At 39.0% G+C, this 144,179-nt stretch overlaps 2 protein-coding genes and 1 long non-coding RNA gene across 13 annotated transcripts in view; 1 reads left to right on the top strand and 2 right to left on the bottom strand.

The window, feature by feature from the left end:
- LOC137281887 (histone deacetylase complex subunit SAP130-like) overlaps nucleotides 1–20,582 on the top strand; it is a 23,252-nt gene extending 2,670 nt beyond the window's left edge. Inside the window, exons 2-19 of the mRNA XM_067813577.1 lie at nucleotides 2,719–2,868; nucleotides 3,477–3,555; nucleotides 4,268–4,498; nucleotides 6,433–6,685; nucleotides 6,907–7,133; nucleotides 7,279–7,389; nucleotides 8,170–8,407; nucleotides 11,208–11,419; nucleotides 12,722–12,931; nucleotides 13,683–13,881; nucleotides 14,231–14,341; nucleotides 15,121–15,242; nucleotides 15,723–15,810; nucleotides 16,733–16,842; nucleotides 17,473–17,607; nucleotides 18,345–18,448; nucleotides 18,655–18,777; nucleotides 19,579–20,582. Coding sequence (XP_067669678.1) covers nucleotides 2,722–2,868; nucleotides 3,477–3,555; nucleotides 4,268–4,498; nucleotides 6,433–6,685; nucleotides 6,907–7,133; nucleotides 7,279–7,389; nucleotides 8,170–8,407; nucleotides 11,208–11,419; nucleotides 12,722–12,931; nucleotides 13,683–13,881; nucleotides 14,231–14,341; nucleotides 15,121–15,242; nucleotides 15,723–15,810; nucleotides 16,733–16,842; nucleotides 17,473–17,607; nucleotides 18,345–18,448; nucleotides 18,655–18,777; nucleotides 19,579–19,728 — 2,850 coding nt within the window. The 5' untranslated portion in view covers nucleotides 2,719–2,721 and the 3' untranslated portion in view covers nucleotides 19,729–20,582. The remainder of the gene's footprint in view (nucleotides 1–2,718; nucleotides 2,869–3,476; nucleotides 3,556–4,267; nucleotides 4,499–6,432; nucleotides 6,686–6,906; nucleotides 7,134–7,278; nucleotides 7,390–8,169; nucleotides 8,408–11,207; nucleotides 11,420–12,721; nucleotides 12,932–13,682; nucleotides 13,882–14,230; nucleotides 14,342–15,120; nucleotides 15,243–15,722; nucleotides 15,811–16,732; nucleotides 16,843–17,472; nucleotides 17,608–18,344; nucleotides 18,449–18,654; nucleotides 18,778–19,578) is intronic.
- A 6,763-nt stretch (nucleotides 20,583–27,345) lies between these two features.
- LOC137281882 (arrestin red cell-like) lies at nucleotides 27,346–113,007 on the bottom strand. Of its 11 annotated transcripts, none has more exons than XM_067813558.1 (14): nucleotides 112,361–112,991; nucleotides 72,529–72,559; nucleotides 65,092–65,152; nucleotides 62,774–63,015; nucleotides 56,154–56,213; nucleotides 54,946–54,981; nucleotides 51,670–51,737; nucleotides 48,352–48,487; nucleotides 47,635–47,719; nucleotides 38,707–38,779; nucleotides 36,562–36,717; nucleotides 31,721–31,807; nucleotides 30,779–30,919; nucleotides 27,346–30,286 (listed from the first exon to the last, which is right to left on the bottom strand). In XM_067813558.1, the coding sequence occupies exons 1-14, from the start codon at nucleotides 112,432–112,434 to the stop codon at nucleotides 30,187–30,189; spliced, it is 1,350 nt and encodes a 449-aa protein (XP_067669659.1). In that variant the 5' UTR covers nucleotides 112,435–112,991; the 3' UTR covers nucleotides 27,346–30,186. The 11 variants fall into 11 exon arrangements, with proteins under 11 accessions (XP_067669659.1, XP_067669661.1, XP_067669660.1 ...); XM_067813560.1 differs by having other exon boundaries at nucleotides 36,562–36,708; XM_067813559.1 differs by having other exon boundaries at nucleotides 54,946–54,978.
- A 19,776-nt stretch (nucleotides 113,008–132,783) lies between these two features.
- LOC137282727 (uncharacterized) lies at nucleotides 132,784–134,470 on the bottom strand. The gene is made up of 3 exons (XR_010956838.1): nucleotides 134,392–134,470; nucleotides 133,498–133,541; nucleotides 132,784–133,139 (listed from the first exon to the last, which is right to left on the bottom strand). It is a non-coding gene; the product is annotated as an uncharacterized lncRNA (long non-coding RNA).
- Nucleotides 134,471–144,179: the final 9,709 nt, after the last annotated feature.

The raw sequence follows: 144,179 nt of genomic DNA, 5'->3' as shown, positions 1-144,179 counted from the left end.
GATAAGTGGTGTGTAAACAGGTACTATGTGCAAGTACTGATTATGCACAATGATAAACATTGAAGCAAACATACATTATAGTATGCACAAACATAACTGCATGTTTCTGTGTTGCCCCAAAAGTGTCAAAAGATGAAGAACTGGAAACAGTGAGTCGTATTCTCACAATTGAGGATCTGACATTGGTCCTTGTTGTATTCTGTACTTTCAGTCATACATTTTATTATAGATATGTCCGCTAAAACGTACAAATTTTACAGACAGTCACTTTTTGTGCAGAACTTAATGAGTATTTTTCGTTTTTCTGCTACAGATTAAATGAAGAACGCAGTTGATGTGTAATCTGTAATGGTCAGATATGTTTACACAAACCCAGTCATCATTTAAGTTGTCATTGCATTACTTAGATCACATCCAATACATGTAACACTTTGAGATAATTGTGTTCCAGTGTTCATATTAAAACTAAAACCTGCATAAATATAAAACCAAGCAAAAACATATTTTGTGTGTATGATTTGAACACAGATTCTGATCTAATTGATTTTAAGAAGTATCTTAAAACAACAACTTATGGAAAAAACCCAATGAATTTGGAAATGATTTGAGATTGTAATGAACAGTTCATGTGCCAAAAAATTGGACTGCCTATTAATAATTTTAAATAAATCTTTATTTGAAATTGACCTTTTTTGCATTTAACCAGAGACTGAGAAGAACTTTGACAATGGACCATTTTCAGGATTATTATCCATTTTCTGAATTTAGAATGCCCTTGTATCAATAGTAAACTTCAAAATTTTAAGGGTTCTTTTGTTATTTCTAATGTGTGAAATGACCCATGGCCCCTGCCTTTCCCAACCCTCGTTTTACAATGAAGTAACATTATTTTAGGAAAGGTGGTTGTCGTTATTCCAGTAAGCTGCAAGAGTCATAGGAAAAGTTTGAGAGGAATATGTCTGCCACGAGTAAATGTGTGCATAAGTAGGACATGCACCAAAGCTGTTTCTTGGAATCAGGCAGAATTATCACTCAATATCAGAACTTGCTGTCAAAATTTACAAATTTGCCAACAGAATTTAGATGTTTTTGTTGCTCTTTCCTTGTCAGGCTCTAATGTCTTGCTGTCATCAGTTACCTAACTGCATGCATTGACTTTAAACCTACTGGGTTGTTGGCACATTGCATGGCTGCCCAGTGCTGGACTCCGATAAGTTCATACTCATAAAGCCCTAATTGTTCGAAGGATCCTGATAATTGCTTTGAACCATTGAATTATGAATATTGACTCTTAAGTTATTTTGTTATGGTAAAAATAATTGTGTTGGGTATTCAGTGTGTTTTTACTCCTGTGGATCCAATCTGTTGGTTATTTTTTAATCAATCTGTGTATTGCTAAATACTTCATAAGGTGATTTCAATATTGTATACATTTGTTCTGCCCCAAGTGTGTGGCCATGGTAACATATTGCATAAACTGAAATGTACAAAAGTGTAATTTATTAAATGCAGTACAGAGAGCCTGATCTTATTCATTGTCAGTGCAGTAGTTAGTGATACCTGCATTCTGAGGTACCAATGGAGAAATAAGTGTACACTTTAATTGTTTGAAAAAGATACATTTGAGAATTGAGTATTGTTTAACAATAGTATATTTGGGTGTAGGATATTTAAAGTTAATTAGCTAATGTTGATGTATTTTGATCATGTTTTGCAAATAGACAGTTTATCTGTTGTCTAACAGAGAACTGAAATAGTACCTGTAAAACCATTATGTCATTACTCTGGATCCACATTGTCTGAAAACCTTAACAGCTTAAGAATGTTGGTACTCTACCATGCTTATTATGTGCAGCAACACCATGGCACTGATACGCTGTCCAGCCAGCCAAAATACATTTTGTGACTAAAACATGTAATATGAGATCAACCTGATTTGAAAACATGTTTCTGCTAATTGAAATGTGCCGACACAATCACACGCTCATTATATACATTCAACATGTTCAGTATCTATGTATCAGTATAATATGTTGTATAAACTTGAAGTGTGCCCCCTTGTTTTTAGAATAAATAGCAATCATGATAATCATTCTGAATTTATCATTACCAGAAGAAATGAGCATTTACATATTATACCATCATTCAATTTGGAAAAAAAAGGTATATTTCCCAAACAATACACATGCCGTAAAGGTACTGAGAACATTTTTAACTGTGCAGCCACACTAATATATGGGGTATTTTGAACCCTGATATTCAATTTGTGACATTTCAAACCTCATGCTCATTATAGTGAAAATGTCCTACAAAATCACTGGTATGCAATAGTGGTGTTGTGAAGAATTGAAATAATTTAAGATTGGTTGCAGTGACCAAACAACAGTTTTAATGATGGAACAAGAAGTTGTTATGGTGTGTTTCATTCTCAGAAAACTCATTTAACTTACCGAAAAGTCATGATTATTTCTCAGAGACTCTTGGAAGTTTATGTTCATGATATGTGATACCATCACTTTGAAAGCAACAAATTACATCGTTTTATACAGAATGTGAAATTTGCCAGTGCAGTTTGTGTAGTTTCTAAACTAAGAAAACATCAGGGAGCCACATGTTTTTTCTTTAGGTAAAATCATCAATCATCAGTTGTGAAATTTCAACCAATTTCCAGCACTAGTATGCTCTATACATGAACTGTATGTGAACTTCCCATTGCAGGTGATGAGTAGTGCTAATTTTCCAGGCGGTGGGGGTGAAAGACGTGGGGAGGACAAACCCGAAACCCTCCCTACAGCAGCCACGCCCACTTTAAGTGGCACACCTGCCCACATTCATGCTCAGCCGCATCAAGTGGACATCAAGTTACAGGTAATATAAAACCATAATTTTTCGCTTGCCCTGACTCACAATAGTATTTGCTTCTTTCTTCATCAGCATTCTGCAAGAATAGTGAAAACATCTCACCTGAACACACTAAAAAATTACATTTTATGATCATTTGATAATTATTTCAAGATCTATTTAAACCAGTTACAGCAAATATCACAGCAAACTGCAGATGAATGTTGAATGAGCATTGTAAAGCTATAGAAGCATAATATTGTGAAATTAGAAGAAGGAAGTTCATGTGTTAAAGTTAGTGTTAAATGAATCATTGATTTGTTCTCTAGGAAGAATTATTTACTGCAATTGTCTATAATGTATGAACAATTTACTGCCCAATTTATAATATTTTGAACTTAATATTCAGTTGTTTGTATTTTAGAAAATATGATTATTTTTTCTCTTATTCTTGAAAAAATATGAGAGGCAGCTCTATAAAACGAGAAATGTGATTGGGCTGGCTTAATGCCATAATAATCATGGTAATAGTAGTCAGTCTAATTTACAAATGTGTTATTTATATTGATCTATTTTTATCATAACACATACCTTGACTGATCATTTTTAGATTGATTTTTTTTGTTTTTTTGCAGACAATTAGACCGAAGATAAACCAGTCTGGGAGTTTAAGTCATCCACACCCCCAGTCATTAACAGCAATGTTGCCAACAGGTAATACAACCCAGTTGTGTGTAAAGATCAGGGGACAGGGTGGAAATCAAGGTTAGATATGGACTACAGCAACCTGTTCTTGTCATGAGACAACTAACATTGCAGATTTTGGTATTGAACAATAAACAGACAAACAGACAGAAGATGGATGTCTTCATATCCCACATGTTTGGTTCAGATGACTTCATTGTTTTCAGATCATGGTCAATCACTTGTCTATCTGGTCCAGTTTTGTTAATGTACAGTCAGGCCATATCAATCTGGACACTTTTGTTTTTCATCAAAAACGCTCGGATAGTGAACGTCAAGACAGTAGAGTTACTTCCCTTTGACATACGGAGACAATAACATAAGAACATATGGATGTATCAAATGAATGTATTATCTATTAATTGATTAAAATCATAAACTGATGACATGTTCAGTTCAGAATTAACTAATTAAAGTCCAGTTCTGGAGAGTGAAAGAAACACCAGATTAATGAATCGACGGTTAATGAGTTCAAATAGTAAATAAGATCAGTTACAGCTAGCTACTGCTCTGATATCACAGGAATCAGTTTATGAGGGTCCAGACTAGTGCAGCGTGACCATATGTGACTTGAATGTTGATGATGATGAAATTTATGGAAAAGCAAACAAGCAAGACATTCTAGGAACTGTATCAACTTTAAATCTTGGGTTTATGAACCTGGAATTTGTATTTTTTTCAGGGTTAGTGAGCAATCCGAGTGACGGGGTGCATGGTCATATCGCCACCACCGCATCGACTGGACTGTCGGCAGCTCCTCATGGCCAGTTGTCTGCTGCTGTATCCAATCTCGTTCATCTCAGTGCTTCAGTAGCAGGTGGTGCTACTCAGTCGCTAGGCAACGCCCTCCCCTTGAATGTCATCACGAGAAATGTGACTCCACGACCACAGTTTGCTTCACACTTACCCAGAGGTAACTTTCTTTACTCTAACTGTGAGACTAAGTATGTAGGAGTTGTTTATGTGAACAACTGACACCTGTCCTGTAATCCTTCCTTTACTCTCCAGTAATTTTCTTGGGGTCAGTTGGACCCCTTCACTTAAAAAGTAGGGGTCCAAAAGCAAACTGGAAGGGTCCATGAATCAGCTAGGGCAACTTGCATGTCGTCAACTGCTCAGTGAGATGTGTATTTCATTGAGTCTGGATCACAACCTAATGTTTTTTGAAATGATCGTCCATGAAGCATGTATAATTCTGTCAATGCAGCACATTTTGATGAGGCAGTCTGCTCCTTTGCCAGCCAGTATATATTCAGCATTGCAGATTGAACTGCACATTCCTTGTCATTCAGCACTTCAGAGACAACTGTACACATGTTCTGTCTGAGAGATGTAACTTGATTAGCAGAATTGTGGTCATCAGCCATTATGTGCCTGACCAGAGTGGAATGCCTATAATTATGGCAGCCAACAGTAAATGCATTGGTCTTGCTTTCAGAAATACAGACATGACAAGTCATGCCAAGTGATCTCTCAAATCTTAACCAGTTGTACTTTGTAAGCCAGCCACTTTTAAATCCCTTTTCAACTTTTTGTTTCTTTTGCAAAGGTTCGTTTTCTGTGTCATTTTTTTCAACGGTTTTCTCAGCTGGTAATGATTTTGAGTGGTAGTATTGCCAAACCAACTGACAAGACTTGCCCAAATTTGATGGCTTGTCATCGCGGGACTTCCTTATAAGGATGTGCCGTATTTCATGGAACGATAATAATATATAATAAATATAATAATAATAAGTCGTCTTTTATAGTGATTGCTCACAGTGCTTTTGATAAGACAGCTAGTCTAGAAAACAGGGTAAACAACAAACTTTCGTGGATGGTTATATATTCACTCACTCTGATGAATTCTAAGAAAAAGAGACACAAGTCTGTTGTAGAATATCAAAATATTTAGAGTCCATAAAAGAAAAACAATGCCTATATTCAAGTTTTTGCATTGATTCTGCATTATATTTGTTCGCACCGTTACCCCGTTCTGACGAATACCCTTGGCTTGCCTGGCTGTTTGGACAAGTCAATTTTCATTTCTGGTAATCAAATAATAGTATCTTACTTGTCCATGGACTACTAGATAACTGCAAATAAACTTGGATTTCATTTCTTATCTGCTCATAATGTAGCTATTACATTTTACAATAATAATTATTTAGAGCTATCGTTCTTTGAAATTTATCACTCTTGGATATATAGTCCAGTAAACATTAATATCAAACACTGTGTCACAAAGTCAGGGCAAGTGGAAAATTACTCAGGACAAGTTACTTTCTTGAAGTCACTTGCCCTGTGGCAGGTGGCCTTTAAAAATGATTTTGAACCCCAGTTGTGTCATTAGCCTTAGCCTGTTTTGTGCAGTAATTAGAGTAATTAGTTAGCAATATATAGAAGCCCCATGATTGAACTCTGTACCTGAATTTGGTGACTACTGTTTCTTGATAGGACATTTAAGTAAATGATGTACTGCTTCAAAAATATAATTAGCATAAAGTGGATGTACATATTCCAAGGGTATGGACAGAGGTAGTGTATGTGAGAGTTCATCAGACACTGATATTTCTGAAATGTTGTTGCCATTGTCATAAGCAGCACTGGTTGCCTGCCTCATTCCATGGTTTAGTGGATAGTGCAGAGGCCAGGAGACAGGGAGGATTGTTCCACCCGTGGCTGCATTGTACCAAAAGGTGTTGATGGATGTTGTTCACTCTGGTGCTCGGTATTAAGGGGTGAAAGGACTTGTCATATATATATAATTGTGTGTGTCTGTGTGTTTGTTTGTTTGTTTTTTTATTCTTGAATGTGAATTTTAACCCCTTTTATTAAACCTAACCTCAGTCCCACTCTTCATTACAGGAGCAATTGCTGCAGCAGCATTGTCAAAGACATCTGGCAACATTGCTACCGCGGCCCCAGCGGTGGTACGACCCCCAGTACAGATTCCAGTGTCATCAAGTGCTATCCACGGTGCAGGTGTTATCCCCACCATACAGCCCTCCCTGGGGCGATCACCCATACTCTCAGCCATCAAGCAGGCCACGCCCCCTTCAACACGGTCCCCTTCACCTGCTGTCAGTATCACAACCTCGCAGCAACCTGAAACTCATAGGTGAGTGTAACCATAGAAACCAGTGCCTAGAGTTTTTTAAGGTCTCTCAGTGCTGAATTAGTTGTTAATGCATACATTAACATTAACTTGTGACAATCCCAGTGCTTAGAGAGGTTAAAAATTCTAGGCTCTTGGGACTTAGAAAGTGGATTTCATAGTAACATCCATCATGGCACTCAGTCCAAAATGCTGTCTACTCACAGACTCCTTTCCTTCTGTAGGTCAAGCTTTGCCATTCATGGCCAGCCGCCAGCCACAAACACGCAAAACATCCAGATCACCCTGACGACAACGAGGTCGACGACGGCCATTGAGATTCCGAAGCCTGTCAATACCCACAGTCAGCAGAAGCCTCTGAATGTCCCCAACCCGATGTCCATACAAGCTCCATCCAAAGTTATTGTCTCACAGACTGTGAATCCACTGCTGCCTCATCTCGCTAAACCAGGTACAAACTCATTTTCTCCTTGAGCATTGGATGTCATATTATCAATCTCAACTCCCTTGGGAGTTGCTCCCTCTGTTGCTACAGTTAAACGTATTGAGTTTATTGTGGCTTTCTCATCTCATTCTATGCTTTGCTGTTGTTTCAGTGAGTCTGTCAATGACAGGACACATATCGTCAGTCAGTGCCACACCCCTGACACCTGGCTCCATCACAACTACCACAACCGTAGCATCAACACCATCAACAATACCTATTGGTGGGTCAGCTTGACATCATGTTTTCTCATGTATACTATATTATTATAGATAAGCCAAACTTTGAGGACCAAAAGAAAGCAGTCTGTTAGAAGGGGTTTAGCTTACAGGTGACACTTTCTTCAAACGTTTTTTGACATTTTGAGTAAAATTGATAAACTAGATTGCAAACATCAGTCTATGTATGCAAAAAAAGCATGCTTTGTTATTAGATAATGCAACACCAGGATTAACTTTCCTAATTCAATATGGATTTCTTGATGCTGATGACAAATTCCAATGTGAAAATGAGCAAGACTTGTCTACAGAATGTCTACAGAATATACCATTTTGATACTAATTCTAATGGTCAAGTTAAGACCTAAGCTGTACTATGAGATTGGCTTATCTAAGGTAATATGGGGGACATTGTTCAGATTTATATTGAATTGGTTGATGTGTATGAAAATCCTTCTGTAAACCCATCTTATTCCCGTCATTGAAGAAATGAAGGGTGACATACAACTATGACCATTGTTGTTGTCACAATGTCCTTTATACTGTATAATATGATTGTCCATTGTCATCGGACAGTGCATTTGCTGGTATTTCTAAAACTGTGAGCAGACCATGGTTTGCTTTGTCAGTTAACAATGGAGACCTGATATAGCAGTAAGAAATGGTGTGTATGCAATTCAAGTGCATTGTTTTATTTGTTAACACAGGGACAATTTGTTGGTTTGTTCAGGTCAAAGTTGAAAAAATAAATTGTTTAAGAGCCTCCATACTTGTCCCATTTACAGCCAAAGTCACCCCCCAACGTCAGCAACAAACCATACCCCAGCCCAACAGTGTGTCCCAGGCAACACCAGCCCAGGACCTAAGTCGAACAGAGGCCCCAACATCATCAACCACACACCCCCATGGGCAACCAGCTGGGGGGCTCTTCATTCCACAGGCTCACCGCATCCCAGCAACCACTGCACCAATCACAACGGCAGTAGCAGCAGCACCTTCTTCAACACCGCAGCAACAGGAAAAGTAAGTCTCTTTTTAGACTTGGTAGGAGAATCTCTCTATACAGGACTGTTCAGACTTTTTCTTTGTTGGTTTACTCAGATATTATTACCCAATTGGTGAACATTGAAGATCCAGTTCTTCTGCATCCATTGCTTGTCATGAGATCTAGGTAATGAGATTTGGTCATGTTAGCTGACAAGGGTTGATGGATGTCATTTATAATGTTTTTGGATTTCATTCATTGGAATGTCAAGACTTAATTATTTTCTCAGACAGCAATCACATAACTGTAAGTCCTCCTTGGGGTTCATGTAAGCATTTTTATGTCCATTAGAAATTCCTGCGACAGTTGTTACAATTGTCTTGTGAGACCACCCTTACATGGCCACTCCCCCCACTCGCATCTGGTTCGAAGCATTGTTGCACAAGCCAGATGATGAGCGCAGCAATGGGCGTCTGTAGGGTATGGCTATCCATTCCCAGATACTCTTTGGCAGCTCAGCGGGCGTTGCTCTCTCTGCCTTACCGGTTAGGTTCTACCTTATTTCTGGGGGCCCTGACAGTAGTCACGGAGGAAGTGGATTGCTCCTCTTCAAGCACGTAAGAACAAGGGCAAGGGGAAAGGAAGGGCAAGGCTGCCCTTTTCCGAGGAAGGGGAAGTCGACCACGACTTCCAAGTAAGTCTTCTTGACGAGTACTTAGTGATCCTGGTGCAGGCAGTAGTTACGCTGTCGTCTGGGATTCATTGCCTTTTACCCTACTTACTTGTGGGCGTCAGTCTCCTGTTATTCTTTCGGGAATGTGAGAGAGTTACATCAAATCCTGGTGTCCTGTCCACTCTCAGGGATGGCCTCGTGCCACACTGGAAGCAAGAGCCTCCCCATATTTACTAGGATTTCTAGCACTCCAGTGCTGAAGTCTCCGGAAAAGGTTGAATTCCTCCGTGCCGCAATCCAGTCGATACTAAACAAGGCATCCCACAACCCGAGTCAGGGATCCATACAATCAGTGATGGATATCCTCACCAAGTTAGGTTGGATTATCAGCCAACGCAGGATCCTGTTTTCTTGAGGGATTTTGAGACACTTCTAGGATTAGTTTCTTTGTCTCAAGAATGCATTACCAAAGTCCAGTCCCCCACAGGCTCAGCTTGACTTCAGTTGCTAGGCAGCATGGTGGCAATGGGTGGACATGGTCTGGCATGCGTGTGCGTGGATGAGATCCATGCAGCAAGCATTAGGACAGTGGTCCAGTCTAAGTAAACTTAGACTCAGTGCTTTTTATTAATCTCCACTACAGAGTCTAACAAAATCTAGTAGGAGGTCGCATCAGGTTGCATCAAATACTGGCCAACTTGCCTTTTTGGTGGCGGTCACATCTGGCAGACGTGTCTGTGACTTGCACGCTATGTCATTGGACTCGGAAATTACTGCGTTCCATAAGGATCAGGTAAGGATATGTTTAACTGATTCTTACCGCCCTAAGATCAGTCTTGTGTTGCATATCACAGCACCTATCAGTCTGCCTGCTTTTAAGGATCAGGTAAGGATATGTTTAACTGATTCTTACCGCCCTAAGATCAGTCTTGTGTTGCATATCACAGCACCTATCAGTCTGCCTGCTTTTAAGCCTCCTGCATCATCTGGTAACACATGCCGTAAGGCTCATGTGTTAGACATTAGAAAAACTGTCAAAGCATATATTAAGAGCAAAGTGTCTTTCTGTAAGGAGAAACAGCTATTCTGTTGTTACGGCTCTTTGGGGCTAACCGAGCATCTTCATCCGTCATTACCAACTTGACAAACATTTACCTGAACATGCTTGTTTTGGTCAGTCAGTTTTCCACAGTGGACATAGTAGCTTTGCTCAAGTTGATTGAGCTTTCCAGATGACTACATCTGTTGGCTCTTGGTGTCGGGTATCTATCAATTGCCCCCTTTTATCAGTAATGGTATTTGGTGGTGGCTTTTACTAATGTGATATGGTTAGGCTTTGTTTTGGCGAGTTCCCTGTATTTCCACACCTCCAAACCTTGGGGTGGGTGGATAGTGCATATAAGCTATGACAGCTGGGTCCTCAACTTTGTCAAGGTCATGCCTTGATTGACATCAGTTGTCAGATGACAAGGTAGGTGTCTTTTTCTATTTCCATTTCGCACTTCAACTCGAGAGACTGTGTTGGGAGACTGAATGCCACTCCCTGATTATTTGTTTTAGGGAGTCTGTCTAATGCGTATGTACCCCAAGGAGGACTTCTGATGAAAAAGAATTTATACAGACCTGTAGAGGTTATGAATCCTTTGAAAAAAATCCCTATTGGTTCCCACCCTCCTCCCCTCATTCTGTCTGATACGTTCAGCAAGAAAAGTGAGGTGCGAGGTCGTCAGCCAGAGCTATCTGCTCTTGGCTGTAGGGGGCCCTGTGGGCCCTGTATGGGTGGTTGTAGCAATTTTACATGGATTACATGGATACCGAACTTTCTGCTCTAGTGCTGTAGAATAGAACAATCTTCCTGAGCATCTCCGCCTGTGTACTGGAGTTCAGGAGCCAACTCAAGACATACCTCTACAACTTAGCTTTTCATCAGTGACCCCCAATAATCTCTCTACTTCACTAGTATATAGTGACCCCGGAGTATATATAAATAGCCCATTATTTTTGTTATAATTTGTACCTCAAGGAGGACTTTCTTGAAAAAAATTCATAATCTCTGCAGGTTTGTATAAATACTGCCAAAGTGAATTAGCAAATAAACAAATCTATCAGAAAAGAATGAAGCTTTATCAAGTTCCATTCTCACCACTGACATTGATCTGTTTCAGTCGGACTGTTGGCAATATCCCCCAGCTGCCCCACCTGTTCTCCCAGACTGAGCTGTGGCAGAGTCTACAGTACCAGCAGCTAGTGTACCAGCAGGTGGCAGCACAGGCAGCACAGAACCCCCTCGCTACCCCTATTACCACTCCAGGCACAGCGCCAGTCAGACCCAGCCCTGGGACCCTCATCTTCCCCCGACCACAGGTGGAACAGTCAGGTAGATATCCTTATGTCATGCTTTTGGTTTTGAGACTTTTTGCTGTTTAACTTTAGAAGCTTTACTTGATTAGAATAGAGTGATAAATTTGTGTTGCTAAACATGTAGTAGGGGGGATATAGTTTTAGGCTCTGTCTTAATACCTTAAGGACTGTTGACTAGAGTCTTTTCATATCTTGTACCGAGGTTCTTCACAGTATAAGAAGTCCCAGTTTCTTGACCTTCACCCTCATTTCAAGGTCACTCGGGGACTCTAGCATTTTACCCTTGTCACTGCAATATCTCAAGAACCATTCACTGGATTTTCTACATATTTGACACCAAGCTTCATCTGGGGAAGGTACAGAGCCCAGTTGGTTTTGGTGATCTTCGCTTAATTTTCAAGATCACAGGGACACTTTGAATATTTCTGCATGTTACCCATCATGTTAAACAAGTCAGTGCAATATCTCAAGAACCATTCACTAGATCTTCTACATATCTGACACCAAGCTTCAGCTAGGGAAGGCCAGTTGTTTTTATTGACCTTCACTTAATTTTCAAGGTCGCAGGAACACTTAGACCATTTCAGCATCTTACTCTGCATGTTAAGCTTATCTCAAAAACAGTTCACTAGATTTTCTTCATAGACTTTCAAGACTTCTTTTTAATACTATTTTGTCATATTTCATGCAACATGAAATTCATGTCAATGTCAAAATGAAATTCTGCCATGACTTCAGTAAATACTGGATTGTGATTGGTTAATCAAATTCATTCAGAGGTATATAATCACGTTATATACCTCTGATTTTCCAACACTTGTGTTTGATTAAAATATGAATATCATGGTTATTAGAATGGAGATAAATGTAATGTGTTGGAAAATCAGAGGTATATAACAAAATTATAATTGCTCTAAATTTTGTATTTAAAACCTGATGCTACGCGTAAATGGTGACATTTAACTTCATCTTAAACTACAACCTTCACTTTCATTACTTTTTAAGTTTGATTTGATAGATTGCAGCAAGGGATCATGTCGCCATAGTGACAAGGCCTGTTTAATTTCCTTTTATGTGGATTTGATTGAGCTGTATCGTGGGGGTGAAATTATCTGAAGGCAGATATCTTGATAGACATCTGTCACAGTCAGTGTCATGTTTTGATGATGCTAGCATCATTATCACTCATCATTTGCACGATGTTAGCAAAAAAATGTTCTGCTGTTTTCTCCCAAAATGTAGGTATGGGAGATGGGAGGTCCTACACCAAGGTTTTGGTATTAGAACAGCCACATAAGACATAATATTTGTGTTTCAGTTCCGAGCCAAAACCCAAACCTGGCTGCAACACTGCAGGCTCATGGGATGACGATGGGTCAGACCCAGACACTGAGGTTCAACTCCATGATGGTGCAAGTGGACCCACGCCATCCCATGTCCACCATGCACCCCCAGTTTGCCACAACGGCTGCTGCTGCCGCCGCAATCACCAGTGGGACATCTCTACCTCAGCAGGACAGTAAACCAAGTAAGATATTTGCTCCTAGTGGCTTTAATGGTTATACTTGCCATATATCAATTGAAAACTATATTAATCCAAATATGTTTCTGTGCTTGAATGTACTGAACAACATGTTGAAGAGAGGTGTAGTGTAGCACATCATTTGATTAATAAAGTCCAAAACCTGTTCATGAATCCTATGCATTTTGTCCAGTGGAGTTACACTTAAAGATGTACAAACTGAAACAGTTAAGATAATTATGGCCGTTAACTAGGATGCCTTTCTGATATTGCTGGAAAATGGACTAGAAGTCCTGTTTGCAATGACCTTATGTTTTCTGAGTATTTCCCTGTCATTGATTTTAGGTGTCTCCACCTTGATATTGCTGGAATATTGATGAAAACATTCACTTTATTAATTAGAGCGTTGGGGTAGCCCAATTGTTTGAGTTCATCATGAGGACCAGGATTTCATTCCCAACTTGGTACAATATGTGAAGCCCATTTCTGTGTCCCTTACTATGATATTGCTGGAATATTGCTAACGGTGTAAATCCTTACCTGTGCTTTGTGTTTCACTTTTATTCGGAGAACTTTTTTGTGCTAAGCAAATGTGTTTATTTTGTTATGGAAATTATTTGGTATCTGTTTTGTCCTGATGTACATATTGTGACATAAACCATAAAATATGTGCTGCAGACATTCAGGCAATGACCACTTCTGTCTATCCCTGTCAAGCGTACATCCACTTTGTGTAGCCATCTGTTTGTGTGTGCAGCAATCTCGGCGACGCTGTGTCGGACCCCTCCCCCAGCCTCCTTGCACGATACCAGCCACAACATGAGTCTGTCTACTGCCGCCACGGTCGCAAGCAGCATCTACACCAGCTCTCCAAACATGCAGACACAGTCGTCCTCCATCAACAACCCCAGTGCCTCGCCGCGCCCTAGCATTCTCAGAAAACGAACCAGCGAGGGGTAAGGCATCTGATTCGTTTTGAGAAATTACTGTTTCTCAGGGACTGTGAAGGTCAGGTGTTCAGAATTTGTCTTCATCAAGACATTATTGTAAGAAATAATTTATGGAACTTTCTGACTGACAATGTACATAGTACAGTCATATTGCTGGAATATTGCTAAGTGCAACAACAAACAGAACCAGGCTCTTTCTTTTTTAGCAAACAGTTTCTTTTATTTTAGTAAGTAAAGGTAAAACCATATAAGTATTAATGTTCTCTTCCTAAGATTTTTTAGGTTAACTTAAACAAAAGCTTCAAAAATAAGAAAAACTGTTTCTATATTTGCCATTGGTTGGTCTGTACTCTAGTGCTGGTGTTGTTGTGAAGCGACCAATAGGCCTGATGCCTGACAATCACAGTCCTCGGCCAGAGCCCTCCCAGCCTCAGTCCAATACAAGCTCACCAAAAACTCCAGCGGGGTAAGTTCCATGTGCAATGAAACTTTGAAAGCAAATCTGACTGATTTTTACCTAACTATACTAAAAAGTGTTGCTACCTTATCTGGCACCTCAGCATTCGGGGGATAAAACTAAGTACTTATAAAAGAGCAAATCTGGTAAATGTGGCCAGACTTTGTCCACGTGCGAACCCCTTCTGCCTCTGTTACAGGTCATTGGCTCCCTACCTCTGCAAGCTGTCTGCGTTCTGTCGTTTATTTTGTTGACAGTTACATAGACAGGTTCTTTCGTACAAATGCATAAAATCTGGGATTTACAATGTGATTAGGTTATCTGACAAAACATCCACTTGGAAAGTTTGAGATTGATTGGATCAATGGACAAAGAGATATTTGCAAAAAAATGGGTCCACATGCATTTTATGCCAAACCATAGTTGTGGTGTCAGTGATGCACAGTGAACTTAGACAAAGTGCTGTGAATATGTGTCCCAGTCCATCCAACAGTGAATGGATACCTTGTAAGGATGAGACGGACACATGAACTCTGTGATGTCATACTGGGTTATTTCACTCCGTGATCTATAGCCCTTTGCGTTGTGTTTGGAATTACACTTTCTCACTGAAGCACGTATTCCATTATTTTTGTCAGATTGAGTCCCTCCAGAATTAGAACCCACTCAACAGCACAGAAAGTCAGCAATCTAACACTCTGAGTCACTGCAGCTTCTTGTTTTTGTATTTTCAGATCATTGGAGTATTTAGTTTTTTATTCTTGACAAAGTTCCATATTATTTTGTAGTGACAATAACAGTCAGTCCTCAACAGACACTGCCTTGTCATCCAACGACGCAACAACCCCCACACAAAACTCACATCTAGATGTCAAGATCAAACAGGAACCACCTGATACTATGGAGAATGGTAAATGTTTCACCTATTTACTGGGTTAATGTGTATGTTTGTTGAGACCATAGAGCTTGATCTGGTAGCTTAATTATCATTGCTGATCGTTTGGATGAACCAGAAAGCTGAAAAGAAGGTGAGCATCAGTGGGTTACCTCCCTTGATATGTTCATGTGCTCTAGGAAATGATTAGTAAGCTGAATGATTTGTAGTTTGATGTTCTTCATGAGATATTCAGTGTTTTATTTCTGGAAAAGAGCATTTTTTAAGTTAAAATACTGAATGAATAATTTCATTAATTAAAAATGAGCATTAATTGCTGAGCTATTGTTGGCTGTAGACAGAATTCATGCAAAGACTGACTGGCAGATCAAAGTTGATAAACATTATTTAATTACATGATCATATGTACTTAGTGCCAGCTATTGATATAAGTTTAATATTTCGAAGAGCTGCGTAAAACTATCCTGACTAGTTACCTCACTCTATGTTTCACAGGCCCATCATCACTGAACAGCTTAGCGTCCTCCCCAGTCAGCAACTCACTGGAGGCGTCGCCCAGGAAGAAACCAAGGAAGCAATTACTGTAAGCACAACAAGGCTTCCATGGTTCCTGTACCTGTCACTTGAAAATATATATTGTTCATGTTAGTTTGATGGTCATTCCTTTCAAGCATCTTGACTATAGTTTGTGCTTGTCTCTTGGTGGTGATAGATAGGCAGAACCTTATTCCTAGTAAACCTTATGCTATTGAGATTCTAGGGCCAAATAGATCCCAACACAATGTGTCACTGGTATGTTCTGTGTCTACTGGTTGAAGCGTTCGCTCATTATGCCAAAGACCCATTTTCAATTTCCCACATCAGTACAATGTGTGAAGCCCATTTCTATTTCCCTGCCATGATATTGCTGGAATATAGCTAAAAGCAGTGTAAAACGATACTCTCACTTTCTCACTCTTTCTGCTGGAAGAAAATTGGCATTGGTCTATTGTTAATGTCAAGTCTGTCAGATGGTAATCAGTTTTGTAGCAACCACTTCTTATTACGATACAGTGGGTTACCAAACTGTGCCCTCTTAGATCTTGGCTCATATCTTTGTCGTTAACAGATAAATATGAAACGCCATATATCTACATATAACAATTAATCTGTATATGGGGTCATCAGCGTTACTGGTGTCCAGTAACCCATGCTTGTCATATGAAGTGACTAATGGGATCAAATGTTCAGGTTTGCAGACTTGGTTGACACATTATCAGTTCCTAGTTGTAGAGATCAGTGCTGATTGTCTGTCTCTGGATTGTCTGTTTCTGACTCGATTATTTACAGATCGCTTGCATATAACTGGAATATTGGTGAGTGTGGCATAAAACTAAACTCACGGACTCATCAACTCCATCATACCTGAGTACTCTGTCCATAAACCAGCGTCCGAGTACTGAGGCTTTCCCTATATGCCCTCTGACTGGGCCAAGACAAAACTTGTTATTATGCTCTCTGTGCAGGAACGCAACAGAAGAGCTAAAGGACAACACATCAACGGACGAGGAAGTTGAGAAGGTCAGCAGCCATAAAGAGAACAAGCCTAAGGAAATCAAGAAAGAACAGAGAGATGGTAAGCTTTGTACAATTCTGATTAATCATCTGTAAACATGATTAATGAATCACAAGTTACTGTGTGAAATAATGTCCAGCTTCAAATACTCTGCTGTTTAATCAGTCATAATTGCTCTAGTACAAAACAGGGAGCCCAAAACAGCTTTAGCACTAAGACTACCTTCAGTCTGTGTTGAGGTAAGGGAATGATGGTCACCTTAGAGCTAAGATCACCTTGTACTACAACCAGGTACTTACAGATTCAGAGACCCATGAAGGTTCGGGGTAGAATAGTCCTTCATCAATCCATGCTTGCCATAAAAGATGCCTATGCTTGTCATAAGAGGCGACTAATGGGATTGGGAGGTCAGACTCGCTGACTTGGTTGACACATGTCATTGGTTCCCAGTTGCACAGATCGATGCTCATGCTGTTAATCACTGTATTGTCTGGTCCAGACTTGATTATTTATAAACTATATAGCTGGAATATTGCCGAGTGTGGCGTAAAACTAAACTCACTCACTCACATATTCAAAACAGAAGACTGTTGTTTCCAGTTTATATGCACTCTGCTGAGATTCAGACAGGATGTTCCAATGTGAACATATTGTGTTCACTCAGTATCAGCCATTCTTTTGACCTTACAGAATACATAGATGATGAAGGAGTACGGTGGACATCAGAGAAGAAAAGACCAAACATTAATCTTCTTAATTTCTACAATATAACATGGAAGCCGAAGAATAATCACTTTCAGAGGTTTACAGATGTCAAGCCTAAAGGTAAGAATACCTTTCACCCTCTGTCAAATTGTGTTCTTCATTGAAAACTAGAGGTCCACAAATTTTGTGCATAGTTGTGTCAGCAGTTCCACAGTGTGTTGTATACAACTCCAAAACTTTGCCCAGCTTAGATTAGCTTGGATTTGTTGATGCTCGTTTTAGATATAAAAGACAAAATGTTATGGATGTCAACTTCTTCTTTATTGTTTACACAACGTTTCTGGACTGTTCCTTGCCCCTTGTCATCTACCAGATGAAAGGGCAAGGAATAGCCCAGAAACATTGTGGAAACCATAAAGAAGAAGTTGACATCCATAACATTTTGTCTTATATTAGAATACCAACTTCGAAATGTCTCCCGAGAACCTTGTTTTAGCTGCCCATATTATGGACATCAGTTCATGTTATTGGTATGGTAACCCTGTGGTGAAAGCGTTCACTCATCACAGTGAAGACTCGGGTTCGAGTCCCAGCTTTGGGTACAATGTGTGAAACCCGTATCTAGTGTCACTCGACATGATGTTGCTGGAATATTGCTAAAAGCAGCCTGAAACTAGCCTCGCTCACTTATGTTCACAGTACCAGTTCTTTTTCACCATCACATCTTGTTATGTGACTCTCTACATACAACTTGACAGACAAGGAATTTACAATAAAAGATCTTTTCATCATGACTGATAACTGAGTATTACCTTTCATAATCCAGCATCATCCACAATCATACGTTTGTGTTTCAGAGGAAAGGCGGCCGACAGTAAATGAGCTGTCTAACCAGAGAGGCATTCACCAGAGATCAAGTGGCTGGAAACTGTATCACATGGCATCACAGCTTGAAAACTTGGTGAGTTCTTGTCTTTTGTACTTGGCATCACTGCCAGAAATCTTTGTGTAAACTTACAGCTTTCAAACTTTGCAGATTATCAAAAGTCATTGTTAAATGTACTAAAGTACTAGGATTTCCTAATCCTGCTATTTTTTGGTGGTGTTACAATTTATATTGACTCTATGATACAGCTGTTTAGTCCATGTGTTGTGGTGTTTGTGTAGAATGACCTTGAGAAGGATATGTGTGCCCGGATCAGCCAGCTCCAGGCAGCTCTGGCGCCACGGGCGCCAACCAAACAGGCAATGGTGGAGGACTATGATGGCATCATTCATGAACTCTCACAGGTAATGAATCCTATTCCTCTTTAAAAACTGACAGGGACCCTAAATCATCCAAGCTCCTTAAACTAAGCCTGTAATGCCCCTTAAGGGATTCTGTTTGGAATAGATACCCAGCATCCTGTACTTGTGATAGGAGTCAACTGTTTGGACTGGGTGGCCAGATTTGATTGATTGTGTGTCATTATACCCTGTCATCATGACTGCTCAATTCTTCAAAGTTGGCTGTGTGGGGCCAGACTTGGCTGTTCACTGTGATAACTTGCTTCCAAAATGCTATCATGAAGATTTGATGGACAATTACTCCTTATGTCCTTTAAGTTATTCACATTTTCTTTCTTTCCCCCCAAAAAAAACTGCCTGTGAAGGTCCGGGTTAGAATGTGTGTCAGTAACCCATGTTTGTCATAAGGGGCGACCGACAGAATTGGGTGGTCAGGCTCACTTACTTGGTTGACACATGTCAATGGTTTCCAAACACACAGATTGATACTCACAATGTTGATCCTTGGATTGACTGGTCCATACTCGATTATTTACAGACTGCCACCAGGTGGAATAACACTAAATTCACTCACTCACTCACTCAACCTAGAAAACCGTGTGGATTAATAGTGGGACAGTAGTTTAATGTTTTGTGCAGAATTATGTCACTTTGTCAAGGGGATTAACTTTACTATTTATTTGTGCTCGAGATTGAAAGTGATGAATGTCATGACACTCCTTTTATTATTGTTTGTTTTTTTAAATTTATTTTGTTCTAATATCCATTATGTCCTAACTGTGGAACATTTGTCTTGCTATTCAGGCCAACATTCAAAGATGTCAGTTGATTGGAGATCAGCTGGAAGAGGCAAGGTCGTCCATGCTGAAGATTCTCGAACACAAACCTCGCATACAAGAAATCATCAACAAGCACATGAGCAAACGACCAATCAAAAAGAAGGAGAGAACGTAACACACATGATACACACAATGAGTGTGATACGAGACAATACCCAGCGAGTATTAACCCTATGACCACATGACTATCATTGCAGGTCAAAGCTGTGAGGGTTAATTACATAAAGCAGCACAATGTGTGTGATACAAGACAGTGTGTTAACCCTTCAACTCTGGACTACAATACTGCAGGGCAAAGAATGAGAGAGGGTTAACCAACTGATGGCGAGTGGCAATATATCATTCATTATCATCTGTCAACAATTCTTCCATCACCCTGTGTAATGTCAAGTCAAAATGACTGTTACCAGTGCTTCTAAAGCCAAGGTGTGTTCGTCTCTTTTGTCCTGAAGAACAGGAATCATTCAGGATTATTTTAAGTCTGTTTTTCAGAGTAACTCCGAAATGTGTTTAGTGAAATCAGGACCAGCTCCTGTGATTGAAAGACAAGGTAACCAACGTAGTATTTGACTACTACTCATTTGAAATTCCCTGGACAATACTGCCTGGTCAGCTGTCATCCAGTTCCATGAGAGCTTCGTAACCAAGGGATACTAGTGCTATATTGTGGTTACATGTCTAAAACCATAAAGAACATTTGGTTCCTTGGAAGCCGAAACATATTTTTCCAAGCTTGGATCGTGGAATCGCCTACTCGGCATTTTAGTAGCGATTAAAATATAACTTTATTTTGTTTTTGCTGACCATTTAAGCTTTTTTAACTGATATTCATGTGTGGTTCTGTAAAGATACTTCACAGCTCTGGTAGGGAGTGTATAGGTTCTAAACGGACACAAGATGACTGACTGAAGAAATAGTTTGTATTTGGTTACAGTGTCTCCTTGTCCAGTAAATAAAACATAACAATTAGTTGTTATCTCCTGCTGCTTTGGTGTTAATTGTATTTTTATTTATGTGAGTATTTGGGTAAGTATGACAGGGTCCTGTCCTCATCTGTCATCCAAGTTGATAAAAGTGGCCTGTTAACGAACTCTCTTTATCATTGCACATGAAAGACTTCTGGTTAGTCATAAACGGAACACCATTTTTTAAATTTTTTTTAAACTTGTGTTTAATTAATACCAAGCGCTCAAAAGTTGCTAAGACACTGTCTGCTTCTCTCTCGCCCGCAAACGAAATCGCAGACAGGTTACATAACTGTGTCGCCAGAGCCCTACAGTGACGTCATAGTAGGAACGATTTTCAGTTAAATGTATAGAAAATGTGTTGGAAGCTCATCATTTTGCTGATTTCTCGACGTCACCAAAGACATGACGAATTGTTGTGTTACTGTCAATTGTTCTTTGGGGTCGGTATATGTTGTCACTATGCACAGACTTCCACCGGACCCCGTAGTTTGTGCTTAAATCGGTTGTTAGTGTGTGCGAAGTGAGCGCTGTGGAAGCCTGTGGCATATACTAAATCAGATAGTTCGCCCCCAACCACGCTTCTGAACAGGGACAGGACAGAAAATGGAGTTCAAGTTTCATCAAGTTTATAAAATCAAGACTCCTTACTACACATTAGTGACGAAAAGGATTTTGCATGGATATATTCTTTCTTCCTTGGAAATGAGGTTGTGGTCAAAGTGACGTTATTATCGTTAGTAATATCATATTGACCCCTTATATTGACTGCTACCAAGAGTGAAAATGTTTGTTATAAGCAATGTCATGTAAAATCCTAATGTCCATCAATAGAATACATATTTTATTACCAGTGAAATGTAATTTTGATTTTGTAAGTTGGTGAAAACAAACTTAAATAGCATTCATCCTCAGACAGGGTTCCGCCAGTTTTGAAAATCGTGAAGTCATGGGCTAAAGTCCGTTAGAATTATTGAGATTATGGTTTGTTCTCATCAAGTTAGAAAATCAAAACTACTTTTTACTGGCAGTTAAATATGCATTTGAATCATGGCCAAAAGAATTTTGCATGACACAACATTTAACATGTGAACTTCCTCCAAGGAAGCAAGGTGGGGGTCGAAGTGACATTTATTTGGCAAGCAATATTAATATTGACCACCACCTCACTTCCAAGAGTGAAATTGTTATGTTATAAGCAATGTCATGCAAAATCCTATTGTCCATCAATAAAATACATGTTTTACTACCAGTATAAAGTAATTTTGCTTTTGTAAGTCAGTGAAAACAAACTTAAATAGCATTCATCCTCAGACAGGGCGCCGCCAGCCATTTTTGAAAATCATGAAGTCAAATCCATTTGAATTAATGAGATTATGGTTTGTTCTCATCAAGTTAGAAAATCAAAACTACATAAATATGTATTTGTATCATTACCAAAAGGAGTTTGCATGACACAACCTGTAACATAACCTAAGCGAGTTTAGGGTCGAAGTGAAAATACTGCACAATAAATTTCTTCACTTGCTAAATTTACTTGGTTTGTAACGCTCACTCGCCAGTATGAAGACACTTGTCAATATACGTCTTTATACTTGGTCTCATAATCCTAATTACTTTACTTGCTTGTATGCATTTTGAAACTTAATAAAAAGAAGCAATCTGTGAATGTATAACAGGAATGTAATACATGTATGTAGACATTTCATAGTTTGCCTATATGAATCATAATTCACACGCACGCCCTAGTTTATGTCGTCTGCATTCATGACGAAAACAATGATTCTGTTGAAAGCTACAACAACTTAATAAAAACAAAATGCAAATATTAAAATTAAAGTTATAGGTGCAATGTCAGGCTATTACCTTGTTTGAGAGATGTATCTATCAGTGTCCACAAAAACAAGTGATATATAATTCATCTGCAGATTTCCCAAGTGATACGAAAACGTGATGTACCGTTTCAGGTTTTTTACATAGCTGTATAGTTTCATTGGTTACCCAAGATAGCACACCTGGCAACCATTTGCATAATGTGCGTCATTCACGACAGAGTGTCTATATTTAATATAGATTAGTAAATGTACATACATAAACACTACCTTTTGACAAGTCCCCCATTTATATCCCCATAAAAACTAATTAATCAATCAGCATGTTATCGGTTAATCCTTTGATCGATCCAGACACAAGAAATGCCAAATAGGGGCCTTATTCGGGTGATCTAATAGGCGTTACCACTACTTATACCTGTTATAAATTCATTAACTGAGCATCAAGTAAATGATGACAAATAATGTGTAGGTTTATACCACCTAACATGGATTACAACCTAGCGACACCAAGTGATAATGACAGAATCGTCTATGAAAACAAGGGTTATAGATCGAAAACTAAGCAAAGCAGGAGACAAAACTAAATGATAGTAGATTGTGAGAACATATAGCTTTCATTTTTCTCAACAGCTTTCGTGATGTCAGGTTTGTACAAACCTGTAAATGAAATTGTTTTAACCCCAGAAATGTAGATGAATACTGCACAGATCCTCATTTCTATACCTACAATTACGTCATGGAGATGCTCCGCTATGATTGTTTGAAGTTTCGTTTGTGGCTGAGAATTGTGCACTGTTGACAAAAAGGTCGGTTTAAGTTAATTGAGGGTCGAAATGAGTGGTTTTAATGGCGTGGTTTCATTTATAGTGACGCCAGCAAGTGATTTTGTATTTGTATCCTACTAGAGTATATGACTCCACGCCCTGCTACATACTCACCCATCAGCTGAAGGCCCATTACGGAACAAATAGTTGGGTGCTGAGGCTTATTTTGTTCAAATTTGATGTGAATGTGCTGAGCCCCACATTGGGCGCCAATGTAGTGACCACAAAATTTCCGAGTCCCTTGCTGACCCTCTGATCCAAAGTCGGAAGCCTTGTCCACATGACCAAAGAGGTTAACCCCGTCACCAAGCTGACAAGGTAAGGATGTCATCTGCGTTGGATTACTCCACGCCCTGCTACACAAACAGCCAATCGCTTGCAAGCGATGTACAGTGATTCACCTGACAAAGGAACGCTAACAAATATAATGGTTTGGTTGTATCTGGGCTGATGCTTGCGGATGTTGACAACAGTCTGTTCACATGTACAGTTATGACATTAGTCTTTGTCAAAGTTTTAATGTTGGCATTAGGATGGGTGTGGAGTTGTGTCCCTTCAGCGGGCCAGGATCTGCTCAATGAAAGTTTGAATCCTAGATTCACTCTGGTCATTCTGTCTGTATTTGGTAATTAGCAATTGCTAATAATCTTCCATGAAGTTACAGCTGGTACTACAGCTGACCTCTATGAGACATTGATCTCATTAATACAATAAGATAATGTCTATCACAATGAAGACAATGCTATGTTTCGTGTATTAACAGAATGATACATGCAATCATACAATTATAACAGGTTATTTGTTTTACCCTATAAAAGTAATAAATACAATTTATTTATTCTACAAGGATAACATACCATCCACTTGTCTTGAAAGGAGAACACATTGGTAACATCCCATAAAGATAACACATATCATTGGGTTAACCAACAAGGATGATGCATACAATTTTGTTTTATCCTAAAAGGACAGTGCATAAAATTTGTTATCTTCAAGGATAACACAGTTTGTTTTTATCCTACAAGGATATCATCTGTTTTGTCCTACAAATACATATTTTGGGTTATGTAATAAAGGTAGCAAGTACATTGTCCCATGCTGCATGGATATTGTTACATGAGGATAACACAGTGTGCAATACATGGTCCTGTAATATTACAGGGGTGGCGGGGTAGCCTAATGGTTCAAGTGTCTTCTCGTCACGCAGAAGATCTGGGTTCGATTCCCCACATGGGTACTATGTGTGAAGTCCATTTCTGGTGCCCCTTCTGTGACATTGCTTGAACATTTTGCTGAAAGTGGTGTATCATCATGCCCTCTGTAATATTAAGTTCAGAGATACAGGAAGTTGTTGTGTCTAGGGTAAAGCTGACTTTGCTGTATTCTGATCCTCAGGATGGCTACAAGTGATGCTACAGTGTCTTGATCAGACCAGCATAAACTCTTTTGATCAAACTGATGTAATGGCTTGTGCTGTGGTATGATTTTACCACATGGCTACATTTCAAGACCAGCACAAACTCTTGTGATCAAACTGTTGTAATGGCTTATGCTGTGGTATGATTTTGCCACATGGCAACATTTCATGAGTTCAAGTTATCATCTGACCTTCACCTTCATTTTCATTCAATTTCAAACAGATGGACAGTTTTCATTTTGTGTTTTGAAAAGATTGATGAAATGTTTGGTTGATAACGTGTACAGATAGAATTTTGATAAAATCTCAAGTTGTATTGAAAAAATATATTATTATTATTATTATTATTAACTGCAATTGTTTTTGCCTGTTTTTGTTCTTACAATCCCTCTGAATAAAGGCCCATTGTACATCTTCACATAAACACTGTCATTCATTTGACCTGTGAAGATGCGGGGTAGAATAGGTCTTCAGCAATCCACGCTTGCCACAGAGGGCGACTATGCTTGTTGTGCTAACGGGATCCCTATGCGACAAATGGGATCGGGTTTTCAGCCTTACTGACATAGTTGATATACATGGTAACCAAGTTCCCACTTGCACAGATCAGTGTTCAGTCTGTTGTTCACTGGGTTGTCTGGTACAGATCTGATTGTTTACAGGCCACCACCATATAGGTGGAATATTGCTGAGCGCTGTGTAAAACTAAACTCATTCATGAAATCTGTGACTATCATGCACTGTCCTGTTAAAGTGGAGAACATGTAGACAAGCTTGTTCATAATCATCTTGTAAATATGCCCAGTACATACTCCTTAGTATTGTCCGGTGTAGCCATGGTGAGTACTGTGTATATATAACCGTAGTGATGTGAATGTTCTCGTCTTGATATGAGTAGTCCGTTTCATGGTTTGACTGGACAAGGACTCTGTTGTCTCCATGTCATTTATTTCATGATTTTAGTTCTGAGAACAACTTGTTATTATCTTGTTTTCATAACACATCTTTTAGAAGTGATGTTTCTGTGAGACACATCACTCCACAGATCATTAAATTATTAGAATCTAGCCGCTATGATGCCAGTGTGTGCAATACACCCATTATATGATGCCAGTGTGTGCAATACACCCATTATATGATGCCAGTGTGTGCAATACACCCATTATATGATGGCTGTGTGTGCAACACACCCATTATATGATGCCAGTGTGTGCAATACACCCATTATATGCCAGTGTGTGCAATATACATATTATATGATGCCAGTGTGTGCAATATACCCATTATATGATGCCAGTGTGTGCAATATACCCATTATATGCCAGTGTGTGCAATATACATATTATATGATGCCAGTGTGTGCAATATACCCATTATGTGATGGCTGTGTGCAATATGCTTGCTTTATGATGCCTGTATGTACAGTATATTTCTGGTGTCTCCTGACATTGCTAAAAGGGGTGTAAAACTCAGCTGACGGACTCAGGCAGTGGCATGCAAAGCTCCATACCTTATAGCGAGTTTCCTTTGTTCTGTTGTTTGGTCGACATCAAGGAACTTAAACTTTTTCTGATATCTTGATCTGTTTAGTCCATCAGTAGCAGTACTCTTGTACTCATTTACATTAATGTCAACACTGCTACCAGGAACATCTGTTGTTTGCATCTACTGTGAATGGAATTATATGATGGCTGTGTGTGCAATACACCCATATGATGGCTGTGTGTGCAACACACCCATTATATGATGCCAGTATGTGCAATATACCCATTATGTGATGGCTGTGTGTGCAATACACCCATTATATGCCAGTGTGTGCAATATACCCATTATATGATGCCAGTGTGTGCAATATACCCATTATATGATGGCTGTGTGCAATATGCTTGCTTTATGATGCCTGTATGTACAGTATATTTCTGGTGTCTCCTGACATTGCTAAAAGGGGTGTAAAACTCAGCTGACGGACTCAGGCAGTGGTATGCAAAGCTCCATACCTTATAGGGAGTTTCCTTTGTTCTGTTGTTTGGTCGACATCAAGGAACTTAAACTTTTTCTGATATCTTGATCTCTTTAGTCCATCAGTAGCAGTACTCTTGTACTCGTTTACATAAACGTCAACACTGCTACCAGGAAAATCTGTTGTTTGCATCTACTGTGAATGGAACTGTATCCTTTCAGTTAATTCATTATTCAAAATCACTGGAGACAAACGTTTATTAATTTTCATAAGAGTATTTCTACATGAATTTCAGTGGTATTTATCAAAAGATCTGCTTAATATAATATATTTAATATAACCCTGTCAACATGTTAAAAAGATGTGAAATAAATGTATTTTGTTCTTATTAAACGGAATAATACATGAAATGCTGGCACTCAGAATTTTTTCATAAGTATCAGGTTCCCCTCATGGTAGATTCTTTGCAGCTGACCCATGAAGTTAGAATTGATCTTCAGTAATTTATGCTTGCCATAGTGGAAACTAACGGAATTGGGTGGTCAGGCTTGCTGATTTGGTTGACACATGTCCCAATTGCTCATGCTGATTGCTAGATTGTCTGGTCCAGCCTCAGTTATTTACAAACCATGGCCATATTGCAGAACATTGCAAAAAGCAGCACAAAACTGAACTCACACGCTCATACAGCCCTAATCGGTACCAACTTGATAAACAACAAAATATTCTTGTCACAAAGTCTAACAATATTTATTCAATAAAAGGTACCTTGATTGGAAACGTTGTCACAATTATGTGTAACAATGTTTCACATGTCATTGCACTTGTCTCCATATTTGAGAACCTGCGGTGATAAACAGAACACAAAAAAGCACATCGACAAATTGGGAGAGCTTTCAGATGTTTTTACAGAAGAATTCAGACAAGGTTTTTTTTTAATCAAGTCGAACCATTCAGAATGAAAACAACAGTACATTAAACTAGTCATTATATAGAAAGATTGTCCCTCAAAACATTTTCACCCTCAATCTGTGCAAAATCTCTCTTCAGTTTTATATTAATTGTTATGAGCTTCTTTATTAAACTAGAAATATTTTCACCTGAATAATACCGTTTTGACTGTTTCACTGGTCCTGATTCACTAGTCTACAACTACCATTGCTTTGTGAACATTATCATGAACAAGACATTGTCTTTTCATTCTATAACCATTCACGCCTCCAATGCCATTAAAAAATAGTTAATTATCCACACTTTAGGAAAAATAACTGTATGAAAAATCATTTCTTTGTTGTGGCCATACCTGGTATAAGTCCATATTTCACACTAGTCCAAAACAACTCATAACATATCAGCAGCCCATGTGACACTGACTCGCAGTCCATTAGGCTAGACTCATGAAGAATTTGGTTTTTTGGTTCATGAACCTCCAAAGTATAGCTGAACAGTAGAGACAATCAAACCTGATGACTGATTGATGATAATTCTGTTTTGTACAAGATATTAATTTTCAATCTGGCTTTATAAATACTGCACATAACCCACGCATTCTTCCATTTTATTTCTGTTTCCACTTGCTGACCTTGACCTTTCAAAAGAATATCTGTAAACCAACCAATAAAAAATTTGGTCCAGCAAGACCAATCCAGGCAAAGTAAGATCCATGACTTCTGAAAATCTTTACCTGTCTCTCGTGTACCTTTGTGCAAATTACAGTCACATTACCTGTAAGTTTTACAGTGTAGGCCAACAAAGACATACAAATGTTCTTTCAGTTGTTAAAAACATTCTAATTCATGTTGCAGATTCTTTCTCCGTACTGACAAAACAACCTTCAACAAGACATGAATAAAGTATAACAAATGCTCACACATGAATCCATTACAAACAATAAAACAAGTATAAAATAAATAAACTTGACAAATAACCAGATGACGTTTTGTACACACCAGACATTTCAAGGGAATCTCGCTAATTTTGTCAAGTAATCAAATTTTACCCTAAAATGACAAAGATTTGATAAAACTGTCACATGAACCAATTTAATATAACAGTCATCCAATGTAAGCTAATATCAATATTAATCAGTCTTTGAAGATGGATGGGTGTGGTGTAAACTTGTCACTTCATCAATACATATTCAATTACATCTGCAGCGTCCCATAACCATTTTGACAAAGGCCAAGGACATTTGCTGAAGAAAGGGACACAACTCAAGTGAGCCTGTTTCACTCACTAACCATTTGCAGACTTGACAGACATTATCAAACGTACAAATTTTGTTGACAATATTTAAGTGAGAGCTTTAACTGCCTCTTCCAGTAAGACGCAGTCGAGTTCCCTGTCACTGTTTCAACCAACATCGACAGCTGACGAATGAAAACATATCCATGCAGGTATGCCTTTTTCTTCGTAAAGAAATGAAGATACGTATTTGTGTGACATTTTAACAATAGCCATTACAAGCATGGGTTATACAAAAAGTCAACTCCCACTAACTTCATTTTAAGTGAGACATCCAGAGGTATTATTCTATTTGTCATAAACAAACAACATCAAAACATGGAACAGAAATTGTGAAAAATTAATACAAAAAGAAAAATTCAGAAAATATTTCCAGACAATTTAGTTTAAGTTGGACAAACATAACTTCAGTCATATAAAGATTGGTTTGGATATATTCTTACTAGGACAGTGCAAACATAGGAGGTCTGTATATACTTTGGTAGCGATTGATCATAGGGATTGTCTCCCTTGGATGGTTACATGAACATTTACCCGTTTTCAGATCTGTAGTTAAACATAAATATACACCTTACACTGTGGTCTCTTGTGAATGGGTGTTCAGAAATTCCATTCACATTAAAAGTTTAAGTGTGAATTATTGGATTTGAACACATTTCATAGCTGTTAATAACCGTCAAGGATATTTTTAGTCTGCATTAAACAATCAGTTCTCCTTATGAGACTGTCCTCATCACTGTCATCACTGTCCTCATGACGTAAAGGTTGTATCAATAGCTTGCAGTCATATATTTATTTTACAATTAACAGAAACCCAACACATTATTTGGATTTTGGTAGAGATGCTGTGTAAATTTTGGGTCCATGTCACCATTTGACAGAAAATATTTCTTTAAAATCAAAATCTATTACACAATTAGAACACATTGCTTATACTAAACTTAAAATTGTGTCTGTCTGAAAACAAGAACAAAAATCCTAGAAAAGCTTTTGCAATGTTCAATGCAATATATAATAAGTTGGGAGGGAAGTATCATATCACTCTGCCATTATAATAAATGCATTTCAACAAGCTTAGGGAACAGTTGTCGGCTACCAGCACAAGATGGCCACCGTGTGAGGCTAGTACAGCTAACATCCACAAACATCTTCTTGTACAGTTATTAGCATAAATAGGGTCTGTCTTCAATAAAAACACTATAGCTTTAGGAGCTGGAGGGAGATAACTCCAAAGGCCCACTCATTCACTTGTCGTGGGTTATCCCCCCTTGAGCTTGACATTCGGTGCTGTAATCACACAATCAGTAGATTTTTGGGTTTGGGGGTGGTTAGGCCTCTGTGTCATCTCCTTCATGGCCCTTGAGGCGAAGACGAGCGAAGTCCTCGAATATGAAGTCGTCATCCTTGTCGCCATAGAATGCCTCTCCACTGAAATCAAAATATACCAATAGTATAGCAATTGTTTCACTGGCAAAGTTTTAACAGAACTGCGATCCATTAATTTTCTACCATTTTCTAGATGATAAACTTTGAATGTTATTTATACATGTAATATACGTTTCTGCAACAGGCATGAAATAAATAAATAAAGCTTGGTTTATGTGTTTTGTATTCTACAATATTATGGTTGTAGTCACTCTGGTCACTCTGATCAATGCAACTGGGAAATGTTGACACATATCAACCAAGTCAGCAAGCCTTACCATCCGATTCCATTAGTCGCCTCTTACTGAATATCAGTTTTACCCTGGATCACAGTGAATATGGGATTCAGACCCACAGTGATTGAATCTAACAAGAGCCAAAACTCTGTCTGAACAACGGTTCAAAATGGGCATAGATTCATAACAGATATTACACAATGGGACGTAACTAGGTGAGCAGCTACTTCGTAACATTGAACAAAGGGAGGTAACTGACTTTGTATCGAGCTGTATGAGGTTGGTGTCGACCGGAGCGTCTCCCCCTTCTGCGGGCACCAGACTTGCGGGGCGTGATGGGGGTGGGGACTCTGGAGGTTTGGGGTGCGTCAATGTGAATGGCAACTCCACCGATAGGTCCCTGGAAACAGGATGTAACAGCACTGCTATACATCAAATATAACAAGTCTTCTCATAAACCCACCCAGTAGTGGGCAGGGCACAAGTCAATTTTAAAAAGTGCTTCAGTTAGATTTATTTGACGTGGAAGGGAAGTAACAAGTGTGTGGTGTCCCATGATGCTACATACCATAAAAAAAGTATTGGATATTCCACTTTGCGGCCAGTGAGAAAAGGCAATATATATATCCATATGGATGAAACATTTTCAATGGAATAGAATAAATTATCACATTTTCCCCAAATTTCTCTTCATCATCTTATTCCTCCTTGGCTTCATCATTTGTGTTTTATCAATCTTTTATATCCAATATTATCAATCTTTTATATCCAATATTATCAATCTTTTATATCCAATATTATCAATCTTTTATATCCAATATTATCAAGCTTTTATATCCAATATTCCCTACTTCTTCCACATGGTATATCTAGAGACCCACTGGGCAAAATTAAAGTATGTTAATAACCTTCACCTTCAAATTGATTTAAGTTTTTATGAGATTAAATACAATTAGCTCATTATCAACAGATAAAATGAAACAATTCTGAATTCAGTTTGGATTTCATTTTCCTCTAAAAGTTGACACCATTCACAATACTAGGTTTAAGATAGGAGCTTCAAAGCTGCATGAATTAAATCTGATGTAATTATTAAAAAGTCCCTTCAAAAAGACAATATACTACCTGTGCTATAAAACTAGTGATAAGATTAATGTTATTAAATCATTCAATAACAACTGCCACAGCAAGATCAGCTTACCCAGATCCAAATCCCAGAATGAGTTTGACCTTGACCCTGTAGGAGACCACGATGCCGAGACTTTCCTTCTGACTACTGTCAGTCATTCTGTTAAGCAAAGAAAACATTACTTAATACCCAATATCACAAAGTAATTCGATGCTATGTCATGGCAGTCTGTAACATGACTCCATTACAATGCTCACTGAGAAATAACTGGGTCCTGACACAGCAAACCAGTGGTCAGTGTGAGAGACATTTCAGTCTAGAAAATGTTTTATTCAGAACATTTCTTTTTGAAAGGGGGTTGGGGAGTTTGTCTGAGTTGTTTGTGTTTACACATATATGTTTATATTCATTGTTAAAATGTCAGACCTGCATTTCCCAAACCAGATTTTTTACAGGGCTGGATTCCAAGTTTTGGCAAAACAATTTTCTACACAATAAACTTGCTGCACAAACCAATATTTCAACAAATTCAGTATCCAAGAACAGGAGAAACCATATTTCAAAAAGTAACGGTAACATGAAATCCTTTTACAATATATTCAGTATATATATCAGAGGTAGTGCCGAAGGACATAGTCAATCAAACATAAACCTTTCAAAATATTCAACAGTCAAAAAAGAGTTGATAAACATTAAAAAGAAAGAAAATTAATCAATGATATAATTTGGTATTATTGGCATCATAAAAATCCATATATTTAATCACATAAAGATGTCAATTCCACCTGGGGCTACAGCTTGTAATTAGGACAAGCAGGAGGATGATGAGGGTGAGCATCTCTGGTCTCACGCCCTGGAGACAGGTCAGTGTCATGATCAGGTCAACATCATGATGCCCACTTTGAGATGTCAAAACTAGATTAATCTTTGTTCACTCGATCTCTATCAATTGAAAAATCCAACTGACAGTTGCTGTGGACATAATTAACTTCCAACCCTGCTGATGGTTGCTATGGGTGTAAGCAAACCCATCCAACTAATGGTTGCTATGGACATAATTAACTTCCAATCCAGCTGATGGTTGCTATGGACATAATTAACCTCCAATCCTGCTGATGGTTGCTATGGACATAATTAACCTCCAATCCTGCTGATGGTTGCTATGGGTGTAAGCAAACCCATCCAACTAATGGTTGCTATGGACATAATTAACTTCCAATCCAGCTGATGGTTGCTATGGACATAATTAACCTCCAATCCTGCTGATGGTTGCTATGGACATAATTAACCTCCAATCCTGCTGATGGTTGCTATGGACATAATTAACCTCCAATCCTGCTGATGGTTGCAACTAACACCATTCAAATGATGGTTGCTATGAATATAATTAACTTCTAAGCTAGCTGATGGTTGCTATGGGTGTAACTAACCCCATACAACCGATGGTTGCTATGGATATAATTAACCTCCAACCAAGCTGTTTCCTCTGGGTGGAACTAACCCCATGCAACTGATGGTTGCTATGGAAACAATTAACCTCCAACCCAGGTAATGGTTGCCAGGGTGTGACTGTCTTGATAAGAAATGCAAACACAGTCACATTCAGTTGGTGCCCTCCTCCCACGTAACACAGTAACACCTCGAGAGTTTCCTTCATATCTGTTTCCTCTGCCAAACACAGTCACATAAACAGATCTTGACATAAACGCTGGTGTGGTTTCAAATTGGGGAAAGACAATTCTCTGTAGCCACGGCAACAGATTAGCCTTGAGATAGCATGATGGATGATTGTTTGGTTACTTGTGTCATTCAAGCAGTACCATGAAGGCACACTCTGTCCCCAGAGTACAACTATCTTGCAACACTTTATCAAAAGTTTAATGTGACTCTTATTTACTTTCTTGATAAAGATTCTGTATTTTATACTCATGAGTGAGTGAGTGAGTTTAATTTTATGCTTTTTCTCGCAATATTCCAGCAAAACCAAGTGCACAACATAAGAAATGCGCTTCCCACATTGTGTCCATATATTCCTGAGTGAAAGGGTTTTTGTAAACAAGTTTTCTAAATATACAGTGAAGATTCTGCAGTGATTAGTTTGTTTCTGTAATGGTATTTCAGCTACACACTGAAAGGAAGGATAACAATATACTACTATCCTTCCTTCCAGCTCCAACTTGTTGTTAACTTTTAGTTACTGACTAAACCCTTAAGAGAAACCTCATTAAACTGATGATTGCAGCTGAGGTGATACTGCAGACAAATGCCTTTCTTCTACTTTCTTAAATTAATTAGAGAGAGGCATATTCAATGTTTTAACCTTAAAAATATAAAACACGAACAATACAAATACAGTTCACATCATTATGCCATGACCTTTGACCCAAACAAACCTGCACAAGACATCTCGTAGGCACACTATTGCATTCTGGGAAAGGCCTGACCCAGGTGAAAGTCATCAAAATCTGTGACTGACATTAATGTTTCTCTAAGCTCTGCTTCAGGACAAATCTTTGGCCAAATCAATGATGCCAAGCCCTTATAACTTTGATACGTCACTGTTACAACCAACCAATCGGCAGTTCGATCAAAAGTGATTTAACTGACAAGCCACTGATATATATGATCTTTTCATGACCAAACCCATAAGCTCCATCTCACAACATACGTGTTATACAGCATTTACCTCTATGAGAGACAATCTACTTCCATGAACTGGTCCATGTTTCCTTGCTAATGTTTTTTCTGGTGTAAAAATCAATCTTTCAAATTCAAGCAGATTAGATTTTGCAGGAATCAATACTAGTCTGATGAATCTGTTTGCAGCAAGTGAGTTGGTGTAACGTACGTCACAGCGTCTAGACACATATCAGTGTTAGATATTGCCTCTGATGGCTCAAAGCTGTTCATCCACCTTGTTCTCGTACCTGACCTGACTTGCGTAAAGGCCAAGTTTGGAGGTATCCCTTCATGTTTTCGTTCAATGGCACAGTGAACAAGATGAGTCTACTGTCTGCACACATTAGAGAATATGGGCTGTCTGAGTGCCTCTACAGACAGACACAGCAAGGAAGCTGACCCAGGACAGCTTGATCCAGTGGAGGAATTGACTGAGTGAGTTAAGTTTGATGCGACATTCAGCAATGTTCCAGGAATACCACAGTAAGAGTGGGAGGGGAGACACCAGAAATGGGCCTCACATATTGTAGCCATGTGGGGAATCGAACCCGTGTCTTTGGTGTGACAAGTGGATGCTTTAACCACTGGGCTATTCCAACTTCCCTGCAGTGGAGAAACAGTACTTACCAAAAAATGAAACATGGCATTGGTCAGCATATGCCCAAATACTAGGCTACCAATTATATGGCTTTTCTTGAGTATTTAAGACACAAACCCATCATTCCAACCCCTCCCAGATCCCAATGTAATAACCATCACCATATCTGAGATCTCCATGTAATAACTATCACCTCATCTCAGATCCCCATGTAATAACCATCACCTTATCTGTGATCTCCATGTAATAACCATCACTTCATCTCAGATCTGAATGTAATAACCATCACTTCATCTTAGATCTGAATGTAATAACCATCACTTCATCTCAGATCTGAATGTAATAACCATCACTTCATCTTAGATCTGAATGTAATAACCATCACTTCATCTCAGATCTGCATGTAATAACACCTCATCTCAGATTTCCATATAATAACCACCATCTTAGTCTTGATCCCCACGTAATAACCATCACCTCATCTGAGATCTCCATGTAACAACCATCCAGATCAATAACAGTCAATTAGCCGATAGAGTTTATCCTCCAAACATTCCCAAAGCTGAGATCCAGGGCGTAAATATGTTTGAAACATGGAACACGTCAAACTTTGGCATGTTATAAGCTAATTAATCATGTTCCAACTAATTTACCTGCAAATTCTGAAACCTGAGAATAGATGAAACAAAACTATGTCATGTAATCAGTCCAAACTCCCAAACAGGAAGTCTCTAAAGTACAAAATATTATTTACATGAGTTATTTCCTCTGGAACCCCCTAACAAATTTCACCAGATAATGAAAGGCACATGTTAGGTACTAACAAGACACTTCGAGACACAAGACACTTCAAACATGACTCAAGTTTTGAACAACTGGAGCAGCAACTCTGCAGCATCACCACACCTAATGGACCTGGAGGCAAGTCTGGCCCAAAAAACACAACCAAAAAACCAACAAAAAGCCAAACTTCAAAGGCTTCATATTTCTTTGAACGTTTTTTCAACAAAACAACACCATGATTTGGGGAGTAGTCAGCTTTCATTTAGGTTTGACTTTCATTCCTTCCTGTTGCGTTATACACCACTGAGAAAAATAACACTTTGTTCTGTTTACTATTGTAGATTATTTATCATGTTCTTGAACTTTTTTGAGTTGTGTAGTGTGTCTGTACAAACTTTCAAAGAATTTAAGAATTTTGAGAGCAATGATGTTTTTAGTGAGTAATGGCCATGGGTGCAGTATGTGATACCCACTGCTGGTGTTCCATGCTATGGTATTGCTGCAGTATTGCTAAAAGGGACATAAAACCAAACTCACTCGCTGTAAATATTTGAGTTTAGATTGGACAATTCTGTGATCAACACATACAGCATCAACGCAGTTAATATAAGATATGATGACTTATGTCGACTTACTGGTCGACAAGCATTGGTTGCTGAAGATCAGTTCTAAGCCGGACCTCCTTTCACCAAGCTCTACGGTGATCGTAAGTCACCATGGAACTTTTGTAACGTTAAAGAATGGGAATTAAGGTTAACCTTGGTAAAGATTGCTTTGTGAAAGGAGTCCTTGATCTTCTCAGGAGATTCATTCTATCAGCCTGTAAGCGAAGGGACTGACAAGGAATACTTACATTGTAGAAGAAGCCAGGTTGGTATCCTCATGCTTTAACTTGCCGTCCAAGGCCAGGCCGCGCTTGTCTCGGTTGTTTGATAGTAAAGGAGTTAAGTGATACACCTTGCAGAAGCCTGTTTGGCTAGGCTGAATGGGGAAACCCTCTCTGGAATTACAACACAGGGGAAAGTGCCTATTTATGATGATGTACAACACTAAGATGTAGGGAATCACATGATGAGTGCAAAGCAGGGAAACAACAAGTATCATGTTTTAATGAAGTGATGAGGATTCGAGGAACTGACTTTCTGTGCAATCAACAATAATGAATAAAAATATATATGGAAGGTCAAATGTACACCATAAAATTTACATGTTTTCTTAGTTTATCCCGAACTCTGCAATATTCCAGCTGTATGAAAGCAGGCTGTAGGTAGTCTAGCGATTGATACAGTGAGCAACGATCCATGCAGGGTACGATGACACACAATGCACCCATTCATTAGGTCGTCATTATAGCCAGCCAGTTCCTGGGCCTAGATGTACACAGCTCTCAAGCACTAAGATAGTTGTAAGTGCCATACATTAACATTAACTTGTGACTATCTTAGTGCTAAGGGAGTTTTCAAAATCTATGCCCAGAACCCAAAATGAAAAGAATCTACATGCAGTCAATTATTTTGAACAATTTAACACATAGTGTCTTTGTTCTAATATATTGTCAACTGAATGATTAAAAGACAAAAATAATAAGAAAAATATGTATGACATTTAGAAAAATATATATTACTTTGTATCAAATTTATATATAGTTTTAAATGAAAAATATCTTTAAGTAGAAACATTTACAAGTTCTCTTAGAATCATAGCTACTCATTACATATATCATATCATGTCCAAAAACATTAGATTAGATATTTTCCTTTACTCCTAAAGACAAGATTACAGATTGCCAACATTTGCATTTTCAAGAAATGAAGACTAGTTTTGCATGAAAGTAGTATGTACAAGGCATGTAACTGTATCTGTTTAACTGTATCTGTTACACTGTGGTAGAAAATGTTGGGAATAATTAATCAACACTGCGCATGACTAGTGTGACATATTCCTATCGCAGCATATCATATGTATTGCAATAATTGCCTTGATGGTGCAGTGTAAATTTTTTTTCCCTCACTAAAATGGCCTGAGAGAGAATACGAATTACTGGTTACATCATAACGAAAATTACTTGATGGTAAAACTGCACACAACTCAAACATCAAAGACACGCTTGTGATATATTCAAGATAATTCATCCCAGTGACTTCACAATGGCGTAATGATCTTAACTCTGTGTGTTGCTTACATCAAAGCCAGTGTCTTACAGAATTTACAATATTAAAATTCTATCTTTACAAGTTAATGATGAATGTCATAATTGATTTGTGCTGCTAGTGAGATCATGGAAGCATGCAATACAACATTTACTGCATCGTAGTGACGGATGAATGTAGCATCGGGTATGCCTTCTTTGATTGAGTAACATACAATTCTAGCAAGTGTAGTGTCTGCCATATTACTGCAGGAAGATGGGTATCATGCATTGTACCCATCTAGGTATCAGAGCAGCGTCATAGGTGGCTTCAGGATACCCCACTCACACACACTACTTTATCTCTGAGCTAACTAACTAGTCCTTGTTTTGTTCCCTTAGTGCTGAGCATCAGACAGGCAATGAGTACCTTCGGAAAATGTCTTGTCATACAGTACCTGTGTCTTGTTCGCACTGTCTACATATCTCACATCTGTACCATGTATCCCACACCTGTATAATATCCTCTATAATACACCCACATGCCACGTCTGTAGCCTTTATTCCACATTCATGTATCTTTATTACACATCTTAATAATATTCATTAACATTTCATATCAGTATCCCACACAGGTACCCTGAATTCCACACCAATATCCCACATCTGTATCCTGTATTCCACATCTGTACCTTGTACCCATATTGGTACTCTGTAACCCACACCCATCTGTACCTTTATCCCAAACCTATAACCCACATCTGTAGCCACTATATCACACCTATATCACACATCTGGACCATGTATACAACACCTGTACCCCTCAGCTGTATCCAACACAAACATCCCATAAACTAATAAGTTACTCACTCGCTCTCCAGCTCAGCAACGGTGCATTTGTACTGTGCAGTTGAGAAGAGACAGATATCTGCAAACTGCCGCACTGCATGTGCAAACAAAACATCAACAAATGAACATATAACACATAGATTTATATGAGACATGAGACAGGTGAAAAAAAACAAACACAGTGACAATGCATTGGATACACAGCAGCATCAAGGGTCCTTCTGAAATGCCACCTTCTGCAAAATGTGGAAGCTCCCAGCCAAATAATTAAAATGACTGACTACACCCAACATAGTACACATCCACGTTAAGTATTAGCCAAGAAAAAACAATGAGAAAAAGAAAAATTAGTACATGTTTTTACTACACACTGACTTATCATTTTGCATGCAAGCAAGTCTTGTTTGCAAACTAGTAATCAGGAAATCATTATTCATATTTTATGAGACAGTAACTCTTGCTGTTATGTCCTCATTAATTCAGCTAATGATGACAGAATCAGACACAATTGAGTCCAATGTTGGGAATCAAAACCTAGCCTCTGACACTAGAGGACAACCACTTCCCTTTAGTCATAAAGATTTAGTCTCTTACAGTTTGGAACTGTTGCACCAGGTGACAACCTTGTCCTCATGGCCAAGAATGCTTAGCCTCTTACAGTTTGGAACAGTTGCACCAGGTGACAACCTTGTCCTCATGGCCAAGAATGCTTAGCTTCTTCCAGTTAGGAACTGTTGCACCAGGTGACAACCTTGTCCTCATGGCCAAGAATGCTTAGCCTCTTCCAGTTAGGAACTGTTGCACCAGGTGACAACCTTGTCCTCATGGCCAAGAATGCTTAGCCTCTTACAGTTTGGAACTGTTGTACCAGGTGACAACCTTGTCCTCATGGCCAAGAATGCTTAGCTTCTTCCAGTTAGGAACTGTTGCACCAGGTGACAACCTTGTCCTCATGGCCAAGAATGCTTAGCCTCTTACAGTTTGGAACTGTTGTACCAGGTGACAACCTTGTCCTCATGGCCAAGAATGCTTAGCCTCTTACAGTTTGGAACTGTTGCACCAGGTGACAACCTTGTCCTCATGGCCAAGAATGCTTAGCCTCTTACAGTTTGGAACTGTTGTACCAGGTGACAACCTTGTCCTCATGGCCAAGAATGCTTAGCCTCTTACAGTTTGGAACTGTTGCACCAGGTGACAACCTTGTCCTCATGGCCAAGAATGCTTAGCCACTTACAGTTTGGAACTGTTGCACCAGGTGACAACCTTGTCCTTGGGATCAAGAAGATTTAGTCCATTACAGTTTGGACCTACTAATTCCATACTGGATGCATCTTAAAACGTGTAGGTTTGGATACAGATCAATTTAAACCTGGACCTTTAATGCTTAGTTTGCAAAAGTTTTGAGACTGTTGTCTTATTTTGAACTTGCAGTTCCCCACATGTCCACTGGAGAAAGAACAGTCTAATCAGATCCGAGTGACAAATTGCCTGCATTATCTGTGTCGAGCAGCAGAGAGTTTCGGAAAGCTCCAAGGACCGATTCATCATGTTTTCTTCCTATCTGATCATTGACCTTCTGACTTATGCTTGTCATTACGTGGACTCATCATCTCCTGTGATTGATAACACCTATCAAATGTCCATGTCAACGTAATTTGTGAAGAGAAAAAGGTTTTAGTCCGGACTCTTAAATAACATGACAATTCTCTGAAGCTATGGTTGTAGATGTGAACAGATTGTACACTGATGGTGGTGAAATGGACTTAAAATGTACATTGACTAAAACAAGCTCATTCCAGAAAACGTTTTCGTAGACTTTCAGAAGACTTCTCTAAAGATGACTCGTTCAGGGTTTGTACAGAATTTCAAGACCTAAATTAAGTCTTTTTCATAAAAAATTTTCAAGGCTTTTCTGGGCAAAATTAAGGTCAATAAGACAAGCAATTTTATAAGTAAACCTACTGAAAATAAGAACAAACACAATTTCTGAGCACTGATATAGTCTGTTTGATTAGAAAGTGTCCCTGTGAATTGCTAAATATATCACTTTAGAAAGGTGGTTAATAGATACTACGAAGCAAGATGCTCATGAATAACCTATACCCAAACACCCTGGCTCTCGGCTAACATTAGTTAGGTTCCTAAAATTGTATAGCATTTTGACTGACTTCTGCATGGCTGGTGTACCAGCCTATGGTGTCTTGGGACTAGTGACGTCTTGGTCAGAAAACCGACCTACAGTGTTGAATGGGTTAGCAGACAAAATCTTCACGTCAAGCCACAACTCAAAATTCAAGTCTTTTCCCAGGCTTTTTAAGGTAAAAATACATTTTGCAGGTTTTTTAACGCAAATTCCCAACTTTTTCATGATTGTACAAACTCACTGTTTGTCAACATTTATATGTGATGCCTTAGAATCTGAGTGAGGACCTCTAACCCTTCTTTTTGCTACTTTCTTAAACACAGGAAATGTGGGTGTCATTGATAGATCAAAATTTGGGAGCATTTGGTATTACCACGTATTTTATGATACAATCATATATTTCAACACAGTTTTGCCTTTCTCTGCCGTGGAATCCTTTATTGCAGATATTTGAGGTAAGTAAGTGAGCACGGTTTGACGCTGCTTTGAGCAACATTCCAGTAACATCAAGGTGGAGGACACTAGAAATAGGCTTTACACACTACCCATATGTGCAATCAAACGGAGCATTTGAGCTGAATTATTCCCTGGTGCCGATATACTGGGTTTCTGAAGGATATCGACAGTAAAATCAGTTTGTGCTTCAATGTCAGATGCTTGAGGCCAAGTCTGCTGAAGTGGCAGCGTAGGGCTGAAAGTTCACGCAGGTCCCATTGTCTTCCAGGGGGAAATGTTTCATTTGTAAGCCTGCAGGGTGCTATTTGACTTGCATGTCTGGAATTGACCATGCAGATCAACGTATTGATTTGTCCATGGCATATAAAAGGTCACAGACTTCATTCTTGTATACACAGGATTACTCCATAGGGAGAACCGCCGTAGTCTGACATGGATCAAATTCACACAAACAGTGCCTCACCAGACACCAAATGATAATAGTCGCTGTGTGTATTATCATACTGGCATGGATTGTAGTAGTACTGAAATAGCAATGATACTAAGATAGTACTGATACTGAGTTGATAGTGCTGACGCTAACATAGTACTGACTTTGAAATAGTACTAATACTAAGTTGTACTGATACTAAGATAGTACTGATATTGAAATAGTACTGAGTTGTATTGATGCTAACATAGTACTGACTTTGAAATAGTACTAATACTAAGTTGTACTGATACTAAGATAGTACTGATATTGAAATAGTACTGACTGAGTTGTACTGATACTGAGTTGATAGTGCTGATGCTAACATAGTACTGACTTTGAAATAGTACTAATACTAAGTTGTACTGATACTAAGATAGTACTGATATTGAAATAGTACTGACTGAGTTGTACTGATACTGAGTTGATAGTATACTAAGATAATATTGATATTGATATAGAACTGACACTCAAATAGTACTGATGCTGAATTTATAGTACTGACACAGAGATAGTACTGATACTCAGATGTATTGATACCAAGATAGTACTAATAGTGAGTTGCTAGTACTGATAATGAGATAATACTGATACTGAAATAGTACTGATGCAGAGATAGTACTAATATTGTTTTGATAGTACTTATACAGAGATTGTATTGATACTGAGATACACTGGCATTGATGGGCTGATAGTGAGTTGACAGTTCTGACACTGAGTTGATAGTGCTGATAATAAAATAATACTGATACTGGGATAGTACTGACACTGAGGTGATAGTACTGACACTGAGGTGATAGTACTGACACTGAGGTGATAGTACTGACACTGAGGTGATAGTACTGACACTGAGGTGATAGTACTGACACTGAGGTGATAGTACTGACACTGAGATACTACTGATAATGAGATAGTACTGACTGTGAGTTGATAGTACTGAAACCCACGAAATAGGCAAGATGTGGAACCAAACCCTGTATCCACTCAGGGGAGATAATCAATGAACCACCCTAGTTGTTCTATAAATATTCTAACATGGACATAAAGATTAAAGTTTGTCAGAGAAACTGATTGTGAAACAGTGAAACAGTGAAACACCATCTCGAAGCAACCTTGTAACTCCTTAATCAATGTGATCATATGACCAATGTGTGTGGTATGTCACATGCAGTGTTGTTTTACGCCAACTCCTAGTCTTATCTCGTTTCAGTCATCATAATCATTCCTCGTGTTACATCCTCTGTAACCAGAGTTAGTCAGACTCTGCGTCAGCATGGCCCACCACTAACCAGTATCAGTGAATGGCATCATGCTATTTTTGTACAGTGACTACGCTCATATTTCACACCTTGTTATGAGTTGGTACATAACCAACAGTCATAGCACTGGATAATCACATGAATAACAAATAATATTTGTTCTAATCCTACTGACACTACTATATCAGGCTATGTTACAGGTACTATTACTACTAGTACATGTGATTGATGCTAATGCTATTGATCACTGGATTGTCTGGACTGGATACCATTATTTACAAACTGCTGCCATATACCTGGCTTATTGCTGAATGTGCCTTAAACCTAAACTCACTCACTCACTACTGCACATATTACTAATGCTAGGCTACTGCTGCTGCTACTATTACTACAATTGTTTCTTCTACTGTAACTACAACTACTACCACTGCTGCCACTACTGTCACTGCTACTGTCTCTGCTGCAGCTACTACTTGCCACCTGCTGCTACTACTGTCACTGCTACTGCCTCTGCTGCAGCTACTACTTGCCATCTGCTGCTACTACTGTCACTGCTACTGCCTCTGCTGCAGCTACTACTTGCCATCTGCTGCTACTACTGTCACTGCTACTGCCTCTGCTGCAGCTACTACTTGCCACCTGCTGCTACTACTGTCACTGCTACTGTCTCTGCTGCAGCTACTACTTGCCACCTGCTGCTACTACTGTCACTGCTACTGTCTCTGCTGCAGCTACTACTTGCCACCTGCTGCTACTACTGTCACTGCTACTGCCTCTGCTGCAGTTACTACTTCCCATCTGCTGCTACTACTGTCACTGCTACTGTCTCTGCTGCAGCTACTACTTGCCACCTGCTGCTACTACTGTCACTGCTACTGTCTCTGCTGCAGCTACTACTTGCCATCTGCTGCTACTACTGTCACTGCTACTGCCTCTGCTGCAGCTACTACTTGCCATCTGCTGCTACTACTGTCACTGCTACTGCCTCTGCTGCAGTTACTACTTGCCATCTGCTGCTACTACTGTCACTGCTACTGCCTCTGCTGCAGCTACTACTTGCCATCTGCTGCCACTACTGTCACTGCTACTGTCTCTGCTGCAGCTACTACTTGCCACCTGCTGCTACTACTGTCACTGCTACTGTCTCTGCTGCAGCTACTACTTGCCACCTGCTGCTACTACTGTCACTGCTACTGCCTCTGCTGCAGCTACTACTTGCCACCTGCTGCTACTACTGTCACTGCTACTGTCTCTGCTGCAGCTACTACTTGCCACCTGCTGCTACTACTGTCACTGCTACTGTCTCTGCTGCAGCTACTACTTGCCATCTGCTGCTACTACTGTCACTGCTACTGCCTCTGCTGCAGCTACTACTTGCCATCTGCTGCTACTACTACTGCTGCTACTACTACTACTACTGCTGTTACTGCACCTACTATCAGCCACCTGCTGCTACTACTACTACTATGCATTTATATCTTGCAAATATCCAGTCTTAAGAAGATGCAGGTCAAGAAGAAATGAGATTTTAATCTGGATTTGAAAGTACTGAATCTCTACTGATAGAAGGGAGAAGGGTAATTTGTTCTATAAAGTTGAACCGACAAATAGAAAAGACTGCAGTCTGGTGTATATGTTGTTGTGATGTCCTCAGGTGATGTACTGGTTGATATTCTTGCAAAAGGTCTGAGAGGTAAACTACAGCTACTTTTACAACAGACTGTGACCCCTGGCCATGACATGGGATATTCCAAGTCTACAACTAATGTAAAGGGTTTTGTATCAGTGTGTCTATATTCTCATCTCCCTTGGGGGTTTACAATAAACAGTAAAAGCAACCATAACACTGACCTAAGTCACTACTGCCACATGAATCATTATCTAGCCGTACTCATATACTGAATGACATTAAAGCTGAAACATACAATGAGACATCATTTCTTAATTTGTACAGTTTGTTTTGATAGAGCGAACTGCAGTTTGATTAAACAACTCATTTGAGTCAAATCAAACATATTATTGTATCCTGAATGTAGTTGGGTTATTGATGCTTGACATCGTGCAGAACCACGGCATCTAGATTAGTCTTGCACACACCAACATCAGAACAACACACAAACTCTCCTGTTGCATCCATTATAAATATACTCAACCTCACAGAACACAGTCTTGTGGATGACCTCAGCAATATTTCATCTATGAGATGGCAGTCTGGTCTTGGCAATCCAATGACTGACATAATGAGCATTATTATGCTAAAGAAAACTAGGGGATACTCCATTTCGCAAGCATATCACCGACTAATGTCAATGCATAAGAGAAAAAGTAATAGATATCCACACAAATGAAACATTTCCAACACAAATGGAAGAAATTGTTGTATCTTCCCTTAATTTCTCTTCATCATCTGTTTCAACCTTGGCTTCATTGTTTGCATTTTATTAATCTTGTTAATCCATTAACCTCTACTTTATAAAAAATAGTATATTATTGACGAACCAACCCCACTGATCTTGTCACCTCATGCGACAAGCAAGGGTTTTACCTGGATCGCCCACAGGTGTTCTTTCTGATGAAATATACTGAGAGAAACACATAAGCAAATAACAAGTGTTCCTTTACTATTTTCCAGTTTTCATCACAGCACTATACAAAGCTGGTGATGAAAACTGGAAAATAATGAAGTAATGCTTGAATTTTCCAGTGATCCTTTATTTGTTTCACTCAGTATATCTTTAAATCGAGTTTCTGAAGCTGTAGCAACAGAGACAGTGGATTTGCATGTCTCATTCATATTAAAACAACTGAAATTCATCAACTCCGTCTCACGAAATATCAGAGGTTATACCAACAACAGTAACAATCAATTTAATTACATAATTTCAGCAGGTACTGTTGCCTGGCAACCTGTAGCACACAGCAGTGTGACATGCATGATACATATATTATACCACCTGTAGTGCTACAGCTGATATACAACAGTGAATATGGATATATGATAACAATGTTCCAACATGCATTAACTGCCATTTCCTATATGGCTTCAACAGTTGTTCGTCCAGATTGACCAGACTGTTGGACAGCAACACGAGATATAGACAGTTAACACACAGATCGCTGCTAGACACTGAATACCTCTGTGACATTCAAATATACTCGGTGATAGTCCCATGATGCAATTCTGTTTGACTTCAACAATTTTTGAAAACTGATGAAACAATTTAAATGTGAGTTTATAACTAAATATTGAATATTATATATATAAATGCATTGCATCAGGGTCTGAAGGTGTTTTAAAAGTTGAATTTTATGTATATACTGGACAAAATAAGTTAGTGATATTGTTATTTTTATGACTGATATCTTATCAGTGTGTCAATAAATACAGGTATCACTATTAATGATTTCAAAACTTACATATATCCCTAACTATTTTTGTCCAGTATATATATATTTAAGTTGGAAACAGAATTGCATTGTGAAGAGAATGTGTCATACATTGTGTTGTTTTGAGATGGACAACTTACAGCACGTCCTCATCTGCGATCACATGTGTCTGTTCATTGGTCTCATGGAGAACCAGGCTCATTAATTGAATCACTAACAGAAGAACCAATCAGATATCATGAACACTGTAAAGCACCAGTCATATTTCAGATACAGCGGGTAGGACTAATCGTGTTTATGTAAAGCTGGAAGGACCAATGATATTCAAGATACTGCAGGAAAGGACAAATCATATTTCAGACATGGATTGACGGACTAATCATTTATCAGATAATACACGGGGTGGGGGTGGGGGGCAATCTCATTTCAGATACTTTAGAAAGGAAACAATCATATTTCAGATACTGCGGGAAGAGCCAATCATATTTCAGGCACTGCTGCTAAGAACCAATCATATGTCAAGTACTGATGGAAGGGTCAAACAAATTCTGATACTTTGAAGTACCAGTAATTGTCTTAAATTGCCTGACACTGCCCATCAGCCAGTAGCATATAAGCAATGACTTATGGAAATGTGGCATCAACTTCAAAAGACAACATACTAACACATTCCTGGTCTTATCAAACAAAGTCACAAAATACACATGATCAACTTTCTCAGTTTTGCCACTAAGGTACATAAAAAATTACGTGAAATCTTTTTTAGCATTTAAATAAATTGTAATTGTAATTGTGAGATATTACAAGGTGGTATGAAATTAGCTACCAGGTTGATGCAGGTTTTACCATAATCAACATAACAAGCATATCATACTGATACATTACTTGGAACAACTAGTTAAAGTGCCCTGGTGTTTATGATAAAGATGGACAGGATAGATGTTTCTGATGCTTATGTAAAACAACCCAGAAACATAACCTACAGGGCTGAGATTTGAACCAGTAATCACAGACTCCAGAAACGATAAAGGGAAACAACTCTTCACAGTAAATGGAATACCACTGTCAACTTCTATTTCTATATCCCCAGGTGCTCATATTTCCTTTCCCCTAAGGAAGGGGCACTAATTATATTGATTATGGTATAGAGGCCTACATCACTGAGATTACCAAGTTTATTATCAAATATAGGATTAATTTTTAGTAATAATAAACTGCACTCAGAGTATCTTTACCTGAAATTTTGATTTTCTTGACAGTTTTACTTGTGTTATTGTCCACCAAAACATTGATCGCTAGTCCCTCTCCATGGTAATATTTCTGAAATAAAATATATAAACCATCAACAAATCAGCAAATAAGTAAGTGAGTGGGTGAGTGCATGCATTCAGCAATATTCCAGATATATGGCAGCAGTCTGTAAATAATGAAGATTGGACCAGATGATCCAGTGATCAAAAGCATGAGCATCAATCTGTGTAACTGGGAAGTGATGACATGAGTCCACCAAGTCAGCGAGCCTGACCACCCGATCCTGTCAGTTGCCTCTTATGACAAACATGGGTTACTGAAGGTCAATATTCTAACCTGGACCTTCATTTTTTGAATCATCCAATAACACACAGAATAGAGATATGGAAATACAATGAATCAGGTACAGGAAAAACACCTTGTGTGTGATATCAACATGGCCTCCACGTGTACTGCTTCACGACGTTTTTGTAATATCTTATATTTGGGATTACACTTTCTCAGTAAAGGACCAATTCTAGCGCTTTCACTATCTGGGATTTGAACAGCCACTTTCAGAGTGACGCTCAGTCGCGTAAACACCAGCACACAAAGTCAGCCATCTAACCCACACAGACACCACTGCTTTACCCAAAATGGAAGTCTGACAACTAGCAGTGTAGGTGATTATGTGTTATCCAGGGGACAACTGTTTCACCCACCTCTTTGTCCAGCGATGCTTCTAGTCTAATGTTCCCTGGACTCATCATGAAGTCTTTGACAGCCTCGGCATTTGGCTGCGGCGCTGGCTCCTCAGGAGCATACGTTAACTTGCGGATAGCTAAACGAACAGAGTTCCTGGAAACAAAAATGTCGCAGTCTTTATAATATTTTTATTAAATGAGAAAGGGAGTAAGTCCTTACAACTCTTTCAGAAATATTCAGACTTCATGGCAACGGGACCAAAATTAGGTTCTTCTCTGAGGAATCAAACCCAGAACTTTGGTGAGACGAACAAACACTGCAACCATTGTGCTAGCCAAACTTCTTTATTTTATGTTCTGGCTTAAAAAGATGTCTTGATTAGCTGATAAAGTTCTAAAATAACTTGTGACATTTATTAATGATAACATATCATATCAAATCCATAAGTTTGCTGCTATTTGCTTTCAGTCTGTTTTTAAACCCATTAATGACTCACAATAAGTTCCATGAAGTCTGGACTTGGAAACATGCCAACTGAAGTCATCACAAAATGCCATACAGACAATAATGTGAGCTGTGAAAATGGGTTAATCAAGACTTATAGCAAAGGGCCAATTGCATGTGTTGCATACAGACATCAACTAAGTACAGCGGAGTTCCAGGCCTGACATCAAATAAACATCACAGCTAATGTTTTTTCAACAGGTTGTTTGGTTTGTTGTTTAAGGACACAATCAGCAATATTCCAGCTGTTTCATGACGTTTTTTCCAACATATTTCAATAGCTGATCGTAGTATTTTTAAAATGTATAAATTGCAAACAAAAACATATATGTCTCAAAGACCATCAGCCAATTTTATTGCAATTTACGAGGCACTGAAGGTTTTTGCCAATTCCCCGATCTGACAGCAACCTAATTAGCATGAAGCTCTTTGAAATCAACCTTATAAACATGTCCTTCTGACTACCGAATAGGAATGATATACAGGTTTATATCTGCCTGACTGCGATCTTGGTGTCTGGATACAGAACAGGTGGTAACTCTGTATTATTTACCAATGACCCATACTGGTACGAGCCATACTGGTACGTCAACTTTACAATATGAAATATATGTCGTTTCCTAATACCTGCAATAAATCAAATTATGATCAGAAACTTATCACAGCTGTGATCACTGTTCTGGGGATTTTACTAGTCCTGAGGGGATCCAGGAATATCAATTTCACTTGGCAATGGAGGTTATGGGTCAGCATGGGCTTATCTCCCCATAGCATTTCTAGGTCAGATAAAAGCGAAGTGTCTCAAATGTATCTTTGCCTCATGTTCCAAGGTCAAGATAGGTCCCAGAACCAAATGCTTGTCCCCTCACAGCACTCTTTGGTCTTGGATAAGTCTTGGTATCTCATGCTTGTCCCCCAAATGAGTTTCTAGGTCAGAATACGTCCCCACACCCAAGGTTTGTCTCCCCACAGCTTCTCTAAGTCAGAGTAGGTCCCCATACCCAAGGTTTGTTTTCCAATAGCTCTTCTAGGGCAGAATAGGCCCCCACACCCAAGGTTTGTGTCCCCATAGATTCTCTAAGTCAGAACAGGCCCCCACACCCAAAGTTTGTCTCCCCACAGCTTCTCTAAGTCAGAGTAGGTCCCCATACCCAAGGTTTGTTTTCCAATAGCTCTTCTAGGGCAGAATAGGCCCCCACACCCAAGGTTTGTGTCCCCATAGATTCTCTAAGTCAGAACAGGCCCCAACACCCAAAGTTTGTCTCCCCACAGCTTCTCTAAGTCAGAGTAGGTCCCCATACCCAAGGTTTGTTTTCCAATAGCTCTTCTAGGGCAGAACAGGCCCCCACACCCAAAGTTTGTCTCCCCACAGCTTCTCTAAGTCAGAGTAGGTCCCCATACCCAAGGTTTGTTTTCCAATAGCTCTTCTAGGGCAGAATAGGCCCCCACACCCAAGGTTTGTCTCCCCACAGCTTCTCTAAGTCAGAATAGGCCCCCACACCCAAGGTTTGTGTCCCCACAGCTTCTCTAAGTCAGAATAGGCCCCCACACCCAAGGCACACCCAGACACAAATATGTTAAATTTTCCACACAAACACAGATCTCTAAACCACTAGCCATTTCTACACCCTCGGCCTGAACGTTTTTTCAAAATTTTCCATAAATGTTCTCTCAAAGCGTCTCTTTGCTTGCATTATATGCCTGTCCCTCAATGCCAGTGAACAGCACACAACAAGCCTAGAGGGTGCCGGTGGGAAACACGTAGGCCCCAGCCTAATCAATAACCTGAATAGACCAAACGGTCAGCCTGACCTTAGCCCTAATACCTCCCATGGCCCTAGATGACAACACAATCAAGAGTCAAATTTAGCACACCATAATTGCAGTTTGACAGGATATTCCTCGGTACTCTTTCCACGCTGACTCTTCTCTGTATGGTAATTATTGACTTTAGTCTGACATTACAGCTCTGAACCTGATATTTTAATCCCATTTTGGAGATGGAAAAAACATAATTTCGACATACAGATGAATATATTGCTTAGAAATCTCCACTGCAACAAGGAAGAAGATTGTTATCATGATCATCTTTTTGAAAATATGTGTAGGTGTATTATTTCAGGTAGAAGTGTCAAGCTCTTGCATGAAATTTTCAACTGAACTGAGGAACTTGGGGCTCGATTGGATGACATGTTTCTGTCTGTTGTTTAAAGCCACATTCAGCATTTTTCCAGCTGTATGTCAGCCATTTGTAAAATAATTGAGTCTGGACCAGAATATCCAGTGATGACATCATGAGTATTGATCTACAGAAATGTGATATCCTGTCATTGGTTGACATGTCATATGGATATCTGTAGAAGGATGATAATACTGTTTGGATTATTTAGTACTGACTTTACTTAATTTAGTCTTCTGCCTTAAAGCTGGAATACTGCCAAGACCAGCATAGAACTGATGAAACAGACCAAACAAAATACATACAAAATGTCCTGATGAAAAGGCTTTCTTCTTTCCAGGATATTCGTCTAATGTTGCTATTGTTTTATCAGAAATGCTGCCAGAAAATTCCACACAAACAAATAAATACTTTGTCTTGGGAATATTCAGTTCATATCACAGCAGCCTCTAAATAATCAAGTCAGTAGAGAGTGAAAATGGTGGTTGATGTAATGAGCATGATCTGACATTGCCCTCTGGGTAGTGTCTGACAATCACTTAAGATAACGGTTTGTGTGAATCTGGTGTGAGCTTTCATCATTGAGACCTCACCTTTGATCTTCTTGTGCTTCTACAGTCATGACTTTATCGTGTGCATAGTGTACACTCACCTCTTGTGAGGCTTCTCCTCGATTGAATCTGCTACAAATGTTTTCATCTCGTAGTCCACACCACATGGCTGAAACAGAGAAATACGAGTGATTTCATCTGAGTACCATGGTAATATGACACATCACTGGAATACCATGTAATATAAGGCATCATCTAAATACCATGGTACTATGACTGATATCACCTGAGTGCCATGGTAATATGACTGATATCACTTGAGGACCATGGTATTATGTCTGATATCACCTGAGGACCATGGAAATATGACTGATATCACCTAATACCACAATAATATGACTAATATCGTCTAAGTACCATCACTGGTCATACATCTGATATCCTTGTACCATCACTCATGACACATCTCATACATCTCTTACCAGTAATATGACTAATATCATATAAATTATACCTGGAGTCACCTGTATATCTCCCAACAACAATAAATAAGACTCGTATCATATAAACATTATTAGTGGACTCATCTGTTCAACTGACATCACCTGTGTATCTCATGCAAATGTATATTGGTAATACAACACGCATCACATCTACTTGTCTTATCAATATATGAAGTTATTTGGAAGAATCAGAACATTTCAGAGAACGGCTTTGGATGTTCCTAATGATACGCATCAATCAGATGACAAAATGTTCTTCTGAACTTACCACTTCAACAGAGAGATTATGTACATAAGATTCAGGCTTCTATTGGGGTGATGTTGTAACTAAGAGGTTAAAGTGTTTGCCCATCATGCCCAAGACCAAGGTTCAATTTCCGACATGGCTACAATGTATAAAGCCCATTTCCGGTCTAGTGTTTTGCTGCTATTAGCAATATTCCAGCAATATCACAATGGGGGACACTAGAAACGGGCTTCACACTTTTTACCCATGAGGGGAATTGAACCTGAGCCTTCCTGTGACAAGCAAACACTTTAACCACTAGGCTACCCCAGTACCCCGTGACATAATAAACCCCCATCGACTGGCTGCAGTCCCATCAACCAGCTGAACAATGTAGTTACTGTGGTTTACACACAGGCACAGCAATCTTTAACCATCACAGCTTCATCATTTTACTGTTATGTCCCAGAAACAAACTACCGTGGTCATGTGTCCCAGTCCACCTGCTGTCAATGGGTACCTTGTAAGGATGGGAAAGCCACATTAACTTGGTGAGCCTAGTAGGTTGCAAGAGTTGTATGCTCCCCAGGGAGATGAGATTGAAAATATGATGTGCTGTTGTAATGGACATCCAAAGACAGTGACCTTGAGCAGTTGAACTGGCGAATTGGACATCGGTGCTATACAAATGTCTAGTGTAACAACAATAATAATATAGTGACACTAGCAGAGCCAGGGCCTTATCACTTACTGATGCTCGCTCTCTCTCTGTGTCTCTCTCTCTGTGTGTGTGTGTGTATGTTCTGGAGTCTTTGATAAGCTATCATATATCACCGAGTTATCACATATAACCTGCCATCAGAAATGTCAATTATCTCATGGTTTCAACATGACTGTAAACAGTAAACAAGCTCACATACACTACCACACTTTGTGCACTACTTGACCCTCTGAAACACTCTTCTACACAGTTAAAACAAAGTACTGCCTCATGGTATATCATAACATCAATACATGTAGCCCAAAACAGGATCCTTATGGTGTGCGATATGAGATCAGTATCCAGTGAGTAATACATGACATATGACATATTGGTGTATGATCATGTGACAAGACAAACATCATTCAGCTTTCCATTTCCGTTTCTGACATATTACTGTGGAAATTTTCCATAGTTTTGTTCTCATGAAAATTCTAGCCATATAACAACCTGTTAATAAAGCTAGACCAGACAATCAAGTGACAAAACCACCTCTTAATATTATAACAAAAGCTCATATAAATTAAAAAAAAAATCCCTCCCCAGACTTTTCTTAATTGTGTGAACCAAGAGATAGCTAAATATACTGACCATAGACAACATGGAATTATGGTTAAAACAAACTAAAGCTAGTGGTCACTTTCAGTTTGATAGTACCATAGTTTAGTATACTTATGTTCCTCAAAAGAACCTTTGTTCCTCAGCTGAAAATGAAGTAAGTGAGTGAGTTTAGTTTTACGCAACACTCAGCACTATTCCAGCTATATGGCAGCGGTCTGTAAATATTCGAGTCTGGACAAGACAATGCAGTGATTAATAACATGAGCATCGATTTGCCTAATTGGGAAGCAATGACATTTGTCAGCTAAGCAAGCCTGAACATCTGATCCCGTTCGTCGCCCCTTACGACAAGCATGCATTACTTAAGATCAGTATTCTAACTCTGACCTTCACAGACAGTTGAAATCCAAAAGAGTGAGTGAGTTTAATTTTATGTCACTTTAAGAAATATTAAAGCAATATCATGGAAGGGGCACCAGAAATGATCTTCACACATTGTCCCCCAGTGGGAAATTGAAACTGGGTCTGGGGTTGTGAAAACAGTTATACACTTCTCAACTTTTGATAGGTATCTTTCTACATTTCCATTACACCCATACCCTTTAATGTATGTTTAAGCAGAATATCTGGTTATCCCTTTCAAAAGTTGAGCAGTATATGTTGACAAGTGCTGTTTAGGTGTAGGTTCATAAACAGTGACGTGGTGAGTGATGTTTAGCTTTACTTTTTCACAGTTTGGAGCAGACGTGAGTGATGGAGCACATCTTCAAGCAAGGGATCTGACTAAACCAGATCGCTGAACCGAATTGGAATCAAACCCAGTCACCTGATCCTGGCACAGCGGACATAAAGTACACAGATATGGACTACAGGTCAACTGATCCCAACAGGTCACAGAAACCTGGGGAGAGATTTGATCCCCAAAACCCCAGACTCTTATACCAGCAAAGGAACTGCTTGTAACAGCTGTGTAAGTAGTGTGCAGCACTGGCCAAGCTAAGTAAAAACATAATTGATAGCAAACATTAAACATGTACAAATACGGGCCTTTGGTGCATATTCATTTCTAGTAATACAATAACTCTATTACATGTTCAATATTCCTGAAACATAATTTGCATTTCAATAGCTAAGAATGCCAAATTCATATAAGCAATCATTTACTGGCAGCAGACTGTGAAGGGCGTATATAGTGTACAGCTGGGATAGGTTTGGATCTATACTTGATATCTGTTGGTCAAATGAAATATATCATGGCAGATAGGTCGCACAAGCAGTGATTATAAGGGGATATTTTAGATTACTTGGGGTCACTACATGTATATACCTCTGGTTTCTTAACACCTTTCTCTTCAGGCTCCTGCTGTGAGGGAGAAATCTGAGTGGTTAGTGAATAACTTGACTATTAGTTCTGCAGTCACTCTCTTGGTAAATTCTGATTGGTTAGTGACTGTTAATTCCGCAGTCATTATCTTGGAGAAATATAATTGGTTAGTGAATGACTTGACTGTTATTCTGCGTTCACTGCCCTAGAGAAATCTGATTGGTTAATGAATGATGTGACTGTTAATTCCGTCGTCAATGTCTTGCAGCAATCTGATTTGTTAACAAATGATCTGACTGTTAATTCTGCAGTCCGTGTCTAGGAGAAATCTGATTGGTTAGTAAATGACCTGTTTGTTCTTTCTGCAAATCACTGTCTTGGAGAAACATAATTGGTTAATGATTGTCGTGACTGTCATGAACAAACATTACTGGTTTGTAAATGACTTGAAAATTCACTAGCAAAACGCCTTGGGAACATCTGACTGTGACTGAAACACCAGCCAAACTGGTTGACATGAAAGAATGGTGGAGACACAAAGTCATAAACAGCAGAGACAAGTAATATAAACATGCCATCTGAAAAGATATCATCACTAAAAAATATGAAGAAAAAAATCATCACAAAGAATTATCAAATTTAAAGGCTTTGTTTTTACCTTCACCTGAGGTGACAGGAAAGTTTATGAAAACATGCTAAGACTACGAAACCATGGAGATAAAAATTGGTAACAACATTCATAGATGCAGTAACAAGGGTAATCTCGTCTTTTAATGTTATTCCTGAAAAATGTGCTAAAAGTCACTGTCTGCCAGACCCTCATTTTCAACTGAATACGATGAATAATGCAGTACATTCCAGGAAGTGAAATGTCACGAATGTTTCTTTAATATACAGATGTCTGTTTCTTTTACATTTTCTCTCACGGTTTGGAGTCAGAGGTCAGTAGTGTCAGCACATGCAGAATTCTGATACTGAAAACACAACCTGTCGAATAACCCTCCACAATTTCAGTGATTTTACAGATAAGGATGGACGATATGATCAATATGTTTGTTTCAGGAAATTACATCGCTTAAATTCTGAAAAAATGAGAAAAACAATTCCAATTTCCTCAGACTGATAACAAAATTGTGTTAAAACAAGAAACCAATCGTTTCTACTGCAATCTGGGATGTCTGAACGACAGGAAGCAAAAGTTGAGTACAAACCTTCCCAGTATCCCCTGGTGCGGGCTGAAGTGTGACGGAGGCTGGAGCATTTGGCGGCAGCTGGAACAGAAAGTTACGATTTGACAAAATAGACACTGAGTGAGTTAGGTTTTATGACATTATTAGCAACATGCCAGCAATATAAAAACATGGGGCACCAGGAAAGAAGTTTCACACACTGTACCCATTTTTCTTAAAGGTCACATGCAACCAAAAAATCAAACATAATTAAAACACAATTATCACTTATTCATGACATTTAATATACATTGCTGCTTGTTAAAAAACAAACAAACAAAATTATAAGCATACAATCGCGAATCAAAAGTGCAATATTTTGGACGAAGCCCTCGGGAGACCGAACCCAGTCACAGCGGGTGGCTGTATGAGTAGATTATTTACTTGTTTGTGTACACAACCAAGATAAGACTACTGCTCACAACCTCATACTCCAGGTGTGCATACTGTTTCAAGCTCCTCGAACCTATTCACTGCGCATGCGTTATGAGCACAGCGCAGCACAGCTGTTGAAACCACTTTTTCCCCCAGCGCAGGGGGAAATTAGTGAACTCCGATTTTGTGGGCTTTTTGCATTGCGTTTTTGTTCAACTTTATAGGTTAAATGGGCATTTTTGATGACTAGTTTTGGTAAGTGCATACCGAAAGGTATCAGAATCTGCAAAGTTGTGTATTACGTTGCATGTGACCTTTAATCAATCCCCTGCCTTCCATATGATAGGCGATCACTTTAACTATAAAACTACTGCCCCTACTAGACACCAAAGTAATCCCATGGCCCAGGGCCTAGATTTTCGAAGATATCTTAGCACTAAGACAGTCATAAGTGCACATTAACATTAACTTACAACTATCTTAGTGCTAAGACAGCATTCAAAATAATGGCCCTAGAGATCGCCTACTTAAGTAGTCACCAGTTAAAATGTATTTGACAAAGCCACTACAAGTTGATGCCACAATGGTTATCAAATCATTTCCTTTATGTATTGTGTAAACACTGTTAAAAACATGAATAAAACAGGGGTTAAAAAATTGGAGTGCCTGATGCCCTGGTCAAGTCGGTTTCATTTAGGGCAATAATGGTATCTTACTTTTCCCTGGGCTACTAGATAATTTTGGCTTACGGTATCAAACCGCAAATATACTTGGATTTCATTTCATATCTGCTCAAAATGTAGCTGTTAGATTTCACAATGATAATAAAGTTGAATTATCATTCTTTGCTATTTATCACTTCTCAATAAATAGTTTGTTAATCATTAACATCAAATACCTTGTTGATTTATTCTTTCATAATTACATCATCATGATTATGTCATAAAAATCAGGGCAAGTAGAAAATTAGTCAGGTCAAGTTACTTTTTAAAAGTCACTTGCCCTCTGGCAAGTAGGCTTTTTTTTCTAAAGAAAAAAAAACGGTTTGCAAACCTGTAAAAAGTAATGAATCTGTCATAAAAGGACAAAGGTGCTTCTAAAACCATACACAAGATGCTGGACTGCTGTCAAACACAGAGACGTAAGGAATAAACCTTTTTCAAGTGTTGATGAAACCAAAACATTTTCAGTAATTGTTATTTGACCTTGAAACAAATCTTTGATGCTGTAGTTTTCTGAAAACCAATCTGAATGTACACAATGAAATATGGATTGCCATGTACACATATTTGCTCATTGACAACAGTGATAAATAAAATTAAACATGATTCAGTGGGATTTAAACTGCTTATCCTCAAAGAAATCAATCCATGCTCCATTAGCCCAAAGCACTAACCTGAGTGAGTGAGTGAGTAGGTGAGTGAGTGAGTGAGTGAGGTTTTATGCTGCTTCTAGTAATATTCCAACCATATCCTGATGGGTACACCAGCAATGCGCTTCACACATTATACCCATGTGTAGGGATGAGAATGGGTATGAGTGAAAAAAGAGGAATGTGGGCTCGGCCTCTTTGGCGTCATGTTAATTGAAACAATATAACATATATATCATGAACGACACCAGTGCCATCAAATACACAGAATTCTGCAGATTCGCAGAAAATTCTCATCCCTGCATGTGAGGAACAGGAAAATGACGAGCATATGCTTTAACATCTGGGCTACCCCACCGCCCCTTAACTTTGTTGATTGTTGAAGAATACATAAACAGTCTGTGAAGTTGTTGTAGCTGATGTAATTATTTAAAAGATTTAACTCAAATACATCTTTTGTGCTCAAAGAGATATTATTGTGAAAATCAAAGTTATTTTTCCATGCATCTGGAACTTGTAATTCAAAGTATGCACAACCCTGATTCCTGATCTTGGAGGAAACTGATCTCCTGTATACAAACTGACTATAGATCATGACATATGTCTTACATAAAATCCCTTTCATACCTTATTCATGAAAAAAGTCATAAATATTCATAAATGTTCTTAAAGCAAAGACTTTGTGAACCATTTCAGAATCAACATATGGAATGATTTGAATTGTGTGCAGCAAGTTGAACAATATCTTTGTGGAATCCACCATAGATATATCATCAGTGTGCAAGATGAAAGACATATTATTTATCATGCACTGGAGAAGAGAATGAAGTATGTATTTTTCGTAAATAATATTGAATGAAACACTTCCTAAAAATGATGTTATTCAAAATATTTCTTACTCCTTTATTTATATTTCCATGTCCTTTCCGTTACTGATTTATGGCGAGGGGTTAAAGATGATGATTTTAATAGAGAAACAAGCACAATGTGAATGACTGCCTGGTTGTTATGTACGCCCTCTCCCATATCTGAGCATAATTTTTAAATACTTTCAAGCACAAAGATGCTGGCCCATCCCAGTATATGTGTACAAAACTGACGACCCTCTACCTCTCCAGAACAAAATGGGTGAGACAGGGAAAAGTGTTGCAATGTACCCTCTCTCCTCCATGTCTCTGTCAAGGACATAAGTATGAATGATTGTCCTTTAACTGAGATGAGAGTCCTTGCCACACTGTATCAGGCTGTGTGAAAAGTTGAAACTAGCAGCACCATGAATGTGATCTATTAGTGGAATAAAATATTCAGACGCTTCCAGACCTTGTCAGTACACCATTACCTCTGCAGTTGTTTTGATGGAAATGTCAGTTCTCCAAAAATAGATTCCTCACTACACATCAAGGATATTTGAAACATTTTACGGAATATTTGAAAGGAAGCAGACAAGAAACTTTCCTTCAAATTCATCCTTAAACTTAAAACTTTCAATTTCTGGAAGAAAGTACATCTGTATCACCACTGTGCCAGTGAAAACAGTTGTGCAGGAAGACCAACTCCCAACACAAAGACAGCTTGAACTCACACAATATTATTTCAGAATGTCATCTTTTTCAGCATGTCTACAGAAATGACATTAAATCTCAGAAGAAATTACGATGGTTCAGAGCTGTTACTTATTGACATTGTAAAGAGAGAGAGAGAGAGAGAGAGGGAGGAGAGAGACAGAAACAGAGAAGAGAAAAAGAGGAAAAGAGGAAATAGAGAGAAAGAAAGAAGAAAAAGGAGAAAGAAAGTGAGAAAAGAAAGAAAGAAGAGAGAGATTATAAGAGAGAAAGAGCAAAAGACAGAGAGGGAGAGAGAGAGAGAGAGAGAGCTACAGAGAATCAGTAACATGACTGCAGGACAACTACTTAAACAACAACCTCCAATGGTGATAACACTCCCATGCCATGGAATGGGTCCTTGGAGGGGGCCCATAAAACGATTCATCTAAATTCTACAACCGAGTACCTAATTGTATTCCTTCATCAACAATAGAGGCCATCATTTGTTGTGAAACATTCACACATAAAACCTGCATATTGGCAAGAATTAATTTACAGTATACCAGTGTGACGTGGCCACACCACACCAAGTCACACACGGTCAGGGACTAAATCATGATGTGCTGCACAAAAAATAAAAATTTGTGTCTAAAATAAAAAACTATTTCCACCATAAAAAATCAATGTACCGATATTACAAATTTCATTCCATTTCTCTTATTTCTGATCAGATTTCTGATCAAATTTCTTCTCCACAATGAAAACTGTAATGGAGGGAACAGAATAGTGTACTAAAGTGGCCGTTCTCAGGGTCAATACTCGCACAATCTGGTTGATCAATAAATGACATTAAAGAACAAGAGGAATTCCCTTCCTGCAGGTAATCTGATTAAGCAAGAAAGTTGGAGAAAGAATCAATTCTTGTGAAGTTAGAAGAATACAGAGGAACTCTGAAACCCGCTTGTTAAAATATCTGTTCCTTCTGTTAATGAGATAGCATAGGGAAGCATATCATTCACTTCTACACCCAAACCTCATTATCCTTGAGTCTAATCAAATAGGATAAGAATACAAAGACATATATGATGATATACACTGATGATATATCTCAGTTGTAATGCACTGCTGACACGTACGTTGACGTGCAACATATCTCAATGCATGTTGATATACACTGATGGCCATTATATCAACGTATGTTGATATACACAGGTGATATATCTCAGGTGTAATGCTGATGGCATGTATGTTGATATACACTAGCGATATATCTTAGGTATAACACTGCTGACATGTACACAATATACACTGATGATATAGAGAGAGTCTAACCAAGGAGTCTTCTGATTATCATGCAAGTCTCAGATATTTGTAACTTTATCAACTTGTGTTGATATAACTGATATAATCAGACACGATGGTGAGATTCTATTTATCATCAAAAATCATTCTTCATTAGTTTTCAATGAAAACTGTACATCTTTCAACACTGTACTACCATCAGACTTGCAGTACAGCGACATCATAGCATTGTGACATCATCAACTTCATAACATCTTAGCATTGTACAAAATCTGTGAAAAACAATATCTCTAACGAGATATCATATGATCTCACACAAGCAATATCTCCTGCAGAACACAGTTTTGGATGACATATCTCAATGTATGTTGATATACACTGGTGATACATATCAGGTATAAGTTATAACAGTCTTGATGTGTATGATGCCAAGTTAGTCCTTCGCTGGCGAAGATGACCAAGAGTCCACCGACTACATGTCAATGGTGGTGTGTGCGGAAGTGGTGGTGTGGTGAAGATGTTGCTATACACAGACGATATATCTGAGGTTCAGGAAGATAAGCAGAAGGTGTTTGGTATCTATTTTGTCCAAGAACCCTACAGGAAGATAAACAGAAGGCTCTCTGGATCTGTGTTGCCTCAGAATCCGTATAGTTCAAAGTGCTGTAGCAAAATACATTTTTGTGATTTTCACTGAAGAAAGCAGCTGCTGAACAACCTCAAATCATATTAGGGAATAAAACTTTAAAAATCCCCAAACCAAGCATGCTTTCACAGTCCCTAAAGGAATGTTCCTGAGATTACTGCTGCCGCAAACACAAGAAACTTTCACTGATTCAGTTTTTTAACATCTCTCGGGACAAAATGAACATGTGGTAACCAGAATTGCATTTCAGAGAGATCTAAAAGGATGCAATGGATGACAAAAGCGTGGGTGCTTATCTTGACAGGAAGTCGATAATGTCACTAGATTGTATGCAAAAAAATGGCCTTCTCTTCAGAATATTGGCTTAATCATGTCAATCTTGTCTACAGTAGAAACACAAGATGTAGGACACTGCAAATGTCAAGTCATCTGATGAAGAACTGAAGACTCTGGGTTGGGACTGTATATATGATAATAGTCCCATCTCTACCAGAGGTGTGATTAGACTGTTATCTTTACAATGATGTCGCCAGTCAAATCACCGATTTCCCTCAAGCTAAAGTATTTTATTGTAGAGATGCTATAAGAGATAATTATGACTCTGCTCCAGGCTAAAGTACATGAACGCTGAACACAAACTTAGTTAACTGAGCGATGCCAAATCAGAACTCTTTGAACAGGAAGCAGTATTTTACATTTTGACATGACAATATGCTTTTAGCAGGGTCCAAGCATTTAAAGATGCCTGATAAGAAAAACAAACACATTTTGAGCTTTGAGATGTCTTTGTTGTCTTGAGCTGCAACAATATTCAGGCATTTCTCCTGTTTTGTCTCTCTGTATGCTTCTAAAAGGCTCCCCCTGTGTAAATTTCATAAGTGCATGGTGTGCCCACTACAAAGACTGTTTAATAAGCAGACCGTTTGTAAGTTTTCTTATGAAATGGTTAGCTTTTAAGGGTGATTGCGGTAGTGTGTGCATGGCTACATACTTTATCTATACTACAGAGGTTGACTTCAGCTGTAATAAGCTAAATGGTATGCTGTTTAGAGTGATTATGGTAGTGCGTGTGGCTCATGCTATTTACAGTGGAAGCTGTCCAAACCCGCATCTCTCCATTTCGGTAAGCTCTCAACACTGGCATTAATCTCAGTCCCATTTGTGGCTTTTATATTTAACATCAGCTCTCCAATCTGCCACATTGTCTAAAATGCATTATTTCTTCAGTCCTGATGAGTGCTGGTTTAGACAGCTTCCACTGTATTACTTGTTCAATTCCCGTATGATTTTGATAAGCAGTTCCCTAGGGAATTTTTCAAGAGGATGGGGCATTCACTTCAGGGAATATGGCAGACGTACTCACCTCAAAGTAGAAGGGGTATGCATTGGGGCCAAGCTTCTTGATGAGTCTCTCCTGAAGGCGAGTCAGGGGCTTCTGGTGCTCCTTGAGGGGAGGATACACCTGTAGGGAGGACAGGTACAGGTCCTTCCGGAACGTGAGTCCCAGAACATCGAGGTCCTCTCGTCCATAGCGGAACGCTGCCAGAACATGCGCAAACACTTTCCTGTCCTTCAGGTACTCCGGATCGACAAGAACAACGCCATCTGGCGAGGACAAGGAGAAACAGTCTATCATTACACAGGAGTGAATCGTTTGCAAGTGAAGAAATACTGACACCTCTATCACTACATACCAATGTTCCCTCTGTCTCTGCTATTTGTCATCAGGTAACCCTGTCAGATATCCCTACCACCTGGAATACGCTGACATCAGAGGAACTAGACTGACGTTTAGTCCCAGAAAAAAGTTTACCTATTTAAAATACAAATCTAAAAAAAAATTACAAAAACAAATGGAGGTGAGAACAATCCTTAAACTTCAGCCAAGAGCTCACTCAATGTGGGATTTTCTGTGATGCCAGTGGCAGCAGATGACTGAAGAACACCTAAAATATCTTAAGCTTTTGGAGTGAGTGAGTGAGTGAGTGAGTGAGTGAGTGAGTGAGTGAGTGAGTGAGTGAGTGAGTGAGTGAGTGAGTGAGTGAGTGAGTGAGTTTAGCATTATGTGGCAATCAGCAAAATTCAAGGCATATGGCGGCGGTCAGTAAATAATAGAGTCTAAAGCTCAGTTACCTGTCTTGGTTTTGACACACAACAGCTAAATCTCACTTTTTCTTACTTTTAGGATTAGACAGTTGTTAAAAGGTACAACAACAACAGTTCAATTCAAGACTTCTACAAACTAATTTGCAGTTTATCTTCTTGATAAGTAAGAACTTTGTATCTGTCTGAAAACATCATATTAATGCAAGGTTCCATGACTAATTCAGAGTCAGCCTTCTTTCAAGACATTGACGACTTCTGGACATTCAGGCTGCACAGCATGTTGTAGAGCCTGGTGCTTATTGCACCTGTCATATATTTGATCAGTAGTGTTGGGAACTGGTTGAAATCTAACAACAGATGATTGCTTTATTTCCAACAACCAATCATAAAAAAAATTGGTCAGCGTAATGTTTCAAATCTTCCCATCCAGGTTGTTATTGCAAATATGTATAACATGATGCAAATTGCTACTTTAAAGTGATGATTACTATTTCATGAACATAAACTTCCTGGAGTCTTTAAGAAATATTCAGCCATGACTTTTCAGTTAGTGAAGGGAGTTTTTCAAGAACTAAACATGTTTTCAGGCCCTGACAACTTTGAAGAGATCTTCCATCGTCAAGTGTTTCAAAGAGTATAACAACAGTTCCAAAATTGTTTGTGTTCGATTATGAGAAAACGTGATCGATTGCTTGGTTGTATGGTCACTGTGACCAATCTTTAATTATTTTAATTAATCGGAACACCATTATTGATCAGTTGTATGACCTTGTAATATTATAGAAGCACAAGTGTATGTTCAACTATAATTTGTTAACTATTCATTCTGTGCAGACATTTACTGAGTTCTAAATTCAGTTTTGTAAGTAAACTGGTGTCTGGGTTAATCCTTTTGTTGCAATTTTGAAATCTCACTAGTCTAGTGTTCATCATGAAGTGTCCTAGCTGAGACATGTCAGATGAACAAAGCTGAGGACACCATCAGATCCTGACTTCGGAGAACAAGCTCTCAACAGCTAATGTGGTACACTAAATAATTAATATGATCCACGTCCACAACTTGTAATCACATGGAAAATAGTATCTATGGCCAAGGTTTGCTGATATAGTCCAGAATGTGTAAAGTTTAAACTGATAATCACTCTGACTGACGGACTGACTGACTGACTGAATTTAGTTTTATGTTGGCTTTAGCAATATTCCAGCAATGCCATTGTACTGGACACCAGAAACAGGCCTCACACATTGTACACATGTGGGAAATTGAACCCAGATCTACAGTGTGACAAGCAAACGCTTTAACCACGAGGCTTACCATGCTCCAACAATGAGATCTATGAAGTAAGATCACAACTAGGATCCTTGTCTAGAACTGACATGTTGACAAAGTAAACTTGTTAACAGGCTGAAGGTAGGACTGAAATATCAGACAGATAATTGTCTTGTATGGATAAATTAATCACCTGATATATGTCACAGTACGAATTACTTCACACTAGCAGTAGTAACTCAATAAATCCACATTTGCAAGTTCAAGTTGTTTCTAAGGGGAGAAATTCTGACATGCCAACTCACCTATTGGATCAATGTGTGTAAGATGGTCGATGAAGTCTCTCTTTCCCAAGTAGGTTGTTATCTGAAAGACAAACAAGCTAAATAGTAAAACATAACCAAGTCACTAATTGGGCAATTAGTCAAGAGATATACAGCCGAGGGATGCTGACAATCTGCATCTTGCAGTCCATGACCTTTTGTTTTCTGATTGTTGTACAACATTTGGGTTACAACTGGTCTTCAGTGGCCCATGCTTGTCATAAAGGATGACTAACGGAACCAGGTGGTCAGGCTCTCTGATTTGGTTAACACATGTCATCACATCCCTCCTGTGTAGATCAATGCCCATGCTGTTGATCACTGGATTGTCTGGTCTAGACTCAAATATTTACAGACCATCACCATATAGCTGGCATATCACTAAACAACAACCCAACTGAATCAAATGAACCCTGACTATTGTAAATACCTAATGTCTTTCTAAAAGTGGTCACACATACATGTCGTATTTGGGCTTTCATATAACAGAGAATGTACACAACAGGGACGGATACAGGTTTTTGAGAAAGACAGGATGCACAGTTCATTTTCACTCATTTCCATGAGAGTTTCAATAGTCATTTTAATAAACTTTCAGGATTTAATAAACTTTCAGGACAAAAGTGGGCGTGTGCACCCCTTGACCCCATCTCCGGATGAGCAGATTAATCTAGTTCCTTGTGTTGAGGGTTTCTGGTTTCAAACCAAATTGTTGTTTGTTGTTGTTTTTTTGTACAATCAGCAATATTCCAGCTGAATGATGACAGCCTGCATATTATCAAAACTGGTTCAGACAGTCCAGTGTCAATTGTTCTTCACTGCCATTTGAAATGACAGAATGACTGCGTTTTGCATAACTGTCCTCTGACCAGTACTCCAGTACACAGTATGTCAGTATGAAGTGAGAGGAAAGCCCATACTGAGTGAATGAGCAAGTGAGTTCAGTTTTATGCAGCTTATAGCAATATTCCAGCAATATTCCAGCAGGGGACACACATTGTACCCACATGGGGAATCAAACTCGGGTCTTCGGCGTGACAAGCTAACACTTCAGCTACTGGGCTACCCCACCGACCTACAAATCTTCCTTGTTTGTAACTCAAAGCCCATGGGAATTTGTATGCCATTTCGATAAGGATATTTCCTTGTTTTCAGCCTTTAGGAGATAAAGGTTTTTTATTCAATACAGCAGGAAACTGTATGCTTGTTTATTTCCTGCTTCTGTTGAAGTTACATTATTTTTCATCTGTAGGCACGAATACTGGTCAACCATGATGAAACATACCCAGTTTAATCTTGGTGACAGACGGGTAAAATAATAATTAATGTATTACTTAGGAACAAGGTAACACCATGAAGCCTTCATGTTTCATTGTCTTTAAGATATACCATGCCATTGTGGAAGTATAACATTACGCAGCTCTTACTGTGTAGGGAATAAATATTTATATACCATGTGAAAACAACACATTGTTCGTTTTTCCAATAACGCTGATGTTATCGATGCAATAACTGTCATGATATGTTCTTAAACTGATAAATAAAGGATGTTCCTGAACACATTTATCAAAGAGACGGGATCTAATATGTAAATGAAGTCACATGGAATAACATTCTGCTCCAATAAATATACACGCCTCCAAAGAGCTGTTTGATCTTTAATCATGAATTGCCACGGCAACATGGATTATATGACGCTTATACAAGAATCATGCATATTGCAGACTAGATGCTTTGGGTGCCAAAAATGTCTGTAGAATAACTAACAAGAATATGAAGAGAAACGAGATCATTTTCATGATCTGTGTTGCATTTTAAGAGCTGCTAGGATCGTTATCTCACGACCATATCAAAAATAACAAATTCATGACCAATTTCCACTGATAATAACTTATCACCTGGGATTCACTGAGTGATGCCTAATGACCTATTAATGGTCAAATGACTTCACACAAACTCATTAATGTGTATGGTCAATAATAACATACGTTGCCATAGTGACATGTCCTTGCTCACATACTAGGAAAGTGGAACAGATAAACATAATGGTGCAATGTTTCCTATTCCAAGTAACTTACATAATATACTTAAAAATGTAGGGATATTGGATTTACAAGACTGATAAAATGCAAACAAGAGTCATCAGAAGATGACATATCCCCCCTGTCCCCACATGTTTGAAAGGACAAATAATCTGAGAGTTACTCATTGTTTTTTTAGACTAGGTTTGAATTGTTTCCATGGAATTCGTGGAAATTATAAATGCCATATATCTGTAACCAGCAAAGTCACAGTTTCACTAAAAACCAAAAGGCACCACTTTGGGGTCTGCCACACATATCTAGAAAGTTTTATTAACAGATATTAAGAATTTTTTGAGTTCTGCTCTGGAAATGAAACACACCTCTCACTTTTCAGACTAGGTCCAAAATGTTTCCATGGACACAGAGATAATAATAAATCACAAGATCCTGTACATAGCAAAATCACCACTATAGGTTCAGATTGATATGTCTACCAAGTTTTGCAGAAAAACATTGAATGGTTTTTTAGTTCTGCTCCGGAAACGTAGCCCATCCCTCCATTTTGAGACATGGTTGAGCATGGGTTGATGAAGACCTATTCTACCCCAGGACCTTCATGGTTCAGTGAAGGCAAAGGATGAAGAGAAACTAACGGAACTGTGACATTTTATTCCATTCCTTTGGAAATGTTTCATCTGCGAGGATATATATCACTTTTCAATTAGGAATTGGTGCTGGTTAGTGGTATGTTTGCAAAATATATTCTCTTTACATATACTGGACAAAAATAGTTGGGGATATATAGAGAATCCAAGTGATGTGATTGGCAAGCCTTGGATATTTGTTACTTTATCAACGAGTGTTGATATAACTGATATCAGTAGACATGTGGGTGAGATTCTACTTATCGTCCAAAATCATTCTTCATTAGTTTTCAATGAAAAATGTACTCCTCTGAACACAGCACTGACATTAGATTTGCAGTGCAGTGATGTCATAGCATCAAGTTCATGATGTCATAGCATTGTCAGGACATTGTGCAAAATCTACTGTCCAAACGATATCACCTAGGTGATATTGTCTCATCTCCCATCAAACACGGTTTTGGATACTAAATGCAAAGTTTGAAATTTTGAATAATGATCTATTTATTCATTGACACACTGATGAAATATCAATCATAAAAATACCAATATCACTAACATATTTTGTCCAGTATACTGTTTTGGAATGGTATATAAAGACACTCCTGTATGTGAGTGTGTAACACTGTATTGATAAGATGAAACCATAAAAACAACTCCTGAAAGGTGAGTTGGTTTGGCTGAGTGGTAGAACATTCACTGGGTGTGCTGAAGACCCGAGTTCAATTCCCTACATTAGTTTAATGAATGACATCAGTTTCTGGTGACTCCTGTGTAATATTGCTAGAGTATTGCTAACAGCCATATAAATCAAAACTCACCCACTCACCCACCCTGAGAAGTGAGAGAGGAGTAATGGAGTTTAATGTTGTGTCAGGCCAACAGCACATGGATACTTGTGTAAGAGCAGGAATACTTCTTAGTTTTATGACATGCGCATGTGTCTGCATGTATAATTAAGAAAAGTCTAGCTGAGATGACTCAGTTGGTACCATTAAGCATCAGAATAACTGACAACTGGCTGCACTTGATGCCATCAGTGGACGTTACTGACAGACATTGTAATGTAATTTGATGATTAGAGACATTTATTGAAACATATATTGACATTTGAATATTTGCAGTATCTTCATGTCTGGATCTGTCTCGACTGCTGGAGGTGGCTGCACTGTTGGGTAAGTGGAAAAGGTGAATGGGTGTGTAAATGGGTGTGTGAATGAGTGAGTGATATCAAGGGTATGTGAGTGAGTGATATGGTTGAATGGGTGAACAGTTGGGTGAATGAATGAATGATATCATGGGTGTGTGAGTGAGTAATATCATGGGTGTGTGAGTGGAGTGAGTATTATCATGGGCGGCTGGGTGAGTTTCAACTGTTTGTAGTGGTTGTGGCCAATCTCACCAACAGCATTCAGTGGAGTGAATGAGTGAGTGGGTGAGTGAGTGAGTGGGTAACTGTATGAGTAGTTGGATAAGTACAGTGAGTTTTAGTTTTACAAATCTAGTTTTACACTGCTTTTAGCAATATTCCAACAATATCATGACAGGGGACACTAGAAATGGGATTCACACATAAGGGGAATCAAACCTGGCCTTTGGCATGGCAAGCAAACACTTTAACCACTAGTTTACCCCACCTCCTCTTAGACAAAGACTCACAACTGTCACAGCGCTAAGACTGATGTGTGGAACAACACCCTACTGACACTAATACACAATGTGATGATTCTACAAACATTGGGGGAAAACTACATCAGAATTCAATTTTACCACAATTTTCTAAAAGGTTTAATTTCATAGATATGTAACCTAACAAAGAAATTAAAGAAAAATTAAATCATCATACATATCATTAACCAGACCGGAATGGACAAGGTCTTAATGTCTTAGAGTCCTACCATCATCATCAGGCCTTCAAACCAGCCCTTACTGTAAACCTACAGCTCTATATTCATTCTCTTCCCACAGAGGTTTCTCCTGTCATATCTTCCCATGTAACCTCTGTTCTAATACGGCCATATTTCCCGATCATCAAGAAATCCTCTTACCGCAAAAAATCGCAACAGGAATTTTCTCTTCCTTGTTACTATCCAATCAGAACACGCGTTAAAAGACTTAGCTCCAATAAGGCGGCCCCCATGGTGTTGGTTCACCAACGTGCAAAGGAAAGATTCGGTAATTCATGTTTAACTGAAAATCAGAAACTGGCAATAGAGAGTGCAGGGATCAATCGCCATGATGTGTATGTAGAACCAAAACTGGTAGTGGCAAGTTTTCCCGATGCATTCGGAAATCATCGAGATCTTGCGAATGATCACTCTTGAAACAACGTCTCTGATTGCACAACTAAATCTGAACGCCTCCAATCTCGAGTCTTGAACACTCGCACCATGAAAGGGCCGTATTAGAACAGGTTACGTAGGAAGATATGACAGGAGTAACCTCTGTGGGAAGAGAACGCTCTATATTAAGCAAATCTAGATTCTTCAAATGTACAGTCTTCCATTACACTGGAAGTCCTTTCTAATCTATTTAAAATAAGTTTGTTAGTTTCAACCATATCATACTGTTTTGGTAGCTTATGCCATTCTACTGATGAAATGAGATACCAAAGGTTCCCTTCAGTTTGCCATTTGAAACTTTTACCGATTCAGAGTCTATTTGCATGTCGGCATGCAATGCTAACATTTCACATTCCCACAGCTGTCCCTGAGAAAGGATAATACCTCACCTCTAATGGAAATTGTCAACACAACAGTGAAATATTATTTTCCAAATGTAGCATGTGGTTATCCAATCTCCAGCGTGTAATCAACTCGAAGGCTGAACATTCTAAATCGGAATAAAAGAACACTTTGACACTGAGGCCTTATGAGTTGATTTGAAAATATAAATTAGCCATAAAAATGATACTATCTTTTGCAAATCCCTGTAGGTGAAGACATTTCATGATTAAACCTGATTAAATAAATGTCTTATTATCTATTCTTCATATTCTCGGTGGTAGTATTTAGGTGATAATTGACAAGCTGTGAGAAAATGCTGATGATCTGCTGGCACTGATTGGCTGTAGCAGCTCAGGAACAAGCGTGTCAGTGAGTTTCGTGGTACGCCACTTTTGGCATTATTCCAGCAGGTGACACCAGAAATGGGCTTCACACACCCTATCCATGTGGAGAATCAAACCTCGGTCTTCAGCGTGACATGCGAACACTTTAACCACCTACACCACTTAGCCCCGCAAGTTAGGAAAGAAAGGACAGATAACCTGTGATTGCAAGTTATGAGTAGGCCATCCTACATTTTAGTTGCGGACATTTCAAACGTTATAAGAAACAACAATAAAATTATTCATAAAATGTCAACCATACCGAGAATCAGTGATGGCAGCAGATTGTTTGATGGCGTAATGGCATCAGTTTGTCATGAACAATGGAAGAGTAGTTTTCTCAAGCATGAAACACTCAATGTAACATGGCTTTAGCTGAACGATCAGGATTGGAAATCACTCAAATGCACATATGCAAACATGAAGAATATTGTGTGCAGGACCATTTAAAGCTTATGAGTAATATTTGCACATTGTTATTAGGCATAATGAGCTCAGCTGCACCACACTTTGCAATTGATCAAGTTTTTTTTAAACAAGCTGACAATTTCAACTGTTTGATTGGAAGGCTAGAAGTTGGTGAGTAAATAACTCAATAAACACCATTACTGCAATAAACCAGAACAGGTTATGTTTTCTTTTGATGTTTCGTATGTTTTCCATTTTCCATTAGATTTTTATGGAAGAAATTTTATCTTTTCATTATTCTCAATCATCAGTAATGGAGCAGAAAAAATCATCTACACAACAACAATCTATGCCCAATAGCTCAATTCTTAATGTTAATCTGAACCAATAAAATGAAAAATAAAAACCTGTGCCAATTTCCAACAGCTGTATGTCATTGTTTATTACGAATGATTGACTCCAGCTGAATTAAGGCCATGCCTACAAAAATATGAACAGTTTAGCTCAGTAATGTACATTCAGTCGGCCATCATGGTTTTCCTTTACAGTATGTGATATTGGCTCATATTTCCATGCTGCACAATTGGAGGATTCACCTAACAATTAAATAGACGCTATTCCACCATGTTATGTTCCTAGTGGCTGTCACCTATTCAATATTGATGAAGCTGGTAACATGTGGCGTATGTTCCAAACAGTCTGACTGCTGGTGGTGGGAAGTACAGTGTTTTTCTCATGTTGTCCACATCATTAACGTCACATCCTCTATATCGACATCGGTTTATATACACGGTCACAACGCTGCGATATTCACAAGGGGTAAATAATGCAGTAACATACACAGTTTCTTTTATGTCTGATGCAAATATTAGTAGCTGAAAGAGGATTGTCGATGGTTGAGGGAAGTTTAATGCTGCTTTTGGCATTCCAGTAATATCAAGTTGTGTAAGTTTAATGAAGGAGGTCAGCCCAAACTCTAGCAAGCATCAGACATCTACTGCTTCAGTGATACCCATACATATAGTACTGTCAAACATATAACAAACTAGGATTCAAACCCTTGATTTGGCATGCTCAAGGGCAACAACTCTACACAATGTATCATATCACCAGAGATGACTATGACACCCAAGTGCATCAAAATATCATCAAATATCATAACATTAGCTCTGATGAAAATGGACGTTATTTTAGAGTAAAAATCATGAGGTAAGAAAATAGAAATTGTTCTTACCTTTCCATTGGGGCTGCTTTTCTTGAAAACTCTGCAACACAAACAGACAGTGTGAATCATATGACACAGAATATCATGATTCATAAAGCAGCTACAATATAACTTTGAACTACCCTTATGGCATTTTTCAACATGGGTACCAGGAGCATGTGTCTTCCACAGGAATAGTTGAGCGAGTGAGTGAGTGAGGTTTTATGCTGCTTTTGGTACTTCCATTTTCAATCTCATCAGAAGCTCCTTGAACTGAGCATCACATCAGTTTTTTCATGTTTTGTGCCTGCATTTGTACGGTCAGACCATGTTTGTACCGCACACACATCTGTGAATACGTGTTTACTAGAATGCTGTGGCTGTTTGTTGCCATTATATTGCAATAATACCCCAATTGCAAGGTTTGAGCAATATACTAACTTTTCGACTTGATAATCACCTAACTCAAGTAACAATATTGCATAAAGAGCCGTTGACAATGTTAAGATGAGCCATATTTCTTCCTGCTTCTCATCACATCAAAGGGAAGTAACTATAATCCCTGCTAAATAAGGTGAGAAAGGTTTGGAATTCAAACAAAAAGCCTGAGTTTTTTATGTCTAATTTCAACTAATGAAACCAGTGACTGTTATGCATACTATTGACAATACCATCATTAAATTCTCTTTCATACTGCATAATCAGGGCAATCAAGTGCAAAACATCAACACATCAAAATCTCATTACAATCAAGCGTACACAATAAACTTGGCCTTGGTTGTATTGGGCCATAGTGTAAAAATAATAACAGTGCCACAGTCATATTCAACAGTGTCATTATGACACTAACAGTGCCACAGTCATATTCAACAGTGTCATTATGACACTAACAGTGCCACAGTCATATTCAACAGTGTCATTATGACACTAACAGTGCCACAGTCATATTCAACAGTGTCATTATGACACTAACAGTGCCACAGTCATATTCAACAGTGTCATTATGACACTAACAGTGCCACAGTCATATTCAACAGTGTCATTATGACACTAACAGTGCCACAGTCATATTCAACAGTGTCATTATGACACTAACAGTGCCACAGTCATATTCAACAGTGTCATTATGACACTAACAGTGCCACAGTCATATTCAACAGTGTCATTATGACACTAACAGTGCCACAGTTATATTTAACAGTGTCGTTACGGCATTAACGGTGCCACTAGATATGGAATATATGCAGGAAGTTCAAACACCCATACCCACTCACAAATGCCAGAGAGTTACATACACATTAGCAGTAAAATTATCTGAAAACCATTTTCACATGTTCATGAAGCTATTTTCTTGAAAACTGACTCCAAACATAAGACTCTCTCTCAAACAACTCTTCAATATAACACGTGACCTTTGTTTCATGTTCAGTGGCAATCCCAGCGGCAGACATGAGAACATGTGGAACAATAATATCGTTTAGGACCTGGCAGCCTTGATGGAGACGATTTAGCATATTCTCAGATTGAAAACCTACTGAAGCTCTCTAATCTACAAGAACATGGCCGCCAGGTCTGATTATGATCCTGACTTGGCTGCTACCAGAAAAGACTTAGTGTCTACCTCGACATCATGAAAGGTGACATGAATATGGGGCTACAAACAGTCCTGAACAAATCCTTTTACAGGGATCAAAGCATCGGAAAAAGTAGCTTCAATCAGCAATAAGATCTGTCATTGATGGATGTCAGAGCTGTGAACGAGGATGTGAGTGGGTGAGTGAGTGGATGAGCGAGTGAGTGAGTGGGTGAGTGAGTGGGTGGGTGTTTAGGTGAGTGAGTGGGTGAGTGAGAAAGAAAAAGCTTGTAACAAAGTACGTCAACAGAGTGAATGAGTGAGCTATCATTTTAGCGGTAGTGAGCATGATGGTGGTTCAGGATTGGTGAGGGATGAGGAGGAGGAAGAGGAGGAGGAAGAAGAAAACGAGAAGAAGAGGAAGACAAGGAGAAGAAGAGGAAGAGGAGGAAGAAAAGGAGGAAGAAGATGATGAAGATGATGAAGAGGAGAAGAGGAGGAGCAGGATTTGAGTGAGTTTAGTTTTATGCTGTAAGCTGCAATATTCCAGGTATATGCCACCCTGTAAATAATGGTCTAATGGACTAGACAACGCAGTGATCAATAGCACAAGCATCGATCTGTGTAAACCAAGCCAGCGAGCCTGACCACCTCATCCCGTTAGTTGTCTCTTACGACAAGCATGGGTTGCTGAAGACCAGTTCTAACCCAAACGTTCACTAGTCGATGTTCATTTGAAGATTTAAAGTATATTTTCTGACATAATGCTTACTTTGCATGCAGTATGTGTGTATCATTGGACACAGAGTGTTTGAAAAGAATGGGTGAGCAAATGTAGGATGGAGCAGATTATTCTGCCTCTCGTGTGTCTACAGCCGACTGAGGAGTAGTTTACCCACTTCTATCAATATTCCTGCCCCATGATGACAGGAGGACAGCAATCAGATACATTATTGAAAACTAAGCAATATGTCTGACCATGTGCACTGAACACAACTGGTCAATATACTGGACACAGAATGGAACATTATCATATTTCATGCCAGTTTCTGTATTCAGAGTAATTAGAGTGGTCCATTTCCACCAGATGTCACCTTTGGGAAATCACAGGTTCGCAGGTTCATTAACCTCTGACAAACATTTGGCATTCGTAACAGTACTGCAGTAAATCACATAATAGTAACATACTTAAAAAAACAATGTTTATAACATAGGTATTAGTTTCTAAAATTGTCTGTTGACTGAGTATGTCTTTATGTCGCTTTTAGCAATATTCCAGCAATATCATAACAGGGGTTACCAGAAAGGGGATTCACATATTGTCTCCATATGTTGAATCGAACCTGGGGCTACCCCTAAGCCTTTGTGTTAATAACCCTGACCATTTTGCCATGCTACCCCATCTCAAAGAACTGTGATCACATGAGAAAAATATGTGCATCATCCTCCGTGGGAGAGCATTAGCAATTCAAGGATATTGTGCTCTGTGTGTAAACTTATGTTATTGTTGGACCAGACAAACCCACAAATGTTACAACAGTCTTCAGTGGAATCAAGGCAAGCCAGCACTGTGTGGCAGGCAAATCAGTAATGGTGCCATCAAGCCTAAAGATATATTCTGAGCAATCCATGATTTCAGCTGATCATCAAAAGTTTTTGCTGTGTGCCCAACAATTTGCACTGCCCGAAATCATGTTGACACGCTTCCTCTGAACCTACCCACCACCCCCATGGATGCTATTTGAATACAGCACATACCTTATGGCATGGTAAAACCTTAAATGCTGATGAAATCTGATAACCAGATATGAAATATGATATACACATAAAAAATATCTGATGCATCTAAAAGAAACCACAAAACTTCACACTGCTCCTGGCTGACGAAAATATGGCGATCCTTCTACACAGCACCATGTTAACCCAAGGGGTCAGAAGGGGTTGAGAAACGTAAGATGGTCATCTGCAGTCACAATGCCATCATCAAGATGCATTTTGTGCACGACTGAATATTTCTTGACTGACAGGTGCACAGTGAGGTTGATGATTGCAGGTTACAGATGTGTCGATTACAGGTGTATAGATTACAGGTGAGAAACCAACCTTGTCTTGATGTCCACAGATGCTCTAGTTGCCTTGTTGTTAGTCTTAGATTTGGAAGGCATCGAGAATCTTGGCAACAGTACTCCAACACGTGTGACTCCTCAATGCTGAACCTCCACAGGCAAATGGACATCAGTGCCACTTCACCTCTTATACCCCAACAATTAATCCGCAACGTGAAATCATGCACACAATCATATAATTGTCATGGACAGCCTCGCCACATGATATTAACCCCACAACTTCTGACCACCTAGCTTACCAGACATATATTCCTAAGAACTACTATTACTGACAGACGTGGGTTAATCCACTTATACAATACTCACATGGTTGTACACGCTGTATACAACGTCACATTACTGTCCTGATCAAGTCAGCTATTAAGCTGATGAGATTACAAATATGGTCACGCACCCTGTAATAGGATTTCACCCCATCGTTGACAGTACTCTGATACTTGAAGCATCCAGTACTCAGCGCATATTGGCATTGATTACCCGCATGTACAGACCAATCCAGCTATTTCTCATCACAAATTTCCCTTTCTTTCAATCAAATTAACAAGTGATGGTTGCAACCAAGAATTGTCGACCTTCAAGGAAGGTGTTAATAACTCCAAGCTTGTGTCTGTCTGTCTGTCTGTCTGTCTGTCTGTCTGTCTGTCTGTCTGTCTGTCTGTCCATCTGGGGGACTATCACATACACATTGCTTCGTCTTAACTATCCAGGATAGCTTTTCATATTTTGTTTAAGTTTACATTGGCGGCAGTCTGTAAATAATCGAGTCTGGACCAGGCAATCCAGTGATCAACAGCATGAGCATCAGTCTACATATCTGGGATATGATGTGTGTTAACCAGCCTGACCACCTCTTCCTCTTCGCTGTCGCTTTCAATGAGCAATATTCCAAATGTCTGACAGAGAGAAAGGACCTGTGTTGTGTTTCTGTATTGTTTTGTTTCATGTACTGCAGTCTGTAAAAACTGGAGTCTGTGATAGTCAATCTGGTGATCAACATCATGTGCATTGGGATACGATTGCAGGTATCAACCAAGTCAGCAAGCCTGACCACCCCATCCCATTAGCCATGTCTCAAGCAAGGGCTGCTGAAGACCAATTCGAGCTCAGATCTTCACGTCCTTTCCTGCATTGGTGGGGATAGATAACATAGCAATACACACATGATCAGGAGCCCCAAGAGGATTCTGGGACTGAATAAGGACACTACATAACCTTTGCCTGCAACTAATTAGATTGGTAGGTGTGACACGTTATCGTGGTCAGCTGCACATCATATGCAAACAGAGTCATCAGAAGATGACATATTCCCCCCGGCCCCTACATATTTGAAAGGACAAATCATCTGACAGTTACTTGAAGTTTGAATTATTTCCATGGAAGTCATGAAAATATAAATGCCATATTTGTGTAAACAGCAAAAGGCACCACTTCAAGATCTGTCTCATATATCTGCCATGATCTGTTGAAAGATAAGAATTTTTTTCCGAAAATGAAGCCAATCCCTCCATTTTGAGATTAAGTCAGAATTGTTTCCATGGAAAATGGGAAAATGATGAATCACCAAATTCTGCAAATAGCAAAAGGCACCACTTTAGGGTCTACCCCACATATCTGCCAAGTTTTGCAGAAAGATATTTAGAATTTTTTTAGTTCTCCCCCAGAAATGAAACCCATCCCTCCACTTTGAGACAAAGTCTGTAACATTTCCCATGGAAAAACAGAGAAAACATTACATCATAAAAATCTGTAAATGGCATAAGGCACCACTTTAGGTTCTGGATGGTATATCTACCAAATTCTATAGAACAATTTTGAACAGTTTTTGAGTTGTGCTCCAGAAACGAAGCCCACCACACTATTAGACAAAGTCCAAAATGTTCCATGGAAAAACAAAAACAATAAGAATACCAAAAATCTGTAAATAGCAAAAGGTAAAACCAAAAGTTCAGATTATTATATCTATCAATTTTGCTCTAAAAATATTGAACAGTTTTTCAGTTATGCTCCAGAAACAAAATGACTGCGGACGGACAGACAAAGCGTCAACTATACACCTGGAAATTAATCAAGCAACACCCCAATTTTTTCTATTGGAGCAACTTTGAAGTGTTCTGACAATCAAAATACGCCGGGTTGATATAGTTTGACACTTTTTTATTCAACAGACGATCTCTGACAAACAACTTAAAGGGAAAAAGTATCAAGACTTTGCTTTATTGCAACGAAATCCAAAATCTTAAAACTGTCTTAAATTCATGAAAAAATGGACACAATTTACTATTCATCCACAGACGTTGTTGTCAGGTGTATTAACACAAATGTCACATGGAAAGAAAGAACAGTCATCTGAGAGTCTGCACACCGACTTTCATCAATATCTAGTGTGTCCTCCCTGCGCACGCACCACCGATTCCAGACGCCTCCTCATTCCTTGGATGAGTCTCCGGATCTGATTCTGGGGGATCCTGTTCCACTCCTCATGCAGGGCAGCCGTCAATTCGTTGAGATTATGGACTGGTGGGTCTCTCTGCCTCACACGACGGCCAATAAAGTCCCACAAATGTTCAATGGGGTTGAGGTCAGGGCTCATGGCAGGCCATGGAATTCTGTCAATTGCATTTTGCCGCAAAAAATCATTTACAGCATGCGCCCTGTGAGGTCTAGCATTGTCGTCCATAAATATGGGTCTCGTTGCCAGAGGATGGTTCTCAAAATGAGGTACCACAGCCCTGTCAAGAACCTCCTGTTGGTAACGAACACCGTTAAGGTTGCCACGGATGGTAATGATATCCAACTTGCAGTTCATGGAAATGCACCCCCATACCATAACGGAACCTCCCCCAAAGGCCACAGTCTCCTGGATGTTCCGTGGAGCCATTGCTGTGTTCCTCTGCCTCCAGACCCGAGTACGACCGTCCACCATGTGCAGCAAGAACCGGCTCTCATCTGAGAAATGGACCTTCCTCCAAGAGGCAATGTTCCAGTGCAAACGGTCATTACACCAGGCCAGTCGGGCTGCCTTATGGGCTGGAGACAGTCTGGGTCGCTTGATTGGCCTCCTTGCCCGGTATCCTGCAGCTTTCAGACGATTCCGAACAGTCCTGTTCGAGATGGGTCTCCCTGGAAGCCACTCCTGTCTCAACCGAGAGCTCGAGTCGAAGGACCTGCGCCGTACAAGTCTCAGTAAAGCTCTGTCCTCCCGGACTGTGGTCTTCCTGGGTCTTCCTGGTCTAGGCAGGTCTTTAACTTCATTAGTGGCCCGGTATTTTTTCAAAAGTTTTGAAATTATGGAATGATGTCGTCCGATTTGAGTCCCGATTTGTCTTAGAGACATACCAGCATTCCTCATGCCGATTATTTGCCAACGAGTGGCCTCTGATAATTTCCTACGTGCCATGACATTGAAATGAATGAAAAACCGAATGCAATCGACAACCTGCGCTTGTAAACACCCCAGGGAAAAAGTGCATTTTTCGAAAGTTGAGGTTAAAGCAATGCACGTGCGCTGTGCAAGCTTCACGCGCGTCATATCAACCCATGAAAAGCTCATGCTGTATGTCAATACATCAAAATTGAATAATCAATCATCAAAATTACTTCGTTAAACTTTGTTAAGTTTTTATGTGTCTTTGAATTTGGTGTTGCTTAATTAATTTCCATATGTATATATCCCCCTAGATTACCTGTAAGGGGAATAAAAACATCCATCCATGCTTAGGATGTTGATCTGGGGATTGTCTAGCCCAGATTCAACAAATTACAGCCCACTAATTACAGCCTGCCACAACAAAACTGGAGCATCACTGAGAGTATCATCCAACAAACAAAATGCTTCACTTACCCCAAGAAATCACACATACTCCCTCAGTAGTCATACTAACGTGTCTCTGGTAGTAGGTAAATACTGGCAACAGATTTCAATAACAACTTGTCTGAAAACACTTAAAAAATTCAACACAAAATGACAATGGCACCTTTTTCCTGGTCTGTGAACCATGAGATAACTGTGATTCTACATCCTTGTAGTACAGGAAGAAACCAGAAGACAAATGATCGACTGGCTTCCAGGTCACATATCTCTCTCTCTCTCTCTCTCTCTCTCTGTATGTATGTGTGTGTGTGTGTGTGTGTGTGTGTGTGTGTGTGTGTGTGTCTGTGTGTGTGTGTGTCTGTGTATGCATTTGATAGCAACAAACAAACAAACCCATTCAACTTGAGAAGGCGTATCAGGGAGACCACAGATTAGACTTGCTTCATTGCTATAACCCTGCAGGGAGGGTGGGCAGTAAGGAAAATAATGTGGGTCAGGGATTGAGCCGGACTATTGTCACACTAACATTAACATTCAATTAATCAATTATTTCAGAGTTTTCTGGTCTTCTATTGTTCATCTCTTTCTGCTTCATCAAAAAGGTAACACCAAATATTTGGTATTATCATAAATGTTATATTCATTGAATATTCATGAGAGAGTGGGGCACAGGTGTAAAAGCAGTTGAATGTACTTCACTTAACTGCAAAGAGTTATGTCCCTTGGGAAAATCAAAACCGGTGATCATGAGTTTGAATCCTGTTTCAAAGTATTAAAAGTGTAATACATGACTACATACACCACTTCAAGCTGTCCTGCCAAACATAGTGATTGAGTGAGTGCTTTTAACACAGTTCTTAGCAATATTCAAGCAATATCATGGTGGGGGACACTGGAAAATGGGATTCACACACTGTAACCATGAGTAGAACCGAACCCAGGTCTTGGGTGTGACTTACAATACTCAGTGGTTGTCAAAACCACTATGCTACCCCACAGCTCTTCCCAAAATATAGTTGATATGTTGCTATAACTGCAATAAAGAGTCATTAAACTAAATTCACTCACACCACGGAACCTTGAAATAAATATGAAATTGTATAAGGACATTTGATCACCAGCTGTACTTCAGTCCAACATTCTAGAAAACAGTTCTACACAAAATAATTATTGAACTGCTTGAGAAACTCATATTACCCATCAACTTTCTTCCTGAATATGTAATTTTCTCAGAAAGTTAATAAAAAATTCCTATTCTCAAAATAGACAAGCACTCAGTTTCCACTTCATCAGTGATTATACCATTGATTTTGCTACAAACTAATAACTGGCCACACCCATCGGTTGTGATGGAACTGGGTTTTTGCATGGAGATGAAGACATCAAGGAAGTTATTCCTGCCTAAAAGTAAAGATGTGATCATTTTGGAAACTCTACAATCATAATGATGACTCATGCAGTACTATTGTTAGTTTCTAGGAGCTTTTTCCTGAATGTTACTGATCATTAGAAAAGACAGATGGGGAGGAAATAGAAATCTATTTCCTAAGCAGTGTTAGTGCACATAGTTTTTACTCTTAGGAACAGTGAGTGAGTGAGTTTGGGTTTACACTTCCTTTATCAATATTCCAGCAACATTACACTTTTTACAGAAGGGGACACTGGGAAGGGCTTCACACATTGTGTCCATGTAGGGAATCAAACCCGGGTCTTCAATGCCTTAACCACTAGGCTATCCTACTACCCTGAGACATAAACACTGGGCATGATGATCAAACACTTCACCCACGAGGCCACCATATCACCTTATGTTAGTGTGTGGAAGTAAGGGCCAGCCTAGTCAGTAGTGAGGGAGGTTTCGCTTGTTGTTTAAAAGACTTATATGGCCAATGAAATTGGGACAAAAGGAATCATTAAAAGCAATGTCTATAAGCTTTTGGGTTTCATAGAAACACATTGATAAATGTAACAGCCTTGTCAAGTACATTTTTCTCCTTGTACAATCTGCATAAATTGTTGGGTAGCTGTGAAGCATTGACATTTGACATCAAGAAGTTGACATGGCCAGGTGAGCTACAATGACAACCTTGTACAGCCAATGCAGCAGTAGAGAGGCACTGACGTTGACATGGCCAGGTGAGCTACAATGATAACCTTGTTCAGCCACTGCTGCGGTAGAGAGGCACTGAAGTTAACATGGCCAGGTGAGCTACAGTGATAACCTTGTTCAGCCATTACTGCAGCAGAGAGGCACTGAAGTTGACATGGCCAGGTGAGCTACAATGATAACCTTGTTCAGCCACTGCTGTGATAGAGAGACACTGAAGCTGGCATAGCCAGGTGAGCTAAAGCAATGACCTTATGCAGCCACTGCTGCCGTAGAGAAGCACTTACAGGCTAATACTATTTGAGATCAGAAGATAATATTGTCAATACTGACATCTACCTGACAACCCCAGAATTTATAGCATGTTATTTATTCTTTCAAGACAGCTAAGAGGATTGTCACTGATTATGAACATGTGGTGTTCTAGGAGCTAGATGAGGCTTGATAACGTCCTGATCGATATGCTGTAGTTACAGGCTGATTTCTCCGATTTCCAACGTTTCACAGAGACGTCACGTTGTTGGGCAGCGACAGGGGTCCAGTGTTTTAATTTCAGGGACTTGACTAATATGAATAAAATTTGGAAACTCTTGATGAACACTGATCTTAGTACACATCAGTCTGATGTAGCACTCTTGGTTACACTTGTGTTAGTACAGATCTGTTTTAGTTGCCTGGTTACAGGATATGACAGGAGATAACTTAATTTTACTAAATTCAGGAATTAAATAACTGGATGTCACTGTGTGATAACTGCACACACTGGATGTCACTGTGAGATAACCGTCACATTGGGTGTCATTGTGAGATAACTGCCACATGGGATGTCACTGTGTGATAACTGCCACACTGGATGTCACTGTGAGATAACCGTCACATTGGGTGTCATTGTGAGATAACTGCCACATGGGATGTCACTGTGTGATAACCGCCACACTGGATGTCACTGTGAGATAAATGCCACACTGGATGTCATTGTGAGATAACTGCCACTACTTTACATGTCAGGTAGGTAAAAAAAATGTGACTATCTGCTGTAAAACCACTAGATTCTACTGAAAAGTGTTATCCATAAGATGACACCTGTCTGCTAGATGAGCCTATGTGACCACAACTCTGAGACTCACACGACACATGGACCGCTGTCTGCTAGATGAGCCTATGTGACCACAACTCTGAGACTCACACGACACATGGACCGCTGTCTGCTAGATGAGCCTATGTGACCACAACTCTGAGACTCACACGACACATGGACTGCTGTCTGCTAGATGAGCCTATGTGACCACAACTCTGAGGCTCACACGACACATGGACCACATCCATGGCATGTTATATGTAAGTATCTTCTCTGTTTCACTCTTTCAGACATTCTGCCACAGTTACCATAACAACAGAAGACTGAATCAATAGCCATAAAAATCATCCAAGATGAGTCTCATTTCCTTGCAATAAGAGAAATTGTTTTCTGTTTCAACGTCGGCAACATTTCTGCTCTGGTCCATTTCGCATCTCTCTAAAACAACTTCCGCAACTGATAAAAACAACCTCCTTAACCATTCAGCTTATAAGCCTCTGCCTCCTCCTGTTAGTAATCAATGAAGATTCCACATTGATGATGTCCAAGTTTTTTCACGCTTCTGATAAAGTCAACACTTAATGGATGTCACCTCATCCATCATGGCTGAATGAGGCGTCAGGTGATGTAATACTATGGGTCAGTCATCTCTGTATTTCACTTCAGCCATAGTGGCAATCATAGAGAAAAGTCATCCCCTCTTCTACAGCGAATGTCTTCATCGATTGCGATTCATGAATGCATTCTTCAGGACTGTCAATACTCTGTATCTTGTCCCATGGCCTCTTGGTGCCACAAGGGTACACATAGTAATTTATGAGTGAGTGAGTGACCCCAGTTTTATGCAGCTTTTAGCAATATTCCAGCAACATGACAGCAGGGGACACCAGAGTTGGGCTTAACACACTGCGCCCATGTAGGGAATCAAACCCATGACAAAGGAACACTTTAACCATGCTTCCTCGCCACACCATTGTGATTTGCCAACACCATTCTAACCCAGAGTGAGCTTTATGTGTGACACCCAGGAGCCGTGCTGGTTCTGGGTTTTTACTCCTTGCTGGTATATCCAGTATAATAATACATACACAATGCCATTTAGTAAGTGGCGAACTGTAAGTTGAGTGCTGGCGATGTAGTAGCATGAGATCTAGAGATCTTTTGTCTGACTTCCATTTTGAGGGAAGCCCTGGTGGCTGAGTGGGTTAGATGGCTAACTTAATACTTGTTTGTAAAAAACCAACAACATTGGCTAAAATGATAGTGTTTGCATAAACCCCACTGTTTGTACAATGATTACACTTGTATATTACTCCACTGATTTCTCTCAATGATACCACTTGCATTATACAACCTTTTTCTAAAATGATAATACTTGTTATACAACCCCACTGTTTCTGCAATGATATAACTTGTATATAACCCATTTCTATCTGCAATAATAACACGTGTATACACCCCCACTGTTTCTACAATAACACTTGTATATAACCCATTCGTGTCTGCAATAATAACATGTGTATACAACCCCACCGTTCCCATAACATTTGTATATAACCCATCTCTATCTGCAATAATAACATGTGTATACAACCCCACCGTTCCCATAACACTTGTATATAACCTATCTATGTCTGGACAACCCCATTGTACCCAAAACACTTGTATATAACCCATCTCTATCTGCAATAATAACATGTGTATGCAACCCCACTGTTTTTACGATGATGATATAGGGTTCCTGCACAAACATCAACCTGATGACCTGTTTTTCAAGTGCTAGTGTTGATCTGGATCTTCAATTTAATCCATCCCTGCACATGCAGCTCTGCACCTTAGGATTCAATTCTTCGAGACTCTTTGGAAATAGAACTCATCCTCCATGTTGAAACTTTACAAGGGAGAACCCTTGGCATGATGCCAGACCACCATAGTCTTAATACAACAGAAAACATCACGAGGAAGACAGCTCTCTAAACTGTAACGTAAGAGACACGATTCTACTGGTGAAAATCTGACAGCTAAATGTTCAACATCCCTGTGACCGATAAAATCTGTAAATGTTTGTGCTGAGACCATGCAGCCATTTTAGGTTAATTACTTCAGGGATAAATGTCCAATAACCTGTTAACATGACAAATATACATCACATTCACTTCTAGCAGAAATGAATAATTAAGAGAATTACTTTGGCATCAAAGCAGTGCTTGCAGCAAGCTTGTCTAATTACTAGAAGACTTCACATGGAAGTGCTCATAAAACAAGCAGTAGTTGGGGAAGTACTTTCTTCCATACTACTTTCCTTAATTACTTTAAATTACTTCCAATACATGGACTGCACACACGTACTAGACAAAAAGAAGAATAAGAAGAAATGAAAAGCATATTTCTTTAAATACTAATTTCATTTGTTTGCTTTCAACTAATAATTGAACTTCATTCTGTTTTGAAGTCATCACTTTTACATAACATACATAATACAATTAAACTGTAGGTCAAGGTAAATATGTTAGAACTGTAATGTTAACAATAAAAACAGTTTCCTAGCAACACATGCTGGTCATGATTAGTGGTTAGGTAAGTAGCAGTTCATCTTGCCCTGGTGACTAGATTAACTGCTCACAATTTCAATCATTCAATTGTCTGTTCATGACCCTGTTACAGCCATGATATTGGTGAATAGATCAAAATTATGGGGTAACAGAGGAAAAATTACTTTATCGGCTAATCTCTTTGACAACATGATCTGCAAACAATTTTGAACAATGTACATGCGTTGCTTTTCTTTTCAGACCAGAAAATGATCTCCACTGATTGTAATATTTTTTTTGCTCTAATAATAGAATAAAACAATAAAGCATATGTGACCAAAACAATATTTTTTTGCCAATAACAAATGTCAGTTATTTACAAACTCAAAATTAGACAAAAACTTCTATGGAATTTATAATTTTCTGCCCACATTCCTTTATAGCCACTTTCAGTTGTGACATGAGTAATCGGAAAGTCGACACAATGTCCGTCCATGTTTGCCTTCATCCCATGATAACACGACACGCACACAGAGGCGTGTTTTCGAGCTCATGACCACAAACACATTTTTAACCCTAACAGTTTTCTTTTTCATTGAGTGTCTATTTGATCAATGCTGGTGCATATGTACCCAGAATAACATCAGATTGTTTGTCACAGTTCACACGTTTGTCTTCTATTGAGGATTGTTGATCTGGGACTTAAATTTCGTACAAAAACCCAGACAATGAAAGCAAGCAAGTGCTGCGTCAAATAAGACCTCATCTCAAAGCATCAACTCAATAGGACTGATACAAAGGCAAGGCATGCAAATCCGAGACAGAATGCATCATTGCTTCAACACTGTTTCTCAACTCCAGTGGCATGTCAATCATTTGTGTACACATTTCTATAGGGTTTTCTTCCCTAGGTGTACTACCAGTATTCCATTATTAATCAACCTCACAGTTTATGTTGATTTCCCAGAGAATACTAAAAGCAATTTACAATAATTAATCATACTGCTCTATCTATCTTAAGATTATGCTCAATAGTCATGTCAAAACAGACCCTTAGGAAATGTTGAGCAGGATATGAACTCACAGGGCTCTTAACATTCTGAGATAACGCAACACATTGGTTCCTTCACATTTCCTGTTTATTTTTTGAGGCTTGTTTTGCTTTATTTATTGTACAAACCATTCCGGGGTGATATCCTCGTTGCCTCTGGTAGCACAGGCTTATCTTCCACAGACACAGGAGAACAGCAAGTGGTATTCATTAAGACATAAGAAATGGGTGTACATGAGGTATCTTCCCTTTCTACATGTGACATGACCTGACAAAAATAGGCCACATCCACTAAAAGACTGCTGTTTCTTGATTGGTTGATAGGCCTAGCATAGCTTGGATAACATTATTGTCTTTAACAGAAACTGAAGCCATGATGTCTTTAGATGTGCATTAATCATTAAATATGCAGTTATTGATGACATTTATCTGTCACAACTGACTTTAATATGATTTTGTGTTAATGGAATTATAAATGCAAACGATGGTGACAATACTTCAGCTGTCACTCATTTCATAACATACAACGTATGTGTGTTGCGCTATTCTTGCTGTGGACAGGGGGTGGTGGGGTAGCTAATAGGTCAAAGCGTTCATTCTTTAAGAAAAGATCCAAAATCAGTTGGCCAATCCAGTGATCAGCAACATGAGCATCGATCTGCGCAATTGGGAACCGATGACATGTGCCAACCAAGTCAGTGAGCCTGACCACCCGATCCCGTTAGTCGCCTCTTACAAGCTGAGTCGCTTGTCCCTTAGAAGTGCCAGGAACCAATCATCATATGTGCAAATTCTACTTCCTCTTCAATGTTTCTTGGTTCGCTCTAGATTTGAGCAAGTGGTAATCACTTGAGACTCTCCGTTCACTTTAAGCTTTTACATCATGATGTAACTGGAACTCAGCATCCAATCTCTCCTAAAAAGCTCAAATGACACAAAGTCACACCTAAAAACACAGTAAATTAAATGATAATGTTAAGATTATGTTCATTTAGCATAGGTTTATATCTCACTAAAAACCTTTACAGAGTGATAAGAAAAAGCTTCCCAGTTATTTGATGCATGTCTATAAATTAGGAGTGTCAGTCCTTTCAGTGCCAAGCTTGAAATTACACAGATATGAACAGATTAATGTGTAACCAGTTGGGTTGTATTTGGGAAAATATGACAGTTTTAAGGCATAACTTTTGTTTTCATTCAAAAACAAGTCCTTCCACTCTCCTCAGTGAGATATATGTGCCCAAGAGATATTCAAGAAATGTCTTTATCCTCCGAGACATGGCCCCTGCTCCATGTCTTACACAGTGGCCTGTTGTGGGCTTCACTACCAGTCTGTCAATTACTGTAAGACCCATGTCAATATAGCTCATATCCTACTAAGCCATGAAGTGCTCTAGTTATACAAAACACTGACAACAGGGCTGTTCCAATACTTCCCTTATTCCCTAATGGCAGGGTAACTTCGTAAAGACCGGAGTCTGCATTGTTGCCACGAGAAAACTGTTAACGACACAGGGTAAATGTAAGCTGTCGCTCCCCCTTGATTCCATAATTCGACACTTCAGTGTGACCTTATCAGTGCCTTTATTGACCAATGAAATCCTTCATTACGACATAGTAATGTCTTTGACCTGTGACATTATGTTTTCAGTTGATGTGTGTCTTGATCAACATCAGTCAATAATCCTTCCCTTGTTGCACACCCTCCAAGTCCTTGGTCAGTAAAGGAGCTGTGGTGTAGCACAATGATCAAAGTGTTCACCCTTAACACCAAAGACCCAGGTTCAATGCCTCTTTGTGATGTTACCAGAATAGTGAAAAAAAACTGCTAAAACTTACACCCACTTACTCACATCACTAACAAACTCCCTGAAACAAAATACAGGCAACCAAACCCTTCAGTATTTGAAATGTATCATGCAATATTCCAGCAAAGTCAAGATGGGGGCCACCAAAAATGTGCCCATATTGCACCCCACGTAGGTATTTCGAACCTGGGTTTTCGGCATGACGAGTGAACGTTTTAACCACTATGTTATGCCAACGTCTTTGTAATTTACTACCAACAAAGTATCATGGAGCCATTACAAATGTTTCCATGTGAGAGACAATCCACAAATATCACACAACGAGACACTAAGAACAGAGTTCACAAAGCTGTACCTTTGTGCAGAATAAAACCCCAATCATATATTGAGCATCGTCTGCATGACCACAACTGCAGAACAAAGATGACAGGCAACAGAGTGGACTTACTCTCTCAGACCATAAAGGGCTTTTTGCAGTCAAACATTTTCAGTCAAACTTATCAAAGAAAAGCATGGTCTATTTTTATACGTTCTTTTGCATCATTTATTTCACAACATCAGACCTCGGATAACTCTTCGCTTTAACTGCAACACAAAGATGTTCCAGTGTACCTAATCTTCCATCTGCTCCTGGTCGTGACGAGAGGTAATTACACATACCCAAAAATATTCAGAAACACAAAACAATTCCTGCCTACCAGGAGTAGCAATATCTAAACAGCACATGAAATGTTCAAGTGAAATGTGGGGACTGTTATATTAGTTGAAAGGTTGGTCTAATTGACAATATTTCAACATCAATCTGACAGAAGAAGAGGATGACGATGATGACAAGGCAACTAGTGTTTACAAGATGGATGACTAAGAGTGAAGCAAGTCATATCACCGTTGATAAGGTCAACCCCCACGTTTCAGGTCCATCCAAATTATAGCCAAATTATCCTTAAACCATCTAGGCCTTGTCATCTGACTTGGGTTAATCACAACTTGGGAGAATGCAACCACATTGCCATGGAAACAAGCAGTGATTTATTGGCAAACAAAAGCCTGTAAACTTGAAACGCCAACATACGGCAATAACCTCTAATAAATATGCCATTAATGCCATATTCGATAGCAGGATCTGACTGAGATATCATTTGTGTTGGTGATGATGACTATTGCTTTGAGTGGCTCCTTTGCTGACACAGAACCGATCAGTTGGACATTATTTACAACAGAAACACAAGCATGTAATGAATTACATAAAATTCCCTCACCTATATGACCACAACATTGAGCTCATTGTCCAGTATCATTATCAGATGGAGATTTATGTCATTATAAACTGTTACTCCCTCATAACGCGTCCAGTCACACATTAAAAGTGGAGTAGTCTCTCACAGACATTGTATAAGGGTTCATGTTATTCAAGGCCTGTCCTATTTCTGTAGCAAATGTCAGGAAATATTACATGTAAATCATAAATTTCCCAACTCACTGTATATTCCTTGTTATCAATATTGTAGTCTGTGACTTATGCCTTTCAATAGTACTCAATCGATATAAAAGTTCAGGGTAAATGCAAGAGGTAAAACTGAAGTGATGCAGGTTTTGAACATCTTCAAAACTCACAAATGTGGGTACTGGCAAACCCAGAAAGATAATTCAGGTGAACCAGGATTCGATCCAGTCACTGAAGCACTGAAAACGATTGGGCTACCTGTTCCTCCAGATAAGGCAATATCAATATTGAAGAATAGCAGATTTTCAACTTCAAAGAATTCTGTTCCAATGCATTTGGAATGAACCATTTATAACTACATTAACTCCTACTTCTCATTCACAAACGATTTAAACCACTTGTCATACATTTTGGTCAGCTGATTCCATAGCCTTCCATCTTACTCTTGCCAGGGGTGGTAGGGTAGCCTAGTGGTTAAAGTGTTAGTTTGTCACACTGAAGCCCTGGGTCCAATTCCCAACATGACTATGTGTCAAGCCCATTTCTGGTGTCCCCTGCCATAATACTGCTGGAATATTTCAATAATTGGTGTATAACTCCCTGAAATCTCATTTCCTTGCTTTCCATAGGTCATTTATGGCAGTTTTTCAACAAGCATCCAAAGTCTGTCTAGTGCACAACATGTGTTCTTCAACTAATTGCTGTTAATTACTGGCCTGATGTTTGTTGTCCTTCGTCAATGTTTTGTACCCTGTACATCCAGGTGAACATTCAATAACGATGTCAGTACACTGACATAATATTGTCTTGTGATTTGTATAAGATTGAACTGATTCCAAATGTAGCAAAACACATTCTTGAACTGAAGGTAAAGAGAATATAAAAATCGTGAAATACAAATCTGTATTTCAAGAAAAGGTCCATCCATATCCACCTTAAGCCTGCATACAAATTGACTCACACATGTAGGGCCTTCCAAAACCTGAACAATGTGACAGTTTCAAGAAACATATTGATGAATCCAAGCAACAAATTTTGCAAATCAAATTTATGGGTGTTGTATCTATCACTAAGCGGTCATCAACCTTTGCTAGTAGAAGCTATGTTCTTCATTAGCAGGAACGCTGGTTTCGATTGGGGAATTTCCATTGTGAAGAACATTTGGCGCCGTGGCACAGATTCCCACTATTTAGACCCATTACCATAACTTGGCGCCACTTAATTTCCATGGTAATGGTGTTTCTGACAGCACTGGTACCATGGGTCCCAGACAGCAGAATTGGTTTTGTTATCTGAATATATTAACCCCCAACTACGAACAGGCTGTTTTCTTAAAACCACTTTCCCTTTGAACTTCCTTCCAAAACAAATTCTTGATCTTTGGAGATCATGTTCAGAAATTAGTTTTACCCTTTAATAAAATTATGTTATATGTTTGTTTGCTGTTTAGCACCAATTAGGAAAAATTCCAGTCAGTGAAAACGGTCAGTGGGTAACCGAGTCTTGACTTACAAAACCAGTGAGGGGGAACAAATTTTACAAAACAAAAAGAAGGTAAATTATGATCTCAAAATATAACAAAGAGGGGCTCAGGGACTTTCTTTATTTTCATAAACTGTGGAAATATCGACTTGCCAGTGATCTACACTTGCATGGGCTTTCTAGTGTATATTTGTTTTAGTGTCTATATGACAGACAAGGATTTAATGATGTGTCAATTAAGTCAGTGAGCTTGACCTTCTGACCATGGTCATTGTCCTTCACAATAAGCATGGGTTGCTGAAGACCAATTCTTTACCTGGTCTCTTTAAACCTATGAGATATACTGAACAGCAAAAGAAATGCCATTTTTGTTAATTTTTTTAATAGAAGACATAAACATGAAATCTTACTTTTATTACTTTTTTTAAACGTTTTTCGCTGCTGTTCTGCATATTTAAATACAATCAATTGTCTGGTTGCCCAAGACAGTTGCTTAACCAAACTACTCCTGGATTCTTAGTTTGACAAAGCTGACCCTCACCAAATACGTGTATTATTTTTGGGTGATCCCCCAGTTATTCCCCCTGGGGAATTTGCCTGTGAACACAGTATCACCAATATTAACTGTGGTTAGCAACTCTGCATAAAAAAATGTGTAGTCTTTTGATTTGAAATTTCAGTATGGCCTCCCAGTATGGCTCCATTGATTTAGACGTTTCAGATCCCTTCACAGTTTGAAGCAGCAGGACTTACTCCACACCTGTTCGATATCTAACAAACTGCTGAAAGAGCAGTCCAACTATACTCAATATTATGCAATCTGGAAAACACATTTGTATTTATTGACTGGCAGATGCTACTTTCTATTGATTACCTAGACTTATTGTCATACCTAACTGAGTGGCCTTCATCTGGATTGTTACATTGAGCTGTTGTGCCGACACCTTCAGTCAAATATCCTCTGTGAGATAATGACATATTACCTATGTGATAACAGGGTGATGTCATATATAATTATGAGAAACACAATGTTTATGAAACAGTTGAACTAAATTAAATGCTATTATCTCATTTAACACTACTCTGAGATGGCAGAGATCTTCCACAATTATTTTACCATTATCCCAGTGCCATAAACCGTAAACCCTCAAATAAACCGTAGAAGAACATGTCAGCATATTTACATGGACCATTTATGCAATGGCCAACAAACTTATTAAATAGTTTGGAAATTTAATCTGTTTCTTCCATATACAGTCATTCTTTAAAAAATTCCACAGAGGCCAAGTAGGTATTTATGAGAGCATTAACAATATACAGCTCATAAATAGTGCATAATTCACAAAATAAACCAAATATAAATCCTCAGTGTGTTCAAACAACTGCATGAGTATTGAAACAGGAATATAAAATTCTGTGTATGAAATGGAAATCAATGGGAGTAGATTAAAGGTTTTTGGACCAACAGTGAGTGAGTGAGTGAGTGAGTGAATGAGTGAGTGAGTGATGATAGCAATGACATTATAAAATGAAGTACTGTGAGGGTGAAAATACGTTTGTAGGGACATCATGAGAGGACATTAAAAGCAAAAATAGACACAAATGTCATATATAGGAGGACATTAAAGACACATATGGGCATCATGATGGCTTCACCTTCAAACTTTATTCTGTATAATGCTATAAAGGCCATTGGCCTAAGTACAAAACTCACCAAATAATGATGATAGTGACAAAATGGTCAGATACACCTCTTAAACACTTCTTCACCTTACAGCTTCTTTAACAAACTTTGCTAAGCTAATTAGGATATTCACTTTATCAGAAGTTAATGACACATACAATTATAAATAGAAGGATGTTTCCAGAAATATTCACTAATATACATATGTCGTAAATGGTATAATCTTTACATATTAACAGAAAATGGTATTCATCTTCTGTGAACCATTCATCATTAACAATACAACATCTACCAACATTTCTGATTAAAGGCAATTCTCCAGATCTTAGAAAACATAAAAACCTTCTATATTCATGGTCCTTTAGAGTGGATACATAATCAACTGTAAGCAGAGGTTTATATTCTTGACAGAGACATAACTAATTTGATTCACAAACTTTAGAAAACCAATCTTGCTGGTGGCAGTCTTTAACTCTGCACAAACTTACTAGGAAACAAAGAACAATTATTAACTTCCTGAGGGATCCAAACAAATCCAAAACCATAAGAGAAAAGCAACATTTTAGCCCATGTAGCCCAAGATTTTAGCCCATATAACACGACTCCTGCATTCCGCGGCACATTTAAGCAAATTCTGCACCCTATCTTTCAATATTCTGCAAAACATTCTGCAGTTAAAACATTTAAGAAAAACAACAAAAACATTATACAGACCTGCATAGTTTAATTCTCAAACACAGATATAAAGTTAAGTCGATGGTACACATCACATCTTGAGTAAGTTTGATGACAAAGCTCCCTCACCTTTTTCTGTGTTTGAGAATTAAACACTCACTGAAAGTAATTTCTCTCCTCTCATTCGTAACTTAGATGCAGACCAACAACTTCCTGTTTCATGCAAATAACAATTTCATTTCTAAACTAAATCTGAAATAATTTCAGTTTTCTAAATGATTGATTTTGAGAACGTAATTGCAGTATCAAATTCACCTAATATTATTTGAAAGATACCCAAAACTTGCTTTATTAATAAAGTATGTTTAATCATGATTATTTTGAAAATGTTATCACAGTAACTATGTCAGTTCGTTTTATGTGTAACTGATCCTACTTTTGACATTATCTCTACTATTCATTTCGGCTGTCAGTCCGTTTTCACTCAATTATTAAAATAAGCAAATTCCGCGCCTGAAAAGTGGCAATTTCTGCACAGATTCTGCAAGAAAATGTGTTTTCTGTGGACCAGACGTTTTTCTGTATGGAAAGGTAAATTCCGTGATTTTTCTGCAACCGCGGAATCACGGAATCCAGTAAGGCTGACAGTAACTTCAACCAATACTGAGTACATCCTTTATGACATCAACAAATAAGATACATTTGAAAAATGCAACCTTAGAAACATAACTACCTACATCAATAACATATTTATAAAACTTAATGTGACAAGGCTCAATGCTTTCAATTTTTGAGTGACCCAACACTTCAGTAGAAGAGAGTAAGATTGGATTATTCTCAACATCAAATATCTTGAATAAAACCAATGGAGAAATTTTCTGAAACTTACGTAGTATTTTTCTTAAAAGAAATAAGGCTTTTTATGCTTTTTGAATGAGAACTTCAATACCTTTTGACCAATATAACCTGTTAGAAAACATCAATCCAAGACAATTTGTAACATGTTGATGTCTTAATACTTTTATTGCCAAATGTTTAATGGTTTCATCAGTTGCATGTTAATGGACGCCGACGGAAGGACATTAAAGGATATTGAATTCTCTGAGCTTACCTTTTAGTCTGTTAAAGGAATTTTTTATTTTTACGGAAACACTTCATTCATGTTGTTTAATTGTTACACCCCTATTAGAGACAATATTTGGGTTTCCGGTTCTGCGTACAAAGCTTGCTGCCAACAATGGACACATTTTCCCAAGGTCAGTCTCTTCACCAAAGATCAGCAAAACAAATATCCTGGACAATATGGTCCCCCATCGCACTGACCAGAATCAAGCTCTCCCGCACACCACTTCCATGTCATTGCCTCTAAAGATAAGACAACACTTTTTACTGTTTTCAGTTTACACAATCAGAAAAATGTAAAAGCTCACATTCATTTTTATTGTTTCAATTTTGAAAGCCTGGAACAATTTCAAAAAACAAACCAAATGATGAGGATGAAGGTAAACATGTTAAAGTAATACAGGGTTTTATCTCAATTCACAAACATTCGGGTCCCAGGAGCCCAAAATTACTAGTTTTAAGGGTCTTTGCATGCAATATGAAATAACAGTGTAGAGAACTGTATGTTTAGATACTTTCTTTAGAGTTTAGAATCAATCATTGATCATGTGGACTGACGAGTGAAAGGACCCAAACACTAAATTATAGATGTGCTGAGGGTACAATGAATAAAACACTATGATAATTATCTTTTTCTGTGTCTATTCACTTCATTTGTGCACATCTGCGGTTTGCATAAAACCCTGCGGTAGCAAATCAAACGTATTTGTGTTTTGTATCAAATCACTGCTAAATCTCACAATACAACATTCCCAAGTCAACCTTTCAGAAGTACTTCCAATTACATTATGTTTAACCACACTGTACATACGGTATGTGAAACAATCAGAGCATTTACTTTTTCCCTCTCAAGATTGTTCAGAATTCATTTTTGTAACTCAAATCATTTAAAGACTTAATCTGTGAATTAAAATCCATTGCATTAGTGAATAAGAGGGTTTTATGACTCCTTTATCAATATTCCAGGAATATAACAGAGAGGAGTGCAAAGACACACAAAGATGATCCAATACGGGATCTGAACTCAGACCTTGACGATGCGATTGCTTTAACCACTCCCCTGACTACCTCCAGTATTGTCATTTTCATTATCGACATGTTGCACTTTAAATAATTCATTTAACTTCTGAACTAGATGATGTGAGAGTTTAGCGTGCACTGTGAGTAAGTGAATAGAGTGAGTGAGTGAGTGAGTGAGCGAGAGAGTGAGTGAGTGAGAGAGAGAGAGAGTGATAACAGTGTTACATGACATTAAAAAATGAAGTACTGTGAGGGTGAAAATACGTTTGTAGGGACATCATGAGAGGACATTAAAAGCAAAAATAGACACAAATGTCATATATAGGAGGACATTAAAGACACATATGGGCATCATGATGGCTTCCCCTTCAAACTTTATTCTGTATAATGCTATAAAGGCCATTGGCCTAAGTACAAAATTCACCAAATAATGATGATAGTGACAAAATGGTCAGATACACCTCTTAAACACTTCTTCACCTTACAGCTTCTTTTACAAAAGAAAGTGCACTGTGAAGGATGTAAAGATAAGCCAAATTTTTCAACCACGGACATGTATTAATGGTGTGTATTGTCTTGTTAAGTGTTGAGATGTATCTTTAACCACCTGATTAGCTCTGCAAACCACCAACAGAACTTGGGACCATTTCTTCCCCGGAATTCCTGCATTGTTTTCATTCAGAAAGGATTTTAACAAAATACAGTCTTCAAAAACATACCACTAAAAGTGATAATCTGTAATTCTTGGCACCAATCTGTATATTTTTGTTGCACTGACACAGATTGGATCCAGTTGTCTTTAAATGAGAGACAGCAGGGACGTGGGTCACTCAAAAACCTCAAGGGACCATGGGACACCTATAATCCTAAATGAAAAACAGTTGTTGCCAGTCAGCATCACAATCAGGGTCAAGGCCAAACACTTAACCCAAATTCTGAGATCCTTTGGAAATGGAAATCTTTCTTGAAAAACTTAAAAACCATTCAGTCTCTCACACAGCGCAATCAATGCCCTGTGACATAGAATATACTTTCAGACAACTAATCTAAATGCAATAGCAAAGCTCTAGTCTGTTGAGATTCATGGACGTCATGCCAAGTTTCGAATGCTAAACTGATTTATTGCTTGCGTCATTGGGAGGTTAAATTAACTGAAATCAAATCATAACAAACTCAAAATACACACATCACTTTAGATTGACATGTATATTAACTGTCCACTCCTCTTTTCTTGCTTAAAATGTGAGCATATTTAGAGCAGAGATGAAATTTTATTCATAAGATCAACATTACATAACAATACTGAAACCATCTGTTTACTAGTAACTAGAATCAACTGTACTGGTGCAATGTGTCAAACTATGAGGGTGTGGATGGGACAGTTATAAGACATGAGTAAGTCAAATCTGGGGCCTCTTTTGAACATCAATTTCAAACAATAATACTCTGCCAAGTATTGATCATAATGTTCCATGCACCATGGACGTATTTCCTAAAAATGGTTCAAGTTTGAGGAACCTCTTGCATGATTCCAAAAGTAAAATCAACGGACATTTAGGGAGTCAAAATCCGACTCCACACATTTCTCTAATACACTGTTTATGACTATAACTTGACATATCTAATGTCTACAAGAACATTTTAATCTCATTTACACAGTACACCCCCCATCAGGACCCTCCATTATGTAACAGGACTGCTTTACAAAATATTGACATTTGGAGACATTTGTTCACATCTATATATTTGTGTTTTACTTAAAGAGGTCCCTACCACAATGTCTCTCACTATGGCTATCTTCACAGTTGTGGTGATAACAGGAAGAGTTATCATGGCCTAATCCCATCTCTGTGTTGCTAGATCAGGAATTCTGCCAGGACTTTAGTAAATACTGGAATGTGATTGTTTAATCAAGTCATTCAGGGGTATATTATCACTTTATATACCTCTGACTCTGACTTCAATAATGCGGTTATGGTAGAATGGAGATAAATTATATTTGTTCTAAATTTTTCATTTAAAACCTCACACTACACGTTCGGTTTGAAATCAAATTTAGAGCTATTACAATTTTGTTATATACTCTGATTTTCAAACACTGTATGTTTATCTCCTAAATATTACACCTTAACTAGAATTATTATTATGTTAATTAGTCAAATATAATTAGTGCTAAGTTTTAAAAAACATGTTTAAGGGACACCAGAAATGGGCTTCACACACTGGATCAGAGAAAGACCGTCTGCTGGGGGTGTACTGTGTCAGAAACTGTCAGAATTAGTATGTCAGTTTGTTAAAAGTTAACGTAAACAAAAAGCAGCACTAGCATCAGCAACTATACAGGTATGAGAATAATAAATTGCAGTGGAAAACCAGGTGTGGGTGACACTGATGAAAATAACTAATGTCACCATGAAAGGAATGTGCTTGGTTGTGTCGTCCAATCAACTCTGACATGGAACAATGTGTGAGGTGTTAATGGACAGCTGGTAAGGGTGTGCACAGGTAATACAACTGATAATGAGGTGGTGTATATCACACCTGAGTGGTGTCTTTCACAGCTCAATCAGCTGCTGCAAACACACTGGTCAAGTGGAGCGCTGACTTGGTTGACACATGTCATCGGTTCCAGTGTGCACAGATTGATGATCATGCCATTGATCAATGGCTTGTCTGGTCTAGTATGTATGTCATAATCCATCATTTACATAATTTCTGCAACCTCCTCCACATCATCATCATCATCACCACCATCACCATCATCATCATCATCACCACCACCATCATCATCATCATCATCATCATCATCATCATCACCACCATCATCATCATCATCATCATCATCATCATCATCATCATCACCACCATCACCACCATCATCATCACCATCATCACCACCATCATCATCACCACCATCATCATCACCATCACCATCATCACCACCATCATCATCATCACCACCATCATCATCACCATCATCATCATCACCACCATCATCATCATCACCATCATCATCATCATCACCACCATCACCATCATCATCATCACCACCATCATCATCACCACCATCATCATCACCATCATCACCACCATCACCACCATCATCATCATCACACTACCATCACCATCACCAGTCAATTAATATGTACACCCACAAAATATCATTTTGCGAGCAAGAATTTTAACATCTTTCAGTTATACTACAGGAGGCTTCACCATTAAGTGTTTTTCCACAATTTACCAACTCATGCAAACAAAGCAATGGTTTATACAAAAAGAGCTGGCATGAGGATACACTATTTGTGATGAACTTCAACCGTTCAATGACAATTTGACCACACCACTACAGAAGATGATAAATGTGTCAGTGATAACAAATAAACATGGTAAACACACTGGCCACAATATCATCAACATATCACTCTAAACACCATTCTGAGCATGTGAGTGAGTGAGTCAGTCAGTCAAATAGGTTTAACACTACCTTTAATAGCAGTCATTTGATATCACTGCATATCAGCTTCATGAAGGAACAAACATGGAAGTCGTGCAGCAGAGATGGAAACCCTAATTTATCCCGTTAGTATTTGGCCATAAACTGCTGCAAAATTGAGTATTTTGGGGTCCAAATTAGTTTTGATATTTCCAAAGATGATATAGCTATTCTGTGATCTTGTTGTTGACACTGCACTCACCTACATTAGTAGCAAGTATCTACATATTGCTTGATACTGCATAAAAAGTCGCAGAAATTTATTGTGTATTTGATAATTTGATTCAATGCATTCTTTTGTCCACTGGCATGGACAAACTGGCACTGATTGGATGAACCAGGTTTTAAAACTACGACCACTTTCCCTACATGCCTAGTGGTCAGAACACTATCATTTAACAGCAACCCACGCATCAACTCTATTCTGTCAAAGGGGTCCACTTGAAAACGACCCAAAACTATTTTAAACCAAACCATTCTTAAATACAGTAAAACCTAAAGGTAAACCGTGTTCTCTCAATGCAGAAATACCTTGAAGGTAAAAAGTTACAGGTATCTCATAATTTCCTTAACTCAAATGTGAACGCCATCTGTGAAGAGAGCAAAGATTCACATTATCCAAATTCCCATGCTATCTACCATCAAGGCTTGAGTGTCTGCATACATCTACAGAGTTCCATGTTTCTATGTTACTGTGATTGTTAGTACGATCGACCATCTAATGTACAGGAGACAGATTGGAACACTGGAGTGTCCAAGATTCTGGAATTTGGGAGTGCCTGTCATTAGGGATTTTATTAGAAACTATTATACTACAAAAACATTTGCTTTGAGTTCTACTGTTTGCAGGTGATGTTGTAGCTTCTGAAGAATGTGTTGTCAATATAAATAGCTTCCCTCATCGGAAAAAAATAACTTGCAGAAGCAAAGAATGACACATATTGTATCTTTAATAAACATTAACATTTCCAAACACTTCACTTTCATAAATTCCCTGTTCCATAGCCTGAGGGCCACATAGCCACGTTTTTTTTATTTTTATTATACTTTATATTGGATGTCAATCTCAACTCCCTGGGGAACATGCAAGTCTTGCAGCCACTAGGTACACTGAGTTACTACAGCTTCCTCATCCTTATAAAGCACCCATTCATGACTGGGTGGACTTCAATATTCCAGCAACACTGCAACAGGAGACACTAGGAACATGCTTCACATATTGTACCCATGTGGAGAACTGAACCTTGGTCTTCTGCGTGATAAGCAAACACTTTACTACCAAGCTACCCCAACACCCCTCACTTTCCTAAAAAAACTGGATGAAGCATCCACTAGCCAAAGCAAGGTTCTTACAGAATCTGGGTAGTAGGTAGCTCAGTGGTTAAAGCATTTTCCTAAAATGTGAAAACAAGTCAATATTTGTTTTTCTCTCACATCAATGGCTACCATGCAGATTACTACGAGCTACCATTGCCACTACAAGCAAGAATAACCAGAATAGAGAATGATTTAATAACACTCTGAGCTATCTGCTATCACTGCTATCACGATGGCTGAAGTGTTCTCTCGTCACACAGAAGACCCAGATTCAATTCTGGATCAGACAATCCAGTGATCAACAGCATGAGCATCAATCTGTGCAAATGGGAACTGATGAAATGTGTCAGTCAAGTCAGCGAGCCTGACCACCCAATCCTGTTAGCTGCCTCTTCAACAAGCATAGTCGCCTTTTCTGGCAAGCATGGGTTGCCTATTCTACCCTGGTACCTTCACCGGTATCTTACTGGAATACTGATTGCTAAAAATGTCTCAATACCCAACTCACACTCACCCAAAAAGATACTGCACCTGTAAACTTCATTCACAGCACCAATGTGCAGAATCAAACCCACGGTTCAGGTGTGATGAACAAACACCTTACATATCAAGACACCTAACCATAACAGGACTTGAAAATTGCTAAATTTGAAAAAAACAAACTGCCAGCACAGTAGAAAATAAGCTGAGGTTTGTAGTTTAGTGAAATAAAATCTCAATAAAATGAGCACCCAAGATGCTCATATCATGTAAATTTGGCATTAACAAGAACATGCTGTTATTGTCAAAGTCAAAAACCAGGAAATCAGCCAACTAGCTATTCGTTTCTCCTCCCTGTTTGCTCAACATCACTAGTTTCTCATTTCCTTGTGGAGTTCCATCTAGCTTATCGTGCTCCACTGTTGTGATGACAACAAAGAAGAATGTTTTTTTAAATTTGTACATGTGTGTTGACAAATTTGTTTTTGCTCATTAGTTCTGTTTTATTGTGGCAAGAGCTCAAGATACAGTTGCTAACAGCCCTGGGAGTCAGGTATCGTGGCATTTTGGCAAATTTCATTAGGGAGAGGGAAATTTGTAAGTCATTTATTTATAGGACAAGCCAAGAGGGTTGGCATAGTACCAAAATAAATGTGCTCTTTAGGTAGAGATCAAATCCTTCTGCTATACTTTGCATTGCATCATGGCAATTATGTTGACTACAGACTTTAACAGATGTTGTCTTTACATGCCTCATGCTCAGCGCAGTATCTACTGCCAACATCACTCTTACCCAACATGTTTAATTTGGGACCTATGATTTATTTCTAAATATTTGTTACAGAAACTGATGGATGATGTATTAGTTAGGAAGATCTAAGTAATCGTTCCAAATAAGAGTGTGTGTCTGTGAAAGTGTGCCTTGCTGCAAGTGCCTTGTAAGTGAATGAGTGAGTGAATGGTTTCATGCCAATTTCGATTTTCAACAATATTCCAAATATTCTAGTAATATCATCAAGCAGAACACACCACACCTATGTGGGGAGTCAAACTTGAGTCTTTGGTGTGACAAGCAAATGCTTTGACCATCTCACCAACCCAGAGCGAGTGAGAGAGGAAAGAGGGATGGTTAGATGGAGAAAACAAGCTGGAAGGGAGGAATGTCCAAACAAGTCACAAGTGAGTGAGTGAGCTAATTATGAGGCAAAAATGACACCAGATCTTCAATTTCACGCATTTTACGTGACAGGTTTGAGACATTCAATACTGACAAGGACATTATCCTCAATCAAGATTGTAAGTTGTACACAAATAAAACCAATATTTCTGAAACAATGTTTTTCAAGAAAAGAATATTCCTCATAAAACAGAAGCCGATACATCATTAAAGCATGACATCAACCCTAGTGTCTTATTTGTAACACTGATACACAGTCATCTGTGTCGAAAACCCTGCAACTAGTGCAAGAAACTAATTGTCTGTTGGGAAGACCTGATTCTGCATATATCTTATGACACACAACTAGACACAGGCAGCAATTACTGTGATATAAAACTGTTATAGACCAGAAAGACGAGACAGCAAGGTCCATGGAACCGATAATCAACACGCATCAAGACCACAGAAAACACTACTGTTACAGTTTAGCACTGTTACAAAGTTGTCGCAGCGACGTGCAATAACAGCATTGATAATGCCCCTGCAGAAGGAGGAGGCGGCTTCGAAGACGTATATCAGTCGTAACGACCACCCTCTGGCACAGGGGGCATAGAGGCCTTGTCGTCTTCGGCGCCACAATTTGCAGCACAAGAACGGTCCTTTGGGCATGTCAAGAGCCTACGATTGCTTGTCTGAACAGTGTTGATGGTGGCTGTGTGTCTCGGTTTGCAACACCCATCTGCTCATGAAAGAGGTAAAGGTCAGAATTCTCCATTAGTTCAGGCTTTCTCGCCCATTTGGATGACATGTCACAGCGTGACCGGAATGGTGTTCTAAGTAGTGCTGAACATAACTCACTCACTCATCTTTGGGCAGTATGGACTGTAGATCCGAACTTAACCAAGTCTGACAGTAATTTCTTTTCCTGCATAAAGCCAGAGAAACATTTTTCTTGGTTTATGGACTTTTGCTGTCAGAAACCTTTAATTAAAGGCAGGAGACAAGATACAAACCACCATTCATTGTAATATTCCATTTAAATGCTTAAGGAATTTTTACTTTAGGCAATTTCTGAAGCATAAATGGGGCAGGATACAATCTAAATGAATTTTGTTCTTATAAGTTTATTTTTGGAGCGGGGAAATTATATTTTCATTTTTTTTCATATTCTTGAAATAGCATAACCTGTAGATCCATAAAAAAAGAAATAAAATTGGTCTGGCCAAAAGAAATATGATGAGATCTTTAAGCAGTCTAAACATGCAAGTTGATAATAGTAATTAGTAATTTAATTTTGCTGAGTCATTTCTTCCAAATGAAACTAGTACAACTAGTACTGCTACTCATAGCTTCTGCTACTACTGCTGCTGCTGCTGCCTCTGCTGCTGCTGCAGCCTCTGCTGCTGCTGCTGCTACTATAGCATACTTATGTTATTAGTGTAAATAATCCATTTTAGGTAAAACCTCATTAAACATTTTCCAGTATCCAAAACAAAAAACATCGTAACAGAAAGGTTTCCAGCAGCTCTACAAATGCATTAATCCAACAAACAGGTTCTGGTGATAACGTGGCCGTAATGCCTGGTCTCCCATTGGTTACAACCTTTAACACACCAAGTTCCACTTCAAGGCGGTGAAGTGGTAACTGCTGGTGGCTAGCCTCACTAACGAGAGGCTAGTTCAACAGCTGAGAGCTTCTCGATAGTGCTACATGTCAGACAACTGGTTCCATATCACAGTGGTGGTCATCTGAAAGTGATGGACCAGAAACACAGATTTCCTTGTCCAACCTGCTGCTGCTTACCAGGCACATGTCTGATTTGTGATGCTGGCGGAGTTAGACAGCTTCCACCTACACACTGAAACGGTCAATTTCCCTGTTTCACTGACAGTATGATCGGAGTGCTCTGTACAGTCTCTCTGATATATCCTGAGCTGTGCTTCAAATCCATGGCCCTCTAACTTAAATCAAGTACAGACTATGCAGGTATCATACGAGTTTGTGTCTTGGGGATGAAGTTGGGGACCAAGATAGTCTTGAGAGGGAGTAGGTGGATGATTGAGAGAGAGTGAATGAATAAGTTTGGTTTTATGCTGCTTTTAGCAATATTTCAGCAATATGACATGGTGGGGTCACCAGAAATGAGCTCCACACTTTTTACCCATGTGAGGATTTCAACCCAGGTCTTTGGTGTGACGAGCTAATACTTTAACCGCTAGGCTATGCCACTACCCCGATTGAGTGAGAAGGTTTGTGAGAGCATGTGAGAGAGCATGGGTTTATAGTGCTTTACATATTTCTACTAAAGTCAGGATGAATGACACAAGAAAATGCCGGGATTCAAACCAGGTCCTTGGCGTGACAGGTGAACACTTAACCACTAGACTAGCTTCCATAAACACTCTAAGCATGCATGGCACAAATCAAACATACACATTATATCTAAACATATATTCTGATCCATTTTCCTGACAAAAAGTCACAATTTTGCCCTTAGTCTTCCAGGCCATTCAGTAAAGACAAGCATGTTAATCACTAGACTACTCTACTAACCTCTTTTTTCTTAACATACCCCATAAAACTTTAACACATCTAAACACCAAACAAAAGTAAGAACGTCTGGCAGATAAATGGAAGAATTTCACTCATCATACTTAACTGCTGATCAAGCAGAATTATCTTTTCCCATTTAACATATTACAAACTCTCCACAAATACATGGATATACCATTATCATATAATATCAAAAAGCTGTGGCTTAAATACAACTACACATGATATTTTGCTGACTGTGCAGTATCACCACTTTCTAGTCTCACGTCTTACAGATCCAAAACATATACACAATCACACCATTCTCACTAATATCAGAGTGCTGTAGCCGAATAAAAGAATAAATTCTTAAACTATAGAGTTTGATTACACGTATAGTCAAATCCATTATGGCATTTTTTTTCTGAACCACTTCAAACAGGGTCTGCCAGACTACAGAACAATAAACCAATGAGGCGAGGGTTATACAGAACATCAGAGCACCTTCTTCTGGCTGGGTCCCAGAGCAGTGCGCCAGATACAGGACACACATGCCCCTGTGTTACTGGCCCCTAACAACATTTACACTGCAGGCTGCAGGTGCTCTCTAATGTATTAATTCATTATGCCAGCACTATATAAATTTGTGTTTCCAAATGTTGTTCAGTGAGATGAATGATCTGAAAGGAATGGTGAGTTTGGTGAGTTGGGTAGGTGGGTGGGTGGGTGTTTGGGTGAGTGAGTGAGTGAGTGAGTGGTTGGGTGGGTGAGTTTGGTCAGTTGGGTAGGTGGGCGGGTGGGTGTTTGGGTGAGTGAGTGAGTGAGTGGTTGGGTGGGTGAGTTTGGTCAGTTGGGTAGGTGGGTGTTTGGGTGAGTGAGTGAGTGAGTGGTTGGCTGGGTGAGTTGGGTCAGTTGGGTAGGTGGGTGGGTGGGTGTTTGGGTGAGTTAGTGAGTGAGTGAGTGGTTGGCTGGGTGAGTTTGGTCAGTTGGGTAGGTGGGTGGGTGGGTGTTTGGGTGAGTGAGTGAGTGAGTGGTTGGCTGGGTGAGTTTGGTCAGTTGAGTGAGCGAGTGAGATGTTGGGTAGGTGGGTGAGCGAGTGAGTTTGGTCAGTTGAGTTAGTGCATGAATTTCATTTTACGCCGCACTCAGCAATATTCCAGCTATATGGCTGCGGTCTGTAAATAATCAAGGCTGGACCAGACAACCCAGTGATCTACAGCATGAGCACCTGTCTCTGCAACTGGGAACTGATGACGTGTCAATCAAGCCAGCAAGCCTGACCACCCGATACCATTAGTGCCTCTTATCAGTTGTTATGGATTATCTGTTTAAATAAGAATAATATATTCTTGGCAACTAAGCATTACTCAAGAAGATTATATGCTCACATAATTTATCCACGCATATAGTTACAAGCATGGATTTTTCCAGGTTTCTGTTCTTGTCCGCCAATTTAGTTCAATACCTGGGACTTGTTGAGGTTCTCAAGTTCTTTAAAAATTACATTCAATACAATGATGTAACACTATACATTTAAGTCCTTTCCTCATTTTGGTTCTGCTCTCATTAAATGCTATGTCCACAAAGTCACCATATCACTTCAAACTATACTCGTAAGAACTGGATAATCTTTAATGACAATATGGAAACTTTTACTGATGTTGACAATGGAATAAGGGATCTACACAGCTCCCCATCACGTATGGTACTTCTTGCAACAATCATGGTTTTCGAATCCTATAGACCAGTTCTAAGCCATGACATGTTCATAAAACTAAACAATCATCTCTCACAACAAGCATGGTTTCCTAAACACTGGTTCTAAGCCAGATGTTTATGATCACCAACCAGGAAAGTAATCTCTTACAATAAGCATACATTGAAGAAGAGCAATTGTAATCTTCATGGCTCACAAGAGTCACATGCATAGGCACTGAAAACCAGTCGTAACTCAGATCTTCATGGCTCACATGCATAGGCACTGAAAACCAATTGTAACCAAGATCTTCATGGCTCACAAGAGTCACATGCATAGGCACTGAAAACCAGTTGTAACCCAGATCTTCATGGCTCACAAGCAAATGTTGCAGAAGATCAAGTCTCACCCAGATCTGCCCTGTTAGTGTGTCTGTAACCTGTTGAGTCTATCGTCCGCTTATGTCAGTTTCAGATGTACAGAAATCAATACATGCACAGAAATCTCACACCAGAAAGCAGAGCTGTTTAGCCCAGGGCTTCCCTCTAGCACAGATGGTTGACAAGCTGGATTCCCAACAAAGACCTTAACAAATGTCTTATGTTTATGAAATGGTTAAAACAAATCAGTTCAGAGACTGAGCCAAAATCATGACACCTCTATCTTATTGCCTTCTGTTCGTGGCTTGTACAATTATTATCAGGAGACAAACTAAGGTACCAGACAAAACAATATCACAGACCCTTGCATGATGTAGACTACAAGAGTGACAGAGTGACTTCAGTACAGCAATATTCCAGCAAAGTCTTCATGAACATCCTCAACAAAAGCAACATTGTTATTCTCAAGATCATCAACAAAAGCAACATTGTTATTCTCAAGATCCTCAACAAAAGCAACATTGTTATTCTCAAGATCCTCAACAAAAGCAACATTGTTATTCTCAAGATCATCAACAAAAGCAATATTGTTATTCTCAAGATCCTCAACAAAAGCAACATTGTTATTCTCAAGATCATCAACAAAAGCAATATTGTTGCTATCAACATCCTCAAGAAAAGCAACGTTGTCATCCTCATCAAATCCAATACTGTTTTCCTCAAAATGATCAAAGGCAAGCCTTCATGTTTGTATAAACTTAATCAAGATGAGACAAATTTAAAGGAAAAGCAGTCAGGGTCATTCTGGTCTGGTACATCCACGTCAGTCCATCATCGGCTGACTCAAGTTACCACTGATTCTAGCTATCAGTATGATGCTGAATGTAGAACAGTGCACAAACCAGACAGGCATTTCTACATTTGCACTCATCTCAAGCTCAAAACTACCTGCACTTCCACAGACAAGCAAACCATCAATGAAGCTTAATCACTTTTCAGTTTTAATCCACTATGTTCACCTGTCCTTGGCTAACATCCTGATATTGCTACACAATTTGGAGATACTTTCTACACATGAAAAATGTACATCTTTCATATCTCAAAGTAATAAAGTAAAGTAAAGTAAATTTAGCCCCATGTTTAAAAATAATCAACCAAATAGTATAGAAATAATTTGTTACCATATGTAAAACTTCAGACAAATATAGAAGACTTCTTGATTGTCCTAGGCCATTATTACACACATTATATCATATGGCTTGTTACTGTGATTCATCATATATCTTGTTTATGTAACATCTAGCATCTAATTGTCATCATAAAGATCATCTTTGTGTATTTCTGTATCTTTGTACCTTTTATATCTGTAGTGTATAGAATATTGCCACTGTTCCTTACTGGAATGATATGCAATAAATATCTTATCTTATGAAATCTGTGCTTTCAAATCCATCAAATTTGAAAAACCTGTCATTGACTTAGCTTCTGACTATTAACAATTCTGACATAAACAAGCAGGTACATTATTAGCGAACAAGCTCATGGAGACGAGTCTTCAATGGAGTCCCACAAATCTTCAGGAATCAGGGAGGTTAAGACAACAAAACCTTGGCCCTGAGGTGAAGGTTGAAACTACAGACAGTATCCTATGCTGAGAGATAAATGTTTTGTTGCTGACAATATATTATTTTGACATAAACAACCTTCTCCATATAAACAGAACAGGTGCAATATGAGATGGGAGGTAGAAACACGGTTCATCTAGACTTGCTTCATAACAGACTTAGCATTAAAATGACTGTATGCCGACTCCATGGTAAATGAAATGGAACACATTCATCTCACACTATTAGCGACAGAAACAAGAATTCCACTTGTACACAAGTCAGTAAAACAGAAAAAAGCAACCCATTACTCCACAATGTCTCATAATCATTTCTGTTTTCTTGTGCGATTCCTGTAAGAAAATAATAGCACCACTTATCCACTAGTTAAGATAAACAGGGATTTTCCAGACAAACGGACAAGGTCAAAGCTGCTGCTCCATCTTAACCATCATCCAAAGACTTAACACTGCCTGCATTAATTCTATCAGAGCCTAAGCAAGCACAGGTTTAATATACTGAACCTGTTGAAATTTGAAATCTGTGTGTGGAATAAAATACCGAACTCTGATGATAAACCAGCACCTTGACCACTGGGTTATCATCTGAGTATACTAGAGTGTTATCATATTTATTGCACCTGTGAAGATCACTGTTACTATTGGCCTTCAAGTCAGTTCAACAAAGGGATCAGGAGGTCAGTCTTCAAGACTTGGTCGACAGGCAATCATATCCTAATTATGGAGATCAATGCTCATGCTGTTGATCCCTGGTCTACACATGATTATTTACAAGACTGAGGTGATATCAAAGTGTTAAACAACATCAAATATATTTGTAGCCACCAGGCCTAGCACAGATTGGGAGATATACTGGTGGTCGAGTCAATATGTTAAAAGCCACGGTCATCAATAGGCCAAGTGAAGCAGGGTCAATAGGCTGGACATGACTTAATGGATCAGGATATACATTATGGCAAACGGAAATGCTTGAGGACATTTTTCATCCACAGCTCTAGTTCATCTATCCTCCTCCAGTGTCGGCTAACAACACTGGATGTAACAGATATAACATACACTAGGTGATAACAATAAAGACAGGTTATAACATATTTAATAAAGAGACTGAGAAAGTACAATAAATTACAATACTGTATGCCCTAGACATGAAAAATTAGGAGTCATCATGACTCCCTGGTGTAATGAACATGTTTTGGGGAGTCAACTTGAGTATGAAAATTTCATCAAATGTGATTGTTAAGTAACAATGAAAAACAAAGTAAGGCAGGTCAGGTATTTAACCAGCACTGAGCAGTCAACTGGCAAACAACAAACTAAGTAGTTTTACATCAGATTACAAGCTTAGATTATCTGAACTTAGGGCCCAGTAGCATTGTGTCAAAAACAACTCAAGCTTTTACATTCACATAGAATCACAGCGCATTTGAGACAATTGGTGCAACAAATATGCAGGTTTTCTACATCAGGGCAAACACTGCATTAAAGCCTTACATAACACTTTTCTGTATCAAGTGCCCCACAGCAGAAAGTGCCCCTTTGTGTACTCCAGTATAGTGGTACATGTAAAATCACTTGCCCTGATAATTTTTACTCATTACTGTCCAATGTTCTAGGCGGGTTTTAAAATAAACAACATAATTAACATCGGAATGTCAACTGGACACCGGTACAGCATGATATACAAATCGGCTTGCCGGACAGAAAAAAACACTTGACTGGGACATTGGCTAATGGGTTATTTCCACCCCTTCTTTCTTTGAGAATAGCTTAAATTGTCCCTAACCTCAATGCACATTTTGAAAATTCCCTGGTCCTATATTATGGTAAATATGGTATTATAAAGGAGCTGATTTGTTTTGAGCTCACTGTCCTACTGTGATCTGCTCCCTTACCCAGGAAATTAAGGGAACACTTGCGTTTCTTATGTCTTTGCCTGTGTCATATTATTCTAATCGATACACTGCCCAAATGTTGAACTTTTAAGAGAGTTTCAGTTTCAAGCTTAATTCCAAACACTGAATGAGGTAACCATGGAAACAAGTCAAAATGTCCAACGCCCAGGTTTTCGAGGAGACAGTGGCGTTACATTACCCTAGTAAATAATTATGATGCATATCTACACCATGGAAGAACATTAGAAGGAACAATAATCAAGAACACTGTCTGTACCTCCAAGATCCAAGAACAAAATGTCTGCAGAAGAAACAATGTTTTCTGAAAGGTTATGAGATCATATCAGTAATTCCCACTTATTGTAAAACATCTCAGGAGCAAAAAACAAATGGTGAGGACCCAAGGCTTCATCAAGGGATACTGATAGCTGTATTTCATAATTAAAGGGCATAGTTGTCTGGGTCACAACCTCGCATATAACCCAAACTATTCACTTGATGGCTGGAATAGCAGAATATTCCAATGAGCTTTTCAAACAATAACTACGGTAATCAATATATTTTCTAACAACCAGTGTATTGGGTAAAGAACAAATCTGAAGTTTTTGTGATACTCTTTAAGTTTAAATTAAAGTTGATGCAGATTTTCATTCACAACAAACATAGTCCATCGTTGTTCAATGACAAAGGGACATACAGTAATACTATAAATTACCATAAAACAGAAAATAGAATCCCTGACAATGCAACCTAATTTTGAGATTGCTGTTATCAAAACCATAACACATACTTAGGGATTTATAATGCAGACAGTTTGATTGACATACACAATTAGTGTCACTCACTGTCAAACACTTAAGTCCCCAAGATATAGCAATATGTATTGCAACAAGTGTACCTAATTTACTTCCCAGTACACACTCGATATTAGTGTGTAACTTCTAACCACATCCAGCACACACACACATCATCACACAGCACACACACACACATCATCACAAATCAAACCTGGGGGAGCTGTTATAGAATATGTTTACCAAGAGAAAATAATATGGGATATGCTAGTCTAACCCTGACACTACCAACCACAAGTGTTGAGGAGGAACGAGAGATCAGTGAAATGATTCTAAAGAATATTTCTTGAGATATATTCATTTTTTTCTAAACATTTTAAAGATAACAAACATTTTCTATATTTACAAATTGGGTTTGTACTATTCTGTAAAGATATGTTTTATAGTCTTATCACATTTAAGAATGTACAATGAATGAGTGATTCAACAGTAATTAATCTGCAAAGAATGGAATACATTAGTATACTCCTGGTAAATACCAAGTGATAATGCTTAGCATGGATTGTCTATAATCCCAAGACCTAACCATCACTAAGGCTGTACCACCTGTCAACTGCTTCTCTTGCCTGCATCAACAACATTATATATATTTGCATTGTTTTCCAAGCAAGTAGCAGAATCAAAACAACAAAGTACGACAACAGCCCCGTGCTATAACAACAATACACACACTGAACAGTAAGCGTAACGGTAGCAGTTTAGAAATGGAATTATGTATAGTGTATTGACATCAGAGGTCTGAATAACATTATGATGAAGCTCAACACGAACGCCATCCAAACATACACACAGGTTCCCGGAACTCACGACACAACATCGTTTCACACCGTTCACCCAAATTACACGTCGAAACTGGTAAATTTAGTATTTGCTGGATACCAGGGTTGGAACTGCACAAAATTTATCAAGATCAATTTCTTACCGTGTTCCTTGTTTTTTCTGTGGGTCATCAGTCGAGCTCTCCATAGGCCCGTTTTGTCCAGCGTTTGAAGCCATCAAAAGATAATATAAAATCTTCCTGCTCCGTCCTTCGTTGAACTAGACACCTCCACAGGGGGATGGCACGTAAGACCTTGCTAAAAGCTCAATTATGTCAAATGAGGGATTCTGTCGCTCACAGAATGGCCGATCTTCAGCACAAATGGTGATGCAAATTATCCCAGAAGATTTATCGCTTGCCGACGCTGTGTTTGCACATACACGGCACCACTACCTCCATAGAATATACAAATCCAAACGTACGTAGTAGTTACGAAATTCAAGAAAACAGACACAAAAACGGCGTGTTTATACCGCTCAACGACAACCCAGCACTATGGTCGATGTCATGGCGGATAGGGTTGAGCTCAATTTAGCTCGCCAAAAATTCTGTCAGTGTGCTGGGCGATAGCACACTTGCTCTTTCCTTTTCGCTGCGATTTCGCACGACTAAAAATAATATCAGTGTCTAATCACCCGAAACACGGGATGCACTTCTTTATACCGACCACTAAGCCTAAATTATGTCAGCATCAATGTCATAATACACAAGCTCGTGCAACTGTTCTGTTGTTAATAGCGAGGTCATGTGACTGACCTCCATACAGTATGAATGACGTCAAGGGGTTTCCTCGCCAGTGTGCTCCACGGGCTGCCGGGATTCCCCAACCTATTTTAGTGTGTCTCGCGCACCTTGGTGCACCTGCACGGGATGCCCTTTGACGTTGAAACTCATTCTTTAAAATTTTGACACTGTCTTTAGATTTGATCTGGGAAATGCTTCAAGTCACGCGCTTGAAATTTCCTTCTTTGTAAGAACTAAAATGTAAGATATAATCGTATGAGGAAGTTGAAGGTTTAAAAACAAGGTTGTAATATATCGGTCAACTGGCTTGATATCATGTGTCAGTTGAACTTATTCACGAATTTCAATTATTTATTTCTGTCGGATAAACTAACAGATATCATGTTCACCGTTCAGGATTTGAACGCATGTGGTCGCTATTTTCCATAATTATTTTTGTAAATGTGTAATTATTTGTAGGATACTAATTTTGGTAAGTTTATTTCAGGATTTATAATTGCTTTAACTCAAATATCTGTGGAGTTGCATATACCTGCATTTAGAACTGTGATAATATATTTGTTACCCTGTTTCATCCCCAATACACCCTGCACCGCCATATTTTCCTATCCATCTAGCAGTAAGTGTACTACTGCAGTCTAAGATAAACCAAGTGTGGATTTTTGACAGGTTCAAGTTTTGAGTTCTGAGTCTCCTGAGTTTTTCAGAAACTTTTCTTTTCACGTATCGAAATGTGTCTATCATTAAGTAAATCGGAAGGCACTCTATGGTATTAATCCATAACAATAATCACATATGATATGGGAATTTCTAATTGGTCCAGGGGCAGTAGTGTAGCCTAGTGGTTAAGGTGTTCGCTCGTCACACTGAAGACCCGGGCACAATTTCCCACATGGGTACTATGTGTGAAGCCCATTTCTGGTGTCCCCCGCGCGTTATTGCTGGATTTAAAGAACCATGTCCCTACTGTCAGACAGTGGGTTTAAAGAGCAAGAATATTATTATCGGACAGTGGGTTTAAAGAGCAACAGTATTATTGTCGGAAAGAGCAATAGCATTAATAACAGACGGTGGGTTTAAAGAGCAATATCCCTAATGTTGGGCGGTGGGTTTAAAGAGCAACAGTATTATTGTCGGACAGTGGGTTAAAGGAGCAATATTCCTATTGTCGGACAGTGGGTTAAAGGAGCAACAGTATTATTGTCGGACAGCGGGTTAAAGGAGCAATATTGCGATTGTCGGACAGTGGGTTAAAGGAGCAACAGTATTATTGTCGGACAGCGGGTTAAAGGAGAAATATTCCTATTGTCGGACAGTGGGTTAAAGGAGCAACAGTATTATTGTCGGACAGCGGGTTAAAGGAGAAATATTCCTAATGTCGGACAGTGGGTTTAAAGAGCAATTCTCAATGTCAGGCAGAGAGTTTAATGATCAATAATCTAAATCTAAATGTTTTGGCTTGAATTTTTTGGTTTTGTTTGTTGTTATGCGGTATCTAAATATACTGGAGACTGGACTAGACAATCCACTGATCAACACCGTGAGCATCGATTTACCCAACTGGGATATGATAACGGGTTAACCAAGTCTGCGAGTCTGACCACCCGATCCCGTTAGTCGTCTCTTACAAGCACGGTTCGCTGACGACCAATTCCAACCCGGATCTTCACCTACAGGGTTGGAGCAACATCTGATCGTAAACATCGTGCGAGTGATTACCCACTTCATACAGGCTGGCTAGGCAGATGGAACGTTTTGTCCAAGGTTTAGCCCGACATTCACGTTTATCAAGCGTTTATGTCGAGGTATTGCAACGTAGATGTATCCCTATTGCTATACATCTTAAAGAAGAATTCGAGAGAACTGCAAGAATATGCTGGGTCATCAGATGCACACTAATTTCTTTTTAATTCAAAAAGTAATCTCCATTAAGTCTGTTATTCCAAATGCCCTGACTCTAAACTCCATTGTAACACAGGGTGTGTGTAAAGCAAATGACTCGAGGGCCTCTGATACGAACAATATTTACGAACATTATTTATGTGTGAGTTCATACGGAAAACAATAAGCCCAGCTTCGGTCCTTTGTCACGACGGGACTCGCCCACATGGCTTCGCTTCCGGCTTTCTTGCCTGGATCCCTGGGTATAGTGCGCCTTTTTGTTTACGTGTTAGCGCAGAGCACCCTGGAAACCACACTGAAACTAAATCGTCACTGTCTCAAAGGACGGGGTGCATCCATGTCAGAAATATGTTTTTACTTCCGACCTGAACATATTTTTCAGAAACAACCAATTAATCACAGCGCATCCGACAATAAGTTGCTGACCTGCCCAGTTGTTGAACATGAAAGGCTGTGGATCATGTCTTAACTACACTGGGATGAGGTACGCCTACTAAATGTAATTAGTAGACGTGCTCTGAGTCTCTGAATATATACACTTATGTTAGAAACAAATAATTCTATTTAGATTGAAAAGGAGCCCCAGTGACGAGGGGATTTGGGATATAAAGGGATATGCACCTGCTTCTTTTAGGCTTCAACATACCAGAAGGGACGGGGCATAGGGGGAAATAATGCGGTTCAGAGACTGTGGTTACGACAAACCAGTTAGTTGTCCCAGGTGTGGGACAGTGGTCTGTACTTATTCGTGTCTAAAACATACTATCTGGTGACTGACGTCATGAATATCTAGTCACACAAATGGGGTACCGAGACACGGACAACGTTCGTGACATCCATAACTGGATTATCTGGTCCAGGTTCACTAAAATATAGACCGCCGTCGTATAGTTGGAAAAATGCTGAGTGCGGCGAGTAGCAGCAAACAAGAAATATACTTCGTTCCCCAAATGCGGAAAATTCGATATTAATGAACTGTCACGCACGCACCCACCCCCTCTCTTTCTCTCATTTCCCCGACCCTTGAAGGTCCCGGGGTAGAATGGGCCTTCAGCAAGCCATGCTTGCCATAAAAGGCGACTATGCTTGTCGTAAGAGGCGACTAACGGGATCGAGTGGTCATCCCCGCTGACTTGGTTGACACATGTCATCGGTTCCCAATTGCGCAGATCGATGCTCATGTCGTTGATCACTGGATTGTCTGGTTCAGGCTCGATTATTAACAGACCGCCGCCATATAGCTGGAATACTGCTGAGTGTGGCGTGAAACTGAACTCACTCACTCACTTATCCCCCCCCCCCCCCTTCCCCCGCCCTCACTCTCTCACGCACGCACGCACGCACGCACGCAGGTACTCCCCTACTCTTACCCACTCTAAAATGCCATTTCATTTTATTTCTTTTATATATATATTTATTGTTAATTCAAGTAGACATGATACAAACGCGTCTTTTCGATCGTATATAATTACATGGTCTACGTTTTTACTTAAAAGAAAAGTAAAATTTTACGTAGAATATCGTCGACATGACCAAGGGTAGTTTGACATTGACATTTATTTTCCTGTTCAGTATACAATCAAATTCCGATTATGCAGACAAAACAGATCACGTGATGTGCCCTTTGATCGACCGCATCCAGGTAACAAGCCTTGGTTAATATCCTGAGTGCCCGGATGTGGAAGTTTGGTGACTGTGTTCCGCGAACCTGTTTCCTAAAGGTAAATATGCACGTGGAAATAAATCATATTCTGTAAATCGCAGTGACAGGTGCTCGATAAGGAATTGATTGGCTGGTGTGACAGTATTATATTACAGGTATTGTTGTGTTGATTTTTATATGGCTTTATTAATTTTTCAGCTTTTGAATTTGGTATCAGATTTTCATATCGTTAACCTTCATGTATGCTGAAAGTATAGCCGACCATTATTAAGAATATACCATACGAGTGGAGGTATATCTGAGCGTCTTGATATGAAACTGTCAGCCCTGTGACGGGGAAGACAGCTGTGAACGTCTCATCATCAGGGAAATGATCATTCATACTCTATTGGTACAGTAAGCCTATTGTAAGTAGTATTTTTGTATACTGTATGACACGAACCTTACAGAAAGCGGATTCTCTCTACTGATGTCTGCGTGGCGGTGGGCTAGCCTAGTGGTTAAAGCGCTCGCTCGTCACACCGAAGACACGGGTTCGACTCCTCATAAGGGTATAATGTGTGAAGCCCACTTCTGGTGACCGCCGAGGTGATATTGCCGGAATACTGCTCAAAGCGACGTAAAATTAAACTCACTCAAATGTCTCCCTATGTACAAGTATGTGATCAGTGATAAGTAAAGCCCTTAATACCTGCACGGAATGGGCACATTAACCCTCATATTAACCCACATTACAAAACCATCGACAATAAATAATATATCATACGTACAGATGGGTATATCGTGTATGTTCATCATTGCCTCATCCAAAGACACTATGCATTAAGAGTTAGTATTCCGACTATCAAATTTCAGACCACACCTAAACCATTTACAAAATACCATATCTTCCCACTTAAAGGGTGTGGCAGGAGAGGAAGATGTCTATATTACCTGTCTTTTTCGGAACGTATTGAATTTCGATTGTATATCCGCCCGCCTAATTGTTCTTTCAGATTGTCCCTTGATAGAACGAGGCTCTCAGGTTTGTTCCTGAACACAATTTCAGCGAACGCTGTGTTGATTGTAACAGCTTTAACACAGATTTACCATTTTGTCTTCGTGTTACTGTGGTGCCAACAATCTTTGTATAAGACAGGCTTACCATTGTGTCTTAGTGTTACTGTGATACCAACGATCATAGTTTAACATAGATTTACCATTTCCTCTTGATGCTACAGTGGTGTCAACGATCATAGTTTAACATAGATGTACCATTTCCTCTTGGTGCTACAGTGGTGTCAACGATCATAGTTTAACAAGGATTTACCATTTCCTCTTGATGCTACAGTGGTGTCAACGATCATAGTTTAACAAAGATTTACCATTTCCTCTTCGTGCTACAGTGGTGTCAACGATCATAGTTTAACATAGATTTACCATTTCCTCTTGGTGCTACAGTGGTGCCAACGATCATAGTTTAACAAAGATTTACCATTTCCTCTTCGTGCTACAGTGGTGCCAACGATCATAGTTTAACATAGATTTACCATTTCCTCTTGGTGCTACAGTGGTGCCAACGATCATAGTTTAACATAGATTTACCATTTCCTCTTGGTGCTACAGTGGTGCCAACGATCATAGTTTAACAAAGATTTACCATTTCCTCTTGGTGCTACAGTGGTGTCAACGATCATAGTTTAACATAGATTTACCATTTCCTCTTGGTGCTACAGTGGTGCCAACGATCATAGTTTAACATAGATTTACCATTTCCTCTTGGTGCTACAGTGGTGCCAACGATCATAGTTTAACATAGATTTACCATTTCCTCTTGGTGCTACAGTGGTGCCAACGATCATAGTTTAACAAAGATTTACCATTTCCTCTTGGTGCTACAGTGGTGCCAACGATCATAGTTTAACATAGATTTACCATTTCCTCTTGGTGCTACAGTGGTGTCAACGATCATAGTTTAACATAGATTTACCATTTCCTCTTGATGCTACAGTGGTGCCAACGATCATAGTTTAACAAAGATTTACCATTTCCTCTTGGTGCTACAGTGGTGTCAACGATCATAGTTTAACATAGATTTACCATTTCCTCTTGGTGCTACAGTGGTGCCAACGATCATAGTTTAACAAAGATTTACCATTTCCTCTTGGTGCTACAGTGGTGCCAACGATCATAGTTTAACATAGATTTACCATTTCCTCTTGGTGCTACAGTGGTGCCAACGATCATAGTTTAACAGATTTACCATTTCCTCTTGGTGCTACAGTGGTGCCTACACATATGCTATAAAACAGATTTACCATTGTGTCTTAGTGCTAAAGTGGTGCCAACAATTGTAGCATAACACTGATTTATTATTGTGTCTTAGTGTTACGATGGTGCCAACAATCATAGTATAACACCGATTTACTGTTTTGTCTTAGCGCTGCTGTGATGCCAATAATGATTGTATAAGACGGACTTACCATTGTGTCCTAGTGCTAAAGTGATGCCAACACTCACAGTATAACATCGATTTACGATTATCGTTTTAGTGCTCCTGTGGTGCCAAAAATCATAGTATAGCAGATTTACCATTGTGTCTGAGTGTTAATGTGGTGTCAACACTCACGCTATAACACAGATTTGCTATTGTGTCTGAGTGTTAATGTGGTGCCAACACTCACACGATGACACGGATTTGCTATTGTGTCTGAGTGTTAATGTGGTGCCAACACTCACACGATGACACGGATTTACTATTGTGTCTGAGTGTTAATGTGGTGCCAACACTCACACTATGACACAGATTTACTATTGTGTCTGAGTGTTAATGTGGTGTCAACACTCACGCTATAACACAGATTTGCTATTGTGTCTGAGTGTTAATGTGGTGCCAACACTCACACGATGACACGGATTTACTATTGTGTCTGAGTGTTACCTGGGTGCCAACACTCACACTATGACACAGATTTACTATTGTGTCTGAGTGTTAATGTGGTGCCAACACTCACACTATGACATAGATTTACTATTGTGTCTGAGTGTTACCTGGGTGCCAACACTCACACTATGACACAGATTTACTATTGTGTCTGAGTGTTACCTGGGTGCCAACACTCACACTATGACATAGATTTACTATTGTGTCTGAGTGTTACCTGGGTGCCAACACTCACACTATGACACAGATTTACTATTGTGTCTGAGTGTTAATGTGGTGCCAACACTCACACTATGACACAGATTTACTATTGTGTCTGAGTGTTAATGTGGTGCCAACACTCACACTATGACATAGATTTACTATTGTGTCTGAGTGTTACCTGGGAGCCAACACTCACACTATGACACAGATTTACTATTGTGTCTGAGTGTTAATGTGGTGCCAACACTCACACTATGACACAGATTTACTATTGTGTCTGAGTGTTAATGTGGTGCCAACACTCACACTATGACATAGATTTACTATTGTGTCTGAGTGTTAATGTGGTGCCAACACTCACACTATGACACAGATTTACTATTGTGTCTGAGTGTTAATGTGGTGCCAACACTCACACTATGACACAGATTTACTATTGTGTCTGAGTGTTTATGTGGTGTCAACACGAGAACATAGTGGAGAACAGGTCTCCATGTTGTGAACACGTGGGGATTCCTTTCAAGAACAGGTCCCCAGTTCCCCATGTTGTAACTGTACGGGGATTTCTGTCTGTTGGTACACTATGGACGTCGTCTGTAGTTATCAACAGTTGGATCGACGCGTCATGGACGTCGTGGGTAGTTGTTAACGTCATAAACCAATGGTCTCAGGCGTCAAGGACGTCGTGGGTAATTGCCAACGTGATAAACGACTGGATTGACGCGTCATGGACGTTGTGGGTAGTTGTCAGCGTCATAAACCACTGGTTTAACGAGTCGTGGACGTCGTGAAGAACCACTGGTTTAACGAGTCGTGGACATCGTGAAGAACCACTGGTTTAACGAGTCGTGGACGTCGTGAAGAACCACCGGTTTAACGTCACAATTAACGTGGACACGTTGTAAACACGCCTCTTGCTGACGGATATCCAAGACTGCGACATATCGATAGCCTGTAAGAGAGAAACTGTAATAAACCAAACCCCTACAGCGGCCATGATGACCTGGCGTCAGTCACGTGACCCTCTCCTCTACACGACGTTTAACGGTTCTCGTACAATACATCAATGCCGCAATGTTACATTACTGCCTAACTCGGTGCTTTGGTTCAAAGATTTCCCTGAGGCGACGAGTTATAGATTTTCGTAAATTAAATACATTTCTGATAATAAATACAATTAGTTGTCTCAAAACAGTTTCAACGCTGCAAGTGTTCCTAGGGCTAGTCATTTTTTACATTAGGCTTGTCATGTACGAGTCATGGCCTGCAGGTGCGTGCCTAGTGTGGCCTCAAATTATGGAATGAAATCATCAGAAACATCGGGTGCAAGAGACGATTGTCATCCACAGCCGGGAGCATCTCACCACAGATTTTTAGATTTTCTATGAACCTAGCACTAATCGTTACTTTTAAACTGGTTCATTTAATCTAAAGCGCTACATAAGAGCAGACTAGGTGGTACTTGCAGAGACAACATTCTCATAGACTTAAACGTACCTTGGCATGTGCGCGGTAATTAACCTAATTAGCTCATTAGAGACAATTCTCGATGGTATTGAGATAGCACCTCCATGAAATCCCGCCCACCCATGTCTGCGGGCTACTGACAACACTCCGACACAGCGTATTTAGCATAGGATAGGTTTCAAAGCGAATCCTGATTTGCTGTAGGGAGTTTCTAATTACCGCTGACGCATGGTTGATGGTTGGTCTTTCTTTGGCCTTGTTGAACGAAAAACAACTTATGCAATACACCCATGAAGTAATTTCCTGTGGTATATTGACATTGTCTTCGACGCTGCAGTTATTGGTTTGTGTGGTGCACGACACTATGATTCTTTGAATAACTAAAAGTGGCCATAAATATACATTGCGAATACCCAAAATGGTAATACTGTTTGTTATGGTAGACAACAAACGTTAGGGATCATGAATGTTTTTGGCAAAGGCTGGGCACAAAATTGCATGTGAACAAAACCCTATGGGAGGTTTTCTGTTTCACCCCTGCGTCTATCACCTGTAGAGATGGGAAGAACGATGTCTTTTCACCATCCACTCTTGTTTGTTCTTTAAGGCAGCGGTCAACAATATTCCAGATATATTGCGGTTTTCTGTAAATAGACCAGTCTGACCCATTCAACATCGTGTGCATCGACCCCTCCACTGCGATAGCCTACGGTGTCATGTGTCAACCATGTCAGGGTGTCTGACCACAGGATCCCGTTAGTCAGCGCTTACAAGCATGGTGTTGGTGGTGTTGGTGGGGTTTACTGAAAACCAAATGTAACCCCGATCTTCACGGGTTGTAACAGGTTTATATTAAGTGATAAACTATTCACTAAACATTCATCAAACTTCAAGAAAAGGCTTAGACGTCATATCCAAAGAGAAAACGGTATGTTATGAAAACCGCTGGTATCGAAGCATAGTGAGATGATAAAGGCATGTGCCCGCCTACTGCTTGACAGTATCAGATGAGCCAGCGCAGTGAACGTGTTTGTGACAAGCAGGCGGGGCAAGTAATCTGGACGAACATACTTGGTTGTTACAGGTAGATTAACGATTAAGCAAGTGCATTACATGCTGACCGTGGCGTGAAATCAATACCGCTACTGTTTAACACGTGTCTCGTAGAGAGGTTTAGTTAAGCAAGATTCCATCACGACACGATTTGCACGAGGAAACTGAACGTTTCAATATTTAGACGACAACCTGTGTCCCCCTTGTTTCAAATGGAATGTTCTGTAAGGCGTTCCCATATATGCAAATTTGGGTCATTTGTCAAATCATGGCTCATCTAATACTTGTCAAGCAGTACTTGTATAGTCAGAATTAGGGTTGCGCAATATGACCGGTTTACCGGTTTAGACATGAAATCGACACGTACTGCGATAATCTGATCGAAAACCGGTATTTCGACATGCATTCTGAAAACCTCGGAGCACTCGAAAAAAAATCGTCGGATATTTCCGTTTTTCACACCGGAAGTCAATTTAAGATCTGGTTAAAGAGTGTTCTTAATTTTTGTTCAAGTCTTTCGCAATGTTTTGTATCTGAATGTTATAAATATTTACTTATTAATGACCTGTGATCTCTGGTATGCACTGACCAGGTCAAGTTGCTATCTAAAGAGTGGAGAAACTGGTTCAAACTGATAACCAATGTGTTGATGTTAAAGTATTATTTTCCTTGTTTCCATGTACTAGTTATTTTGACACGATTAAAAGTTTTTATCAACGCATAATCAAGCATGGTGATTTTGTTGTGTTTTTGCTTAATAAATCAAGCACTAGCTCGATCAAAACTATTTTTTGTGAAAAGATTATTCTTGCAATATGTTACAGTACGTATGGTAATATATGCTTTCGGATCGCAGTACATCGCAATATGAAAAATTGTCTGTAATACCAGGGATAATCTACAACAGAGATAGGTCACTCCCTTGCTTTCTTTACCATTTGTACTCATTAACGTGTGCCTCGTCATGCACCAACGCACACAGTGACTTGGCTCGTTTCCAGCGCAACTTCAGCTGTGTTTAACCAGAGAGACTATATATAGAGAGAGTTGTAGATTATCCCTGGTTTAACAGAACTTCAGTCAGTTTATTGTATCAGCCGGAATTTTACAATAAATGAATGAATTATAGTAAGAATTAGGAGCAAGAATTATAAGTGAGTGAATGAAAGAAATAAAGAGAAAAAATGAATGAATGAAAGAGTAAATGATGCACCACGGCCATCCCTTACAAAACATGTTTAAGAACGCAAAAGTATCGCTAAAGCACATGTGTTAAGATCAGGTGTCCTTTAAAAAATCTACTTTGAGACATTTTTGTTTACATTAACAATTAATTCAGATATTGCATGTGGGGAATGGACATTAACAAAATGTTAACTGACACTGTCACACACCACTCAAAAACGGAAAGTTAAAAATTATCACAAAGCGTTGTAAATACCTGTCCAGTTTTGTCAAATAATAAGATCAACAAGAAATATTAAGATCAACATGAAATATTAAGATCAACAAGAAAGAAAGAAGTTGCAGAACTACAGCCCTCAAGCATCACCAGCATCAATGGCAGATCTGATCAGATCGTCATAGTTTTTACACACATCACATAAGCCCTAACAATTTTTCTAAAATCATAAAACTATCACTGTTACTTGCAAACACCTATCACCTGATGGCATATTCCTTTCATAAAAAATAAAGGTGTATGTGAAAGAAGTTTTAGAATAATAAATAGAAACACTCGAACAAAGCAGTATAGTATTTCAATGGCTGATTAGATCAAATCAGCGATATGTCACATTTTTCACACACCTCAAATACACCCTAACATGAAACTATCACTATTACATGCAAGCACGTATTTACCTGATAGTATATTCCCCTAATAAGAATGAAAGGTGTATGTGAAAGATGTTTTTGAAGCAATAAATAGGAACACTCAAACAACGTCGTGAAGTATGTAAGTAGCGGATCAGAACAGATCGGCGATATGTCATATTTTTCACACACCTCAAATACACCGTAACCATTCCTTAAGTCATAAAGCTATCACTATTACTTGCAAATACTGTGATGGTGTGAGCTGTAACATAGTCTCAGACCGTCATGTTAGATCCAGAAAACACCAGACACAGGCCTATCTACTTGGTTACGTCGCGGATATTTCTGTGAGTGTAATTTATTGTGCATGGGGTGATATGAGTTCTAGACGTTTCATTATGTCTATTACGGTAATGTGAAACCGTTAGGTCTTGCTTTACATCTTCATGAAAGCCGACTTTCAGTTTCCTATTCCATCATGGCGCAAGTGACAGGTTTCTATTTTTCGTTTCGATATTTCTATTCTTGTACAGCCAAAGTGACGTATTTTGTGATAAGTCTATGACGATAAAACGATTCAATCATCAGGCGCTCAACAAAAATACCTTCATATCCAAGGCAATTATGGCATGAACTGTATGTTCAACACAGAACCTAATAGCAACATTATATCCCTGAATAGAAACCGTCATTGTTGTCTCTGCTGACGATCGCAGTTTCCTCTATATCTGAAAACCCGTGAAGCTCCGGGGTAGAATTGGTCTTCAGCAACCCATGCTTGTCGTAAGAGGCGACTAACTGGATCGAGTGGTCAGATTCACAAACTTGGTTGACACATGTCACCGTGCGCCAAATGCTTTGATCGATGCTCATGATGTTGGTCACTGGATTGCCTGGTCCAGACTCGATTATTTACAGAACACCGCTTTATAACTGGAATATAGCTCAGTGCGGTATACAACAACAACCAAACAAACAAAACAATCCCTATCTAAAAATAGAACTGTATCATATTGAACGCAACCCGTTTAATTCCCCTGCTGTGCTTTCAGCTATTTGTGAATTATTTATCTTTTAGTATATTACTACTGCGGCGTAACATTGCATTCACACCCAGCGATGAAGTGTCTAAAGGACGTCATCAAGCGAATCCACCGCCTGGAAGACTAGGAGTATCACGTGACTTGGATACGTCATAAGGGAATCTCTTTCCGCAAATGACAAGGTGTTATAACAGTTATTAGACACTGAAGACACAAACTGTGTCAAATGAACACGGCAACACGACCATGAAAAACTCGTTTGGGAATTAAGCCGCACTTGAAATGTGCATTTGATGGAAACCTTTAATTCGCTGCAAACATCCACAGCAACGATGCCCAGACGTCTACGTGGATCCTGCTGGAGAAGTCTCTCACGAGAGGATCTGGATCTTGACTCGATATCCCATGATTCCTCGCGTGAGTTTGTTCGGGTCTACTAACCAATGCACTGGTTACATGTTAAATAAATATGGAAAATAGCTGGTATGTTAATAATTTCAAAAAGATCTGCGAACAGTAAATAGAGATATTTCCTGAGACGAAAGATCGGAATCTCAGGGATCCGGGAAATACCGAGACACCAGAGATGGTAATTCTGCACATGGACTCGCGACTACAGCCGAGGTTGTCAAATCTGGACCAGATAAACCCATGAGTAGTGCTCCACTTCGTTAGGACATGACGACTGGTCAAGTGACTGAGTCCGACCGTTCGATTCAATCAGTTACCAAGCTTAGAGTAGCCTGACTTGACATCTTGAACAGGAAGTAGGAGTCGCCATAGATCCATAGACGTACAGCTTCATTGTTTTAACCACCGACTAGAATGATGGTTTGAACGTGTGTCATCGTACTGTAAGGTCCTATCAGTATTTATCCATGTTCAGTAGCATAGGTAATACATGCCAGACAAAACAAACAACAAATGGACTGGTTTTAAATAAATGTGTGAGTAAGTGAGTTTAGTTTAGTGAGTATATTCCAGCTATATGGCGACGGTCTGTAAATAATCGAGTCTGGACCAGACAATCCAGTGATCAACATCATGAGCATGGATCTGCGCAAATGGGAACCGATGAGTCAACCATGTGAGCGAGTCTGACAACCCGATTCCGTTAGTCGCCTCTTACGACAAGCATTTATTAAATAAATACATGAAGGAACATGAACGAAAAAATAATGAATGAAAGAATATGCGCTTAACCCCCTAGAATGAAATACAATAGATATAATTGGGTGACTGAGTATTGTTTTCTTGATCATTTAATCCGCACGATCCACGTTGTACCTGGAAGTCAAAGAATTACGTCATGACGCCGATGGGATATCCTCCCCTAACCCCTATCCGTAACCCGTGTCGGGTGTGACCCAACTTGTGCTGTCTAGAGCGATCATGACTCGCATTGAACTGGAAACCATACACGGTCAGTATTATTAATTTATGAAAATATATATATATATTGGCGTGAATCCTCACCAAACTCAAACAGAAGCAGTTTAACGTCGCTTTAAATTTGACAAATGAGTGCGTGGCTGTCGACTGCAAGCTACAGTCAGATTGTCAAATCAGTCATTTCGTCAAATGACTATGAGGGTCATCCATTTTGCATCACTTTATCAAAATACTTCAGTCATTTCGTGAAATTTCACTTATCAGCTTAACTTACAAAAGCGGATCACAATTTCAACATCACGTATTGTCACTAGTAGTTAAAGCAGCTCTGCTTGGCTTTTTTAAGCATTTACACCTGTTTGTTTGACACTTGTTGAGTCCGGAACAGCCACACCTCACTAACCTCCGTCCACAACATACAGATGAAATAAAATTTCATGAAATGACTGAAGTAGGATGATTGTTGTTACATAAAATGACACGAAATGGTTGATCCTCCTAGTCATTTCATGAAATGTCACCATCTGTCTGGAACACATATATCACGTGACAGTCACGTGCTAACGAGATCAAATATAGGCTAGTTTCACAATGTCAACGAGTTATCTCAGAGGACTATTTTCTAGCGGAAATTGATGATGGAGTACAGAGTGGTCATGACGTCTCTCGGGCTCTGGAATTAAAATATATTCTATCACTGCACTTTGATCTTCAAGCTGTTGCTCATAGCCGAAGATCAATACCGGACTTTGTACATCCCGGTGACCAGGGACGATCTACTTCGCCAGAAGGCGGCACTAGATACCCCCAGCAGACAGAGGGGACTGACGCACTGGCGTCATTCTGGCGCTTTCAGGAAAATCCACCGTATTTAGGTAACACGCATCTTCACTTAAACCGACCTACATTTGGGTAGCAATTTCCTGAAAATTTCCTGAACATTGCTTGATAAAAATATGAATGGTTTCGAAGAGACATTCTCTCTTCATACAGGAAGCAAATCAGTCGAAACTGACGTGAAACTAATTCAACCCGGACATTTAGTACAACGAGCAAACTGCATAATATATTTGATTACTGTAAGAGATTGGCGGAATGGTGGGGCGATGGTGCGGGGTTTAACTCTTGACCCGCTTGCTACCCTTTCAGGATTCCAGCCCTGGCCAGGATGTCGCAGTGCAGTATTCTGTCCTGCCAGGTCACATCCAGCATGCGTTTGAGGTGGCGCATGTGGGAGGTGTTCAGATGGGGTTTTCGCCTGGCATTGGTGACCCATGTTTCCCTACTGTACAGGAGACTGCAGAGGGTGTAGGTCTGATAGATACGAATCTTGGTATTCCCTGTGATGCTTCTTGTCACACGCCGTTTTGGACAGCACGGCCATGGTTTATGTATCTTTTCCTATCCGGCGGTTGATTTCTTTGTCAAGTGAAAGGCTGGTAACGATAGTCGTCCCAAGGTACGAGAAGTCCTCTGTCCCATCGAGGGTGTAGTCTGTGATGCTCATAGAGGATGTGTGACTTGATCTGACGTTGGTCTTTTTTCAAACTGATCGTGAGTCCAAATTCTTTTCAGGCATGAGCGAACCTGCCCATGAGTCTCTGCAGGACCTCCTCAGTGTGTGAGGAGATGGACAAGGTATCTGAGCAAGATCCGTCGCACATAACTGGACTCTTTATGTCATCCTGTAGTGGCTCTCTCAGGGAAGAACACAACATGTTGAGTTTTTTTGCCAATCCGTTTGCTACTGTTGCATGATTTCTCAACATCCTCAGTGTCTGTGCTTCTACCCTGAGTAGTCCAGAAAACATCAAGGACCTTTTCAACGATTACCTTGCGACCCAGGTTGGCAGGGTACCGATACTGGAACCGCGTTTCCTTCTTGGCGACTTCACCGCTCGGGTTGGATCTCATCACCATCTTGCACCATAGCGTAGGAAAGATGAACGACAGGGGACAGACGTTTCTGAAGCTGTGCTCATACCGCAGCCTTTGCGTCCAGTCCAGGTCCAAACACAAAGGTCTCATCGCTGGCACCAACTAGACCTCGTGGTCAGCTGTCCTGGAAACGCGAAACTACCACAGCGTCGACTGCGACACTGATTACAGCCTTATGTCCAGCAAGGCCAGGATACAGTCACGCAAGCTGCACCGCTCCAAAGCAAAAGGCCGCATTAACGTTGCAGGAGACCCCGATGGCAGACAGGAATTTGTAGCTGCCGTCAAAAAGACACTCCAAAACATGCCAAAACAGGATGCCACATCAAGTTGGAACACCGTCAGAGATGAAGTCAATGATACCGATATCTCAGCTTTCAGCAAGAGGGTTTAATGCCAACCTTTCTGAAATAGACCTGAAGTCAGTGAAGCCAAGCGTAACGCTTTTCTGGCATTACGTGATAAGACTCAAGCACATTGTCCGTGGATTCTCCAAAGCAGGTTGCCACGCTGATATTTTCCCCAAACGTCGAAGCAATGGGACTGGATTGCTAGTGTGTTGGAATGAGCAGCATCAATCACGAACCCTCCAAGAAGAGCATTCACATACATGTCTATTCACAAAGATATGGAAGAGCTGATCACTCAATCACGCATGCGATCACTCAGCGAAAATTCGGATCAGACTAAGAAATAACTGGGTCTAATGATGGATACTAGGATGGAGGTCATGTACGTTGCCTCGGGTCCCGACTACCACAACGCCGAAAGACGAGTCGACGGATGTGACATGGACTGTTACAGTACCACAAGGTTAGGGAGACTGTTAAAAACAACTGTCTGTCGTGAAATACTTCGCCAGTGTGAAAAGGGCCACCGACATTATCTGTTATCCCTATACATTTTTGCTTGTTTTGTAAGCCATCATGTTCATCGCAGTTTGAATCATAACCAGTTCAGTTTCGGGTCCTTCGTTATTTGGATCGCTGTAAAATAAAAACAAAATACGTTACAGCTTTAAAAAAAGAATCCCTAGTAACGCATAAATTTCATCAACATCTGTAACTTTCCATGCAGTTCTTGGCTTTCCTTTATCTCTAGCAATTTCCTTTCCTTCAGTGTTTGTAAATGTAACAGTGTCATTCACCATTTTCTCTGAAATATACAGCTGAAACATGGCCGCTTCATTTGTCACATGATCCAAATGATCCACATGATCCACCTTAACAACTTTTCTGCCCTGAGCAGTACAAAATGTTTGTCTGTGTCCATGTGCTAGTGGATTTAAAGACCAGACACTGTTCTCTTCTTCGTTAGAAAGGCCTCATGATCCACAGCTGTTTCGTTAGCAACATCATCTTCACTAAGTAGAAGATGTTTATTCAAGTTCACATAGTAACTATCGGAGCAACTGTCCTCAGAAATTGCATATGAGCACATCATCTTCTTGTAGATTTGCTACAATTAGGTCAAAGGTACTACCTTTCCTCGTCTGACGCTCGTCTTAGAGTGTTGTCATACCCACATGGACAATTTTATAGCTAATTCATATTGATAATTATGATATTTCGACTGGGTATGACTGGGCCTTTGAGACCCACGGTAACAGTTACTGTATGTAGATTTAAAATTAACAGTCTTTATTCATGTTTTTTTCTAAATTGGTGTGTTTAAGGACTTATGTGGGAGGATTACATTACATTACATTACTACTACTACTACTACTACTACTACTACTACTACTACTGCTGCTGCTGCTGCTGCTGCTACTACTACTACCTCTGCTGTAGCTACTGCCAGCCACCTTCTGCTGCTTCTACTACCACTGCTACTACTATCTCCATTACAACTACATGTACTAGACTACAACTACTGCTGCTACTACCACTGCTGCTACTGCTACCACCACCACTACTATTACTGCTTCTACTACATCCACCGCAAGTACTGAAGTCGGGGCTCGGTTTGTCACCAAGCTACTTCGTACCTAGAATTGGGGAATTAGCCGGGGGGATCTCCACACCTTGACACAAACAGAAGGGTTCCAGGGTCAGACTCTTTATTCAATACATGGATTCAATGTCATACAAAATCATTCAACAACAATGATATAAAATGTCACCGATGCACTTGAGAAGAGTAGAATAACATCTAAACCTTTCTTTATATAATAAATCATTATCAATTTAAGTTAAACTCAATACAATGTCCATTACCGTTACGACGGCGTAATACAAACACATTTAAAGTTATAATTAACAACTGCCTGTCTGTACTAACAATATCTGATAAAACATAATCTGTAATCATTTATCATGTACATTTTACTCATAAACATTGTGCCATTCTTGAACAGAGACCATTTTTCAATATAGGGGCGTCCTTTACCTTAAATACGGTACGCCCGTACAGTGTTGAATGTAAACTGTTATAATCCGCTGTACGGTAAATTTAACATAACAGTTATAGATGAGCCGTGATATATTTGACAAATAAATATCTCTGGACTAGTTCAGAATATTGACTGACAAACAGCTATATAAATGAAGGCCTATGTGACTGATAATTAGAGCGCACTGAGACTGACTACGGTACGTTACGTCACAAGTAAACAATCTATCCGCGTACTAGCTGTGCAGACCAGTGTGGCGGCATGCTAATGAACCGTGACCGTTGCGTTGCTGCACAGATTCTACAGCGTTAGCCTTTATTCATTAAATCCACTGAAGTGCTTTAAACTGACAATGTAAACAACTCACTAAAATATTATAACGACTCAACTGTTAACAGGATAAATATAGAAAGTTATGCAGAATATATCTGTAAGTTTGGAAATCTGAAGAACCCTGGTTCTTTACGAACTGATCTACAATACACCAGAGACCATATAATAGAGGGACGGCCCTCTCCAACAGTTCATCATTAAACATCAGCGCTACGGTCTGGCATGTAACTGATACACATCGACACCCTGCTGCTAACTTCCGGTTACCGGAACACATGCGCAGCAGATGCGCAGACATTCGCAAATGAACACTCTGGTAACCACGTAAACAATATTGCGTAATATCTGGACCGAGAGTTAATTCCTTAGCTGGATTTCACCGGTTGCGACTGACAGTCAAAGATTACATGAACAGCTCCAATAAACTGATTACAATAATCGTAATCTCTATCTTGTCTCTCACAAGATGTCACATGACTTTTCAACTGTCCCACATGTCAACTGACAAAATCGCTGAAAATGTGTATCGTTCGCAAAATCCGTGCCGTTTTAGGCCAGTCATGTAACAGTACTGTTGTCAATATCCCCGATGTTCGCTGAACTTCATACATAACCTCTAGATTTTGTTTTAAGTATCCGTTGCCACTGGTTGGTGGTTCACTAAATGACGCTATTAGTCTCTGATTTTGATTTCATATTAATTTGCGTAACTTTATGAAGCTGATAGTACCAACGAAACACGATTTCACGTTATCCACGAACGTTACAGTAATGTTTGTTTGAACGCAAGTTTGGGGCTGACAGTGATAACGCTTTCGGAGCCGTACGGAGACATACGCACATTATAATATGGTTTTTTTTTGCAAAGGAAAGCTACTCAGAACTACTAGAGCCACGAGGACCATTTTCACAAACGTCAATGTACATTACATACAGTAACCACGTGTAGTTGATTTTGTGACCATTTGACCGTTTCTTTCACAGTAGATTAAGAGGGAATGAAGCAATGACATGAGAGCTTGAACTTGTCATGATATAGAGGTCGTGAGGCATCCCCCCAAACACACCACCCAATGAAATTAATTATTTTCATAGGGTTCATAACTTTAATTTTATCATTACACTTACCATGAAAAATTTGTCACATAACTTTCCGAGAATTGCAACTGACTGGCACTGTGCAGGTGTGATTGTGATGTTATGTTATATGTTTTATAAAAGAACAATAAATGTATATGTATTGCTAAATACAACTATTTATTCTTTCAAGCTTTCATTAAAAACAAATATGAATGTCAACTGTTTGAAATTGAGACTAACACTAAAGAATATACTAATTTTTTATAATATTAAAACATGATATTGTAAATGAAAAATATCAAATCTGTACACAACTTCGTCCAGGGATATCTTTAAGAGAATAACCATCAAACCACAGTTTCAAACCTGATGAAAAACACAGTTCAAAGGTCTTGCGTCTTGCAAGTGATGTTCAAATGATGGATGCCTGAAAGATAGTGTATTTACAACCCTATGATGGATGCATCACAGCCAGGTTCAATACTTGGTCATGATCTGATTCAAACTGTAAAAGCCCTTAGTAGAGATTCCCATGTCACAAACGATTTTATAGTTGAAGACAAAACCAAGTTATCTGGACAGTCAATTTCTTTATTTATTTCATAGTTATTGTGACAATACAGTTACACTATGTGTTCAATGGGTTTTGCCATTGAAGCTCATTATCAAGCTCTCGAGAGGTACTTTGGATCATATATCATCTGATGTGCATACAGGAAGATTTTATTTAGAGTATGCACACCTGTATAGAAAAAGTCAGCAGCCATCACAGACTTAGTCACATCTTCACACAGTTTTTGCTAAACCGCAGAATTAATGGCAGAACAGCCATCATAATCTGTTCCTACTGGCACGGGGTGTCTGTGCGTTCATCAGTGAGGTCAATGAAGAATGACTTCCACTGTTTGTCACACAGTACATCTATTGAACTGAAAAAAGGAGAGGAACAATTTTGATATTAAAGAAAAAATAACATGAATTCAGTGCTCTAAATACTTATTGAAATTATATGATAGCTGGTTGTCAATGCTGTTTCAAACTAGATCTGTTTACTTACTCTCAAGATGGGAATATTGCACTTAATTAACACTGTATCTTTCCTTACATAAGAAATGAAGCAAAATTAATTCTTGACTATGCAAACGTTTTGATATTTCAAACTTTTTTTCTGCAGATAACGGATAATACAAACACCTATAGAATAAATAAATACCAATAACTACAAATTATCAACTTTTTATCAACAATTTTTCAACCATTTTGAATATTACTTCCATTATTACTTACCTGCAATCAAGAACTGTTCATTGAACTTTCTTTTTCCTGGGCATCTACAAGACAAAATAATAAGTTTATGCTATGATTGGTGTAATGATATAAGTATAAAGTTGAATAAGGTACTTCAAATCATAATTAAACTTCATTAAGAAGAAAAATGATAAAAACAGAAAAATATATTATTTCATGAAAAATAAGGATATTTGCTGCAAGCATAATCATCACAATGAACAAAAATGGAAATATGTACAATTATTTACAACCCATAAGTGCATGAGACTTTTGAAGAATGGATTAAACATATATTCGGGTCATATTAACAAACAAAATTAATGTTGTGTCGTCTGCTACATGGTATCTGAAATGTGCAGTACATGATGCAAATGCGGGATTACGTAAAAAATCATAAAAAATAAACTACCGATCATAGCCATATAAATTTAGTACCAAGCAAAAGAGGAATTCGCCGTACATGTTCACATACTTATTTTAAAAATGCTAGTAGTATGCTGTTATTGTGAAAGCGTGCGGAAATCAAGTGTTGTGGAGTAAATATTTCAGAAAACATTCACATTTCGTCGTATTGCAGGAGTCAAAATAAGGAATTATACGTCCTCCACAGATTTATAAATACCACTAAACCAAACTTTATCTAATCTGCTTTTATTACATCCCGGTAACTAAGGATTGGTATTGAAAATTAGTAGCTGTTATTGAAAATTAAAATCGGGACTTTCGCCGATTTTGCACCGCCGCCATTGTCCTCACTGACCAACGATCACACATGACAGCATTCATCAAATACAAAGAAATGTATACGCTTTAGCACCACTAAAAACCTCAGATGCACTCTTACATATATATGTATGTACATGCGAATAAATGAGAAAAACTAAATCTTACCTTTGTTATGAAAATACGCAAAATCTATGACTGAGGTGAACACATGTTCCTCGAAGCTTCCGGATAGGCTGCGCAGTACAAGCCGTAGCGCGGATGGTTTCGCGCATTGGCTTGAGGGCCGTCCCTCTATTATATGGTCTCTGAATACACATAGACTAAATTTCGTAGCTTCCAAATGATTGCTATTTACCGGAGATTTTCCGAATTAACAAGTCACGATAGTGAGGGACAATAGCGTATATCAAATGGAAATTATATTCCTTAGGCTTTGCTAATGCTGTACGCATTTAGTCAGAATAACTTAACGTTCAATTATTATTTCTTCTGAACATATATGCAGTCACAACGTTAACTTAGTTACCTAAAATTACAATATCTACGAAAGCAACTAGTCACAATATAAAACATATACTTGCGCTGACTTGGTTTTTGGTTTCGACAATATGCGATGGTAAAACATCTCAACTGAAGTGAACTAATAACTCTGTCTGTCAGGCAGGAATTGTACATGAAACTGAACAGTGAATTGACGCCGGAAAGTATGGGTAGAACTAGCGCTTCATGTTATTAAACATTTTCCATTATATTTGAAAAGACGAATTCTACACATATGAATATTACAATCAGTGCCAGAGTGGCGACTTAAACACATTCTCACAGCGTGCAACCTGCACATATTCTAAATTACAGAACGCACGTATATACATTGTTAACGAAAAACTTCCAGGACACATATTGCGATAGTTTAAAAAAATAATAGAAGCCTAACTTGTAAACCATATCTGTCATACAACCGAATTGTGTGTTTAAGTTATAACTATGAAAGTCTTACAAAGTGACGTCATACAGATCTTACAGAACTACCGTAGTAATGATACCAAATTACATTAATCATAACCACGCGGCCAAGGTACAAGATTAGAACATGACTTTGATAAAGTGCAGAACTAGGTTCATTATTCAAGTAAGGCGCATTTTAAGCAAAAATATGAAAAGAGCAAAGTATAAAGTAACTATGGCTTACCTTGATACAAACAGAAGGGTTCCAGGGTCAGACTGATGTATGTTTCAGACCCTGGTGCTTATATAGCTGAACCCTCTGCTTGTACGGTATAACCAGTTTCCCTAAAATGGAGACGACGCTTTGTCTATCTTTTGAAAAGTTATGGCATCGAGATATTACTCAATTTTGGCAGATAGCTTTCGAGATTCTAATTGCTTTGGCCGTGTGTTGTCGGAAAAGTTGAGTAATAACCAGTAATGTACGTGGTTAAGCCTCCACATCTACATCTGTGTAATTTGACAGCGTGTACAGGCGTGAATATTTGACCATTAAGTTGTGGTCGGATCGGTCAGTACAAACACTGGAGTGTATACTCCTTCAGGCTTTTAACGGCATGGGGTGATGCCAGTAGCATAGACAGCTGTCAGTTACGCAAGTTACCGATAACAAGCCTGCTACAACGTGAATACTTTAACAAAATGTATGAAATATAACATTGACTTTGGTGAGAAATATCTGAATAATTTTAGGTAAGAATATGCACATTTTTGCAACTGTTATAGTACCCCTGTGCCCTGGAAAGCTTTTGACCGCAAAAGCAATGTGGTAACATCAAGCACACACACAAAAAGATTCAAAACACAAGAGTCAATAAAAAAATCAAGGAAATGCATAGTCAACACTCATATACAAAAATTAGAAAGTCATACATCGGAGAATGCAATTACAAAATAAGTAAGTACTGCTCAACAACATGAAATGCCCATCCTAAATGTACACTCAGAAAGAATTTGCAAATGTTACCAAGGTAGAGGAGGTCTCATATAAGTAACTAAAATGAACTAGGTATGGAGTGTGGATCGAGAACCTTATAATAGCCATTATGAATAAGCAACACACAGGCGGTGAATGGTTGTGTAAAGAAACGCTGAAGCTTACGTGCAGTAAGAAAGGAGACTTGAAGTGTCTGGGGGATAGTGATGGAAGTTTTAGTAAGTTTATTAGTAACAATGAAGTCTGGCCAGTCAACAGAGAGGGTTGGAAAAAAGTAACCAGAAATATGGAGGCTTTCGACAGTGTATGACTTTCTAATTTTTGCTCCTCATCCCAGACGTCTTCTATGGGAGCGAGGCTTGGAAATACAATAGCCAATGACACTACCGCAATCTTAAACCGCCTCAAAAAGTATGTTACACCACGTGCAACGTGCATTATTCTGTTGCAACGTAATCATTTAACGAGAATAATGCATTACCTAGCAAATGCTTCATGTCACAACCATTATATTCAAGCAAGATGTTTTCAATTATCCCACCCCAAATGCCACACCCAGTATATCAAAGTGTCTGTGATGAAAAGCTCAGTTCTTCTTGAAACTGATCGGCTCGTGAAGGTCCGGGGTAGAACAGGTATTCAGCAAGTCATTCTTGAGACAAAAGTCGACTATGCTTGTCGCAAGAGGCGACTAATGGGATCGGAAGGTCAGGTCTTCTGACTTGGTTGACACATCTGTCATCGGTTCCCGATTGCTTAAATCCATGCTCATGCTCTTGATCACTGGCTTTTCTGGTCCAGACTGGACTAATTTACAGACCGCTGCCATATGGCTGGAATATTGCTGAGTGCGGCGTAAAGCTAAACTCACTCACTCACTCACTAAAACTAACCTGATTTATATTTGAAGGAAAATAAATAATGGTAAGGAAAAAATGGTAAGGAAATATATGATGGTACCATGTCCAACAAAACCCCATAGTGAAGTAGAAATCTTAACGATGTCCTCCACTGACATATAGCGGTTAAGTGCATCACAAATATGTGTCTCTCGTGATCAGGGCTATCTTGTTCCGTGCGCCCTCTGGACGAGGATGGGTGTGCGTGTCGAGATGGATAGCGCCTAATTGGGAAGAGATTTTTGTTCAGCAATCCCTATCCGATATGGCCATACTTCGCTACACTGGAGGTCTTTCGTTTTCCCAAGTCGTGCAGCGGGTTTGTGTTTTTCGTAGGCATTCTCGTGGTGCGGGCATATGGCAAGTCATTTTCACATTTACTTCGAAATTAGTGATGTCTTTAATTATCCCATGATATCTTGAATCAATTAGAGATACCTTGCGGGTATATGTCAACTTATTTTCACATTTATTTCGAAATTACTGACACCTTTAAATATTCTACGATATATCGAATCAATTAGCGATATCTTACGGGCATGTTAAAGATATAAGCATTTAAATCCGTGATATGGATTGGTGATAGTGCACGAGGATATGCTGAAACATATTTATGATATTGAATTCTTAATTTGATGATATCACAATGTGATTTAATGATTCCACCGCATTAATGATATCTAGTAATTCAGTTCCCGGTATCGTCTAAGTAAATGCAGATATCATGCTATCTTGAATGTTTGACTTTTTTACCAAAGGGCGATAACTCTCCTTCACCTTTCCGGACTGATTCATGAATCAACGTGTGAAATGTATCAAGCGAACCAGCCTCATCCGTTACCACTCACCGCCATTTAAGAACCAGAAGTATTTATGCGTATGTAACCGGAAGTATTTGTAGATATCTGTTAATCATTCCTTTTGAGAACCGTATGTTATACATTTGCCTTTCTTTCCTGTTCCCAATACTTCATTTGAAGATATTTCTAAAATACCTTATGATGCCTTTAATTTGAATCATAAATTTAAGATATGTTACATTTAGAGAAAAAGCAAAAATATTTTCTTGATATCTCAGTGACAGTGTATTTCTACTTTGAATATCTGGAATTAATTATTGATGTTAAAAATTCAAGATGTCAGAAATCTCTCAAAATATGTGAAAATGGCGTGACATATAGTGTGTAGGCATGGTCTTCAGACTTTCAAGGTTGGGTGAGTTGATATCGGAGCATGGATGGGGAGAGGCATGGTCAAAGACTCGGTATCTATTGTACCCACGATTTAGGCGGGACGAGCAAACGCTGTGACCACTAGGCTTGCCCAGTAGCCGTAGAGAGAGCATGTATGGGCATGTTCGTGGGAGGTTGAGATAGGCATGACTGCAGACTCGACACATGTTGGGTGTAGGCATGATCGTTGAACAAGTCATGTGTCGCGATAGGGACACCGTCTCTGACACGGCACCTGGTGCAGTGTAGGCGTTGTCGTGGAGAGGGTACGTGCGTATGTCAAGTGTATGTGCGGCCATGGAGGGCACGGTAAGGGATGGTGGGTTGGTCTGAGAATGGTGGAGCATTTTATTTCTACGGATGCAGGCGTAGGAGAATAGTATTGTTGACCGGAAGTGTGTGAGCGTCCATGTTTTGGACGTGTCGTATCCTAATACGATTATTTATACACATTCTAGTTGATCTCCCTCCAGGAGTTCCCAAACCAGCTTCTCACACAAAGCCTCTCGTTGGCCTCCCAGCCTCCCAGATATCCCACAAGGTTAATATGGCTAAAGCATACACAGCCTTTTAGAAAGCGATCGTCATAGAAGGCGCACCCTGTAATTTTCCCGCGCTCAAACCACTTACCCACTCCAGAACCGGCCAATCACATGACAGATTGCATCTAATTGACCAATCACCACAGCTATTTCTGTACCATTTTTCACCCAAACCTTCACGAGATCGATTTTGGCGTCCTTAGCTGTTAAAGGTTCGCTTCCTAATTGAAAGACACTTAGACATCATGTTAATGCCTAATACTCAGGCAGTTGCTCACATTGACGTATGTATATTTAATTGACAAAGACACGATCTGGTCAACATGGACAACTCCTAAGGTCCCAGCAACATCAACGCACACACATGAACTCCTTACTCTATACCTCTGTGTGTAGGTGTAATGGATACCTCCCTTGTGGTGCCGTGGAGCTGGAGATGGTAATCGCTGACTTGCGTGCTTTTGGTTATGCTTATTTCAAGTTAGTTCGTAAAATTTAGGAAACTGTAGAAAACAGAACACTTATCTTCCTCTAAGTGACATAAGGTTTGTTTATGTTTCAATTTTCACTCGGATGTCAATAAAATCCGTTCGGCCATAGTATAAATTACCCATTCACTCACACTGTTTCCTGGTGTCCGAGATTAACAAGACCGTTTGGCACATTCGGGCGAACCCAAATTCAGGAGCTTCAAAAGATGCAAAAGGCGGAGGCGATATTCAACTGATTTTATTAAAGTTGACTTAGATTTAGTAGCTTTCCAGTGTTTAAATCCTTGTGGTAAGCCCCAAATGGTCTCGCACATTTAAATTAAACTCTTTAGGGAGGATTGGAGTCTTTAATAGGTGGAAAAACAGAACATGTTTGCAGAGGAATCTCTCTTCGTCGAATATACTGCCAATCGAAAATAGCACGAACTTTCAAAAATAAGAAAATGTCGGCAAAACACACAAAACGTCATTTTTGGGGATACAATAAATCGACATCAGTTTAAACATCAACAGCTGATATTGATACCGTCGCCCGTCATACCAAACGTTCGATTACAAAAGTGTATACAATGTGTGAAACCCATTTCTCGAGTCCCCCGCCGCGATATTGTGGAATATTACTAAACGCCTCTGAAGATCGCTCTCGCCGTGTCTTGGAAGTGACATTTAAATTTAAGTGAATTTGAAGAAAACTCTTTGATGTATGTTTTCGGTCGAAATAACTGAGGACATTCTAGAAACATCCAATTGAATTGGAAGGTCAAAATAGAGTCTGTTTCCTACGTCCCATATCGATCATAATTTGTATTTATATACTGAATATTTGTCTTTGTGAAAAGCATCTGCTATACTGAAGACACTGAAAATGGCATCTCGGCAAAATATGTTTGTTACATTTCAAAATATATAATTATATATATAAAAAAATAAAACAAAATTATATATATATATATACATATACATACACACACACACACACACACACACACACACACACACACACACACACATATATATATATATAATATATATATAAAAGCAATAAATAAATAAATAAAATAATAAATCATAAAAATAAGTAAAAAGGAATTATATAAATAAACACAACAAAAAAAACAACAAAAAGCAACTAAACTCAAATAGCCTGCAACATGACATCAAGCTAAACATATATCACTGGGAAAATGAAAAAAAATTACATGTATGCAAATGGATCTTTGAAAAAAACGTTGATGACTGTAGATATTCTCTGGGAGTACAAGCATTCGACAGATTACAGCAATGCTATATGGAATCTTAGGAGAGACATGATCGCGTTGTCGCATTGCCGAAGTTTGGTTGGAGAAAAATACTATTCAAAGTCAGACAATGCGACAAATGACAAAAATGTCGCGTTGTCGCATTGTTAACCTGACCACTGATTGATCGGTTTTGCGAGGGTGATAACGCGATAAGACATAGTGGGGTGTCCTTTCAAGGATTCCGTAATATCAGCGACATCAATTACGGGTTTCATGCACTGTACCCATTTAGGGGATCGAAGCCCTGTCTGCTGCTTGACGAGCGGGCGTTTCTCACTCCACCAACCAACGGAACAATCCGTATCAGTTAAGATAAGTACATATATATAGTATACGTAAATTTATTAAATACAGAGATTGAAGTGAAACTGTTTAAATGTGGCACTTCACGTTACTGACATTAAGTCATGCGGATGTGTCTCATTTGAAAATATATGTCTACACATATATACGCAAATATAATCTCAGAACATTTCCAAGATCTGATAAAATCTAGACTTGCTCGATCTTGCCGGACTTGAGATGGACTCCCTTTTTAATCTAATTCTCTGGGGCCTGGGAGACTGCTTTCCTGACAACTTATAGAGATCAAGCTTCGCGTTCGTACGTAGAGAGGGAAATACAGAGGGCAGATTTGCTGTTTTGTCGGTGTTGAGTGACATGTTACGATGTCTCGTCCTGTCATCTGCTTGTACCCGACAACTGATGTGGATACAGCTGATTACAAATTATTGATTTTACAGTTGAGGATAGTTGTCTCCAGTGAGATTTACCGGAGTTATTTTAGCGACGTTATTTAGGGCGACGCAGCGGCAATCACGTAGTTTAATCAGACGAGGGCGATGTAATTTCACCAAACACGTAATTCATCTTTCAAGCCTGAAATAATATGTTTTATTTCATTTTGTAATTCATGTCACAGAAAAACACAGCACCATTATGTTAAGGTAAGAAGTGCATCTGAGTGAGTGAGTGAGTTAGTTTCGGTTTTTGTTTTAGTAATATTCCAGCAATATAACGTCTAGGAACACCGGAAATGGGCTTCAGATATTACATGTGCATCTGAGACTTAATAGGGATCTTCAGCTTGACGAGCGAACGCGGTAACCTCCAGGCCACCCCACTTGCCCGTTTAAATCGATCAGGCAAAAAAAATTATATTATGAAAGTAACACGACCCTTTCCTATCGCCACTGATCTTCATGTACAATTCATCATAAGCATGTGTTAATGAACCACTATAAATAGTGATAACACGTTTGCGTTATGCAAGCTAGTGGCAGTGTCACAAACACTGGCAAAGGCAAGTCAATTGTCCAAATGAAAAACGGAGCATTTATCAACAATCCAAGTCCATAGTATTGATCATTTCTCTCCCCTAATCTGCACAATTTTGAAGGTGTGACCGTGGGGTAACCTAGTGATAGTCACGACCATTACCCACATGGGTACAAGGTGGAGATATGAACTTGTTTCTTAGCTTGTTCAAACAGCGAATTTAGATTTAGAAATTAAGAACTGATGTATAGAAATCAACAGTACATCATTGTTTTGTTATCACAGTTCTTAGAAATCATAATTAAGTACAGAATTTTAGTTATTATCAAACTCTACAGATACAGATTTGAATGTTGTCCTCACTGAAGTTTCGTTATACTTTGTCATGACTTGAAGATAAGCAGCGTTATAAGAAAAGTAAAGAAAGCGTTGACCGACCTGCCTAATATGTGATAAGTGTGATGAATTTCATTTCATTTTCTGTTGGCCTTACTGAATTTATAATATTAGCAGAAACAAATTATTAAAAAATAAAATTTACAACAACCTATGACTTCAGGAAATATATTTTGAAGGGACTCGCATTGTATGTAAATGAAATCTTTGTGGAAAATGAAACCCATAGTTTGCAATAACACGCTTTACCCATAGTTTGCAATAACATGTTTTACCCATAGTTTGCAATAACACGCTTTGCAATAACATGCTTTACCCATAGTTTGCAATAACACGCTTTGCAAAAACATGCTTTACCCATAGTTTGCAATAACACGCTTTGCAATAACATGCTCTACCCATAGTTTGCAATAACACGCTTTACCCATAGTTTGCAATAACACGCTTAACCCATAGTTTGCAATAACATGCTTTACCCATAGTTTGCAATAACATGCTTTACCCATAGTTTGCAATAACACACTTTACCCATAGTTTGCAATAACACGCTTTACCCATAGTTTGCAATAACATGCTTTACCCATAGTTTGCAATAACATGCTTTACCCATAGTTTGCAATAACACGCTTTACCCATAGTTTGCAATAACATGTTTTATTCATAGTTTGCAATAACACGCTTTACCCATAGTTTGCAATAACATGCTTTACCCATAGTTTGCAATAACACGCTTTACCCATAGTTTGCAATAACATGTTTTATTCATAGTTTGCAATAACACGCTTTACCCATAGTTTGCAATAACATGCTTTACCCATAGTTTGCAATAACATGCTTTACCCATAGTTTGCAATAACACGCTTTACCCATAGTTTGCAATAACATGCTTTACCCATAGTTTGCAATAACATGCTTTACCCATAGTTTGCAATAACATGCTTTACCCATAGTTTGCAATAACACGCTTTACCCAAAGTTTGCAATAACACGCTTTACCCATAGTTTGCAAAAACATGCTTTACCCATAGTTTGCAATAACACGCTTTGCAATAACATGCTCTACCCATAGTTTGCAATAACACGCTTTACCCATAGTTTGCAATAACATGCTTTACCCATAGTTTGTAATAACACGCTTTACCCATAGTTTGCAATAACATGCTTTACCCATAGTTTGCAATAACACGCTTTACCCATAGTTTGCAATAACACGCTTTACCCATAGTTTGCAATAACATGCTTTACCCATAGTTTGCAATAACACGCTTTACCCATAGTTTGCAATAACACGCTTTACCCATAGTTTGCAATAACATGCTTTACCCATAGTTTGCAATAACACGCTTTACCCATAGTTTGCAATAACACGCTTTACCCATAGTTTGCAATAACATGCTTTACCCATAGTTTGCAATAACACGCTTTACTCATAGTTTGCAATAACATGTTTTATTCATAGTTTGCAATAACATGCTTTACCCATAGTTTGCAATAACACGCTTTACCCATAGTTTGCAATGACATGTTTTATTCATAGTTTGCAATAACATGCTTTACCCATAGTTTGCAATAACACGCTTTACCCATAGTTTGCAATAACACGCTTTACCCATAGTTTGCAATAACATGCTTTACCCATAGTTTGCAATAACACGCTTTACCCATAGTTTGCAATAACATGCTTTACCCATAGTTTGCAATAACACGCTTTACCCATAGTTTGCAATAACATGCTTTACCCATAGTTTGCAATAACACGCTTTACCCATAGTTTGCAATAACATGCTTTACCCATAGTTAGCAATAACACGCTTTACCCATAGTTTGCAATAACACGCTTTACCCATAGTTTGCAATAACACGCTTTACCCA

The sequence above is a fragment of the Haliotis asinina genome, chromosome 4 (assembly GCF_037392515.1).
Source record: "Haliotis asinina isolate JCU_RB_2024 chromosome 4, JCU_Hal_asi_v2, whole genome shotgun sequence".
Lineage (NCBI taxonomy): Eukaryota > Metazoa > Mollusca > Gastropoda > Lepetellida > Haliotidae > Haliotis > Haliotis asinina.
Note: the sequence above shows the minus strand (reverse complement) of the source record. Positions and strands in the feature narration are given on the sequence as shown.

Coding starts and splice junctions, on each gene's coding strand:
- LOC137281882 (XM_067813558.1), bottom strand. CDS start 112,434: ATGGCTTCAAACGCTGGACAAAACGGGCCTATGGAGAGCTCGACTGAT. Junction 54,982..56,153: donor CACCAGGGGATACTGGGAAG/GTTTGTACTCAA, acceptor TCTCCCTCACAG/CAGGAGCCTGAAGAGAAAGG. Junction 47,720..48,351: donor AAGCATCGCTGGACAAAGAG/GTGGGTGAAACA, acceptor ATTTTATTTCAG/AAATATTACCATGGAGAGGG.